The sequence below is a fragment of the Capra hircus genome, chromosome 2, assembly GCF_001704415.2.
Source record: "Capra hircus breed San Clemente chromosome 2, ASM170441v1, whole genome shotgun sequence".
NCBI classification, from domain to species: Eukaryota; Metazoa; Chordata; class Mammalia; order Artiodactyla; family Bovidae; genus Capra; species Capra hircus.
This window is the reverse complement of record NC_030809.1, coordinates 16,780,869-16,925,047: the sequence shown is the minus strand read 5'-3', so window position 1 is coordinate 16,925,047 and position 144,179 is coordinate 16,780,869. Positions and strand designations below refer to the sequence as shown.

The window sequence follows — 144,179 nt, the reverse complement described above, 5'->3', positions numbered from 1 at the left end:
TTTTTCCAAACAGCTGCTATGTTTTTGTGGAAATTCTTTTCCCCATTGCAATGTTTCTTATCAAAGTTGGGGAACCCCCCCCCAAGTCCTTTCCCACAGTGAGGAGAGCCGACTTTGGGAGAAGGGGGAAGGCACTCCAAACAGGATAATCTAGTGTGGGGAGGCAGACAGCGAGACAGTAAAAAGCTGTAGATCTTCCATGGACCCTCACATCTTTAGTTACGAAAAATTCACAAAATGCATGGTGAAGTGGTTTGTTTGTCTGGAGTGGGTAGGGGTTTCATGAAAACCAGTGATAGAGCAAGCGTCTCAGCCAGGGTGTCTTGGAGGGGAATAGTGCACAGAGACACAGGGACACACCAGCAGGCAGGTGCCCAAAGGAGGGTTTCAGTTTGCAGAATCGCAGGGTCCAAGTTGCCACAGGCTCAGAGGCCAGGCTTAACCAGGTGCCCAGGTGTGTGGGCACCTCCAGGAGCCAAGGAGGACGGAGGGCAGCAGGCAGGTGTCAACAGAAAAGACTGTCCCCAGAGCCCCTGCTGTGGGGGCCACCCTGGCTTTTGTGACCTCACAGGAGGCGGGTGGGTGACTCTGCTTCAGGGCCTCAGCCCAGACGGACGCCAGAGCCTTCCCCCAGGGCAGGGGCACACGGCCCCTCGGCGAGGGAGCCGGGACATTAGGCAGCTCCATGTAGGTGCACGCTTAGGTCAGGAGGGTCCACCATGAAGAAGGGCAAGAGGAAGAAGTCAGAAACGAGGCGCCGGGGCTCCGCCTCCCAGCATGCCAGCTCCGAATCCACCCCGCAGCAGCAGAGCTCAGAGTCCAGTTCCCAGCAGCCTGTCTCCGGATCCAGCCTGCGACCACCCAGCCCCAAGCCCACCTCGCAGCTGCCCAGCTCGGGGTCGGCCCCCCTGATGCCCAACCCAGCGCCCGCCCCGCCGCCCCCCAGCCCAGGGCCCACCACGCAGCAGCCCAGCTCGGGGTGCACCTCACAGCCCAGCAGCAACTCTACCCCCCCGCAGCCTGCACCCCGAGCCCTCCCAGCTCCAGAAGTCAGCCGCAGCCACTCAGCTCGGGACGTCGTGTCTCCAGACCCCAAATCCAAAGCATCCTCTCAGTCCAGGAAAGCAGGTGGGCAGCCTTCTTGCTCAAGTGGTTCTAGGCTTTCTGCTGATGGATCCCAGGGCTGCCCCAGAGGCTGATAACTCTTCTGATTGGGTCGTGATGTACTGATAATGTGAATTCTGGACCTGTGCAGTGGGGAGTTGTGTGGGTGAGGATGAGGGTGAAGGGTTTGGGGTTCATTTTTTTACCCAAGAGACCAGGATTCCTGGGTTTTGTCATTCCTTACCATGTTGAGCCTCTCTAAAGACAGCCACAGGGTATTCAGACAGATTAACATTCACCATGGCTCGGTGGGTAGTACTAGCTCCTTGGGAGCCATACATACCCAAATAAACACCAAGGCTGCATTAATAGAAGAATCCAGTGAAGGACAAGGAAGGCGGTCATGCTGCTTTACTCTGTCCTCATCAGGCTGTTTGTGTGCTTAAAAGATGCCTAACAATCTAGTCCAAGAAAGATAGTCCAGGTTGGGGAGCTGAGAGGAATCAGGGGAGGCAAGAGCCTTCTGGTGCAGGAGACTTGGTTGAGGGAATTGAAGGTTATCTGTCTGTCACCTGGAAGATATGAGTAGATTTGTCCTACGTTGTTCTCAGATGTCCAACTAAGGGCCCATGGATAGGGTTGCCGGATAAAATACAGGCCACCCTGTCAAATTTCAGATAAATAATAAGTGTGTCCTGAATATTGCATGGGCGTCCTATATTTTTGCTTGCTAAATCTGGCAACTCATCCATGGAAGGCACTGTAGAAGGTAGATTTCTGCTCAACTTTAAAAAGTATCCAACGATTAGCTCTGTCTGAAAATAGAATGGCAGTCCGGGGGAAAGTGGTCCCCCATCTTCTTGGGTAGCCAGAGTCTGAATGAGCATGGGATTGTGTCGAGAGAACTCGAACAGAGTTCAGGAAGCGGTCTGGTTAATACCATGCTACTACTAATGGTAATAGCTAACATTTATCACTGACATTTGACTCAGCCAAGTGATCTTATTTCACAGTCTTATAAAGGAGATACTAGTATCATCTCCATTTTATGGATGGGAAAACTGAGGCTCAAGCAAGTGTAACAGCTGCCTCTCATGCAGCTGCTGGTAGCACTAGGAGGGGAACTTCGGTCTATTCTGACTTTAGAATCCTCCCTCAGCTACAGCAATGATCCTCCAATCCTGAAAGGTTTGGTGTCCTGCCCAGGAGGAAGAACATCCTTTCTGAGCTTCTGAATCCACCTTGAGCCAGTGCCTGTGACTCTGTGGTCCTGAGCCCACCACACTCCCAGGGCCACAGCTTTCCCGCTCAGATTGTGTGGACATAAAATAAATGAGAGGAGTAAGGGTGAGTCCTAAGTCTAAGTATGGCTGTGACAACAATATATCTGTGGCTAGGAATCAATCCATGAACATATGGAAATGTTTTGAGTATGATACTAAATTTTGTATATGCTATGATCAGAAACATTACTTTGCCAACAAAGGTCCATCTAGTCAAAGCTGTGGTTTTTCCAGTAGTCATATATGGATATGAGAGTTGGACTACAAAGAAAGCTGAGTGCCGAAGAATTGATGCTTTTGAACTGTGGTATTGGAGAAGACTCTTGAGAGTCCCTTGGACTGCAAGGAGATCCAACCAGTCCATCCTAAAGGAGATCAGTCCTCAGTGTTCATTGGAAGGACTGATGTTGAAGCTGAAACTCCAGTACTTGGCCACCTGATGTTCTGACTCATTGGAAAAGATCCTGATGCTGGGAAAGATTGAAGGCGGGAGAAGGGGACAACAGAGGATGAGATGGTTGGATGGCATCATCAATTCTATGGACATGAGTTTGAGTAAACTCCGGGAGATGGTAATGGACAGGGAAGCCGGGAGTGCTGCAGTCCAAGGGGTCACAAAGAGTTGGACACGACTGAGTGACTGAACTGATGATCATCAACCACTGAGATAAACCTTTCTGGATTATGGCCTCGAGAACTGATCTGTAGAACACAAGACTTGCTGTTTGCACATCTTTTCATGAATGTGTGTGGCTCACCCCCAGGTTGGTGTTCTGTTTGTGGCGGAGGCAAAGCGGGAACTGGTGAGGCTCATCCGTGGTTACAGTGGACACCCACTCTTCTTCTGCCAAAGGAATTGTCTCCCTTGGAGCCAGAGTGGGAAGGAATGTTGGTGATAAGGGATGAGGACCTTTAAATAAAGGATGCCATATTCTAAAATACAAATCTTTTCATATACAGAGAATACTGTAGCTCAAGAAAATACAAGTCTTCCACAAGAATGTCTGTAATCAAGAAGATGGACAATTTCAAGCCTCAGTGAGGCTGTGGGGAAGTCAAAACCTTCTCACACTGATCGTGGGAATGTAAAATGGTTAAACTGCCATGGAAAACTGTCCAGGAGTTCCTCAAAGGGTTAAACATGAAGTCACCGTCTGATCCAGCAATTCCTGATCTGAGTATATACCTAAGAGAATTAAAGACATACATCCACACCAGAACTAAAACAGCAGCATTATTCATCATAGCCGAAAAGTGGAAACAGTTCAATGACCATCAAATGATGAATGGGTAACAACACATGGTACATTCGTGCAATGAAATACTAGTTGGCAATAAGAAGGGATGATGGGGACTTCCCTGGTGGTCCAGCTATTAAGAATCAAAATTCCAGTGCAGAGGACACAGGTTCCATCCCTGGTCAGGGAAACTAAGATCCCACATGTCTTGGGGCAACTAAGCCCAGATGCCACAACTATTGAACCTGCATGCTCTGGAGCCCTCACACAACTACAGAAGCCCTCCCATCACAACCAAGACCCAGTGCAGCCAAAATCAAAGACATGAGCGATGCTGATACGTGCTGCAACACAGATGAACCCCAGACACATTAGACTAAGTGAGAGAAGGCAGTCTCGAAAAAGCCCACCTATTGTAGGATTCCGTTTATGAAATGTCCACAGTAGACAAATCTATTGCCCAGAACTGCAGGGAGTGGAGAATAGGCAGGGCTGCTAATGGGCTTGGGGGAAGATGGAAAAGTTTGGAATTAGTGATGATGGTTGCATACATTCATGAATGTATTGAAAGCCACTGAACACTTCAAAGGGGTAAACTTTGTGGAATGGAAATTGTGTGTCTGGTTTGTTTGGTTTTTTCCCCCAGTTTTTTAAAAGGAAAAAAGAAAAATCTTATCTTTAGAATCCCATCCCTCCCCTTTCCAGGAAAAGTTTCTGTCGTGGGCAAGTCTAAGCAGAATGGGTGTAGATCACTGGCTTCTTGGGCTTTAGGGTTGGCAGCTCAGTCCAGAAGCCAAGACAGGGAATTCCCCGGTGATCCGGTGGCTAAGATTCTGAGCTCCCAAAAAGGGGTGCCTGGGTTCGATCCTTGACCAGGGAACTAGATTCCACATGCCTCAACTAAGAGTTCACATGCCGCAGCTAAAGATCTCACATGCCACAACAGTGATCAAAGATCCTGCAAGCTGCAACTAAGACCCAGTACAGCCAAATATTATTTTAAAAAATTTAAAAAAAAATAAAGGGAGAGGGAGCCAAGAGGGAAGTAGTTACAGGAGGGAATGATCCATCCGAGAGTCCTCTTGTGAAACAGCAGAGGGCGCTGTCTCCAAGTTCCTCTGGGACCCGCCGCTCAGGACAGCAATGGGAGATGAGCTTGGGAAAGGATCTCAAAGACGGTCCACTGGAGTGGTTGTCTTCTGGATGAATCTGTGAGCTCCAGAAAAACAGAACGTAGCTGCTCCAGTGCAGGAATGTCAATGCCACCTCTCCTAGGACGGGCAGTCCTCTGCTGCCATCCCTTCCCTCGAATTCCGTGGAAAGAGCCCCAAATTGCGAGTTAGTAATCCTGAGCTGAAGCCAGATTCTTCCATCTCCTTACTATCAGGGCACATCTTTGATATTTGTTAAGCCTCGGTTTCCTTATTTGTAACCTGAGGAAAACAATATTCCCCATCGGGGAGTGCTGACAATGAGATGCGATGGCTAATGCCATACAGAGCACTGTCCAGATGTGAGCTATTACATGGGTGTTCTCTGTGTTATTCCCAGGTAGCATGCATTATTTCCCCAAGTAGTCATTCCTGTCTCCTCTACACAGGCCACTGCTCCTCGCGTGGACACCTCCTGCAGCAGCAGGCCCCTCACCTCTCTCCTTCTCTGTCCAGCAGGGCCTCTGATTCGAGTGGGCCCGCGTGCATTCTGTTCCTGTTCCCTTTGTCCCGGCAGCTCTGCTTGCTGGCGTCGTCTGGGCCTCTGCCACAGCCGCATCTTCGATGTCCTTCTGCCTCGGGCCTGGCCAACCATGTCAGGGAGAGGATTCCCAAACCTCCTCACCTTTTACAGGTTCTGCAGCCCCTGGGGGGTGCTGGATCTTGGGCCCACTTCGTATTTGCAGTCCTATGGACAGAGGAGCCTGGCAGGCTGTGGTCCCCAGGGTCGCGAAGAGTCAGACACGACTGAAGCACCTGAGCACGCACACGCGTGCACTCAGGCTCCACTGGGGACTCCAGGGCCCAGAGGAAAGCTGCTTCCTCGGGTGGGGCTTCTGGCCTTTTCTGCCTGGACCCACTTGCACAGAGGGGTGCCAGTTTTCTCCTCTGGGGTTCATTCTTCTTTGCTTCAGAACACACTCTCCCATAGCCCCGCGTCACAAGCTCCCTGTCACTCAGAAGCTCGGTGATTAAACACTCTGCCAGGCCACCGCCTCCTTCCGTGGTCTGTGCCATGGGCAAAAGCTTCCCGTTCTTGACCCGCATGTGAACTTCCCCCAGAATTTAGAGATACCTGTGAATGTAAGTCACGTACCCCTTCTGAGAGGAAGTCCTCCCCCTCCTTCAACAGGTCTCAGGCTATTCCTGGCAGCCCCACAGGGGTCTGTCCCTGACCCAGTGGCCCCCACCACCTCACCCTTCTCTTCCTCTCCCACGAAGCCCCCAGGTGGCTGCCACTTCCCCTGGTGGGAAGACACCTGTCCAGGGAACTCCTCCAGTGGCTTTTTCAGTGGCGCAGGGCTACATACGGAGAAGGCAATGGCACCCCACTCCAGTACTCTTGCCTGGAAAATCCCATGGGCGGAGGAGCCTGGTGGACTGCAGTCCATGGGGTCGCGAAGAGTCGGACATGACTGAGCGACTTCACTTTCACTTTTCACTTTCATGCATTGAAGAAGGAAATGGCAACCCACTCCAGTGTTCTTGCCTGGAGAATCCCAGGGACAGGGGAGCCTGGTGGGCTGCCATCTATGGGATCGCACAGAGTCGGACACGACTGAAGCAACTTAGCGGCAGCAGCAGCAGGGCTACGTACAAGGGCTGGAGCGGGACCTCTACCTCCCCCCAGCTCTGGAAGCCAGGGTAGCCCCACTTGTACTCAGATCTCACACACGTCCAACAGGAGACATCTTCCAGCTGGGCATCACCCACCCTAAAGCAGAGCCCATCCACCCCCATCTCCATTCTATCCTCTTCCCAGCCCCTCCCCCACCAACTCCCCTCTCTTGTACATTCTTGAAAATCAGCATCTCTCAGCCTTGTGAAGTGAGGCAAACAGATACCCAGGTGTGTTGGGAGAACATGCCAGAGCTAAAATGCTCTGCTACCTGGTAAGTCCTGGCTAGGAAGGGTCTCCCCACCCCACCCCACCCCCCATTGCCATGATCAGCTGTCTTTCCACTCAGTACATTCATCCATCTGGTGCCAAGGAGCACCATGGATTCACAAACCACCAAGTAGGAAAACCTCCTCTGCATAGGATGCTAGGCATGGTGAGGGAAACCAGAACAGGGAACTGTACCCTTAAAAATTGTGCCATCCACATGGTATCTGATTCGTGCTCCTTCCGTGGCCACCAGACCAAGGGGGAAGGCCTGCCTTTCCTCCCCTCAAGGTCAGGGCCCTAGCTGCCTGCTTCCTTTGCCCCAGGGACCGGTTCTTCACTCATCTTTCTGTTTATGAAATTGCCCTGCTCAGCAGGTCATGGGCTTCTCTGGTGGCTAAGCTGGTAAAGCATTCGCCTGCAATGCGGGAGACCTGGGTTTAATCCCTGGGTTGGGAAGATCCCCTAGAGAAGGAAATGGCAGCCCACTCCAGTACTCTTGACTGGAAAATCCCATGCGTGGAGGAACCTGGTAGGCTAAAGTCCATGGGGTCGCAAAGAGTCAGACGCAACTGAGGGACTTCATTTTCACTTTACTCATACTTACTAGCAGCATCGTACACTGTCCTTTCCCACCCGCTTTGTGGGGGTGTAATATGGCTTCCTCAGTTGCCTAATCTCCAGAACAGAGCTACGCAGTAGGACTCCTCCACAGAGGGGGTTGTGAGGCTTGAAGAGGACACTGGGTGGGAGGGAGGTGTTTAGCACAGGGCCTGGCACATGGCGGCCTTAAACACCTTGTCATCTTCTCTCTGAGTGTCCAGGGGAGCTGGCATCCCAGGCCAGCCCATCCCTGGATCCTGGAGGGAGTCTTGTGGTAGAGCGTTACGGAAAGAGGTGAAAGGAGCTGTGTTCCCTTGAGAGGAGGACCTTTAGCGGGGTGATGGGTGTTCCTGTGATCCTCATGTTTTCCACTTTCCCCTGCCTAGGGATGAGCACTAAAGCCCAGCTGCCCCCAACCCATGGGTTCTCTGCTTTACTCTGCAGAAGACCTCCAAGAAAACATTCCACTCATCGTAATTCGCGTGCTCCGAGCCCTCGGAACTGTTGCTGTGGCTCTGGGAGCACTAGGAGCTGCCTACTACATCCTTGAATCTTTGTGAGCAAGTCCCCAGGCCCGCAGTCCGGCAGGTACGTGGACCCCTTTCATGCCTGTGGCCCTTTGCAGAATGATCCTCAAGCCCATCGACTCACCAACCCTGTAGCACGGGGAGCATCTGTCCCTTCTCTGAAAGGAGGAGGTCTTTATGGGGGCACCAAGACCCCCAGCCTTTCAGGGGAAACTTGAGAGTGAGAGACTCATTTCTGGCCTCAGGGCCTATTGGCATGGCTCTCTCGAGCAGCCCTGGACACCCATGAACAATGCTAGACCCGTTGTTGGGATCGTCAAAACAGAGATTTCCCTGTTCCCTGCTGACCTGGGGTGGTTCCTCTCCTCACAGACACCAGCTAGGAGGAGACAGGAGAGGTGAGCCAGGGGGTCCTACACCTCTTGGAGCTTTTCCTCTGAACTTTCTCCCTGCGGTTCCCACTGTTTCCAGCCCTTCTTGTCCTCTGTGAACATCGTGTTCCACAGAAACCTTCTCCTGTCTTTTAAACCACTGTTCTCTCCAGCCTATTCCATCCTGTACTGCAGATGATTTTTACGTACATAGGTGGCCTGTCTCCATGTTCTAGTACAAGATCCCTGAGGGCAGGGAGCCTGCCTTATGCAACATCTTGGATCCTCCCCTGTCTCAGGCTGGGCTCCCTAGTAGCAGAGCCTGAGACAAGGATTTGGGTGCACGGGATTTAGTGAGGGGAAAAGAGTGAGGGAGGCCAGAGAGGGAGGGGACGGAGCAAAGCAAGGATGAGGTCTCAGCTGAGGTCCACTTAGCCTGGTCCAGCCAGGTCTGGAGGTTGAATGACACCCAGAGGGGGTCTAGCTTTGAGGCAAGAGGGTTTGCCTTTCTTGTTCTTCTGTGAGTCAGTCGTTAGCTACTGGGAGAGGTTGGGAGTGCGTGTCTTTGTGAAAACGTGGCTCGCGTTTGGGTGAGGACAAGTTCCTGGGGAAGGAGGCAGCTCTGGGCCGTCAGCAGACAGCGTTCATGATTCACAGGACTGGGCAGTGGATGTGCAAGCCCACAAAGAGGATCTGAGCAGGCACTGAGAGCACCTTTAATTATCAGTTCAGTCGCTCAGTCGTGTCTGACTCTGCGACCCCATGGACTGCAGCACGCCAGGCCTCCCTGTCCATCACCAGCTCTCTGAGCTTGTTCAAACCCATGTCCATTGAGTCGGTGATGCCATCCAACCATCTCATCCTCTGTCATCCCCTTCTCTTCCTGCCTATAATTATCCCCATTGTCAAATCCATGTGCCATGAAAGCTTAATAAGTGATGAAGGGGAGGAGGAGGGGAGGTGGTAATGGGAGCTTTTTTTTTTTTCTTTTTTTAAACAACTTTTTATTTTATATTGGAGTATAGTCGATTAACAATAGTTACTTTCAGGTGGTTAGTTTCAGGTGAACAGCAAAGGGACTCAGCCATACATATACATGTATCCATTCCCCCCTAGACTCCGCTCCCACCAGGCTGCCGCATAACACTGAGCAGGGTTCTCTGTGCTGTGCAGTAGGTCCTCATTGGTTATCCATTTTAAATGTAGCAATGTGTACATGTCCATCCCAAACTCCCTAACTGTCCCTTCCCACATACTTCCTCACTGGCAACCAGTTCCAGACCTCTAGCAGCCACAGCCGGGCGTGTGGTAGGAATAGATGCTCAAAAGCCCAACCCAGAAAATAAGCTCCAGGGAGAGCTCACCATCTCCTCAAAGGCTCTGCTGCCTGATCATGGGACCATTCATAAAAGAGCAGAGAAGTACCTTAAGCTTTGCAAAATTCCACAGCAGCTGAGATCCCCGGTTTCCTCATCTATAAACAGGAAACATCACAAAACCTTCCTCTTGAGATGGTTGAGAGCATGAGATGGGGTGCTTAGAGGGCAGAGAGCTGGCCAGGAGTCTTGTTACTGTTATCATCTTGGAGATCGTTGGGAAGGTGCTGGCTTTGGAGTTAGAGCCGACAGTTCTAGTCTGGCCTCCACTCCCAAGTCGCTGGGTGTTCGGGCCCATATTACTTAACTTCTGTGAGAGTCGGTATCATCTCTAAAGTGGGGAGAATAACAGCACGTTCAAGGGCAGTGGTTGTGAGGATCAACTAAGGGATGTACAGCCCTCAGGGGCTGCTCACGGGCGGGGTAGATGGTATGCTGTGCTGAGTCATTTCAGTCATGTCTGACTCTTTGCGACCCTATGGACCATAGCCCGCCAGACTCCTCTGCCCATGGGATTCTCCAGGCAAGAATACTGGAGTGGGCTGCCATGCCCTCCTCCAGGGGATCTTCCCAACCCAAGAACTGAGCCAGCGTCTCTTATATCTCCTGCACTGGCAGGCTGGTTCTTTATCACTAACGCCACCTGGGAGGCCCTGGGTAAGATGGTAGTGACGGGCGTTTGAAGATGGTGCCTGAGCTAAAATGTTTCATCTTAGAATCTCCTTCTGGCAGCACCCATGGGTGTGAGCTTGGGCAGGAAACCTTGGGATCAGATCCCCATTCTACCCCCAGTATTTCTGGGGCCTGGACAAGTTTTTTAACTCCTGATGCTTCATTTTCTTGCTCAGTGCAGATAATCATAGTACAGCCCACATTAAGTGGGCGACGAGGTGAAAAATGAGTGTGAAACACAGTGCAGCATCTGGCTCAAAAAAGACCTCAACGCAGCAGCTACATCATCACCATCATTTTTAACTCAGTAGCCCCCAAATTTTATTGACCTTTGAAAGCTGTAATATAATTTATTTTTAAAATATTTGTAGAGTAGTATTACAGAGAAGGCAATGGCACCCCACTCCAGTACTCTTGCCTGGAAAATCCCATGGGCGGAGGAGCCTGGTGGGCTGCAGTCCATGGGGTCACGAAGAGTCAGACACGACTGAGCAGTTTCCCTTTCACTTTTCACTTTCATGCATTGGAGAAGGAAATGGCAACCCACTCCAGTGTTCTTGCCTGGAAAATCCCAGGGATGGCAGAGCCTGGTGGGCTGCCGTCTATGGGGTCGCACAGAGTCGGACACGACTGAAACTACTTAGCAGCAGCAGCAGCAGCAGCAGCGTACTATTAACCTATAATGCTCCATTAGTTACAGTGCACAACATAGTGATTCTATGCATTACAAAATGATTGCCACAGACACTATAGTTTTATTAAAACCTAAAATTGTTAACATTAGTAGATGAGAAATTTGTAAACTAGAAGTCAGAATATAGTCAAGCTATGTTTTACAGCTGATCACTTATTTTCTTTAAATTAGCTTCCTTTTTAGCTTAAATGCAATTATCTTCAGTTCAGTTCAATTCAGTCACTCAGTCATGTCCGACTCTTTGCGACCCAATGGACTGCAGCACACCAGGCTTCCCTATCCATCACCAACTCCCGGAGTTTACTCAAATTCATGTCCACTGAGTCAGTGATGCCATCCAACCATCTCATTCTCTGTCATCCCCCTCTCTTCCTGCCTTCAATCTTTCCCAGCATCAGGGTCTTTTCAGATGAGTCAGTTCTTCATACAGAGAAGGCAATGACAACCCACTCCAGTACTCTTGCCTGGAAAATCCCATGGATGGAGGAGTCTGGTAGGCTGCAGTCCATGGGGTTGCGAAGAGTCAGACACGACTGTGCAACTTCTCTTTCACTTTTCACTTTCATGTGTTGGAGAAGGAGATGGCAACCCATTCCAGTGTTCTTGCCTGGAGAATCCCAGGGATGGTGGAGCCTGGTGGGCTGCCGTCTATGGGGTTGCACAGAGTCAGACACGACTGAAGCTACTTAGCAGCAGCAGCAGCAGTTCTTCGTATCAGGTGGCCATAGTATTGGAGTTTCAGCTTCAGCATCAGTCCTTCCAATAAATACTCAAGACTCATTTCCTTTAGGATGGACTGGTTGGATCTCCTTGCAGTCCAAGGGACTCTCAAGACTCTTCTGCAACACCACAGTTCAAAAGCATCAATTCTTCGCCACTCAGCTTTCTTTACAATCCAACTCACATCCATACATGACTACTGGAAAAACCAGAGCTTTGACTAGACAGACCTTTGTTGGCAAATTAATGTCTCTGCTTTTTAATATGCTATCTAGGTGGTCATAACTTTCCTTTCAAGGAGCAAGCATCTTTTAATTTCATGGCTGCAGTCACCATCTGCAGTGATTTTGGAGCCAAAAAAAAAAAAAATAAAGTCTGACACTGTTTCCACTATTTTCCCATCTATTTGCTATGAATTGATGGGATCAGATGCTATGATCTTAGTTTCCTGAATGTTGAATTTTAAGCCAGCTTTTTCATTCTCCTCTTTCACTTTCATTAAGAGACTCTTTAGTTTTTCTTCGCTTTCTGCCATAAGGATGGTGTCATCTGCATATCTGAGCTTATTGATCTTTCTCCTGACAATCTTGATTCCAGTTTGTGCTTCATCCAGTCCAGCATTTCCCATGATGTACTCTGCATAGAAGTTAAATAAGCAAGGTGACAATATACAGCCTTGATGTACTCCTTTTCCTATTTGGAACCAGTCTGTTGTTCCATGTCCAGTTCTAACTGTTGCTTCCTGATCTGCATACAGATTTCTCAGGAGGTAGGTCAGGTGGTCTGGTATTCTCATCTCTTTCAGAATTTTCCACAGTTGATTGTGATCCACACAGTCAAAGGCTTTGGCATAGTCAATAAAGCAGAAATAGATGTTTTTCTGGAACTCCTTGCTTTTTTGATGATCCAGTGGATGTTGGCGATTTGATTTCTGGTTCCTCTGCTTTTTCTAAAACCAGCTTGAACATCTGGAAGTTCACGGTTCACGTATTGCTGAAGCCTGGCTTGGAGAATTTTGAGCATTACTTCACTAATGTGTGAGATGAGTGCAATTGTGCGGTAGTTTGAGCATTCTTTGGCATTTCCTTTCTTTGGGATTGGAACAAAAACTGACCATTTCCAGTCCTGTAGCCACAGCTGAGTTTTCCAAATTATCTTCAAATGGGCCATAAATGCAAAATCCTATGCTTTGTCATTAAAAGATTCACAGGAAATATAAACACTGTAAAAATGAAATGTCCTGGAATTCTGGCTGACGGGATGCCTGAAAAAAATCTCAACTTTGATGTCAGTGTCCTGTGTGTTCAAAGATACTTGACAAGTGCTGGATGTTGAGACTAGCCAGCTCCACACCGAGACCCTCTTTAACCAGAGGGTTGAAAGACCACAGGAATAGGTAGTGATTCCACATTATTGACTGCGGTGTCCAGTGCTACTCACTGTGTCTGTGGTCCACGAGGGGTGTGTGTCCAGCCCTGAGCCCTGGGGGATGGGGAGATGATGGGAGGAGAGACAGGAAGAGGGGAAGTGAAGGGGGGCGCAGATTGTGGGTTGAATGGAGAGGAGGAGAAGGGAGGAAGGAGTGGATTGGAAACCTGCCCTGCCGGGACTAGGTCACCTCCCTGGGACTAACTGAGAGTTTGCATTGGTGGCAAAGTTAACAAGCCTCCCCAGAGACTGAATCCAGGCTCCACTCCAGCCCTAAAGCTGTGTGTATGTTGCCGGCGGGGATCCAGTTGGCAGGTGGGGTTTGTTTTGGGACCCCAGCATCACTGCCATCACTTTCAAACCACGCAGTGTGCCAACATCACACAGTTCTGCCTCTTTCTTCTGCTCTGAGTGGTGACTCCCGTCTCCCTAGGGCAGGCCCATTTCCCAACACAGAGTTAGGACAGGTGGGTCCTCCCAGGGACAGACAGACCCTCTGTCCTCGGTCCCATGGTTTCCCTGGAGAAGAGGGAGACTGTGCCAGTGCCCCTGCCCATGTAGTGGCCTGAGACAGAGCCCTTCCCCAGCCCCAGAGCCCATGCCTGGTGATCGTGAGGAGAGGGCGCTGCCTCTCCAGACCCTCTGCTTCTGTCAAGTTGCTCTTCTGGTGACTGTTTGGGAACCAGTGTTGAGATCCACACTCACTGGCATCCGGTTGCTTGATATGTGTTTTAAATGACCTCACTTCCAGTCTTGCTTCTGTCAGGGCCAGGCTGTGATGTAAACTCCCCCGTCATTCAGCGGAGGCTGAGGGTTCGGACGGTTGGATGCAGGCACCACCAGTAGGGGGCAGGGAAGCATTTTCTGGAAGCCCAGAACTAATAGCCACTGGTGGCCATGGTATCCTGGCTCCCCAGTGTCCCCCCCCCACGCCCCTCCCCATGTAGCTATGCAAGTGGGTCAGCTGGGCTGTCACACGTTAGTACTGACCATGTGCCCAGCACCACACCAGGTGCTGTGAGACGTGACGATGCAGTAGGGCGTGGACAGCCAAGTCCACCAACAGGCCGAGGCTAGACTCAGGACTCTGAGGTCTGGTAAAGTCTGTGGATCTAGGCCAGCCAAGGTCCCCAGGCGAAGAGATCAGAGGCGACAATTCAGATGGAGGCCCATACACTTACCTGCCGTCCAAGCTCGAAGGCGGCAGAGTCCACATGGTGGGGAGTGTTTGTTAATTAAATAATGCATTCATTCATTTGATATTTCCTGGGCACCTACCTTGTGCTATAGGAGTAAACCAGGCCAGACAAGAGCTCTCCTCGGGGAGCCTACATTCTAGTGGATGCAGGCAGACTGTGGACAAGTCAGTGAATAAACAGGATCACTTGATTTGGTGGTAAATGTTGTCAAGGAAATAAGGTGGATCTGACAAAGAGCAGAGAGAGGTAGGGTGAGCAGGAGGGGCTGCTGCCAGAGCCTGGCTGTTGTGTGAAGACCTCTCTGAACTGAGGTGCATTTGGCAGAAGGAGCCAGACCATGCGGATCTGAGGGAAGAGCATTCTGTGCAGAAGGAACAGCAAGCCCTACAGCCCTGAAGCAGGAAAGACTCTTAATGTTAAGTTTTAGGGCCAGAGAAGAAGCCAGTATGGCTAAGAGCTAGGGGTCAGGATGCCACCTTAGGGGAGACCAAGGTCAGGCAAGGTCTTGGAGTTTCCATTGTGTTCTAGATGTGGTAGACAGCCTCTGCTTACAGAGCAACAGCAAATCCTTACATAAGCACACTCTGGGCACTTTACATTTATTGCGTGCATGCTGAGTTGCTTCAGTCATGTCCAACTCTGTGCAACCCCGTGGACTGCAGCCTGCCAGACTCCTCTGTGCATGGGATTCTCCAGGCAAGAATACTGAAGTGGGTTGCCATTTCCTCCTCCAGGGGGGTCTTCCCAACCCAGGAATTGAACCCAAGTCTCTATGTCTCCTGCATTGGCAGGCGGGGACTTTACCACTAGCACCACCTGGGTTGACTAAAAGGATCATTCGAGATTTTCCGTAACAGTACGAAACACCTCAAACGTTTTGGCCAACCCAATATTAACTCATGCATCTTCCTCTCAAACGGGAATATCTCAAGCTCCTGGTTCTGATTTCAAAACAATCACAGTATCTATTGGGTAAAGAATGGGAATGGAGGAGGAAGACCAGGTAAGACTCACTTGCACTGGTCTAGATAGGCAAAGACGGTGCTTGGACCAGTGTTATGGCTGTGGAGGGATAAGTGAACAGGTACAGTGTGGGCTTCCCTGGTGGCTCAGACGGTAAAGCATCTGCCTGCAATGCAGGAGACCTGGGTTCGATCCCTGGGTCAGGAAGATCCTGTGGAGAAAGAAATGGCAACCCACTCCAGTCCTCTTGCCTGGAAAATCCCATGGATGGAGGAGCCTGTAGGTTACAGTCCATGGGGTAGAAAAGAGTCAGACACAACTGAGCGATTTCACTTGGCTTCACTTGACAGTGTGGGGATTGAACCAGCAAGTCTGGCTGGTAGACTGGATGAAACAATGAGGAAAAGGGAAGCCTCAAAGTTGACTCTAAGAGGATGAAGGCACAAGGGATAGAAATCAAGAGTTCTGTTTTACTGTTATTTTTGCTGGACAGCCAAGTGGAGATGTCGAGTAGGTAAAAGGATGGAGGGAGCTCGCAGGAAAGGACAGGTCTTAGCTGTGAACATAAGGGTCATTAGCAATAGCTGACGTAGGAAAGATGGATAGAGCAGAGGGCCAACGTGGAGAAGTCTGATAGTGAAGGGAGGCCCTGCGGAGTAGACACCTGCTCCTGGTCTTCTCTGGGTCTAGGCGGGCACCTGGGATCTCAGGAGCTTTCCAGAGGTAAGGAAAGCAGGCAGGGTCAGGTCAACAAGTGTCCACACTTGGAAAGGTCACAGAGATGTATCTCAGTGGGAGGAGCTGGTGAGCTGTGACCTCTGGTGGTAAGGCTCCAGCTGCTTCTCTCTGCTTGTTCTCCTGTTCCCTGATAAACGTGGACAGACAGACGTGCGCTTCCCCAACCTGGTGCCAGGACCCATCCCCATTCATGTAGTGAACAGTGGGAGGACCCTGAACCAGCACTGGGGTTCGAGTCTGATTGCCTCTAGATTGGATGGGCTGACTCTGGTGCTCATGGAGCCCCCCACCTGCCAGGCATCTTGTTGCTCAGCAGCTGCGCTCCAGGCAGACCCTTTCAAGTGCAAAGAGTTTTCACTGCTTCGAGATAAAATTTCTTAGCTTGACAGCTGAACGAAGGTTACCTACCTCTCTCATGTGGTTAAATCCTGGGAAGTGTTCTACCAATGGCATCACTCTGACGCCTCTCTTTTTAACTCAGCTGTAAAATCAAAGTGGGATCTGATAGGTTTCCAAATGCCCACAAGGCCTTTTACGACTTGATTTACAAGTGGATTATGAGTTAGGTTACTTGGTGCCGCCAATTTCAGAGAATCCCGTTCAAAATGATACTAAGGAGATTATCTCACATAACAACAGGACAGCGGCAAGTGTCTGAGCTGGTGAACTCAACGGTGTCATCAGACACCTGGGGACTTTTCCAGCTTCCGGCTCTGACACCCTTAGCACTGGGCTGGCTAGTTCCCCTCCTGGGCAGACGGCTGGAGGAGCTCTCAGAATTGTATCCTCATACCTTAAAAAGCTAGGTGGCGCTGGTAGTAAAGAAGCCGACGGCGAAGGCAGGAGACCTAAGAGATGCAGGTTCCGTCCCTGGCTGGGGAAGAGCCCGTGGAGAAGGGCATGGCAACCCACTCCTGTATTCTTGCCTGAAGAATCCCGTGGACAGAGGAGCCTGGTGGGCTACAGTCCATAGGGTCCCAAAGAGTCGGACACAACCGAAGCGACAGCGCGCATGCACACCCTGACAGCCAGAAGCAAGGGAAAAGGCCACCTCCCCTTGGGTCTCTTCTTGAGTTAAGAATCTGTCCCCAGGAATACTCCTGGAATACTTGCTCCCTCATTGGGGGTGACAAGCCCCTGCACTGGGTCTCCTGCTCCTTCTTAAGCAAATTAATAGCATAGCGGGGTGAATTTTCGTGACTGGATTAGACCGGTCTAGATGTCCCCCACACCCTGCCCCTACGGACAAGGGGGGACAAGGAGGGACAAGGAGGGGCGTAGCCAGCCAAAGGAGGCCCCGGCCAGGAAAGAAGACGGGACAGTGGATATGGGAGAAGCAGGCAGCAGCACCGACTATGGCGGGCAAGAGCGTTTTAAGAAGATGATATGTTAGGCAGTGCAGGATGAACGGCCAAGTGCACACCTGCTGGCCTGGAGACCTCTCTGACTTCAGTATTTCAGCCACTCAAAGCCGCCCTGAGGACGCGTGAATCAGTGCGCATGCGCCTGTTGGTGGTTGGAGGAGGGATGAATTACGGGGTTTTGCCGAGTCATCCTGCGCTTCAGAGACTCAGCTCTTAGACCTTCTAAGAGGGAGATGGGCAGTTGGGTGTCCTCACCCTAGAGAGTGAGGAACCATATGATGACAGTGGCAAAGCCTCCTCTCAAGGGAAAGAAGTTTCCAGAACTTTCTTTCCAAAAGCTTGGTGAGCCGCTCTTCCTGCATCCCACCAGTGAATGACGCAGCACTAAAATCAATCGGCTGCTTTCCGCTCTCCTTTTGGGCACTGGGTATAGTAAAACCACCACAGCCTTCCATCTGGGGGGAGAGAGGCCTCATCTTAGCTGCTGGGGGCCCAGGGGACAGGGGGAGGAAACAGAAGGTGCCAACATGGCCCAAGCCCAGTTCCTGCCAGGCATTTTGCATAAGCTCGTTACAGCCTGAAGGGAAAAAAGCAAAGTCTCTGTGAGTTTGGACAAAAGGAAGAGGGAAGGTGATGAGTGGAAGAAATTTTAATCCTAAATTGTTTATTTTCCCACAGGAGGATCTTAGCTGCTAAACCTTCAGCCTGAGGCCATAAAACTGGAAAGCCACCAGAACTCTGGGGTCACAGAGTGTTGTCTAAGCTAATGACTCTGTCCTTATTTTTCTTACAGATCCAGTTTTCCATCAAGGATCTCTCTTGTCACCAAAATAGAACAAAACCAAAAAAAATTTTAAAATTTAAAAAAGAGTCTGTTTCTTTAGGGTATTTTACCTAGAGACACAAAAGTTGGTCTTAGCAAATGGGTAGGGAAATGTGAGGGTCTTGGTGACTTTGTGAGCGCCCCCAGGTAAACCAAGGTGGAGTCCTGCCCTTCCTGTTGAGGGCCACAGACCCAAGGGAGGCAACTGTCTCTGCACACACTCTCAGAAGAAACGATTTCAGATTTTCCTATTCTAAATGCAGGAATTAGGCAACTTAATTCAGTACCTAAGGTAACTAGTCAATGGGCACTAGTATCCACCACCAGAAAACTCTGTCCCTGGGAAGTGGCTTCATTCAGCTTCGCCTGGGATGGAGGAAGTTCAGAGCCTGTCAAGACGCGGCTCTCAGCCTTGTGGTTTGTCCGGTGACGTAGCTGCCCCCAGCCAGTGCCTGGTGGGTCTGGACATCTAGTTCCTGGACCAGCCGAGGCAGAAGTCTTAGTTCAAGGTGATCCCAGGAAACACCAATAGGGGAGACAGGTGTGAAACAGGTGTAGTGGCCACTGGGGGCAGATGACGCTGTATCCTTCTAACACGGTGCTAGGAAACAGAACACATACCTCAGAGTCACCCCGCCCTGGAGGGGAAGTTGGGTATTATTTATACACTCATCGATTAAGGGCTCCTGGGAGAGAGGTGGTTAATTTTGTGCCCTGCCCCCTCAGGGGGGAGGGGGCCTAGGGGGATGTAGATGGTGGAAGTTGGGAGGTGAGAATGCACTGAAGCCCTTTACCCAGGAGGATAGGAAGGGATGGGTAGCAGAGGGGATGAGGACAACCCCTAACTCAAGTGAGCGAGTGCACAGAGCACCCGGGTGACCCGCTCGCCTGTAAGAAGGGGCCAGGCTTGAACCAGCAGGACAGCCCTGGGGGAGGCAGGTCTGCCTGCAACAGCACAAGTGGGATTGTGCAAGAAGGTGGGGGGGGGTGGGAGGAGGGGGAAAGCAGGTTGCCAGGAATCCCGGAGCCCACCCACCACCTCCCAATCCCAGGATTTCCCTTCCTGAGCAGACACTGGGAGACTTGGAGAGGGTACCCTGGGTTGCCAGGATCCTTCTCTGGGCAGTCAGCTTTTGGGAAGAAGAATGCTGGTTTCTGCTGGGGTTGGGTGGGGTCCTACTGCTGTCTGGCCTGCAGATCAGGATAAAAGGGACCCACAGACACGGTGGGGGGACAAGGGACCCCGAGGCTGCTGCGTCCGGTCAGCCCAGTTCTCTGACTGAAGACATTTAGCTCCTTTTTTCTGGCGTATTAATCAGGCCTCCTTTGGTTGTAAATGTCAGACAACCTAATCCCAAGCGGCCTGAGCAAAAGGAGTGGGTAAGGACTCCAGTAGAAGTCAAAAGAGAGTTCAGTCCAGATGTGGTTTCTTCCCAGGGCGCAGGCCGTGCCCCCAGAGACCATTTCTCTCCGTCTGCATTGCTCTGTCAGTTCTGTGTTCAGGCAAGTTCACCCTTCAAGGTGCGCCAGCCATAGCCACCCCCCACCCCACCTCTGAAGTCAAGTCTGGCTGGGAAAGGCAGCCTGTCCCCGAAGCAGAAGGCCCCTGATCGGGCTCTGGTTAGGTCTGGGTCCCTCCTGGAACTGCACTCTAGCTAGGGCAATGTGGTGCTCTGATAGGCCAGGCTAGCCCTACACAACCACCTTTGGAACTGAGGTTCAGCTCCACAGAAACTATGAGGGCTGAGAGCAGGGAAGAGACCAAATGGTGTTTTGGTAATCTTTAACCAAAGGAAATGGAAGTGCATGCTAGGCAGCTACAAACAGCAGGTACTGATTCCAGTTACGTTTGGACCTGCGACCAGGGCCTTGGTGCTGGCCTCCCACTCCTGCCTCTTTCACTTCCACCCCCACCGCTTCACCAGCATGGAAGTAGTGGGGAGCTGAGGATTTCTAGCTGCTTTGGGCCCCAGACCCCTGGTGGTCAGATTCCCCCCAGCAGTGGTGACCTCGCATTACTCCCCTTGCACCCAGGGAAATGTAGAGTCAGTGCTGACTGTCACAGTAATTAGGGGATATTATGGGCCACTAGTGGTGAAGGCCAAGAACACAAGTGCACAGGACAGTCCCACACAATAAATAAATATCCCACCCCAAAATACCAACAGCATCCTCCTTGGCAATCAGCGACATTGGGTTCACCCAGATACTCTGCTGTGCTGGTCTTGTCTTGGGTCTCACAGTACTTATCATGGACCGTAGGCATCACTCTTAAAGAATGGGAAACCCTCCCCCATGAGAACAGCCACGTTCCAAGAGTCCCCCATCATCCTGCTGTGTGGCGTTGTTGTCTGTCTCCCCCACCCTACTCTCCCCTCCCCCCGTTAGGTCCTGGAGGCAGAGACCAGATGTTTTCCTCTCTCGCATTCCTCCCAGAACATAAAAGAATCTCGTGAGTGAATAGGCCTGCTACCATTAGGACCATTTTTGAACAAACAGATTTAGCTTGGGTTATTGTATTCAGAGTGGTTTATAAATGTAATCATGGGATTGAACTAGAGTTGACCCTTAAACAATTCAGGTTTGAACTACACAACTCCACTTGTACACAGATATTTTTCAACAGTAAATGCTGCAGTACTACATGGCTCATGGCTGATTGAATGTGAGGATTCAGAGGAAGCGCAGATATAGCAGCCAACTATAAATTAACTCAGGTCAACCCCTTTTGCTGTTCCAGGGTCAAATGTATTTTAATTGCTGCCAATTTCAAGCGATCACTCTGTGAGTGCCAAGTCGTTTCAGTCGTGTCCGACTCTTTGCAACCCTACAGACTGTAGCCCACCAGCCTCCTCTGTCCATGGGATTCTCCAGACAAGAATACTGGATTGGGTTGCCATGCCCTCCTCCAGGGGATCTTCCTGACCCAGGGATTGAACCTGCGTCTCCTCGGCCCCTGCACTGCAGGCAGATTCTTTACCACTGAGCCACCGGGGCAGCCGAGATAGCTCCAAGAGGTGCTTTTGAAGTTTAGAACTAGAGAGAAGTAGAAGCAAATATATTTGTGAACATAGTGCAATAACTAAGGTTGTCATGGCTGTGAGCTTGGAAACAGCCTGGTTGAGGCTAGGCTTGAGGATTTAGCATCTTCACCAGGCTGGACTCAGACCTCAACTCTGAATATGGTCTCCAGACCACAGGTTGGTTCTTCTTGGGAAAGTCAGGTCTGTCCCACTGGAGCAATCCATCCAAGGGTGGGAAATGAGGGTAGAAGAAGGAAAAGGTGGAACTAAGTCCAGAAAGCCTCATCCTCCAGCACTTACCTGTTTGGTCCGCCTAGCTCATTGGTGCCAGGAGCCTAGGACCAAGTGAGAGGTGCTGAGCTTTCAGATACTACTGTGGCCTTTATCCATCCCATTCCCACCTCCAGAGGACAACACTGTCCCACTGGTCATGAGGCATGGTGGGTTATAGGTAGAGTTAGTAACTACGATGCAGAAAACTGAACTGACAAATCCATCCATAAAATTCATGAGGAACACCTAAGTACAGCCTCTTCCGACTGCTGCCTAGGGCCTCGGGCTCACTGTCGTGTCAGGCAAGTCCCAACCCAGTGGAGCAAGGACAGCTTTTCACGCTGCCATTGCAAGTTGCAGCTTTACCAGGAAATTCAGGCAAATCCTGTGTCCCCGGGCAACTCCTCTTCCGTATATGTAGAAACGTATATACGTAAATAATATGCAGATTATATACGTGATCACACCTCGCACAGCCATAGAGACTCGAAGCAGGGATTTGAATCGGCAAAGTGCCCTTGTCAGCATCCCAAGATGCATTCCTGGCCAAAGCCGGGAGGAACTGAGCCATGAACTGACTGAAGGACTGGGACCAAGAGCCTTGAGGCACCTCCTCGCCAGATGTGTAGCGTTGCTGGCTGACAAGGAGGAAGCTCTCCAAGCAAGAGGACCACTTGGTCCCAGCTGCAGGGTTGAAGCAAGGAAGCCAAGCTCAGACGCCTCCAGGAGAGAGAGCTAAAAGAGTTCTACGCAGGTCTGGGGTGATTGACCCCAGTTGAGTACATAAAACAGACACATGGGAAGGCCCACCTGTCTTCCGCTGGACTCAGGCTGAGGAGTCTGGGATGGCTGATTCCATGAAAACGCTGAACCCCCTCACTGGATTCTCCTATATGCCTCTCTCCTTCACCTACTCCATTTTTCTGCCCTTCTCTTGCCTGCCCACCTCCAGTGCGCTAGTGAACTGTTCTGGGGAATCTGATTATACCCCCAAAATGGTGTTTGGACTGCAGTCTGCTGGAGAATGGCACTGGCGTGTGGTTTTATCTGCAGGTGTGGTTAGAGGTGATTTTAATGTGCTGATGAGCCATCTTCAAAGACGTAGTGTGTATGGAAGGTTCCAGAGACTACAGTTGCTCAAAGAGCCCGGGGCTCCCAGCAGGCCCTTGGCTGAGCCCTAGGAGCTGGATAACTCTGACTGTCTCATCCTCCAGGGATGAAGGATCATTTAGGGTATATTTTGGACCTCTGGGAATGGCATCCCATCATATCAGTGTCTTCTAGGAGTATCTGAGGTTACACATGTAGTTTTGTTGTTATTCAATCACTATGTCCAACTCTTTGTGACTCCATGGACTGCAGCACACCAGGCTTCCCAGTCCTTCACTACTTCCCTGAATTTGCTCAAGTGTTTGTCTGATGAGTCAGTGATGCCATCCAACCATCTTATCCTCTCTCACCCCTTCTCTTCCTGCCTTCAATCTTTCCCAGCATCAGGGTCTTTTCAAATGGGTCAGTTCTTCGCATCAGGTGACCAAAGTATTGGAGTTTCAGCTTCAGCATCAGTCCTTCCAATGAATATTCAGGACTGATTTCCTTTAGGATGGACTGGTTGGATCTCCTTGCAGTCCAAGGGACTCTCAAGAGTCTTCTGCAACACCACAGTTGAAAAGCATCAATTCTTCGCCGCTCAGCTTTCTTTATAGTCCAACTCTCACATCCATATGTGACTACTGGAAAAACCATAGCTTTGACTACACAGACCTTTGTTGGCAAATTAATGTCTCTGCTTTTCAATATGCTGTCTAGGTTGGTCATAACTTTCCTTTCAAGGAGCAAGTGTCTTTTAATTTCATGGCTGCAATCACCATCTGCAGTGATTTTGGAGCCCAAGAAAATAAAGTCTGTCACTGTTTCCATTGTTTCCCCATGTATTTGCCATAAAGTGATGGGACCAGATGCCATGATCTTGGTTTTTTTGAATGTTTAGTTGAAGAGATGGGAATACCAGACCACCTAACCTGCCTCTTGAGAAATCTGTATGCAGGTCAGGAAGCAACAGTTAGAACTGGACATGGAACAACAGACTGGTTCCAAATAGGGAAAGGTGTACGTCAAGGCTGTATATTGTCACCCTGCTTATTTAACTTATATGAAGAGTACATCATGAGAAACGCTGGACTGGAAGAAACACAAGCTGGAATCAAGATTGCCAGCAGAAATATCAATAACCTCAGATATGCAGATGACACCACCCTTATGGCAGAAAGTGAAGAGGAGCTAAAAAGCCTCTTGATGAAAGTGAAAGAGGAGAGTGAAAAAGTTGGCTTAAAGCTCAACATTCAGAAAACGAAGATCATGGCATCTGGTCCCATCACTTCATGGGAAATAGACGGGGAAACAGTGGAAACAGTATAAAAGACTTTATTTTGGGGGGCTCCAAAATCACTGCAGATGGTGACAGCAGCCATGAAATTAAAAGACACTTACTCCTTGGAAGAAAAGTTATGACCAACCTAGATAGTATATTCAAAAGCAGAGACATTACTTTGCCAACTAAGGTCCGTCTAGTCAAGGCTATGGTTTTTCCAGTGGTCATGTATGGATGTGAGAGTTGGACTGTGAAGAAGGCTGAGCGCCGAAGAATTGATGCTTTTGAACTGTGGTGTTGGAGAAGACTCTTGAGAGTCTCTTGGACTGCAAAGAGATCCAACCAGTCCATTCTGAAGGAGATCAGTCCTGGGATTTCTTTGGAAGGACTGATGTTGAAGCTGAAACTCCAGTACTTTGGCCACCTCATGAGAAGAGTTGACTCATTGGAAAAGACTCTGATGCTGGGAGGGATTGGGGGCAGTAGGAGAAAGGGACGACCGAGGATGAGATGGCTGGATGACATCACGGACTCGATGGACATGAGTCTGAGTGAACTCCGGGATATGGTGATGAACAGGGAGGCCTGGCGTGCTGCGATTCATGGGGTCGCAAAGAGTCAGACACGACTGAGCGACTGAACTGAACTGAAGTTTAAAACTAAAGCCAGCTTTTTCATTCTCCTAGATTTCACTTTTATCAAGAGGCTCTTTAATTCCTATTCTGTAAGGCTGGTGTCATCTGCATATCTGAGGTTATTGATATTTCTCCCAGCAATCTTGATTGCAGCTTGTGCTTCATCCAGCCTGGCATTTTGCTTGATATACTCTGCACAGAAGTTAAATAAGCAGGGTGACAATATACAGCCTTGACCTACTCCTTTCCCAGTTTGGAACCAGTCCATTGTTCCATGTCCAGTTCTGACTGTTGCTTTTACACATGTAGACCCCTCAGAAACTTAACCCCAAGTGCAGACTCAGGAGTTAAAACAAGAATTGGGACAGCAACCTCAGAGGAGGTTGCTTTCCAAGAGGAGGAATCCTTTCCAAGAGGATTCACCCAACAGGCACCAGGGTGGGGTGGAGGAGCGGGGTGGAAGTGGAGGAGGGGTGTTGCTAAAACACCCACATCTTTCTCACTGTGACCTCTAGGGGGAGTCTCCTGCTTCCTCGAGCCAAGAACCCACAATGAGGACCCTTACTGGGACCGAAATTTCAGGCTAATTCGTGGCCATGAGTTTGAGCAAGCTCCGGGAGTTGGTGATGGACAGGGAAGCCGGCTGGCTACAGTCCATGGGGTCTCAAAGAGTCGGACACGACTGAGCAAAATGAACTGAACTGAGGCTTTAAAGCCTCCTTCCTCCTCAAGGCTTTCTCACTCAGCCTCTCCAGACCGGGAAGAAGACGAGCACGGGGTGAGGCCAAAGGGAGTAAATGACATGGGTCAGGTCTCCTGACTGCCCCTTGGTTCCCACAGAACCCCAGAGTGTGGGGCTGAATCTCTTAGAAACACCAAATGGCTAGAATCCACCCCTCCCCAGCGTTGCCCACTGGGCTGCCCTGCCCCTCCCCACCAGGCCTGGTCCTCCAGGGAAGAAGAGGCTGCAGAGCACCGAACAGTGGCGGCCCTTGGCATTGAGAACAAGGTTGCGTGTTTATCTCATGCAAAGCAGCTCCCTGGAAACCTGCAGGGGGAGGTGACTCCACAAATATCCCAGAGTCCTCCGCGCTCTTGGCACACGCGCCTCCCCCACCGGCTCAGCCTCCTGATGCCCTGCACCCCTTTCTCTCCTCCGTTCTGTACCCTTCACATGGCACAACAAACATAGAAAGACTTCATTCACGGACTCCAAGCCTCGGCCTTCTGTGGAAAGCTTCCTTAAAATGCAAATTCCTCAGTATTGGATTTCTCTTTTCAAGTGTATTCTCACTGAGAGCCCTTAAGCAGATCAACACTTTCCCAGGCAAAAGGCTCCCTAAAAATGATATCTGCATGTAAAGGAGAAGCTTCTGAAACTGCCAGGAAGCAGAACTTCCAGCTATCAAGTCAGGCCTGACCACGAAGGGAGGGAGCCCAGTTTCTCAGAGCTTTGCAGGTGTGAAACCCTCACTTTGGATCTTTGTGCCCCACCGTCACCTAGGCCTGGGCCCCTCTGTTCAGAGTTGCCCTGCACTAGTGCACACGTCATCCTGGGTAACTGGGAACTCAAAACGAGACAGCTGTCACCCACCAGAAGCTCAGATCCAGGGAGGACAAGCCTTGAAATGAGCCAGCTATCCGCTTTCCAGAAGCCCAGCTCCCTTTACCCCCACAACCAAGAGGTTCGGGCCTCAGTGCCTCCTGGACAGAGCAGATCCGCCCTGGGGCGACTGTTGGGTCAGTAAGCATTGGGTGTTTTAAGGCTTGATGTCCCATCTGGGCTGCCCCCACGTTGGCATTTCCAAGACTAGGTCTCTTCCCCTGAGCTTCTCCTCGACCCTCTGACCTTCACCCTCTTACCCTCTGACCAGGTTGACCCCCTCCAGGAGGGGATGCCCTGTCCTCCCTCTAGCCTCAGATGGGGTTTAAGCTGAAATAACTGAGGCAAACAAGATTCCTCTCTCCTGTTACGCCCTTTCCGAATGCCGCCAAGAGATCACTTGGTTAAAATGGACGTTTTTTCTCCTGATTATGTAAGATTTCATGCCTATATTTGCTACCCGCTCTTATCACTTCTCTTGGAAATTGTTCCATGCAATATATCATTTTTAACAGCTACATGAGGTGCTGTCATCTGACTATCCTTAATTGATCAAATGAGCCTCTGCAGTTTCTGCATATTGCTGGCTCCCAGTGCTGATCAGCAAATACTGGCTATGATGCCTGCTGGAGTCACAGATGGGGAAGGGGGACCTAGCTGCATCTGGCTAAGCCAATAAGGGAAACAGTGGCTCATGATCTGTAGAGTCTACAGATCAAGCAGGCTCTGGGGCGGGCTTAATCCAAAGATCCCATTTCTTTCTTTTTTTCCACTCTGCCTTCCAACAAGTTAGCTTCGTACTAAGACTCCTTGTGGTTGTAAGATGGCTGCCAACAGCACCTGTTACCAAACTGAGCTTGAGTCTGCTTGCCTGCGCACAGTAAAGCCAATCTACCCCGACTAGGTTGTGGTGAAGGAAAGTGCAGTGTTTATTGTGAGGTACCAGACAAGGAGTCTGGGGCAGCTAATGCTCAGTGAACCTATGCGGACATAGGGCACCACATTCTCGGAGTGGAAACTGTCAACACAGTCTATAATATCTCCTTGCTAACAATTTTAGTTGCCCACTTACATGTATACTCTTATTATCCTAATCATTAACTGCTCAGTTTTGTACTTGGGAGGAGCCCTGCTGTGTTCTGCTCAGTTTGAATATGGCTGATTCTCTGTTTAAATTCTTACCAGCTCTCTTGGCTCAACTGATTATTTTTGTCACTACATGTTTGCATTCTTTGAATCATCAATTCTTGAGCCAGGCTTTTGTGACTCAGGGGAGGCCTAGGTGACTACAGCTTTTCTACAAACAAGAGGCAGGCAGAGAATATGGGGAAGGAGTCTGTCCCAGGAAGGTCCCATGGCCTGACACACCCAAGACCATGAAGGGTGACAGCGTATTTTACCCATAAATGTGCCATATTTGTTTTGAGCTAAAAACACTTAAAGCACAGATGATGATGCAAGAATGGCATCCTAATCTCCCCTTTCCTTCCTGAAAATAGGAAATTAAAAACTCCCACATGAAAGAAGCCTTCCATGTACTAGAAAGAAAGTAATATTCTTATCAAGGACAAAACTGACAGTTGAGACTGAGAGAATTCTATACAAACAGGCTTTGTTAAAATAATTCTTATCTTCCTTTAGCCTCCCCACACAGTTTAGTAACTTTTCCACAATTGCCTGTCTTTTTCCAACTAATATAAAAGCATATATGTTTTGCTTTTTGGGAGGGTGTTCATTTCCTTTTGAGGGCTCCAATGTCATATAACATTCTTAGAATTTGTATGTTTTCCTCTTGTTAATATGTCTCATGTCAGTTTATATCTCAAGCCCAGTCGAAAAACCCTAAGAGGGTGCAGGGAAAAGGTTGCCTCCCTGACAGCTGCAATATGTCTTTGTCAACATCCAGAGAAAGGGCCCACAAGCCTGTGCCTTTCCCAGCATTCTAAGCAGCAGTCCTATAACTTGCTCTAATTGGACCCTTTTAAGTCACAAACCACCAGTGATGGAGACCAAGGGAGTGGAATGTGCTCGTTGGCTTAGACCTCCCAGGGCCCACCTACAGATTCGAGTTGAATTAACTTCCCCTGAAGTGAGTAGATTGCATGAGGGGAGGCATATAATCTGAGTGAAAATTAGGTTGTTTTAGTAAGGAAGCTTATTTAGTAAGCACTTCCCTGATAGCCCAGGTGGTAAAGAATCCTCCTGCTTTGCAGGAGACCCTGGTTCAATTCCTGGTTCAGGAAGATCCACTAGAGAAGGGATAGGCTACCCACTCGAGTGTTCTTGGGCTTCCCTTGTGGCTAAGCTGGTAAAGAATCCACTTGCAATGCGGGAGACCTGGGTTGGGAAGATCCCCTGGAGAAGGGAAAGTTACCCACTCCATTATTCTGGCCTGGAGAATTCCAGGTTGTGAAGAGTCTAACATGACCGAGTGACTTTCACTTTCAGTAAGGAAGCATGGAATGCTGAGGAGATGATCAACATGTACATTCTCAGTATTGGTTTTTTCCTTTTTTAACACGTCACCTGCTGATGAATATAATAATGTGCATGTTAGCTCAGATGGCAGAGAATCTGCCTAACAATGCAGGAGACCTGGGCTCGATCCATGGATGGGAAAGATCCCTTGGAGAAGGGAATAGCAATCCACTCCAGTATTCTTGCCTGGAGAATTCCATGGCCAGAGGAGCCTGGTGGGTTACAGTCCATGGGGTCGCAAAGAGTTGGACATGACTGAGCAACAGACACTTTCACTTTCACTGATGAAGATACACATTTTCCCAATCGTTCACTCTTAAAAACAGTACTACCATGAACATCCTTAAACATGCACACCCTTTTGCACGGGATCCCCAATACCATCTTCAAACTTGCAGTATACTGCTCTCTCCATGTTTGAGGCCCCAAGAACAAGCTGCCTGACACCTTCACTGTCATCACCTCCATGACCTGAGTAACGAAGACAGAAATGAGTCAGGGTGGCTGTCTAGGGTTGGAAAAAGTGAGGCGGGATTCTCACTGCACAGAAGCCAATTATGGCCAGGGAGTACTCCCCAAGGGCCAGAAATCCTGGTCAGATACCTCCGTTGGTGCAACTGCCATGTGTCTTTAGACTAATTCTGTGAAGTACAAAGACTGATTAGCTCTCTGATACACACCTGACAAATAAGAGCGAGACAGAGACAGAAAACAGCAATGCTCTCTCATTCAAAAAGTTGAGGGGAGGGCTTCCCAGGTGGTCCAGTGGCTGAGACTCTGCACTTCCTATGCCAGGGGCCCCCAGGTTTGATCCCTGGTCAAGGAACTAGATCCCATATGCTGCAACTGAGAGTTTGAATTTGGAAAAAAAAAAAAAATGATGCTTCAGTTAAAAGATCTTGCATACTGTAACTGGTAACAACTAAACAAATATTTAAAACCAAAAAACAGGGACTTCCCTGGTGGCATAGTGGAAAAGAATCTGCCTGCCAATGCAGGAAACACAGGTTCAATTCCTGGTCCAGGAGAATCCTGCATAACGCAGAGCAACGTAGTCTGTGTGCTGCAACTACTGATGCTACACTCTAGAGCCCACGAGCCACAAGTACACAGCCTGCAAGCTGCACTGATCGAAGCCTGTGTGCCTAGACCCTGTGCTCTGCAACAAGAGAAGCCACTGCAATGAGAAGCTTGTGCTCCGCAACGAATAGCCCCTGCTTGCCATAACTAGAGAAAGCCCACCAAAGCAATGAAGACCCAGCACAACCATAAATAAACAAATAAAATTGTTTTTTTTAATAGAACTTTGAAAGAAAACAAAAAACAGAACAACAGCCAAAAAAAAGAAGAAGAAAAATTGAGGGGAAAGAGGGACATACAGTCCATAGCTATAACAAAAATCTTTCTACATACTGATTTAGTCATACCTCGCACATTCTGGTGTTTTATTTTTACTTTTACTCAATTAAAAATATTTCCTAACTTCACTTGTTTTCATTTGCCCCATGGGTTACTTGGAAAGTGTCCCATATATTTGAAGAATTCCTAGATATCTCATTGATGACTAATTAAATACCTCAGATAATGTACCCTGTGTGTTTTCAATCCTTTGAAATTGATTGAAGCTAGGGGATGAGTCTATCATAGTGAATGTGCTATATGTTTTTTTTAATACAATCTGACAATCTCTATTTTTCACATAAAAGTATTTGGTTCATTGATGTAAATAATTATTAATATGGTTAGATTTCAGTTTACCATATTGGTTTAGTTTTCTGTTTATCCCATCTGTTCTTTTTTTCTATTCATCTCTTCCTTGAGTATATTTAGTCGCCATTTATTTCATCTATTTTTTTAGCCAAACTTCTTGGTGTTGTTTCTAGTGGGGTTTTTTTTTTTTTCTAGAAACCGGAACATTCGTCTTTAACTTACCCACGTTATTGATCTCAAGCCTGCCTACCACCACCTGCACGCTACCTCTTACTTGTGAACTGTCTGTCCCTCAGCCACAGCATTTTTCCAGTCACAGAAGCTATTCATTCATGCATTAATCTATCAGGTACACTTAATGAGCACCAGGATATTGGAGGAAGGAGGTGCTAGTTCTCAAATGAAGTATAAATGGAAAAGGATATGTTTCCTTCTGGGCTTCCCCAGTGGCACAACTGTAAAGAATCCACCTGTAATTACAAGAAAGAGGAGATGCGGGTTCAGTCCCTGGGTCAGGAAGATCCCCTGGAGGAGGGCGTGGCAACCCACTCTAGTGTTCGTGCCTGGAGAATCCCATCAACAGAGGAGACAGGCAGGCTACGGTGTGCAAAATCGCAAAATCGCAGAGCTGGACACGACTGAAGCAACTAAGCACACATGGTTCCTTCCACCATCAGAAGTGATAAGGCAGTGCAATCATTATCTCTAAGACCAATGTGAAGTGATGCTGTCACTGTAGAAAGTAAGGCCATTACAAGGATGAAGGTAGACTCTTCAATCATGTCCCAAGCAGTTCCAGTCAGCTCGACTTGAATGCAAACAAGTCAAGCTTCCTATACAAAATGATTACCTGGGAACAGGCAGAAGTCATTGAACTAGGAAAGCCAGAACAATTATGGGTGACTTGGAGCCAATTTTCCACACTGGTGCATCTGAGGACAGTTTAAGAGCATCTTTAAAATGATGATTAAGAGCATTTTCAAATCATAAGACCAGTGCACAAGATCTGTATGTGTCAGGCTGTGCACAGAGGTGCTTTTTATAATGGCATAAAAGTCCCCAATTCTTTGGCAATGCCAAAGAATGCTCAAATTACTGCACAATTGCACTCATCTCACACACTAGTAAAGTAATGCTCAAAATTCTCAAGCAGACTTCAGCAATATGTGAATCGTGAACTTCCAGATGTTCAAGCTGGTTTTAGATAAGGCAGAGGAACCAGAGATCAAATTGCCAAGATCCACTGGGTCATCAAAAAAGCAAGAGAGTTCCAGAAAAACATCTATTTCTGCTTTATTGACTATGCCAAAGCCTTTGACTTTGTGGATCACAATAAGCTGTGGAAAATTCTGAAAGAGATGGGAATACCAGACCACCTGACCTGCCTCTTGAGAAACCTGTATGCAGTTCAGGAAGCAACAGTTGGAGCTGGACATGGAACAACAGACTGGTTCCAAATAGGAAAAGGAGTACATCAAGCCTGTATATTGTCACCCTGCTTATTTAACTTCTATGCAGAGTACATCATGAGAAACACTGGACTAGAAGAAGCACAAGTTGGAATCAAGATTGCCGGGAGAAATATCAATAACCTCAGATATGCAAATGAAACCACCCTTATGGCAGAAAGTGAAAAACTAAAGAGCCTTTTGATGAAAGTGAAAGAAAAAAAGTTGGCTTAAAGCTCAACATTCAGAAAACTAAGATCATGGCATCCAGTCCCATCACTTCATGGCAAATAGATGGGGAAACAGTGGAAACAGTGGTTGACTTTTTTTTTGGCTCAAAAATCACTGCAGATGGTGATCGCAGCCATGAAATTAAAAGACGCTTACTCCTTGGAAGGAAAGGTATGACCAACATAGACAGCTTATTAAAAAGCAGAGACATTACTTTGTCAGCAAAGGTCTGTCTGGTCAAGACTATGGTTTTTCCAGCAGTCATGTATGCATGTGAGAGTTGAATTATAAAGAAAGCTGAGCAGCAAAGAATTGATGCTTTTGAACTGTGGTGTTGGAGAAGACTCTTGAGAGTCCCTTGGATAGCAAGGAGATCCAACCAGTCCATCCTAAAGGAGATCAGTCCTGGGTGTTCATTGGAAGGACTGATGCTGAAGCTGAAACTCCAATACTTTGGCCACCTGATGCAAAGAGCTGCCTCATTGGAAAAGACCCTGATGCTGGGAAAGACTGAAGGCAGGAGGAGAAGAGGGTGACAGAGGATGAGAGGGCTGGATGGCATCACTGACTCAATGTATAAGCGTTTGAGTAAACTCCAGGAGTTGGTGATGGACAGGGAGGCCTGGCGTGCTGTGGTTCATGAGGTTGCAAAGAGTCGGACATGACTGAGCAACTAAACTGAAAAATCCCCAACATTAGGGCACTGATTGAAATAAAGTATGGTTAATCATGGTTTTTCCCGGTGGCTCAGATGGTAAAGAACCGGCCTGTAATGCAGGAGACACCAGTTGGATCCTGGGTCAAGAAGATCCCCTGGAGGAGGGTATGGCAACCCACTCCAGTGTTCTTTCCTGGAGAATCCCATGGACTGAGGGGCCTGGAGGGCTACAGTCCATGAGGCTGCAAGAAGAGCTGAACACAACTGAAGCAACTGAGCATGCACATACGCATGGTTAATCATATGTATGGGGCTTCCGAGGTAGCTCAGTGGTAAAGAATCCACCTGCCAATGCAGGAGACGTGAGTTCAGTCCCCAGGTCAGGAATATCCCCTGGAGAAGGAAATGACAACCCACTCCAGTATTCTTGCCTGGGAATTCTCATGGATAGAAGAGCTTGGCAGACTACAGTGCATGGGGTCACAAAAGAATCAGACATGATTTAGCGACTAAACGACAACAAACTACATATATGTGACACTATTTAGCCTTTTGAAATGACAGTGTCAGTCTGTAGATGTTGACATGGAAAGATATCCACAATATATGGTCCAGGGAGAAAAGCAGGCACTCGAACACTGAGTGGTGCCGTCTGCCTGAATGGTTAATGGCAGAGCAGACCTATGGTAGGGGTCATGGAGTAGGGATTGTGGCTGGGTTTGAATACTGTCATATTCCAGGACATGACACAGGGATTCACATATTCTAGGCCCTCAATAAGTATGTGTCAAATGTAATCAAGACTTTGTTAAAAACCTTGAAGGTTAACCCCCTACCTGTTAATAATAGAACAGTGGGTGATTTTTTTTCTTTTTTATTGTCTTTATTGTCTGTTCTTTTTTTGCAAGAAATATGCTGAGAGGAGGATTGACCGCTGCCTTCAGATTTACACTGTAATGAATACAGACATTCCTCTGTAAGCACACACTGGGTTTTCTGGTCCATGTTGTCTGTGTTGCTGCCTGAGAGAGCTGGAGGCCAGAGGAGGCTGTAATGAAGCTTTACTGACTGCACTTTGTTCTTCTGAAGTTTGCCTCGCAGACAAGCTAGTGACTTTCTGATGTTAATCTACCAGATCCACGACCAGAGCGGGGGAAAAATGCTTAAAAACTCAAAATTCTTAGAATTCTTCCTGAGGATTATAAAGCTGCATGAGGACTTGAGTTTCTGAATCCCATTCCACTATCCAGGCAATAAAGATAAGTTCATAACTGTTATGTCAAGTGTCAAGTAAACATCAGATGAAAGAAGAGGAGTTCTGAAAGACTGCAAGTGGGTAAAAATTCTTTCTACTGCAGGAATCACAGAAATGGTAACACAATGTTTATTCTCAAAGGCTGAAATAGAAACTTTCATCTCGATAAAACCCCTGAGCTTCCCAGATCAGAGAATGGCACAGAGTTCAGTATAAGCCCAAGCGAAAACATTTGCGATATTTTATGTGTATCTTTATTTTTATCCTGCTCTGACTAAAAAATAGAGGAAAACACATTTAAGCTTGCTTGCTTGCAAGATACATTAATAAAATATTTTTTAAGACATCACAGATGCTATTAGGAAGAAGAGAGAATTAACTTAGGAGAAATAATGTGAAGCTAGAGATAAGGTTGATACGCAAAATGCTTGCAATGAAAGTTCTAGTTGCTAGTTCCGAGCCACAGTTTGAGCTTCCTAGCAGCCCATACAAAGAAAGAAACAAGACCAGCTGTTTTACTCAGTATGTCTGTGAGTTTAAAAACAATCACATGCTTAATTCCAAGACCAGAAAGGCTTTTCTTCCATGTGTTTTCATAGGGAACAAGGGGTCCCATCGAACACACAGATCTGTCAGTGGAACACATATTTCCATGCACTCACTGAGCCCATCTTTTCGAATCCTTGATCCATCCCTCTGGGCAAGAGAAGTGCCAGCCAGGATCTGGTCTGAGCAAGAAATGTAACGATAAGATTCATATTCAGCGGTCAGCTCATCTTACACCAGACCCCCTGTGAACAGTGATCATGAAGTCACTGATGTCCATATGCCCAGACACATACGTCCTAGATCTCATCAACTAGGGGATTAAGGGGCTGCTGAAAATGCACAGAATGAGATGTATAGGTACAGGAGCAGGGAGTCCACGGTGAGTGCTGGCCCTCAGGTCCTCCCCACGGACACAGCTGACCTTCTCTTTGATATTCTGTAAAGTGGAGCTTGCTCTGAGTCTTGACTGAGGACTGGAGATGACGCCTGTGAATACTGTCCTTTCATCCCCTCTGATCTCGAGGTGCCTGGCAGGGAAAGTGTGCCTGGTTGGTGAGATCTGTACATTCATGATGTCCTGGGGAGGTATGGTCTCATTCTACTCTTAGAGCTCCCATTAGAGCTACTGTTAGAGCTTCTGGACCACTCGTGACCAGCATCACCCTACCATAAAGCTGGATCTGGAGAGACTCAGGCTCAAGCTTCAAGTTGATACAACCAGGTGGACTTTTTTCTCAGTCTTTTATTTTTTCAATAGGGTAATACATGTAAATGAGACTTGGAAAATATAAAACAAAGTTACATACAGTTCCACTATATATTACAATTATTTTTGAGTAGATAAATTTTAAGATTTTTTAATTGAAATTTCAATATCAAACTCTCAAAAATTAATAGAATGAATATACAGAGAAGTAGAAGGATATAGTAGACCTAAAAAGCATCATGAACCAATTCAACGTGATTAAGATTTCTACAATTTTCACACAACAGTAGGATACAAACGCTATTCAAGTTCCCATAGACTATAAACTAGCAAACACTGGAACATATCCAGGGTGCAAGAATTTCATGGTCTAAAGGTATCGAAATCCTACAGAGTCTGACTAGGTTGATTTTTAAAGGAAGACCAAGTTGAGTGGCTTTGAAGTCCTTACGGCACAGTTCAGCTGTTGTTCACTCCCTGCCCCACCGAGCCTCGGATGCGGACAGAGCCTCCTGGAGCCACCTGGAAGCCGTGGCCCCAGCGGCGGGTGCAGATGCCCTCTTTGAGGGTGCAGATCAAGGCTGCTTTTTTGCCAGCGCTGTGCTGAAGATGCAGACGTGCAAGCGCTGCTCAGGGAGCTTGTCGGCTGCTCTTGGATGCTAACTAGGCAGGGTGGGCTGGTGTGCACCCTTCACCCAGATGTCCTTTCAGGTGTTGCTCGCGGGCCTTCTACCATGAGCCCCTCAGTGGATGTGTGGAGGTGGGATGGGGTAGAATGGCTGAAATGTGGCTTGAGTGCAGGTTTCTGCTGATGGAGGGGGTGCCCCTGTGCCCCTCCCCCATCCACCCAGGCAGTGCAGGTGTGCCCTGGGTGCCTGCCCACCACTCCCCTTGACACTGCTGTACCATCGTGGGCCCCTCGGGGGCACTACAGGGGCTTAAGTCAGGGTTTCTGGTTCAGCGTCCTCTCCCAGGCTTCTTAACGAACCTTCATTAGACCCTAGAGTTCAGGTAAGGCTCAGATACTTAACCCCCAGAAGAACACCAGCTGTCCCAGAGATCTGCACTCCCAGGGCCCTGATGGGAACCAGTGCTGGCCAGGAAGACCACACAGGGGAGCCGAACATGCCACCCGAAAGTGTGCCATTTTGGTGTGTGGATTATTTTGAACTGAAGGCGATTAAGACCCTGAAAACTTAGGAAAACTTTTTACCTCTTTCTTAACTGCCTGAAAAGTGAACGTGTTAGTCACTCAGCTGTGTCTAACTTTTTGTGATCCCATGGACTGTAGCCCACCAGGCTCCTCTGTCCAGGTGATTCTCCAGGCAAGAATACTGGAGTGGGTTGCCATTGTCCTTCTGACCCAGGATCTTCCTGACCCAGGGATCAAATCTGCTTGGCAGGCAGATTCTTTACTGTCTGAGCCATCAGGGAAGCCTTAGAGATTTTTAAAAGGAAGCCTGTACCAAAAAGACAGCTCTTACCAGAGATAACTTTTTTCTAATCTGAGAGACTTACCTGCCTGGGTAATATCTGATGCCAACCATCCACTCTTCCCATCTTCCTGTGAATGGCCCTCGTCCCCCAATGGCACCCCAGACCCCTAACCCTTTCCTCAGCTCAGGATGGCAGCAAAGCCTCAATTGGCCAACTTCCTTTGCATCTTCTGTCTTTGTGGGGCTCCAGTATGCACATAACTTGTTTTTCTCCTATTAATTTGTCATCTGTCCACTTAATTATTATACCAGCTAAAGAATCTAGAATGGAGGAAAAGAATCCTTTTCTTCGCCAACAATCAGGAGATGAACTTCTAGCACAAGCGAGGGAGGGGAAGGAGGAAGAAAGAAAAGACTGGGATGAAAAAGAGGGCGAAGAGAGGAGAAAGAGGTGCCACCAACTCAATCAATATTACTCCTTGATTTCTAGATCAGCACTTTTCTATCACTCCTCCTCCCAAGCTCCACTTGAGCAAATATGTGTGCTAAGTCACTTCAGTCGTGTCTGACTCTTTGTGACCCAATGGACTTAGCCCACCAGGTTCCTCTGTCCATGGGATTCTCCAGGCAAGAATACTGGAATGGGTTGTCATGCCCTCCTCCAAGGGATCTTCCCGACCCAGGGATCGAACCCGGGTCTCCTGCATCTCCTACATTGCAAGTGAATTCATTACCACTGAGCCACTGGGAAGCTGAGCAAATATAAAGAAGCAAATTGTTTCCGAAATCCCAGTTTCACTTTACGTCTCCATTGCTAAACCAGAGACATAAGAACAAGCCTGTTTGTTTCATGATTTTTAGGGCATGAACAAAGGGAAGGAAGAAATATTCTTGGCAGCCTACCTCTTTTTCTAAGGTCTTCATAATTTCCTGTTAATTTAAGACCTGAACCTTTGCCAGGTAAATAACACAGGTAAAGATAAACTTCACTGGCCCTGGACTCTGACCTTTGTTGAACGCCCCACCCCTTCTCCAATCTAGCCTCCATCTCACCGCTGGAAAGTTTGGAATTGTTACCTGGAAATTTTGAGCAGAGAGTAAATAGCTGAAGAGGCAGAGCATATTGATTTTAGACCAGTGAAAGTATAAAAACACCAGCACATCTGAGAGTTCCTCTCCAGTCAGCTGATAAGTTTTCCTCTCTTTCTCAAAAAGGTAACCAAATAGATTCAATTGCCTTTCCATGTTCCTGGTAGGGCTCCCACCCACTCTGCCATCTCCCAGCTAATACCCACCCAAGCTGTGCTTTGCCAGCATTGCACAGAACAATTTGCTTAGACAAGAGTAATTTAAATAAGTATTTAATCCCCTTTTTTCCCTATTGTTGAGCACACCTATATTTCTCTTCTTGTTGGAAGGCTTCCTCTAACAGTGATTTCAAAGAGGGGCTGTATATGATAAAGGGGTTATATTCTTTACATAGCTGATAATCTAGCTAGAGATCAAAATCTAGGTTCCAAGTTCTTTCTCTTTGATACTTTAAAAATATTATTCAACTATTTTCTTAAATCCAGTGTTACTGTTTAGAAATCTGAAGTCAATTGATTTTTGTTCCTTCCTCACCCCTCTGCTACCCTGTTGCCTGAAGCATAGAGGTAATGGCTGGAGCTTTTGCTGCCAGTTTGAATCATGAGGACAAGATGGAGGAATAGTGATCCAGAATGAAACCTGTGTCTTCGAAGACCCAGTAAAACAGAGCTACAACATCAGCCATGAACTATCCATCTTTAAACTTCTACAACAGAGAAAAATAAATGTTCATTGTGTTTATGCCACTGTTATGTGTAGTCTGTGTCATTAGCAGCTAAAATGACTCTGATTTCATGTATTGATTAAATCTACATTAGCTTATACTTTCCAGAAATCTGATTAATTTTTTCAGTGAGTTCCTGTTCACCAGATATCAGCTATCTTGGCTGGCATGAAAAGGACTGAAATTTAGGTTTTACCTTGAGCTCCCTCCTAGTGAGCTCAAGGAATATGAGTGGGCATAGGAATGGCCTCTGGCATGACAGTGTGAATTTGGCAGCTCCCCGTGTGCCATCACCGCCCACCCCCATCAGGGGTTGTGGGCACACTCTCCCGGCATGACTCTTTCCATGAGCCAGGCCTTGTGGTTGGAATGCCCTGTTCCCGCCAGGGGAAAGAAGGGGCTGCTAGGCTGCAGGTCCGCTTATCTGTACTTCTGCCCTCAGCCTGATGTTACCATCTGGGGCTGTTTTCAGTGCCATGGGAGGCGGGCTGGGGAGAGGCTGGAGTTGGGCAATGATCTGTGGCGGCCTCTGTGGGGAGAAAAGAACACACCACAGGGTGATCAGGGCAATCGATCCCTCAGCCTATCCCTTTCCAGGGCACCCAGCTCTCATCTGGAAAGGGTTTCCATGTCTCTCCTACACATGTGGCCTCCCCGCTGCAGCCTCCAGGAAGGTAGGGTGGGGGAGAGCACATCTCACGGTTTTTAGGTTTGTCTCTTGGTCTTCTTCAACCTCCCTCTTGCTTCCATAGCATCTTCAGGTTGGTATTCATGGGAGTGTGCCAGCATCTCAGGCACATTACCATCTTGTCAGCCCTGCATTTTTTCATTGTACCCATCACCATCTGAAGCTGATATTTATACATGTACTTGTTTATGGTCTTTCTCTTGAAAACTCCATTAGATCTGCAGCTCCACAAAGGTAGTAATTTCACCTGTTCATAGCTGTCTTCCCAGCAAGGGGCACAGTGCATGGTAGAGATGCTTGATAAATCCAAACTGTTGACTGAATCACTGAGCTGGTGCTGGAGCACAACCTGATTCCAGCGCAGGGATTCCCGCTCCATATCTTGTGCTTTTCCCACCTAAGTCCCTGGATCTCCTGGGCAAAAATGGTGTAGAGAGGCAAGAGGTCATATTAACTAAGACCCCAACAATGATATTGGGTCCTTCCGGAAACACTGGCTGAAATCACTGCTGGATGATCAGGCTTAGGGTAGGGCTCCTCTGTCTATGGAATCCCCACTGCTTGAGCTCAGGAAAGCTTTTTTTTAATTGAATAGACACACAAACTCCAGGAAGAGGTGTTTCAACACAACTACAGGGGGCAGAAAACAGGGTAACTACAAGAGCAGTTTGGGGATTATATGGTCGGGGAGAGAATGGAGTACTAACGTGTTCTTGACCCAGAAGGGCCTTTGGTCTATACCGTGTCATAGAGAGCAGGTAAAGAGCCTTGACCAGCGCTGCCCAATCCCCTAGCCACTCATTTCATGTGGCTATTTACACTTAGTTAAAATGAAACAGAATAGAAAATTCAGTTTCTCAATAGCACTAGCCAGTGCTACTGATTTCAAGTGCTCCATAATAGCCACATATGGCTAGTGGCTATTGCATCGGACAGTTGTTGTTTAGTTGCTTAGCACTGTCCGACACTTCTGCGACCCCATGGGCTGGAGCCCACCAGGCTCCTCTCTCCACCAGATTTACCAGGCAAGAATACTGGAGTGGGTTGCCATTTCCTCCTCCAGGGGATCTTCCCAACCCAGGGATCGAACCTGCATCTCCGGCATTGCGGGCAGATTCTTTACCGCTGAACCACTTGGGAAGCCAGCACTAGACAGTACAGATAATATATAAAACACTTTCATCATCACAGAATGTTCTATTGGACAAAGCTGACTTAGACCCTTAGAATGAAAGGAAATGCATTCCTACTGCTGACCTGGCCTGCTGACATTCTCTTGTCTTCCAGCCCATCCCCACGTCCTCAACACACACATAGATCAAAACAGCATCCCATCCCCATAGACTTCTGTTCCACAGGGAGCAACACTATCTGCCTTTACTTCCAGGGCCCTGCAGGTCATGGGATTTATTGAAACGATGAGTCCTCGATAAGTTTTTGTTCAAGGCTGAAGGCCTCCAAAGTGAGTCAAGGACCGAAGTAACGGAAGAGACTCCTGCTTCCCTTGTTTTCTCACCTCTAGTGCCCCACACACACATACCCTCCCCAAATTCCAAAGGGGCAGTCAGGGACAGTCCCAGCTCCAAAACTTCCTGTCCCCACACCACGAGAACTCCTCAGAAATATCTGCTCCAGGTCTCAGACCAGTCTTGCTTGTGAAGATACATTTGTTCACATGATAATTTTCTGTCTTACTCCACCTTCGACTCCTGTGCACTTAGCAGAAGTGGGAGCTGCTCAGTCGTGTCAGACTCTTTGTGACCCCATGGACTGTAGACCACCGGGCTCCTCTGTCCGTGGAATTCTCCAGGCAAGAATCCTGCAGAGGGTGGCCGTTCCCTTCTCCAGGGCACCTAGTAGGTGTTCAGTAAATGTTGGATGAACCGCTGTTTCCCCTTGTCTGCCGCCCGGGGGACCTAGGGAGGCGCCACCCTTGGAGCGCTGTAGGGGAGAAAGCCCCCGCCCAGTTCCCGGCTGAAGCGGGGCGATCCGGCCCTCGGGCCGGGGGTCGGGCGAGGCGCAGCCCTGGAGGCGTGTCCTCCCGGCCTGGGCGCTGCCGCCCCGAGAGGCGGGCAGCTGGCCCGGCAGGGCCGCAGCGGCCGCAGAGGTCGGGCGGCCGCGAGCATGGAGCGTGAGCTGGAGGCGCTGGCCGCCCGGCCCGAGAGCCCGGGCGAGCCGCCCTTCCAGGCGCTGGTGGAGGCGGCGGGCGGCCGCGGGCAGGTGCTGCTGGTGGGCGAGCTGTGGGAGCGCGAGCAGAGCCGCGCGCTGCTGTGGGACTTCGCCCAAGCGGTGTTTCCGCCCCAGCAAGCCGCGGGCAAGCCGGGCGGCGGGGCCGCCGAGGGCGCGGGGCCCGGGGCGCCGAGGGCACCGAAAAGGCACGCGACCGGGGCGCGCGCCATCCGCTCGCCGCTCGTCTTCGTGCTGTGCCGCGCGTCGTCGCTGGCCGCCCGGGGCCCGCGGCGCCACCTGCGGGAGATGCTGCGGGATGTGCGAGGCCGGCGGCGGGCCGGCGCGGCGCTGGTCGGGGTGCTGGTGGCCGAGGCGGAGCCGGAGGACGCGGCGGCCCCGGAGCTGCGGCTGCTGGAGGCGCTGCTGCGCAGGGTGTTCGGCCGCCAGGCGGGAGGCCCAGTGCAGGCGGCCGCCTACCGCCCTGGCCACCCGGCTTCCAGCCTGGCGGTTCAGGCGGCCGCCTGCAGGGCCCTGCAAGCCGCCGGGCCCTTGCAACCAGGTGAGGGGGCGCGAGGCCCGCGCGGCGTGGGCGGGCGGCGGCTGGACACAGCATTGGGAGCTCTTTAGGCCAACGCCTCCCTCGCCCCCGCCTCGTGGTACCCCTAAGGTAAACTGAGGCCGGCAGCGAGGCGGTGCCTAGCCCTAGACCTCCCAACTAGGGCGGAGCGGGCCCTGGGCAAGGGGCCGAGTCTGTCCCGGGAGGACCCTGAGTGCATGCGAATACAGGGGCTTAGGAAAGCCCAAGGGACAAGCAGAAGGCAGGGGAGGTTGGTAGAGAGAGGGCTGGACGGCGCTGGGCAAAGATCTGGAAGTTTCCCGGAGGAGAAGGAGGGCGAGGAGATGGGAAAGCCTTGAGAAGCGCCAGTTTAAAGGTGGGAGGACCACAGGACTGGGACCCGGAGGTTTCTGGTGCTGGGAGCGCGCTGCCAGAGATGCGGAATGCACTACAGATGCGATGGTGAAGCGCCGTGGGGTCAAAGGAACAAGGCAAGGAATAAATGCGGGGCACTTGGAAGATGGGGGGAAAGGATGTGAGGGACTGAGGCACAGGCTTTCCCAGTCCTTCTTGACTGTTCACCGCAGTCTCTGCGTCTCTCCCCTCCACACTCCTAAGGAGAGGGGAGGGGAGTGAGAGTCTTTTCCCAGCCCCGGTGACTGCTGCCATCAGCAAAAGGGTGAGAATCTTCTCCATCCTGGTACATGAGGTCTTACAGAAGGTTTCCAGGGCCCCGAGATTAAAATACGGACGCTAAGTACAGCTGGACCTGGCAAAGCTAGGAAATGCCAGAGCGATCTTTGCACTTCTAGCATCCTCCTCCTACTCCTCTCTCCAGCATCTGCCGCCCCCTCAAGCCCTCCAGCCTCTGCCAACCCTTCTTGCTTCAGAGTTTCTTAAGGTAGAGGCTGTATTCTGCCTCCCCGGGCATTCGTGTGTTAACCCAGCAACTGGGTGATGCCAGACTTAACAGGGGTGGGGATGGGTCTCCTTTTCCAGCAAGGAGACCTGGCACCCCTGATGTCACAGGCTTCCCTGCCAACTTGGCCTACCTAGGTGAAGACCATGTCTTTCAGCTGTAGATCCTGTCCTAACCTCCCCCACCCCTTCCCACATCTATCCTGTTGAGTCTGTGAGAAAGCCAGCTAAATTTGAAACTCAGTGTCTAGCATCATGAAAGACATGAAGAATGTCCTGAGGTCTATTGTCATTCAGATTGTTGCTGCCAGCACCTTTGCTGAACTGGCCCCATAGGGAAATTTTTCTGTTCCTTACTTAGTGAGTTTGTGCCTAGAAAATTATCTGAGCCCTTAGTTTCTTAGCTATCTACTATTCCCAAGGAACAACTTTTTAATTCCCCAGAGCCAAGCTTGCTCTGGCCTCTACTTTTTTTTTTTTTTTTAATGTTGCAGTTGCATGAAAAGCCTTTTCTTCCATCCTCCTTTTCCTCTCACCATTCAGAAGTGGACTTCCTCCTCCAGAAAGCCTTCCCTGACCCACTCCCCTTTGCAAGTTCACAAATCAAACCCCAGGACCCGCTTCTGCTCTCCAAGCTCTTACCATGGTGGTTTTGTCACTTTCCCATGTAAGTTTCATCACCACTGTATTCCCATTTCCTGACACCCTGCTCAGCACACAGAATCCTTGCCTCCTTTTAAACAGGAACACTTAAAATCTTTTAACAGTTTGCGAGGGAATCATTATTGCATTAAAGTCAATTATACGTTTATCAAAACGTATTGAACATGAAACCTTTCATTAATGACTGAAGGTCATGGGTGTAATTACAACTCATTGTCCAGAAATACCTTTCAGGCTTTTGCGGTAGGCTATGCCATGGGTTCATGCCGCTAAGGTTTTGCTGGTGATAGCAAAGTTTTCCAGTCTCTTCCCTCACTGTCTGGCGGCTATTCTTAGACTTTTAGGCTACCTGCCTCTTGGTAGTGGTTCTTTACTCGGTGTATACTTAATACAGCTGTCTTTTGGTTGCAAAACCAAGGACCCAATCTTATTAAATTGGGTACAAATTAAGAGTAAATGGGCCCCACATAAAGAATTATAAATAAAGATTTTCTGTGTTTTGGCTCTCTGGAGTCCTTTTTTAAAACTTTGTTCCAGTTGACCTGATTCCAGATGGTTAGGGATCCCCAGATAACTGAGGTGATACTATAATAAGGAAACTCAAATCAACATGTAATTATTTTGTGTGTGATTATCAAAAAAGATTAATTCTGTTCCTATTAAGAAATAGTTTGATGGCTTTTTCAAGAATAGTTGAATGGCCATCATTAAAAAATACAAATAATAAATGTTGAAGAGGGTTTGAAGAAATGGGAACCGCTCGCTACATGGTTGGTAGGAATGTAAAGTGGAGCAGCCATGATGGAAAACAGCATGGAGGTTCCTAAAAAAACTAAAAATAAAGTTGCCATGTGATCCGGCAGTCCCACTCCTGGTCATATATCCAAAGAAAGCCATAATTCAAAACGGTACACGCACCCATACGTTCACAGCAGCACCATTCACAATAGCCAGACATGGGAACAACCTGAGTGTCCATTGACAGATGGAGGGACAAAGAAAATGAGATATATATACATCCAGGCAAGAGTACTGGAGTGGGTTGCCATTGCCTTCTCCGCATACAATGCAATGTTACTCAGCATAACAAAGACTGAAATAATGTCATTTTATATATATATATACAATGAAATATTACTCAGCCATAACAAAGAATGAAATACTGTCATATATATAATGAAATATTACTCAGCCATAACAAAGAACGAAATAATGACATTATATATATATAATGAAATGTTACTCAGCCATAACAAAGAATGAAATAATGTCATTTGCAGCAACTTAGAGATTATCTTACTGAGCGAATGAAGTAAGTCAGAAATATCGTATGACATCACTTATATGTGGAATTTTAAATATGACACAAAAGAGCATATATATGAAACAGACTCACAGACATATAGAACAGACTTGTGTTTGCCGAGGAGGAGGGGTCATGGGGAAGGGAAGGATTGGGAGTTTGGGATTAGTAGATGCAAAGTGGTATGTATAGGAGGGACAAACAGCCAAGTCCTCCTGTATAGCACTGGGAGCTATATTCAATATCCTTTCATAAACAGAAATGGAAAAGAATATATTTTAAATGTTTGTATGTGTATAAGTGAGTCACTTTGTGGCACAGCAGAAATTAGCACAACATTGTAAATCAACTATACTTCAATACAATTTTACAAACTTGTTTGAACTAAAAAATCAAGGGAGGAGGTTTATGGCTCCTTGAATTTTTTCTTTGGTGCTATATAATTGTAATTAACTTCACATCATTTTTGTTACTGTAGTTTCTCCAATATGGTACCTACATAGGGTTTCTGTGAAAATGAAATGAAGTAATATCAATATATATTAAAACAACTGGGTTTTTTAAATTAAGTTCGAAAACCCTACCCCCTTTTGCAAATTAGATTTTTTTTTTTTAAGTTAGTTGAAACTAGGGCAGTTGACAGCTGAAACTTTGGTTGCTGAACTGAAAATTCTCTCAGTTGCATCAAGAATCATCTAACCCACGCCCTCTGGGACTTTGTGTTCTTTCTAGCAGAAGGAGCCTGGGACAGACCAGGCCTTCCAGCACTGCTGGCGTGCTTTTCCTGGGGTCCCTGGAGCCGGGGGAAGGACCCAGACACCAGCTCCCGCAGTGGTCCAGCTCAGGGTGAGTGTGTCGCCTCCTTGGCCTCCTGGACCCTGGGGGTGGGGGGTGGGGGGTGGGGGGTGGGGTTACAGTCAGGTGCACACTAGAACCGGAGGGATGGAGTGGACCAACATCCAGGAAGGCGGGGAGTAGCGGGGTGGGGGGGGTGGGGCCTCTAGCCCCGGGAGTCTCGCCTAAGGAAGGCCGTGTGGGCGGGGCCGGAAGGCAGCAGTCAGACTTGCCTGATGGGGCACCTGGAGCCAAAAGCATTGTTCGCTGCCCTGCCCCACCCCTGCACCCCTGCCCGCCCCCCTCAAGGATCCTGGGAGGTTCCCCAGAGCAGGTGACTTTTGAGCTAAGGGTTGGGGGATTTTCTTAGGCGGAAATGGGAAAGCTTTGGAGAGGGAACATGAACCAAGACTTGACAGAATGATGTCAAGCTCAGAAAAGGGACCCCTGCCCAGAGGGTCCGGCGGGTGGGAGTGGTGGTGAGATAGATGCGTAAGAGGATTGGTGAGGGCTGAGAACCAAATCAGGGCCCTGGGCCCAGGTCTCTCAGGAATAGGGAGCCACTGGTGACTTCTGAGCAAAGGCGTGCAGATTAGGATGTTAAAGAGGTGGCTGGACTGCAGGAGCAGGGAGAGACCAGAGGCAGAGCACAGCTAAGAGGGAACTGCACCCTGCTGGGGCGCTGGGATCCTTGCCTCGCAGGCTGTCACCTCCGAGAGGCCCTGAAATTGCCTCCTCTCCCAGGCTCTCTCGCTCATGGTGGCTGCTCCTTCCATCAGCAAGAGAATCTCCAGCCTCCTGTAACATAATCACAGGAGAGACAACCCATCACCTTTGGCACAAACTGAAATCAATGGCCTGACTATCTCATCATATTCACAGATCCCACCCGCACGCAAAGGAGGGGATTATGCAGGATAAATGCCCCAAGGAGTGGGAAACTTGCTGTCTTAGAATTCTGCCCACACTATCAACAGCTTAAAAAATATGACTGGAGAAACACAAATATTAAAAATCATTTGTTTAATTCCCTCACTCAAAGGTAACTATAATTTGGATAGACTACTCTCTCTCCCTAGCTGCCTATTTATAGCACCATGTACTATTTACATTGTAATAAATTCACTTCTATATAATAGATAAATCATCTGCAAAATGCATCACATATTTGAAATATTTAATTACAAAAATGTTGACTTCAGTCTCTGCATCATCATTTTGTGTGCATCTGGAAACTAAAGGGAAAAAAGTGAAGAAATCATAAACAACTTTATATAAATCTTTGATCACTTCCCTTTGTAGCATAGAACAGACTGTTTAGTCTCATGTAGAAGTGAGTACATTAAGATGCAAATTGCATGTACAGACCATATGTATACATTTATAATATAGATCATAAATAGTAGATTATACATGCATACATATACTGTTTTAGAGTCTGCTTTCTTCATCAATTACATAGTGTGACTATGCAGTATTCCACAGCAACAATTACATGTCAGCATCTTTCATCTTCTTTTTTCTTTGAGATAATCGTAGATTCACACACAGTTGGAAGAGACCATGTAAAGAGTTTCTATGTACATCTCGCCCAGTTTCCCCCCATGGTAACTTCTTGCAAAACTATAGGATAATATCAACAACCTGGATATGGACACTGAAGAAATCCACAGGCCTTATTCAGATTTCCCTAATTCTACTTGCGTTTGTGCGTGTGTTTAGTCTTAGGGAATTTTATACATCATTTTTAATGCCTGAATCCCATCATATGACTGACTAAGCGATAGTTTACTCAGCCAATTCCTTTGTCAGACCTCATATCAATTAAGGTGCTGTCAGCTCCGGGTGAAGAAACCGTGATGCAAACTAGTATCAATAGCCAAGGAGTTCATTATCTCACCTAGAAGACAGTCTAGAGATGGAATCAGTTTCAGGGCTCATTGACTCAGGGGCCCAGCTACCCCGCTAAGGACCCAGGCTCTTTCCTTCTCTCTGCCGGGCTGTCCGCTCTGTTTCATCTGTAGGCTGGTAGCAAGATGGCTGGAGCTTCCGCTGCTGCTGGCGCTATGCTGCTGCTAAGTCGCTTTAGTCATGTTCGACTCTTTGCAATCCCAGGGACTGTAACCTGCCAGGCTCCTCTCTCTGTGGGATTCTGCAGGCTAGAATACTGGAATGGGTTGCCATGCCCTCCTCCAGGGGATCTTCCTGACCCAGGGATTGAGCTCAGTCTGCTGTCTCCTGCCCTGCAGGGAGATTCTTGACCGCTGAGCCACCACCACTGGGAATTCTAATTATTCCTAATTATTTCTTTAGGATAAAATCCTAGAAGTGGAATTGCTGGGTCAAAGGGTATGTACCTTTTTAAGGTTTTTGCTACGCATTTTGTTGGGTTTTTAAAATAGTTACTGGGGCCAACTTCTTCGCTTTCATTCCCAGCGTACCCATTCAGAAACTTTGTCCTCTCACTGGGTGATTCCTTCTCTTGTGTTCCAGGTGACCTCCAGGACTCTGAGGAGGAGCTGGTACTGACGGCCGTATATCCCAACGGAGATTGCGAGGATCCTGGAAAGGGGTCAAAACCCTGTGACAGAATTGCCTCTGCTCCCACTGAGCCCGCCAGAGACTTGAGATGAAGGCTGGACCCCTGGCTGCCCCAGCTCTAACCTGCAGTCTTGGAGCTGGCTCTTCTCATTGAGTCCCCCTGCCTCCATGTGGACCTTGGGATGCTGGTAACTACAAGGCCCCACCTGCCGGGGGCTGTTGCATTGACATGTTACCAGCCAGGCAGTGAGACTTATGAAGCTAAGTAGGACCTAGGAAAATTTATTCTCTGGGAACCTGCCCCCCACCTTGCATTTGCTCATTCTCTGGTCACAGTGGGGTTATTATTTCTCTCTGTGCCTCAGTTTCTCTTTGCCATTGAAACAGACAGCTCTGGGCTTTGAGGTCCTGTGGTGCTGTGGCATCCTGTCGTTGTTTGCATGAGCATCCTTCATTTTGAGAGCAGCTGGACCAGAATTCATCAGATCTGAGAGAGGAGACCTGGACCTGTCACTCAACCTTTGGGGCTTCTAGTTCTGAAACACGTAGGAGCGCTACCAGCCCAGTGGCTCTCAACCAGGGGCCAGGCTACTCCTCCAGGCAGCATTGGAAATTGTGTTGTGTGTGTGTGTGTGTGTGTGTGTGTGTGTGTGTGCGTGCGTATTAGGAGAGTCACTGCGACTATAGGGCACCCCTGGAATTTAGTGGGCACCTCATAATGTACGGGACAATCTCCAGTGGTGCAAAATTGTTCCATTAAAAAATGCCAGTTGTGGCAACTTTGAGAAACATTGAGTGAGACTGTCTCCTCCCAGTAATTCTAGGAAGAGTCCCCAGAGCAGAGAGAATTGGGTTTCCTGGGGCTTTGGCTCCCAGAGCAAGCCAGAATAAAGATGCACTGCCATCCTGGGGGCCTCTGGGGCCAGAGTGAAGATGGTCCATGGGCTGCAGGCCCAGAGTAAAAGTAGTTTTGCGCATCTTTCTTCTCCACATTCACACTGACTTTCTGTGCCAAGTTCTTTGAGAATAAAGATGCTGGGAACTGACCATGTCACCAACGGAAGGAAAGTTAGGGGTAGGAATTACAAGAGCATAGGATTTGTTTTGGATCTCAGGTCCGGTCCTAACACAAGATCAAAGCTGATGAAGCCGACATGCCAAGTTCCAGAATCCTTTTTCCTTTGCTTATGAGTTCATCAGAGTCAATGATGTTCCCTTAAAAGCCAGGAAAACCACCTGTGTTTACTCAGAGAGGGAACTCTGTATTACCTCCCTTGTCCTTCTCACCTGCCCCTGGAGAAATCCAGTCTTTAGAATGGCAGGGAGAGCTCTGATTTTCCCAAGTAGAAAGCGCTATCTGTGGGAAGCAGCTAAATGCATTCATTCACGCATGATTCACTCAGCAGACATGCAGTTGTGACTGCTATTTGCCCAGCACTCTACAAGATGCTACATAACTTGTGTTAGCTATTTCAGCTCTTGCTATGATGGCAACCAAACATGGAATGGGAGACCTGCTGCTGCCCAGGAGCTCTTTGATAGTAAGGAGGAGGCCTTTCTGCTCCAGGCCTCCTGTTTATTCTGTCTAACAGGGAGCCTAATCCATGTCGGACTTCCCAGGTGACACTATCGGTAAAGATTCTGCCTCCCAATGCAGAAGAGGCAGGTTCGATCCCTGGGTCAGGAAGATCCCCTGGAGGAGGGCACGGCAACCCACTCCAGTATTCTTGCCTGGAAAAAGTCCACGAACAGAGGAGGCTGGCAGAGTACAGTCCAGAGGGTCCAAAAGAGTTGGACATGACTGAGTGAGCGTACACACACAATCCATATCAATGTGAGGGCAGGTAGGATGACAGGAAGGACCCAGCTGACTTCCCCCTACACAAGAATCGATCAATGAACTGCTGCTGGTTGTGTTTTAAAACAAGGGGCCCCATTCCTTCAACCGTGGCCACCTCCTGGGTAGAGAGGAAGTGGGAGAGCAGCCCCTGTCCCCGTCACCCAAGTCTTCCAGCCAGGCAAGCTGTTTGCCTGCACCCCCACTGCAAGCTGGATCCAGGCAGACCAATTTCTGCATCAGTATTATCTCAACTGGAAGCTAGGACTGCAGAGGGCTCTACGGTATTTAGTGGGGCCCAGAATGGTGTGTCTCAGTTAATCCAGAGGGAGTTCAGACCGGTGCAGTCAGCAGAGATGCTGAGACCGCGGCTGCATTTATTGCTGCGCTTGTGCACCAACAGGAGTGGCTGGTTCCAGTGCTGGTGTTGGAACAGTCTTCGGCAGCCTCATCATTGATTATGCCAGAAACCCTTTTCTGAAGCAGCAACTGTTCTCATATGCTATCCTGGAATTTTTTTTTTTTTGGCCAAACCATATGGCATGTGGGATCTTAGTTTCCAGACCAGGGATTGAACCCACACCCCCTGCACTGCAAGACAGAGACTTTACCACTGGACTGCCAGGGAAGTCCCTGATGATGGCTTTCTTGAATTTTGTTTGCAATGTAACAGAAATTACTGCCTGAAATGTTGGCATTCATATTAATTATGGATGTAATTCTGTGTATCTTACTGTGACTCTGAAAACTGTAGTACTGGTGTCAGGGAAATGTACATTATTTCCAAAGTCATTTCGTTAATGATGAAAACTTTAAAAAATAAAAAAGGAATTAAATAAAATGGGAAGGCTGGTAATTTTGAAGCTGCTATATATTTCTATTTCTCTGTTAACCTCTTTGTAATAATTTGATTGAAGTTTTTTTTATCTGGTGGGGGGGGCGGGAGCTTTTTTGAAGTTAGGAAATTGTCTAAGGCAGAAGTCACAAGACAGCAGCCTCTGCTGTGTTTAAAAATTTTTGTAGGGATTTCCCTGGCAGTCTAGCGGTTAAGAATCCACCTTCTAACGTAGGGGATGTGGGTTTGATCCAAAGTAAGACGGCAACTGAGCCCATGCACTGCAAAAAAGAGTCTGCCACTACTGAGACCCGCAGGTACGTTTGCAAGCCTCTGGTGTGAAGGGTGGTTTGGTGACGTTCAGTCACTTCAGTCATGTCCGACCCTCTGCAACCCCATGGACCGTAGCCCACCAGGCTCCTCTGTCCATGGGATTTCCCAGGCAAGAATACTGGAGTAGATACCATTTCCTTCTCCAGGAGATCTTCCAGACCCAGGGATCGAACCCAGGTCTCCTCCATCTCCTGCATTGTAGGTGGATTCTTTACTGCCGAGCCACTGGGAAAGCCCAAAGGGTGGTTTACACGTGATTTTTTCATCACCTTCAGTATTTGCTGGGAATAGTTGAAGAGAGAAGGTCTTTCTTTACTGAGATTTGGGTTCTGCCTCCCAAATGTTAAATGGGACTGAGACCCACCTTTGCTTCCTTTAGGCAGGGTCTCCTCCCCTCCCCACCCCACAGTTCCTGCTGGGAAACCCTGGCCCACCTTCTCTGCCATCTTGAGAAATTGCTAAGACAAGCCCCATCCTTTCAGGAAGTATGGTTGCTGTCTTCTAGCAGACAGTAGAGTTGGGTACCAGAGGGATGCCCTTGATGGTGAGTCTCTTCACAAGGAGCAAAGGTTGGGGCAGGCCTGTCTGAGGGGCCGATTAGAACAACGGTCCCAGGAGCCATTGGCAAGGGGCCTGTGGTCAGGTCCCAGTGTGGACTCTTAGGGGCTAATCTTTCTAATATGGCAGTGGTTGTGCTACTTCTGACTTGAATCAAGAATTCCTAATAGCTAATAAAATCAGACCTCGTTGCTGTCTAATCAAAAACAAAATGCATCTTCCCCTTTATTCTCATAAAATGTTTCTTGAAGGGACCTTTGGGAGCAGGTCATCTGAGCGAATAGCAGGACCTCTGGGATCGTCTGGTCTGAAAATCCCCTAGTCCTGGCCAGTGACGTGTCCGCAACCACATTTGTTGTGATTGGAAAACCGGCAGCTGGAAAGTATAAGTAAACATTTAAAAAGAGACTGCCTTTTTTTTTTAAAGATAGCATTTAACTTGGTGTTTATTAGGGTGTGTGTCTGCACACGCAAATGTTTAACAAGCCGAGACAGCCTAATGGAGTCTCAGAGAACCCTTTGTACTAGTCACAGTTTCCTCCCAAAGCCTTTGTCGACAAGAGCACTCTGCACAGGGGTCTCTTGGTGATCAAACCACAAGCTTAAGGCAAAGTTGCAAAGAGGCCAGGGGCTGAGGCCCCCAAACCTATGGCCTAAACAAGCCCCTCTCACCCGGGATAGACCACCTAGGACCCCACGTGCCCGGAGAAGGTTGACGGTGGCCACGTTAACCTGAAAGCCATCCATGCTGTAGCAGATCCCCGCTGAAGGGCTGTTCCTGTGGTCAGGAGGCTGCACTTTGTCCTATTTGGGAGGCAAACAGCCCGCACAGTGGAGGAAGCCGCTTATTTCGTACTCGAGGCCTGTATAACCCCCTTGTGACCTGGTTTTGTGTGTAAGTGGCTCAAGGATTGGGGCAGAAGTGGAAGCTGCCCTGGGCAGCCTGCCACATGATTACAGGTGGAAAGTTCAGGGGTAAAGAGGGTACAAGGCAGGAGTGACGCCCAGAATCCCACATGTATCCCTGAAGCCTTTGGTCCCTGGGCCAGAACCCTCCGGTTGCCTTCTACCTGGGGCTGCCTAATTGGAGCAGAGGCTTCCCTAGTGGCTCCGTGGTAAAGAATCCGCCTGCATTCCAGGAGACATGGGTTTGATCGCTGGGTTGGGAGGAGCCCCTGGAGAAGGGCGTAGCTACCCACTCCAGTATTCTTGCCTGGAGATTTCCATGGACAGAGGAGCTGGTGGGCTACAGTCCATGGGTTCGCAAAGAGTCAGACACGACTGACCGACTAACACACACACAATACGGAGCAGAGGCAGAGACCAAGCCGTGCTGTGGTTCACAGAGACCTCGGAATTCGACTCCGAGGGACCGTGGGATGTGACTGGCTGGGCACTGAGGCCGCCGTGGGACCAGGGCTTTGACAAGAGTGTGAATCTTGTCTGGCTTCCTCCCTGAGCTGCCCAGTCCCAGCCAGGCCTCCTGCTGCAAGTGCAGACCAGTGCATTTCCGAGACAAATTCAGATTTTAAGTCCTAAGTCATGCTTGTGACTGTCCTGCTCTGCATTTATTTGGAGTAATTAGGTGCTATGCTTAGTCCTTGTGACCAAGCCTTCATAAAGAGTCCTGGTGGCAGAAACCGGGCCTTTGTCTTATCACAGGAGTTCTTTCTCTTCCTCACTGGTTGACAAGGTCTTCTCAGAGCAGGGTGTGGCCTCAGATCGCTACCCCAACCCCAGGAGGCCTCCAGCCTGACCACCCTGACCCTCCCGCGTCCCACGGGCAGTGCGCTCTCCAGAACTCTTAGCTGCCACGGCGTCACTCCCAGCCCCTTAACCCCAGAGCGAGGCGGGTCTCCTGTTAAGCTTCTGCCCCTGGTCTGGTCTGGCCCTGCCTGTGCCACCACCAAGGAGCAGCCATGACTATGAAGTAAGGCAAGGGGCCTGGCCCGAATCCAGGGGCAGAGGGACTGCGGCCTTTGGGTGAGTCTAGACCAGCTCTTCTCAGAAGAACCTACAGGCACACCTGTCACATTAGCTTTTCTAGTAGCCATATTGTAAAAAAGATCAAAAGAAACAGGGGAAATCATTTTAATAACATTTTATTTAGCTCAGTATGTCCAAAATAGTATCATTCCAACCGCAAACATTTTTAATACACTTTAATGAGACATTTTGCGTCTTTGAAATCCCAGTGAGAATTTTACACTTCAGATAAGTTTTTATTCAAAATACTTACTCTATATTTAGATGTTATTAAATTTACAGTTGCAAAAAGAGATTTACATCTTCAGATTGTTCCACATACACTTACAAATTGTCCAGTGCCTGAACTGGGTGTCTGTTTTTAAATTTCAATGGAAAAAAATTGTAATTTAATTTAAAATCAGTTCCTGGGTTGCACTAGCCACATTTCAAGCGGCCACCTGGGGTTAGTAGCCGTCGGATAGAACAGCCAGAGTGCAGGAGACCTCTCCTGAGGGTTCGCTGTGACTCCTCCCACCCCTGGCCACTAGCCCAGAGCTGGCTCATCATCTCAGACCTTTCACTCTCTCAGCCACCCTAAGCCCCATTCCGGACCCTATACCCCCCACGCCCTCTCCCCACACCCTGCCCCCACCCCACGAGGGGACAGTGGCTTCCAGCATTAGCTCGTCCATGGCAGACTTCCAGTTTCCCAAGATAGGCGTTGCCTTCCTGGACACTGTCCTTCAAGGAAAGAGACCCTAACGTCCTCGATGGCTTTAGCCCATCCAGGCCAATTCCAGTCCCAGCCAGGCATTTCCCTCCAACAGAGCACCTACCCCCTGGTGGCCCAAGTCCCCATCTGCATTTCCCGTTTCTGCTCCAGGAATAAGTGCTTTCAGTCAAAAAGCATGTGGCCTGCGGTCTGTACGTGAAGCAACCAGTGGCCATGTGACCAGTTTTACTGCCCGCTGTTCTCTGCCAAGCCCTTGATGAGAGCACCTCCCAGCACTAGCCCGGCTGCCACGTAGGTGGACCCACCCCCTATGTTGCAGAACTACTGTGCAACAGGGATCTGATCCCTGGTGTCCTGGAGCCCACAGCGGCCCTTTGCACCTTATCACTCGGCAGCTTAGAAAGCAATCCCTGGCAGTCCAGTGACTAAAGACACATGGCTGGAAAAGAGGGAGAAAGGAGAAAGGCAGAAAGAGAGAGGAAGGGAAGGAGAGAGGGAGAGACACAGAGAAAGAAGGTAGGAGGGAGGGAGAAAGCATGAAGAAGGGAAGGAAAAAGACAGAGACAGGCACGCAGAAAGAGAGGCAGAGCCAGGGAAAGGGCACGCACATAGGTAGTCTTCTGAGTATTTGCCTGTGTTTTCTGAGCTCATCACCTCTGTGGAGATCAAGATCACTCCCATGAAAAGTGGGTCTGACATGTACCCCAGTGTTCATTGTGGCACCGTTTACAATAGCCAGGACATGGAAGCAACCTAGATGTCCACTGGCAGACGAATGGATAAGAAAGCTGTGGTACATATACACAATAGAATATTACTCAGCCATTAAAAATAATGCATTTGAATCAGTTCTAATGAGGTGGATGACACTGGAGCCTATTATGCAGAGTGAAGTCAGAAAGAAAAACACCAATACAGTATATTAACGACATATATGGAATTTAGAAAGATGGTAACAATGACCCTCTATGCGAGATAGCAGAAGAGACACAGATGTAAAGAACAGACTTTTGGACTCTGTGGGAGAAGGCGAGGGTGGGATGATTTGAAAGAATAGCACTGAAACATGTATATTACCATATGTGAAACAGATCGTCAGTCCAGGTTCGATGCATGAGACAGGGTGCTCAGGGCTGGTGCACTGGGAAGACCCTGAGAGATGGGATGGGAGGGAGGTGGGACCGGGGTTCAGGATGGGGAACACATGTACACCCATGGCTGATTCATGTCAATGCATGGCAGAAACCACCACAATATTGTAAAGTAATCAGCCTCCAATTAAATAAATTTTTAAAAAAGAAAAGTGGATCTTCCACCCTCACCTCAGACACCAGCACTTGTCTTTGGCAGCCCCAGGGGGGGTCACTTGAAATGTGGCTAGTGCAACCCAGGAACTGATTTTAAATTAAAATAAAATTTTATTTCATTGAAATTTAAAAACCGACACCCAATTCAGTCATGGGACAACGTTTAAGTATATGTGTCTTAATACCTCTAAGAAGAGGAGCTATCCCTCGAGTTCTGCCCCTGCCCTTGATTGGAGTGGGTGGTGTCATTTGGTGCTGTTTGTTTTAAATCCCCGGCGGGAGAACTAAGACCCCGCATGCCAGGTGACAAGGCCAAAAATAAATAAGTAGATTCAATTCGCTTAAAATATCTGTTGTAAAAATCAATCAATTAATCAACGATTTTTTTAAAAAAAGAAAAAGGGCCAGGGCTTCCACTAGCGGGGGCAGGGCTTCCGTCCCTGGTTGGGGAACTAGAATCCCGCACGCCAAATGGAGGCCAGAAAAAAAAATTTTTTTTTCGAAAAACCCCAAATTTTTAAAAAAGTAGCGGGGGGATGGGGTGGAAAGCAATCAAATCCAGTTCTTCACGGGAGGACCGAGCCCTCCGAAGACCCAGGATTTAAAGGCCAGAAGGCTTACGGACTGGGCGGGGGCGGAGGGGAGGGTGGGGCAGCGGATAGAAGATGCTGCTCTGGAGAGCTCGCCCCTTCCCACTTTCTCCGCCTTCTGGGAGGCGCTGCAACCACTAGAGGGCGCTGCGCGGGCCACGGAGATGGTCCGGCTACGCTTGGGACTGAATCCTGCTCAAGATGGCTATGAAAGTGAAAGTGAAAGTCGCTCGGTCGTGTCGGACTCTGCGACCCTATGGACTATACAGTTCATGGAGTTCTCCAGGCCAGAATACTGGAATGTGGGTAGCCTTTCCTTTCTCTAGGGCATCTTCCCAAACCAGGGATGGAACCGGCATCTCCTGCATTGCAGGTGGATTCTTTACCCACTGAGCTTCAAGGAAGCCCCAAGGTGGGTATATCTGCAAATAAAAATCAGAATCATGCTTTCCTCCCTTCACTCTGACAGAGACCCCGGCCCAGCCCATACGTGTGTGAGACCACAACTGACCTCGTTGGGGCTTTGAGATCTTTTGTGTTACCCCTAAATCTGGAGGCAGATTGTTGTTTTATGAGCACTGGGTAAGAATCCTTTCTGTGGTCTTGCTGTGTCCTTTGAAAAGAAATCACTTTAGAATCTTGGAGAGGCAGAGGTTTCTAAGACATAGGTCTGAGTTCTAGCCTTGTGTCATTGGTCTAATAAACATTTATTGATCATCTGTTACGTGTGTGACCCTGTGCTAGTTACCATAGGGGACACTGAGATGAATAAGATGTGGCTGTGCCCTTGAGTAGTTCCTTGTCTACTTGGAACGTAGGCAAGGAGATATGATTATAGCTGTGTGGGGTAAAGGCTATAAGGGGACACATCGTAGGGTGGTCAAGGAAGGCTTCCTGGAGGAGGTGTGGCTTGACTGGAACTCAGGACAAGTCTGGTTAGCTGGGTATGAGTCGGAGAAGGCCTTGAAGGTAGAAGGGCGGTCAGAGACAAGGTACACGGCTGCACAGCTGCTCAGGATGGCAGGAGTGTGGCCCACAGGGCAGAGGAGTGGGGCATGCAGGTGGGGGGTAAGCATGGTTGGGTGAAAGTCCTGGAAGAGCGCCGAGGAGAGAGTCCCTGTCTTCCTTGTTTTGAGTAGTGCTCCAGGCTAGCTGTGAAGAATGGCCCGCAGAATTGTGAGATGGTGAGCAGGAAGTCAAGGCTGTTGGGAGCTGCTGCAGCCAAGAAAGAAGAGGGGAAATTTATTTTTCTTACAAATAGAAGTTTATACCTTTCCACCCTCTTCACTCATTTCACCCAAGTTACCAACTTTAAAAATTCCAAGGATTTCACAAAAAATTCTGGTTTCCGGCTTTTCTTGGAAAAAAATCATAAGTCCTCATGACAGTAGCCTGCATCTTGGCAGACCACCACAGTAGGAGCAAGCAGCCACTGCTCTCTTTAAATGGGGTGGGCATGCATTCACAATCGCTCAGTCCAACTCTTTGCGACCCTTTGGACTGTAGCTTGCCAGGCTCCTCTGTCCATGGGAGTTTTGAGGCAAGAATAGTGGAGTGGGTTGCCATTTTCCTCCTCCAGGGGATCCTCTTGACCTGTGTTGGATTCTTTACCCACTGAGCCATCAGGAAAGCCTGAAACGGGGCATCATTCTTCATTTTGTCTCACTCACCACTACCCCCTACTGCCCCTCACATCCGAGTATCAGTCTCCATGCACTATCCTGCTGAGCCGGGGTTTTCTTACACTAGACATGCTTGACTCATTTCCACTACCTGTTAGTGTTTATATCTGATTCTTTTAGGACTTTGGGGGCACACAAGGGTCTTTATGTGAGTGATCAGTCAGAGCACCTCCATAAAACAATACTCCCAAACACTCAGCCTGTTTGTTTTTCGTGCACACTTCTGAGGGCAGTGCCTTTTAATCTGAGCTAGATTCTTCAAAAGTGTTTAATAATCACATTTAATATATTTTAACATATAGCTTTAAGAATACTATTTTTTTTTTAGTTGATGACACTCAAGTGTGTCATCAATCAAATTTTATTTCCAGTGAGAAACATTGGTTTGTGTAACTAGGTTAAATTGTTTTGAAAAGTCCTCAGAAATAAGCTTTAGTAATCACTAGCCAGTTGAAGAGTAGCTTGATAGTGCGAGGCTAGAAGCTTTAAAATGCCACCATTTGTCACTCATGTTTGTCAAGACTTTCTTAGTACTGACTACTGAAGTAAATTGTCTACTAAAGCTGGAATAAAACCGCGGATGTCGATCACAACTGGCATTTCAAATCAGACATACTAAAAAACAGGAACCCGCTGCTATGGAGGGTGAGAGGAACTGGGCAGATGGAAGGCAACAACGACATTTTTTTTTTCTCCTTTGGAACACTTTTCACTGTATATCTTTGTATACTTCTGATTTTTAAACCATTTACAACACTCACTGTTCCAAATGTAAATTAGAACTTCCCTCGTTCAACTTTATGATAAACCAATGATTACTTAGGGATTCACTGTGATACGATAATAGAGCACTGATGTGAGGATTTCTTTTAAAGCTGGGCTCCACTTTTTAAAAAAATTTGAAAATCACTTTTCTTAGAAAACTCTATTTGCGCTACTCAGACCCTCAAAGGCTTGGCTGGGGGGCGCTGCAAGGAGACCGCCCAAGCAGCAGGTGGCGCTGCGAACACCGCGAGCAACCTCCCCTCAACCTCCCTTTTTCAGCAATGGCGGGTGACGGTGGGGGGGCGGGGTCCTTTTTCTAGGGGTGGCTATTCTGAAGCCTGACTCTAGGTGCGGACGCGGGTTCCTGTCCCCGCGGGAGCTGTGGCCTCGAGGAGGGTTAGAGAAGAGCATGGAGCTCTCCGTGCACCCCCATCCCGCGCGAGGCGGGGCGGCAGCGGCGGCCCGGGGAGACACAGGCACAGGGGGCAGAATTCGCGCCGGGCGGCAGGCGGCGTCGCGGGCAGCTCCGGGGCGGGCAGGGTCCTGGGTGAGAAGCGAGCCGGCGGCCTGAGGAGGCGACTGACTTGAGCAGGGCACCGGGGGGAGCCAGGAGGCTCGGCGAAGCGAGCGGGCCCTGAGCTGACAGATACACGGCGCGGCCGGGGCGGCGAGCGAGCGGGCGGGCGAGTGCGGGGCGCAGCCATGATCACTTCGGCCGGTGAGTGAGGCCGCCGCCGGCGCCGCCAGGGAGGAGCCGCCACGCCGGCTTTTAGCTGAGTCAGGGCCGGTGACTGGGCACCTCTCGGCGGAGGCGCCGCGCGCCTCGCTGTTCGAAGCCCACCTCCGGGCGGGAGCTGGCCGTGCAGCCCGGCCTCTCCGGGGGGCACCCCGCGACCACCTCCGGCTCGGGGAGGGGAAATCGCGCTGGGTGGACCGGCTCGTCGTCCCTCCCCAGCCACTCCCCCCGACCTGTGCCCGGACCCGAGGGGCTTCCCGGGCCGGTCTCCGACCCCGACGGCTTTTCCTTAATTCCCTCCCTCCCGAGGTTGAGCGTGTGGGCCCGTCCGATCCCAGCCCTTTCTCGCGGGTGGTTAGGGTGGGATGGTCCCCTCTGTGCAGCCGGACGGTAAGGCAGCCGATGCTACACGGTACTTCCCGACCTGACCCAGCTCTTGTCTTCTTTGGAGTGAAATCTAAATTAAACGAGGGCTGGGGCAGGTCGTTTCTGAGTTTATTCCAAGGATATTTTAAGTAAGGCACCCCGAGAACTTTTCCTGTGTACTGAGAATCAGCCTATGGTTTTGAGGCTGGATGCACGGTCACTCTGCTACCTAGAAGAAGGAACTCCTGGGCGTGCGGGCAGGTTTCCTCCACTTAACCTTGCGCGCGAGGATTCGTGGAATGACGTTTGCAGTGGTATCAGCTCCGAAGTCACTTTGCAAGTGGAGTTTTTAAAGCCCCTCATTACAGATCGATCTGCACAAAGTTGTCCACAGTCTTGGTGCCTTTTTTTTTTTTTTTTTTTTTGCCGGCTCACAGACCTTTTTCTCGTCTTGATTTACTCTACACTTGTCTCTGAAGTGTTTTGTTTTAAACAAACTGATGATCAGAAGACAGTGACTTGTACTTTTAAGGAACTTATGTTTCTAAGGATTGCTTAAATTGGCGGAGACCCTGGAAGGCATAATTTTACACTTGAAGAAATGCCACCGGCACATAGAATTAGACTTTTGTTTTAGTTCAGTATAAATAAAAGCTTTTCCAGTCAGAATTCTGTAAAGATAAAATTAGCATTCAATTTCTTACCACTTCTAAATGTAGGACTCATTGTTTTTCAGATTCATCTTCTTAGCCCAAAGTACCTTCATCCCTTGCCTGGGTTGCTTTGAGAGCCCTAAGATTCTGTTTGTCCAACATTACCTCCATATAGTTTATTCTTCTTGTTGTAGTCAGAGTATTCTTTCTTAAACTTTAATCACATAATATTCCTTCTGCTTAAAATCCTTCAGTGCTCTCTGTTGTGTTTATAATAAAATACAAGTTTAAAGACCTACATGATTTGATTCCTGCTTTGTCTTGTACTACTCTTTTCTTCGGTTTTACATAATCATACTGGCCTTTCTGTTCCTTGAATATGTTAGTTTCTTTCCTACCGGCCCTGTCACATTCTCTTCCCCCTTTCTAAACTCTTCTTCCTCAAGTTTTCCCTTAGCTTCGCAGTCTTTAGTTTCTGATCAAATTTTAGTCTTTCCTGATCATCCTATTTAAACATGCTGGGTCTCTCCCCCTCATCCATCCCCTTCCTTCATTACAGTCCTGTAATTACTTTGTTTGCTTACCTGACTACTGTCTTTCTGTCTGTGGTAGAATTTTGGGCGGGAAACCTTTCATAATTCTTAGAACAACTGCCAAGCAGATGGCAGAACTTCAAAAGTGTATCTTGAATGAAGAAATCAGTTAACTAATCAAATCAATTAATCAGTCACTAGAGTATTTGAAGTAGAGGCTAAAAAGAAAACACTTGTAGGAAACTTAATAGAATTTAAACCTGATGATTTTTTGAAGTCCTGCTCTGAGACTCAGTGATGGTAGAATAGTACGTATTTGTTACTCTCCTTGGTTACATTTACAGGATTACTTAATCAGCTTTTGCTCCAAACCTTTTGTCACCTGATTTCCTGTTCTTTGGCTGGCTGTGGTTTAGGATCTGTCCCTGGTGCTAAAGAGAAGCTAACAGGTTCCAGTTTGGGTTTGTCAGTTTGTTTGTTCATTTATGGTCTAGGCACTTTCAGGACACTACAGACACAGTGGTGAATAAAAGGTCAGCATGTGCTGTTAAGTTTTTCAAGAGTTCTGGCTGTGAAAGGGAGTGGAGAGATAGAGATAGGGGGTTATTAAGAGGGAGATGTGAGAATGAAATTCTTTGAGGCAACTGTTTCAACTTTCAAGCTGTGTCTTCTGGAGCATAGCTTCATGTTTATGAATAATATGCTATTTTAAATAATGCTGTAAGTTGATATAGCATCTTAGTACTTGCTGACTTTATATTATGGCACAGGAGATTTTTTAGCATCCTGAAACCTTTCCCATTCCCCAGGTGCACCCATCCCCCATCTAAAGGTGAGTTCTCCTGTTTTTAAGATGGGAAATATTTGTGTATGAAGTGTAGGTATTTGATTTCATTGTGTTCCATGGACAGTGGCAGCATTTCTAAGCCAGGACAACCATGTAACACGTTAGTCATGAGTGAAACCAAACAGGAGAGTGTACAAAGATCCATCACGTCTTTTGGTAAAAGCAGTTCAGGCATACCGTTGACTGTTGATAAGGGAATGGGTAGCATTTTTAGTATTTTGATAAAGCATTCTGCTGTTTACCATCTGTTCCAGATTTAAGGCACTCTTCTCTATCAGCTCTTCATTGATACTAGTTCCAAATCTCCCCCTACCCCCCACATTGCATTCTTTAATCTGTTTTCTCTTCATGGTTTCAATTCAACCTCTCTGCTCTGGATTTGTTATACCAACCTACAGCACCAAGAGGTTCCTTTTATCTGCATTTAAAGTTTTAGAATAGTAATATGCCCTAGCTAGAACCATGGCATAGTCTCCTTTGCCGAATTTTGTGTCTTTTCCCATATGACTCTTTAAAGACTGCTGAAGCTGTTTGGCAAACCTACACTTACCACTTAGAAATGGCTACTTCTGCTAAGGAAAGTTGCCTTGACACTTTTTGTATCAGCTTATAGGTTCAATTCACTGTTGCAGAATGATTTTAAAGACCTGCATGGAAAACATATCTGAGAAACAGTTTAGTTTCCTTTAGGTTCAAGGACAGTAATTTCCCACTTTTTTCTTTTTCCCCCTTAATAATCCCTTTGATATGTGACTGTATTTCAGGATGTATTTTTGGGAGACAACAGTTATTTCCTCTACTCTCCACTGTTGGTGCCAACACCTCAGGCTCACATGAGGATTGCTTTGCTTCAGTAACTCATGTCAGAACAAGTGAGATTACACATCATTTAGCAAAACCTTCTAGGTTACTTGTGATACAACAGAGGTGCCTTAATATAAGCATCTTGAAATAGTCATTATTTTACTCCATTGAGTTGACAACTAAATATTCCGGCTTCTGTAAATAATTTTATGACTTGGTTTATTTTGTGTGAATAATTTTATTCTAAGATTGTGTAGGGAAGTTTCTCATTTTGGTCAGTCAATTAGGCCAGTGATTCTCAAACTATAATGAATATCAGTATTGCAGGGAAGGCTTGTGGCCCCATTACTGGACCCCATCCCCACAATTTTTGATGCACTAGATCTGTAATGGGGCCAAGAATTTTTTATTTTTAACAAGTTCCCAGGTAATGCTTGTACCAATTGATCCAGGAGCCATACTTTGAAAACTGTTGAATTAGGCACATAATGTGGTATATGTGGTATCGTGAGAGTTTGATAACATAGTTAAGTCTTAAACTTTGAAATAGAAACTTTTTGGTTTTAAAGAAAAATAATCATTCCTATAATGAAGTCACCGCTCAAAAAATACTTATTTTCCAACTGTGATATATTTTTCATTAAGCATTAGTTTATCTCAGCATATATAGTCCATAATCACAATAGATAGTCTCCCTGGTGGCTTAGTTGGTAGAGAATCTGCCTGCAATGCAGGAGACCCCAGTTCGATCCTTGGGTTTGGAAGATCCCCTGGAGAAGGAAATGGCAACCCACTTCAGTATTTTTCCTTGGGAAATCCCACGGATAGAGGAGCCTGGCGGGCTACAGTCTATCAGGTCACAAGAGTCGGACACAACTGAGCAACTAAATTAATCACAGTCTACCTTTTGTCTTATAGCTGGAATTATTTCTCTTCTGGATGAAGAAGAACCGCAGCTTAAGGTATGAGTTGAAGAAAATTAACTGGGCTTAATATTTGTGCTTTGGAACTGTTTGACGATATTGATATTTGTGTATATTCCATCATTTAAAATAGCCATCGTACCCAGTCTATAAGCAGTCATTGAAATCTAGACCCAGAGACAGTGCTTTGGCAACAGCAGTTGGTTTTCCCTAGAGTTTAGCAAAGCTGAGGCAAATAAATCTCAGTATGGTACCTGGAAACCACCACCCCTCCAGTTTTCTGTAGCAACAGAAATCACATATTTTACAACTTTTTTCATATGACAGAAATTTAAAGTATACTTTAGTTGGCTCTAGGCACCTGAATTCATTTATATCCAAACCAGCAACCTAGAGTCAATCTTACCTACTGTCAAAGAAGAAAAATGTTCAGTATGATAAAGAATGACATTATATGGCTAGTCTCATGTTCTATGATTGAAAACAGAAAGGAAGTATGTAAGCCCAAGAGAAAATGTAAGTTAGTTGGTGAACTTTTATATTTGTCATAGATTAAAACTTTTAGTAAATATGACTTAGAATTTGGCCATTGATTTGTTTGCTTTTTTTTAAGGAAATATATTGATAAGCCTGTCTCAAAATCGAATTTTGGTTTTATCTTCTACAGGAATTTGCACTACACAAATTGAATGCAGTTGTCAATGACTTCTGGGCAGAAATTTCTGAGTCTGTAGACAAAATGTAAGAATTTGTTTCTATTAATTGGAATAAAGTAGATCAACCTTAATTATCCATGGATGTGGGTCTTGTGATTTATTAATTCATTTAGAAATTTGCTGCCACTAAATTGTGACTTGAGTATATAGATTTGGAATTTTTAAAGAGAACCACAGTTTGAACTAGGCCTATACTTCCTAATTTCTTTCAGAGAAGTTTTGTATGAAGATGAAGGTTTCCGGAGTCGGCAGTTTGCGGCCTTAGTGGCATCTAAAGTATTTTATCACCTGGGGGCTTTTGAGGAGTCTCTGAATTATGCACTTGGAGCAGGTGACCTCTTCAATGTCAATGATAACTCTGAATATGTGGAAACTATTATAGGTAATTATCTTCCATCTAGTAAGGCTTTATCTTGTTGGCCTCTTTCTTGCTCTCCTACATATAGCATTTCCCCCCCCGAATTACTCTTTGATGTTCGCACATTTCATTTTAATGAAAGTTCATAATCTTTCTGCAATAATCTTATGCATACTGAGTTTTTAGATTTGCCTTAGAATTCTATGCCATTATTTTTTATCGTAATAAACAGTAACATCAATAACAGAAATTATTAATGAAAGTGCTCACCTCACAAAATATTTTAAGAGTGAATCTAAGAAATTTTTCAGAAACAGCTGACTTAAGGCAAAGTTAGTTATCTCAGTGGTTATGGTCATCTCTTTTCCAGTGAGCATATGCTTATATAAAAATACTAAATCAGGTTATTGTGAATAACAGAAATTAAATGATAGCAATTTATAGAACTGTTTCTAGCACAGGAAAACATTATTCAGTATTTCCATTGTGCTAGGCACTGTCCTGATCATTCTTCATTTCATGGTTTATTCCACAGCTTCCCTGTGAAGGGGGAGCTCACCCTGTTGTATAGATAAGAAAACTTGGGTTTCAAGATGATAAAGACACATGGTTATTAAATAGGAGGGTCAGAGTTTAAAACCTAGGCTTAATCACTACAGAATCCATATTGTTTCTGCTAGTAACCGCTGTCTTACTTGTTTCTGTGTTTCTGAAGTGAGAGGTAGCACACAGGCGAGCCTCTGGGCTCTCCATTTTGCGAGTTGAATCAGCTCTGTAAGATTTTGTTCAGAGCTTTTGTAGCTTTAAAAATGTTAGAAAACACTTGCTCTAATAGATGAAAGAAGAGATTGTGTACCCTTCAGACATGTCTATGAATATCAAGCTTTAGGTCATAATTACAGATAGACCAAGAGTGTTTTCTGGAAATGTATATAGTATAGATAGTTTTTTGAATTCCTGATTGAGAGGAGATCTGCATTATTCCCCTGAACTCTTAAAGGGAGAAATTTGGTATTCTCTTTCAGAAATTGGGAAATGCTGCACTAGGGAGTCCAAATGGGTACTTTCCAAATGTCCCTGAAGTTTGTAGTAAGATTTTGTGTTCACATTTAAAAATTTTTTGCCATGATGGTGAGAGGATGTTTCAAGCTTTATTGTTGTTGGGGATTTATTAAATTGGAGTTTTCATCTGTGAATCCTGTGGGAAGAACAGATTATTTTAAAGAATAGACCATATCATTTGAAACCAGAGCACTTCCCCTGCATTGTTAGGAATGGGGAGTTAAATACTTTTATCTCTTTTCTTTTATTTGAAGGATTTATTTTGATGAGTGTTGATAATTTTATCCATCAGTGATCTGCAGGTGCTTGCAATGTTCCCATTTTACAAATGATGATTTTAATCAGGACAGTTGATCCATGAGGTGGCAGATTCCTTCCTGTATATCATCTCAATCTTTAGCTTGTAAGAGGTGATTGTTGACTGGTAGACCAGTTCTCTTTGCTTTTCTTTAATTAGAAATGGGGTTCACCTTTCTAGTTTTCTTGGGACTATTAGAATGAAATTTTTTTTTTTTTGCATAATGTCAGTGAGATCTGTGAAAAGATACATAAAATAGAATTTAGGAACACCTTCCTAGGACCTTAAATGAATGTCACAAGCAGTACACTCAGAAAACTCAAGGCTAAAAATTTTCTCCCAATTGTAATAAGATTTTAGCTAGAAATGAGGCTACAGTTAGTATATCCCTGGTAAGTGAGAGCACGAGTCTCATTTGAAACTTAGAAGGTAACACTTTCCTTTCTCCATTATTAAATCTGAGATTCCTCTCTGATGAGACAGGGGTAATGTTTCCTCGCAACTACATTTGGTTCAAAAAGCTCCTGTTGGGGCTTGGTGAAGATTTCTGCAATGAAAATTGAGTAAGGTCTGTGTTGTGACTGCCACTTTGTTCTTACTAACTGTACCTGAACCTGTCTAATTCTTCCTGGATGGATCCTGAACCTGGTATATTCCAGTTTAGAAAAGTGTTCTGCTTCCCCTGAATATAGCCCCATTGACATGGGCCAGTTCTTCATGCTAGTTCGTTCAATCATTTCTGTTTTCTAAGGCTGTAGATTGCAACTCATTAATCTTTTCCATGTACCTTTCTCTTTGAAAAGGAGAGTGACAAGCCAGTGAGTTATGGAGAGGACAGCTCTTATATATCTCATTTAGCTTGAGTGGCTATCTTCCTTATGAAGGTGAAAGAAGTCTTAGGGTAATTTCCCTTTTTGGTTGCTCTTAACAAGTTGATGGTATGATGGTAAAGTAGTGTAAGTTGTAAACATGATACTTCCTCCCCTTTCATCCAAATCACTGTAAAATGTGAAAGCCGAATTGTGCATGTACACCTCTGCATGAACTTTCATACTCTCCAGGGGAGAGGGGAAATGTGTGTGAAAGGGTTACCCTACCTCACATTGAGACAGTGAGTATCTTAGCTGATTGCTGGAAAGGGTTTTGGAAATCTTTGGGATTGCCTTTGGGACCAGTGGCCCATTTCAGGACATTTCACCATTATTCTACAAAGATGATTAAGGCAGGCTCTACTGTCAAGGGGCTAATAGTTTCATTAATGTGAAGACTGATAATTTATTGCCACGTGATAATTGCTACAATAGGTTTTTGTTAATATTCTCAATGGCAAGTGTTTGTTTTTTGAAAAGTGAAACAGTCAGCTATTTGTAGCCAACTCTGTAAAATAAGCAGCTTGGCCAAGTTGAATAATGTAATTTTGGTCAAAGTACAGTAACAAGATAGTAATGTTTTAAATAATGTCAACATATGGAATAAGTATAACTGTTATGAAGGGAACTATTGTTTGAAGATATAACTTCTAGCATTTAAACAATCTGAAATTTACTTATTACTCCACAGTCATCCGATAAGTTTTCATGGTAATAAATGTAGGTATTGTCCTTTCTAGTAGTATCAGCCCAATTTACAAAGTAATCAGTTATTTTATTTTCCCTATAGCAAAGTGCATTGATCACTACACCAAACAATGTGTGGAAAATGCAGATTTGCCCGAAGGAGAAAAAAAACCAATTGACCAGAGATTGGAAGGCATTGTGAATAAAATGTTTCAAAGATGTCTAGATGATCACAAGTATAAGCAAGCTATCGGCATTGCTCTGGAGACACGAAGACTGGACGTCTTTGAGAAGACTATACTTGAGTCGGTAGGTAGAGGGTGCAACTTTAGAGATTGTTATTGATGAAGAATCAGCAGAGCAAATTATTAAAACTGAAAATTATAGTGAAAAGAAACTCTAGCTTAGGTAGAATAAGATGCGATGCTCTTTTGAAAAAAGTTTATGTTTTTAAAATATGTCTTTTTATATTTTTTATGTTTTTAATGTATTTATAAAGGAACTTTGGCTGTGCTTGTTGAATAGCCTCTTTTGTCTTACCACTTTTATTCCTTTGAGGTCTTGCATGGGGAAGTTGTCTTAATTAGGCTTTCTCTAGTTGCTGTGCTTGGGCTTCTCTTACAGCGCCTGGGCTCTAGGGTGCAGGCTTCAGTGGTAAGGCACATGGCTGTGGCTCTCCTAAGGCTCGGGGAATCTTCCCAGGCCAGGGGTTGAACCTGTGACCCTTGCATTAGCAGGCAGATCCTTAACCACTGGACCGTCAGAGAAGTCCTCTGCCCTTTTAAAGAAGGCTATAATGATAACTGTGATTGTAGTGCCTTTATTATGGCTAAAAATATACTTTCTTAGCTTGGGGGTGTTTTGCAATAATTATGACAATTGTAAGTCACCAGCCAAAGTGGTCAGAGAGGTGCAAGCCTGAGTTAAATGAACATGATCTGTTAAGTGCCCACTTAGCCTGCCTCACCCTCTATCCTTCTCCACGAGCTAGCTCTTTGTACTCCAGCCATCTTGACTTTGTCTCTTCTAGATGGACCGTGCCTCATTCCACTTACCAAAAATATTGCCCCTCCGGAAAACATCCTTTGCTTTTCCTTACCTGCTTTATTCCTGTTCAAGATTCATAGTTCAGTTCACCTGGTGTTTGTTTACAGATCCTTCTGTCACTCCCTGCCAGCCATATCCTCCTCAACCCCTAGATCCAACTAGGTCCACCAGATCAGAACCTACTTGAGGACAGGTGCTTTTACGACTGGGTCCCCAAAGCTTAAGGCAGCATTTAGCAGCAGTGGTAAGATTTGTTTAAATGAGTGTAAATATATGAATGGCCCAGTGTCATAGAATGGCCCTTATTTTGCTGTTTGATTTTTGTGCAGTTGTAGTTACTCCTTGTCTTCAGGGGACTAGAACTAAAATACTTGTTTTTATTCATTCAACACTGTTCTCGGCATTGGAGATAACAGTGGGAAGCAAGGAACAAAGTTCCTGCTCAAATGGAATAATCCACTAGGGGAACCAGCAGTGACACCTATTCCCTGCAAGGTAAAGGGGTGATAAATGTTTAAAACAAGAGTAGAGCAGAGTAGGAAGTACATCTTACTTTGTCTCCCAGTGCACATATACGTATATTAATAGATGTCACTTAAGATGAAATGTGCGGTGCTTAGTCACTCAGTCGTGTCCAACTCTTTGCGACCCCGTGGACTGTATCCCGCCAGGCTCCTCTGTCCATGGGGATTCTCCAGACAAGAGTACTGGAGTGGGTTGCCATGCCCTCCTCTAGGGGATCGTCCCAACCCAGGGACAGAACCCAGGTCTCCCTCATTGCAGGCAGATTCTTTTTGTCTGAGCCACCAGGGAAGCCCATAAGATGAAATAATACCTACTTTTTCTGCTTGTGGTATAATCATGGTATTTTTAAATTGTACTTCATTTTTTTGGAAAGATGTTAGCCCTATTAAGTTGATTTCATTATGTGTGCACTGATTTGTCACAACTTGCTTACAAAATAATTTTATTTTATCATTGAATGTTAACTTTGTTTAAATTCTATAGCAATTTACAGTTTTTCAAAAGTTTTGCATACTTTTTATATAATCCTGTATTAACCCTTTTTAATCCCCTGCTCTCCTATCACCCCTCCCCCTTCCCTGTCCCCTCTGATAACTACAAGTTTGTTCCTTATATCTGTGAGTCTGCTTTTGTTTTTTATTTTATTCACTTGTTTGTTGTGTTTTTTAGATTCCACGTATAAGTGATACCATATGGTATTTGTCTTTCTCTATCTGACTTTATTTTGCTTGGCATAGTGTCCTCCAAATCCGTTCATGTTGCTGCAGATGGCAAAATTTCGCATTCCATTGTATATATACATATGTGTGTGTGTGCATATATGTATACACACACATCTTTATTCATTCATCTGTTGATGGATACTTAAGTTGCTTCCATATCTTGGCTATTATTAACACTGCTATGAATATTGGGATGCACAATAGAAGTCTTTCTGAATTAGTGAATTTTTTGAATTTTGCATTTCTCAACTCCATTTTTGAGAAGTACTCCTGTAGCTCTTCAGCATGCTTGTTTATGCTGAAGAACTTTTATAGGTTGGTATCTCAAAATTCGGGCATGCTTTGAAGAACCACAAGGTAAACATAAATAATCAGGAGTGAAAACTTCCCCAGGAGAGTGCCAGTTAGATATGACAGCACTCAAAGCTTGAGTCACTCAGAGCTAGAGAACAGTTATATCATCTTGTGTTCCTGGCCATTGAGTATAGGCGATAATCCTGAGGATTAGCTAGGTTGTCCGCTTGGTTTTTATAATACTTAACAGCACTACTCTCTTATAGTATACTGTGTTCATATAGTGAGGATCCTGGATGGACACTAAATATTTGTTTTCAACCCATTTTTTTCATGAAGACAGGGAAATAGGTAATTTTCTTTTAAGATTTTCATCTAAAATAGTTAAAAATTTTTTATTTTATTTAAGTAGCAAATAAAGCTTTAGCTGCCTAGAATGACTAAAGAATATTGTTTAAAATGATTTGATTTCTAAATAAACATGCTTCAGTAACTAGATAATGATGTCTCTTCAAATTATTTCTTTCAGAATGATGTCCCAGGAATGCTGGCATATAGCTTGAAGCTCTGCATGTCTTTAATGCAGAATAAACAGTTTCGGAATAAAGTACTGAGAGTCCTAGTTAAAATCTACATGAATTTAGAGAAACCTGATTTCATCAATGTTTGTCAGGTAATAACATTATATTATTTTACACTGTGTTGTTGGGTAATGCCTCACTACCTCATGTGTGTACCTCATTACATCACTATTATTTCATACATATATCTCTCAGTTGATCTTTACAACAGCCCTGTGAAGATAAGGCGTGTATTTATGTTCTGTTTTACTGATTAAAATAACTGAAGTTCTCAAAACTAAAAAGCTATTTTGTTATAATGTATTCCTTGTGTTCTTTTTTTCATTTTGAAAATAATCCAGGCATTTAAGGAAATTTTTAGAAATGAGGTTAAAAAAAAATAAGTAGAAGAAAAGATAAAGATAAAAACAGTACCTATGTTATATCATTCCAAAAGAATTTCAGGTATAAAAATTATCTTTGGTTTCATTTCCCAAACACAACCGGGACCTTTGGGTATTTTCTTTATCTCTTTTCATGTATGGATTTCCTTGCATACTTAAAACAAAATTAAGACAGTACAGAAAATATATAAAATGAAACTGTATCTATCCCTTTCCCTGGGCATTTTCCCAGTTAAAAGATTCATAGATGTTTTCCTCCAAAAAACATGTGGAGCTATGTCATTTATCTCAATGACTGGATTGTGTTTTTATTGGCTGGAAATGCTCAGTTTGCTTTTTAACAGTTACGACACTGTGAATTTCTGTATTCTGCTTAGAGCATAGCATTTTATCACACATTTTATTTGTTCACTATAATATATTCTCAATATATGTTTCTATCCTCTATACATATTTAAAATTCAGATTAATGCATCCTTTTTTGAATGCTTTAAAAAAAATCATTATAGGCTATTACAAGATAGTGAATATAATTCTCTGAACTCTGTTGCGTATCTGTTTTATGTATAGTTTTTGATGCTTTTTAAAGCAAGTGTTAAACAAAGAAAAAGTTGGAAGAAAAATATCCACTTTTATCTCACTTGAAGTCTACCAACATTTTAGTATAGTTCCTTCCATTTTTCTCTATATAGTTTTTTTTTTTTGAGTTTTGTTTGCTTCTAAATAGTTTTTAATAGTTTCTTAAATGGTTTTTTAAAAGTTACGTGAAAAACAATAGTTCTTTGCCTTCTTTTCTCAGTGTATTTCAGTTTTTTTCCCAGAAGTAATTTTATTTATTTTAGCTATTTTATTCCTTGTCCCTATAAAAAATTGTTTTGAATTTTACATTTTTAAAAATTATTTTTGAACAAAATGATATTACATTCACATGATTCAAAATTCATGAAGGACCAAGGGATATAGTTAAGTCTTCCTGCCACTTGTCCCTTTGGCTCCCAAGTTCCCTTACCTGGAAGCAAACTATCAATTATATATATCCTTCAGTTTAATGTTTTTTCCATGTTTTAACTGTTCACAAACTCTTGTACAAACTCTTTCTTGATTATGCAGTAGTCATTCAGTGGGTGTTCTTTGCCTGTTTTATCCAGGCTCCTGTTATTGATCATTTATTTTGTTTCCATAATTTCCTATTCTTAGTCTATAATAATTTTTATTAATGTGTTCATTTTGAAATTGAGTTATTTGCTATTTGAAACAAATTTTAAATTGAACTCTTAAATATCCTAAATTTATTGGATGGCTTTTGTTAAAACATGTGGCAGATCATAGTAGTAAGAGAAATGCTTCAGAATGTTCATTTTAGTGCCTCTTGTCCTGGCCCAGCACAATTCAGTGCATTAGGAGTGAATAAATGAATGGCTCCTACAATTTATGGTAAAGCAGAAATTAGAAGTGAAAGAGCACTTGATAATGATTTGTGAGGAAGTTTTAAAGAAGTCAGGATTCATTCACCAACCAGTTATTTATTAAGTATTGCTAATTGTCAGGCACGGTATTAGGAGCCGTGGGCATAACTTGTATGAACTTTCTTATAGAAGGCAGATTCTACTTTCAGGAAAATTTTGGTGCCAGGATGAGAAATGGAATGCTATCATTAGACTAGATAGTTTGCTGCAGTTTGCCTTTATTTTTATTTATGGTTTCCAGTGTTGTTGACTGTAACTCTTTAAGTATCTTACAAACCAAGTTTTTGATTATTATGTAATTGTTCTCTATCTGCATTTCAGTGCCTAATTTTCTTAGATGATCCTCAGGCCGTGAGTGATATCTTAGAAAAACTGGTAAAGGAAGACAACCTCCTGATGGCCTATCAGATTTGTTTTGATTTGTATGAAAGTGCTAGCCAGCAGTTTTTGTCGTCTGTAATCCAGAATCTTCGAACTGTTGGCACCCCTCTTGCTTCTGTGCCTGGGTCCACCAACACGGGCACTGTTCCAGGATCAGAGAGAGAAAGGTACGCCTATCTGTTTCTGCATAGAACTAATCCAGCTATCTTTATCTTATTTGGGGAGTAGATAGAGTATTTCTAGACAACATAGTCTAAGAATAAATGCCATTAGGTTTCATAGATTGTAAACTCTTAAGAAGACTATTGCTCTGTTTTGCACTCTGCTGGGCACATTAAGGAAAATGAAAAAAAATGGACCCTCAATGAAAGTAGTTGTCTGATGGGGCAGGTGTGGGTCCTGCATGCTTTCTTATCAAGTAAATTAAAAAATCTCAGGTTGGGTAGGTTGGGCTAGATTTTAGATGTTTGGGTTAGATATTTTACAGGTAGAAACATTCTTAGCTTTTAAAAAAGCTTTTAAATATGCTTTTATTAGAACTGATAAAAATTACTATAATCCAGTAATCTTCATTTATCTAGGTTTTTAAAATTTTTTTCTCTACATTTTTTTGTAGATTTTAGTATAGGGCTTTTGTACATTTTCCCCTAAATTTATTCCTAAGTATATTATGTCTTTTGATACTATTGTAAGTGGTATATTTAAAGTTTCAGTTCAATTGAAATTGCTTATTGCTAATATGTAGAATTATACTTGATCGTTGTATATTAAAATTGAATCCCACAATCTTGCTTAAGTTATTTAGTGGGTCAAGTAAATTTTTTTTATAATAATATTCTTTTATATCCTGTAGTTTATCTTTACTGAAATTAGTTTTCCTAAGTATTTACAAAGTAGGCTTGTTTAGGATAGTTTTTCTAATTTCACTGTTCTCTAGAACTTCCTGTTCTGCTACGTTTGTGGAGTTTTAAACAGAATGGTGTCTTATGTTGTGAGATCTCCTGGCTGTGTTTCCTTTCTCACTTTCATTTTGGCCTTCTTTTTCCCTAGTTTCTGCTTTCTTAATTTGAATTCTATACCCAGCATTTTCTCCTTTGTGTTTTGCTTTGACCTAGAAGAGAGTGTTGACCAGTTGGTTTTAAGAGTTGTTGGGGCTCTGACTGCTTTACTTCAGACTGGTTTTGTGGCTGGTGGTGGCAGTTCTGTTTTGGGAATCTGGGAGATACTTTGTCCCCTGGTTTTGTTCTATTTTATTGTCCTTTTTTTTTTGCTAACCAGTTGCTTTGCGTGTTTTATGAAATTATTTGGCAGAAATTTGGTAACTGAGATGCCTCCATCTTATTTTACAGTCTTTTCTGTTTCTTAACAGCAGTACTTTAAAAGTTATTTAGTGTTTTTTTCCTTGCAAAATACTTATTATGGACATGGTTCAAATCTTCCATTTGATTAAAAGGGAAGAGAAAAAGTCACCCACACATACCATTCAGAAAAGTTTACCACACTGGTAACTGCTGGTTCTCTTCGTTTTAGTGACTCGATGGAAACGGAAGAAAAGACAGGTAGTGTACTTGTAGGAAAGACGCCAGAAGTGGTAAGTGTGCTTTTTGAAGTTGAGGTTTCCATTTAAACATAGAGTTCCACATTATATTGTAAATTACTTAAAAGTGTTACATACCTGCTTTTATGGAGGTTTATTATTAAGTTTGATATCAAAGTTATCTTATAAAAATAGATTTTCTATAAAAAGTAAAATTAAAAAATTAATTTCAGGAAATTCCTTGGTGGTCCAGGGTTAGGCCTTGACGCTTTCACTGCTGAGGGTCTGAGTTCACTCCCCAGTTGAGTGGGGAACCAAAATCCCACAAGCTGCACAGCACAGGCAAAAAGCAGAAGACTGATCCCAGAAAACACTTGACTTAGAAGAAATCAAGTCCTCAGATCCTTACCAAAGAATGAACTCTGTTCAGAATAACTCTGAATTACATCATAGGGTGAGAAAAAACTCTGACCTCTAACAAATAAATGGCAACTTGTAGAGACAGAGGACAGTTTAGTTGTCTTTATTTTTAGTATTCTTAGTGTACTTACGAGTGAGGCAAGGATTAGAGCAGTAGTCTGTTGGATGTAATGTTTCTTATATCAGAATGTTTGGTTACTGGTTATCAGGTATATAAATTTCAACTCTTCTTGTGGTTGGAACGAGTTGTGTTGGTGGCTTGGTATAATTCGTGAGATCATATTTATGTGTTGATTAAAGGTGCTTTTTCTCAATTTTGAAGAGAGAGTTTCTCACCTAAACTATGAGTTGACTAAGTATAAAATAGTTCTTCCTGCATTTCATCATTACTTTTACAGATTTTTAAAAAAATTTTTGTATTGGAAGCATGCTTAAGTTTTTTTTATGTGTATGACTGAATTTCACTGGTTTAAGGCTATTAAAATTAGCTTACTGGATTTCAGTAATATAATCTTCATTTTTGTTTGTTTTGGCAGAGTCCAGAGCCTAAGGACCAGACTTTGAAAATGATTAAAATTCTAAGTGGTGAAATGGCTATTGAGTTACATCTACAGTTTTTAATACGAAACAATAATACAGATCTCATGATTCTAAAAAACACAAAGGTAGAAAATTCATCTGTAATGGAGGCTTTTTTCTTATATTTATTTCTTTGTTGACTATAAGTACTTAATACTTATTTCTTATTGAGTAATTTATTGCATTCTGTCAAGGAAATACATTTTTGAAAAAATAACAGTGGGAGAGACACTTGCTCTTACTGATTGAACTCCTGTTTTTTGTGTCACCGAGAAGTTTAGTGGGTTTTTTTTTTTAACCCCACTTTTTTAGCTAACTTTTTTTTTAAATTTGTTTATTTTTCAATTGAAGGATAATTGCTCTACAGAATTTTGTTGTTTTCTGTCAAACCTCAATATGAATCAGCCATAGGTATATATATGGTTTGGTTTTAGTTGCTAAGTTGTGTCTGACTCTTGCGACCCCATAGACTGCCTGCCAGGCTCCTCTGTCCATGGGATTCTCCAGGCAAGAATACTGGAGTGGGTTGCCATTTCCTTCTTCAAGGCATACATATATCCCCTCTCTTTTGAACCTCCGTCCCCATCCCACTCCTGTAGGTTGATATAGAGCCCCCGTTTGAGTTTCCTGAGACATACAGCGAATTCCTATTGGCTATCTACTTTACATATGGTAATAGCTAACTTTTATTTGAATATGTACATGTGGCATTTGGACAGATACCACAATCAAAGCATTAATACAGGTTGTGTGTTTGTTTTTCCCAGTGAACTGCAGACTCCTTGAGAACAGGGGTTCTTAACCTTGATATTGTAACCTTTGCTGAGATATTCATCCTGACAGTTGTTCATTTTAATTTTTGAACAGATGATGGTTCCAAAAAAATTTTAGTATGAAAAGATACATATTATGAAAAATCTTCCTGTCTTGCCTGTGTTATTTACCCAAATCCTTTCCCAAAGTCATTTTATATAATCATATATTATTTCTTTAATATGAAGTTCTTTGATTGAGGTATATGTAATCATGCTTACCTGGATTTTTAAAATAATTCTTACAAGTGTGCAAGAGAAAAATTTGCATCTATGACAGTTTTCTGATGCTTATCTTTATAGTGCAGTCCAATTAAACAAAATTGCTTTGGTGACCGACAGAGGTACAGTGCCAGAAGAGCTACACCATTGCTCCTCAGGTTACATCCATTCTTGGAGACCTTGAGCAGGATGTCAAAGAGAAATGGCAAACTATTTAGAAACTAACAATTAGAATATCTACTATTAAATTCTTTCCTGAAATCTGTTGACCTCGAGTTAAGACCACAAGTAAAACTTTTGACTTGCTGTTTTTTAATAAGCTAGCTATTTAATCTTTATAAAGAAATTTCCAAGATTCATATTTTAAATGCTAATTCAGTTTATTCATGTTTTCACCACAAAATAGTGCTTCTTATTGCGTATTTACATGCAAGCTTGCATTTGTATGAATACAAATGATAAATATCTGTGTTTATTTTTTAGGATGCAGTAAGGAATTCTGTCTGTCATACGGCAACTGTCATAGCAAACTCTTTTATGCACTGCGGCACTACCAGTGACCAGTTTCTTAGGTAAATGTACTCATAGGCTCCCACTTCAGTTTAAAAGTGTCTCTGACAGACACTCTGTTGGCAGTATTACATGGATGTGGGCAACTTTACCTGCTTGCCAGTCCTGAATTTTAAATTCTACTTTTGCTATTTTATAAATTTTTTTCATTGCATTTAACTACCTGTTTTGAGGTAAAATTAATTTTCTTCATTAGTTGCCTTGAATACAGATCTTTTAATGTAATATTTAACCTCTGAAGTTTGATACAGTTTTGCTTTTGTTCATAATATAATTACATATGTGTTTTTAGAGAGTCCTCAGAATATTAAGAGGCCTTAAGAGGTAAAACAGAATCATCAGTAACTTGAAATCCATAAAGTAAAATGATTTTTAACAGTTCAAGGTAAAAATGTTAGAGCTTTGACTTTAGTGTTATAAAAAGCTTTATGAAATTCATTTCAGTAATAGTGCTAAATTTTGTTTTCTTACAGAGATAACTTGGAATGGTTAGCCAGAGCCACTAATTGGGCAAAATTTACAGCTACAGCCAGTTTGGGTGTGATTCATAAGGTAATACATACTGATCTCTGTGAGCAGGCATCAGAACAGAAGCAATTTTTCTTGAGTTAAGGAACAAAAAAATAGGGACTTCCCTGGCAGTCCAGTGCTTGAGACTCGGAGCATCCAATTCAGTGGACAGACCAGGGAATTAAGATCCCACATGCTATGTAGTGCAGCAAAAAAAAAAAGAAAATAGAGAAACATGTTTACTATAATGCATTGACAAGTACATTTTGTTAAATTAGGTCAGTCCTTATACAGGAAAGGATAAAGTAAATAAGAAATGTGTGGTTTTTTATTTTTAATAAGAAGTAAACATCTTTTTTATGTGAAGACTAAGCCATTTCTTAAAAGATGAATTGAAATAATTATTTGCAGAGTCTAAGATAAATTTGGGGAAATATTATAAAACAAAGAGGAGGCGAATGGAAGCATTTGTTTCTAACTAGGATGTGATTTAGGATCACTTAAAAGCTGTCTTCTCCTGTGAGTGATAAAGTTGCTTAGGAGAGAACTCCACTTCCTCCTTCACTTTGGAGAAAAAGCAGTAGTCATAGAAAATATTTCTCTCACTTTTACTGACACCTCTGTGGTGGCTCACATTTACAGGGTCATGAGAAAGAAGCATTACAGTTAATGGCAACATACCTGCCCAAGGACACCTCTCCAGGGTCAGCCTATCAGGAAGGTGGAGGTCTCTATGCACTAGGTCTCATCCATGCGAATCATGGTGGTGATATAATTGACTATCTGCTTAACCAGCTTAAGAATGCCAGCAATGATGTAAGTATTATAATGCACAACTAAATTCCCATTACTTAAGAATGAGGGAAACATTATATTTGCCAAATTATTTCAGTGAATAGAAGAAATCTTGTAGGATTTCCAGATCTACATTCCCAGATCTAAAGTACTGTTTTCATAGAATCTTACCTTTAAAGGTAATTTCTTCTCCTCCTCTATAAGCTGAAATTGTGTTTCCAGTCCCTTAAACGTTATGTATGAAAAGTGAAATAAAGTATCAGATATTTATAAAATGTTCACTGTATGCATTGTAAGACACTTTAGAGTCTTGTTATGTTACATAAGTGATTTTCTGTTATTTTATAGGAAACTAAAGCCCCTCCAAAATTGCCTGTACTCTTTTGGGAGTCAGAATTCTTGCTTGTGTAAGCTTTTTGGTGATTTTTAAATGTAACTCTTTGGGAAAAACTTATTAAGCATCCCTGTTTTTATTTTAAGGAGCCATGACATAGGATTTTAGACTTTTTAAACCTTTATGTTAGGGTAGTCTCTATTAAAAAGCTATTGGGAGAGTAGCTCAGTGAGCCAGAAAACTTTTCCTACTTCAGTGAAAAGACTGAGATCAGTAGGATGGTCTGTCTCAGCTAATATGCCCCTAACCACAAATCTTATATAATTTATAGATATCTCTGCCTTAAATTTCTGGTGATCTCAGGTAAAAATTTTCTTATCAGATAAAGCTTTTTGATTACCAGCAACAAAAACCTCTGCTGACCAACTTAAGGAGTTTATTGGAACTAGCTTATATAATTAAAGGAAAGCTGGTGAACTAGTTCTCACAAAGGTTAAAGCAGGGTGATTCTGGGAATCTTGGTAATAGGAACTAATGGAATGATCTCTTCGGGGCTCTGCTGTCAGGATAAATGAACTTGAAATGTTTTTGGTCCTTGGGTCATTCCACTTAAGAAAGATTAAAATTCCAGAGGAGCATCTGATTGGCCTCTCTAGAGTCACAGGCCCACACTTTCCCCAGGGGAGTATGAGAATTTATTTTCAATGACAGTCTCACCAAGATTTGAACCAGTAGGGAGGAATATTCCCCAAGCAGGACTGGGGTACTGTCACTAATAAAAGGATACTGCACATTCAAAAGTAATGGATCATCACACAAATATTCTCCAAATAAAGACTAACTTTTGCTTTTGACACCATTTTCTCCCACTTTTTCATAATCATGTTCCATTAGGGTCCTTTCTCTGCTCTGTGCTTCCTCCCTCTGTTCATAAGCATATTCACCTATCCTAAAAAGACTCTTCTTGGCAGTTGCTTCTCTCTCTTAGTTGTTGTCATCTGTCTCCTCCCCTTCTCGTGTAAACTTATTAAAAGAGAGCTGTACTGTCTCCACTTTGTCTTCATTTCCTTCAGTTCAGTTCAGTCACTCAGTCGTTTATAACTCCCCATTATTTTATATCAGCAGGCAGCATTCTTTTGAAACTGAAATTGTGAGGTTACCACTGACCCTCTATCCTTTGATAATATTCACTAGGCCAAATGCTCTCCATGCCAACAGCACAATATATTTTGAAAGTACAATGAAAGGTTGGATTTTAAGTACCGTGTACCAGATAAATGGAGCCCGTGCTTTTTCTCTAGATCGTTCGGCATGGTGGCAGTCTAGGCCTTGGTTTGGCTGCCATGGGGACCGCACGCCAGGATGTGTATGATTTGCTAAAAACAAACCTCTATCAGGATGATGCTGTGACAGGTAAGTGATTCTTTCCAAAGATGACGTACTGTAGGATTAAGTAACGTAACTGTAACATTTGTTTTCTGCCTATATTTTGTGGTCTCTTAAAAATCTAATAGATTTCTCTACTTGTAGAGGGAGTTAATTTTGCCACATTTATCAAATTCATCATATAAAAATATATTTTGTGATATATAGGCTTCTAAAAATAGTATATCTTGTGTGTATGTCTGTATTACTGACTTTTGCAAATAGAAATTTATTAGAGCGATCTCCTTGTATCCTGGGACTATCTATACTGCTTGGTGATAATGTAGAAAAAATATTGCCATAATATTTCATTTGAAATCACTGCAGGATTTCATGGTGTATCCTATCACAATTTAAAAGGAAAATAGGTATAAATATATGGATGGACTTCCATATAAACTATCCTTCTTTATATCTGATGATTTGAAAAAAGTGCTACAGAAGCTGATGGTTATTTTGATAGCTATTAATAGTTCAGTTCAGTTCAGTTCAGTCGCTCAGTCATGTCCGACTCTTTGCGACCTCATGAATTGCAGCACGCCAGGCCTCCCTGTCCATCACCAAATCCCAGAGTTCACTCAGACTCATGTCCATCGAGTCAGTGATGCCATCCAGCCATCTCATCCTCTGTCGTCCCCTTCTCCTCCTGCCCCCAATCCCTCCCAGCATCAGAGTCTTTTCCAATGAGTCAACTCTTCACATGAGGTGGCCAGAGTACTGGAGTTGCAGCTTTAGCATCATTCCTTCCAAAGAAATCCCAGGGCTGATCTTCAGAATGGACTGGTTGGATGTCCTTGCAGTCCAAGGGACTCTCAAGAGTCTTCTCCAACACCACAGTTCAAAAGCATCAATTCTTCGGTGCTCAGCCTTCTTCACAGTCCAACTCTCACATCCATACATGACCACATTAATAGTTAGCACTTCCAATAGAATATGTTTTATTTATATACTTAACTCATTATTTAATGTTTTGCTTTCTACTCACTAGGGGAAGCAGCTGGCCTGGCCCTAGGTTTGGTTATGTTGGGCTCTAAAAATGCCCAGGCTATTGAGGACATGGTCGGCTACGCACAGGAAACTCAACATGAGAAGATTCTCCGTGGTCTTGCAGTTGGCATTGCGTTAGTGATGTACGGGAGGATGGAAGAGGCTGATGCTCTCATTGAATCTCTCTGCCGTGATAAAGTGAGATCACATATTATTCATCCTTTCCTCCCTGCTTTTCCTCACCCTTCAGTTATTATATCCAACATTTATAGAAACACTTAACCTTGATTAGAAATTATCTCTGTTCCCATCATAACTCCTAGGTACATTTATCGATGAAACTTCTCGAAAGATATATAAAGCCTAATAAAATTTAGGCAAGAAAAACACTGATTAGAAGAGGTGAGCAGGACTAATTTGAGATTAAGACTTCAGTGGTTTTCAAATAAGCAGATTTAGAAAAGTTCTTTAGAAATTGTAAGTTGATTTATTTTAGAAATGTTTTGGGGATGATTTCATAAACATTTGATGGGATACAAAGTTTGCTTCATTGTTTTTTCATCACAAAACAGTGCCCATCTCTGTACTTATTTATTTGGATGTGTTTTTTTTTCTTTGCCTTTTGTCTTGTTTTTGGAAAACTGAAAAGTGAAAGTTAGTCACACAGTCGTGTCCGACTCTTTGCAATCCCATGGACTGTAGCCTGCCCAGCTCCTCTATCCATGGAATTCTCCTGGCAAGAGTACTAGAGTTGGTTGCCATTTCCTTCTCCAGGGGATCTTCCTGACCTGGGATTGAACCCGGGTCTCCTGCATTGCAAGCAGATTCTTTACCAACTGAGTCACGAGGGAAGCCCCTGTCTTGTCTACCTACCATATACAATATAGTAAAAATTGTTTTACTGTTGTAAAAACAAAAAACAAGATGTGTGTGTGTCTTGTTTTTACAACAATGAAACGATTTTTACTATATTGCATATAGTAGGTGAAAGTGAAGTCGCTCAGTTGTGTCCTGCTCTTTGCGACCCTGTGGACTGTAGTCCACCAGGCTCCTCTGTCCATGGGATTCTCTAGGCAAGAATACTGTAGTGGGTTACCATTTCCTTCTCCAGAGGATCTTCCAGTACTGTCCTCTGTAATCTGACTTTAAAAAATCCACTGCTATAGTTTATTGATAAAACTACTAATTATTTTGCTCAGCCATCAAACTCCATATCTCTTCCACTCGTTGCTCAGTGCCCAAGAATTAAGTGATAAGGTAAAAAGCAAATTAGAATGTAGAATTAGAAGCAGGCTTCTTTGTTGTTTGACAAATGAAAGAATCATAGGGCAGTTGATATTGGGCTTGAGTTTATACGTCCTAAAAAGTGTGAGGCAGCATAGGTATGTTGCACAGAATACTGGGAATTAAAAGTAGTTAATTATTCCCATGTTAGAGCCTTTAGTTTCTCCATTCGTTTGGAAAACTACCAACCACAAAACGGTTCTCTTTTAGTTCATTTTCTGCCTAAAATCAGCTCCCCTTATGGATGCAACTAAGCCTGTAAGAAGTTACTATTTGAAATAAGTTGATGATGTTGAATTATTTCTTAGGATCCAATTCTTCGACGATCTGGAATGTATACTGTAGCCATGGCTTATTGTGGCTCAGGTAACAACAAAGCTATTCGACGCCTGCTACATGTTGCTGTAAGTATTCTAACCCTTTCTTGTATAGAGATGAAAGGGAAAGTTAGCAGATGGACCCTCGATGTGTTGATGACTATAACACCCACACCACATAGTCACCACCAGTGGTCTCAGATTCATATTCTCTTCCACTGAATACAGTCAGCCATAACTGAGCACCAGGTTCACTTAGCTTTTCCAGGTAATGGTGTGTCTTATTTGAGTAGAAATCCTTAAAGTCATTCAGGGCAACTTCTGGAACTTTGTCCCAAGGAAAACCCTCGTTAGTAAGAGACAAGACCATGTGAATGTGTGCAGCTACCCCAGGGTAGGAAAATCTGATGAACAATAGAAACAACTTCTTTTTACAGCCTGTGAAGTTAGCTTCCAGGTAACCCTGAGGGACATGCTCTGTGACAGGAGACACACTGCACAGGAGAGCCAGTGCCCATGTTTTCCAGTAGGCTTTTTCCACTCATAGTCACCCAGTTCAGGTGTAGTTTCTCAATAATGTTGTCTGATGACACAGTGGACATTCCCTGTGTCTCCACCCAGGATGTTTCTACCATCTTGGTGCTGGGAAAAGGTAGACCCAAGATCATCTTCCTATGCAAGGAAGAGTTTAGTACTGTTAATATTGTTTTCTTCCTAGAGATGTTCACATCACATAGTATTTATTATTTATCAGTGCAGCATGTGGTATGTTCTAGATGTTTGTATTTTGCTTAAGTTTAGGGCATATATTTTTTTAAAACAACATTGACGGAACGATTAGATTTTTGGTGTGGGCCACAAATGCTGTGGGTACAGCTGAAATAATCTTTAAAACTATCCCTGAATCTTAAACTTCACCAAGCTGTAAAGGCTTTTAAGTCTTGAAATGAAGAAATTCTCAGTTGAATCTTTTTAAATTTGGGTGATACATTCTAATAGAGGAATACAGTAGTCCCCCCGCCTTATACATGGATATATGTTCTTAAACAACCAATGGATGGCTGAAACCATGGATAGTACTGAAACATACTATGTTTTTTCATATGCATATATACATCCATACTTGTTATAAAGTTTAATTTATAAATTCGGCATAGTAAGAGAATACTTGAATTGCCAGTAGCACTACTTCTGTGCTTTGGGGCCAGTATCAAGTAAACTAATATAACCTTTATTAAGTAAACCATTATTAAGTAAATTAAATAATGTAAGTTTACTAAGTAAACTTAACCATTATTAAGTAAACAATAATAAACTTTAAGTAACCATTATTAAGTAAACTAGAGGTTATTTGTGACCCTATGAACTGCAGCCAACTAGGCCCCTCTGTCCCTAGGAATTCTCCAGGCAAGAATACTGGAGTGGATGCCCTCCTCCAGGGGATCTTCCCAACCCAGGGATCGAACCCAGGTGGATTCTTTACCAGCTGAGCCACCAGGGAAGCCCAAGAATACTAGAATACTGGAGTGGGTAGCCTATCCTTTCTCCAGGGGATCTTCCCAACCCAGGAATCGAACCAGGGTCTCCTGCATTGCAGGCAGATTCTTTACCAGCTGAGCTACCGGGGAACGCTATTTGAATATAAGCACTGTAAAACCCCGTGGATCTGATAAATGAATGGATTAACTAAGTGATTGGTGGGTGGATAACAAATACAGCTTGGATACACTGACCAAAGGGTTATATCCCAGGTGGGACAGAGTGGGACAGCATGAAATTTCATCTTGATACTTAGAATGCATGCAGTTTAAAACTTGTGAGTTATTTCTGGAAATTTCCATTCAGTAAATAAATTCAGACCACAGTTGATTGTGGATAACTGAAACTGCTGAAAGTGAAACTGTGAATAGGAAGATAGCTACGGTATAATATACAAATAAGATCTAATTTACATTTAAATGATGTGGGCCACTCATATCAGTTTATTCTAGCAATAGAATGCATATAATATAATGATTGTAGCAATAGAATGCATGTAGTATATAATGTAATCGTCCTTTGAAATTTTTCCTAGGTAAGCGATGTTAATGATGACGTCAGGAGGGCAGCAGTAGAATCACTTGGGTTCATTCTCTTCAGGTAATAATTTCTAATTTCTGATTCTGTTTATATTCCATTTCTATGTGTAATTAGTAGTTACACAGCAACTAACTCTGAGAAATCTATCTAGGTTCAGAATGTGGACCTTTTAATAATAAAGTTAGTGTTGTTCCTCTGAAAAAGAAGCCAGTATGTTTCGAGAGATTGGGATGCTATTTGAGAAGTAGTAGTCCACTTCTCATGTATTGATATATTGGTAATTCAAATGGGATGCTATCTTTCATACCATGTAGAGTTCTTGAAGCTCTTTAATGAGAGTGAAAAGTAATAGGCTTTGTTAAAATGCAGAAGAGTGAAAATTTTGCAGATATCGAGATGCCTGTGGCATTATAGTATGGTTGTGATCCAGGGGACACACTCTGAAACCAACCTGCCAGAATTGAATCTTGGCTCTGCCACTTACTGAGTCACTCAAACTCTGAGTGACTTAGAGCTTGTTACTTAGCCTCTTTGAATTTCAGATTCCTCATTTGTAAAATTCAGTAAAAAAGGTAGAGTAATAGTATCTAAGATTTTTTTGACAATTAAGTGAGTTAATATATCTAAAGCCCTTAGAATGGTATCTGGCACTAGTAAGTGCTAGTCAAGTGGGTGTGAGTAGTGGCAATTGTAATAGTGGCGGTAGGTACAATAACACCTCTTAAAATAGTTCTGCTCTCTCATCTCGCATAGTTTCTTTTCCCTAAGGTACTTTAAAGTGCAACACAGGAAAATTAAAAGTACTTCTTTCAGCTCTTTTTTTGGATACTGCTGGATATTGGATACCCTTTTTTTGGATATTGTGATGAAATTGCACTGTAATGTAGGGATGGGAATCTGAAGGAACAAGTAAGATGAGTTTCATGTTCTTTAAATCTCTGGTACAGATTTTCTACCCCAAGTTCCTGGAATGAACCTTTGTTGTAAAGATTGTAATGTAATTCAACAAATACATATACATATATAGTTTTTCCAACAAATATTCATTCAACATCCACTGAACTGGTTAGAGAACCGTCTCTAAGATGCAAAGTTAGCCATTTACTGCAGACACTAAATACTTTTTTCCTATTCTGGATAAAAATGTTGGCTAAAACAGCAAAGCACAGATCCATATAGCATGCTAATAGGTTTCTTCTTTCACCAGTCAGTTTTGTTGAAGGAGGTTGTTTAACAAAATACTAATCTCCTTCAGTGTATTATCCTCTAACCCTCATTTGTCCAGTTTGTTCACAAAGACACTGGAGAGCTTTCACTAAATCCTGAAGATGTGGTATTTATACAGATCTGGTTTTCTTGCCTGGGAAATTCCATGAACAGAGGAGCCTGGAGGGCTACGGTACATGGGGTCGCAAAAGAGTTGGATATAACTTGGTGACTAAACAACTAGTCTGGTACCTCTAAAACAGAGTATGTGGTTAATTGGTTATTACTGATTTTAGTAAATCCATAGAAGTATCAGGTGTTCATTGATTTCTTTTCTAAGATCTGATAAAACCTATTTGTATTAAGCTATTCCATGTTTTTTCAGAAGATCTACAACAGACTCCACAGTGTAAATTTCTTGATTCCCATCCCTTTTTTCTCTTTTTGAACGTTAGGATATTTGCCACTTAGGTCCTTTTGTACCTTTGCCATTTTCTGTTTTTCCTCAGATTTGTCAGGGATGGTTCTGTAATTATATTCATAGGTTCTATTTCAGAGATGTGATTCATTTAGCTTAGAGACTTGAACCCATTTAAGGTAGCCAGTCTCTTCACCTATTTTACATTTTGATCAGTTTTAACAACATTACTTTTTCTGGTCTAAAAATCATTCTCTTGAGACAAAAGATGGAAGCAGATTAGAAGCTGAGTAGTTCTGTTTCCATCCTGTTGTCTTTGGCATATCATTCTAGCCAACCTGTGATGCTAACCTTTCCTTAGTTTTGCTCTGTTTAGACACAATATAAAAACAAAAATAACTCAGTCACCTCGTGTGTATATTCTGCCACACAAGAAATTGAGTAACTGGTTGTTTTTTTTTCCCTTTTTAACCTGACCATGCTTTGATCTCTAATTAACAAAATTCATTTCTGCTCTTGTATTTACTGTAGCTCACACATGTGGTCAATTCCCAGTTTCAGCAGCAGATGTCTTCCCTGAGCTGCTTTTAGGCTTTGCTAAGGTCTCTACCACCAAGGCTACTACCAAGGATACTCAGATCCAGCTAATGAATTATGTGCTTTTTATTTCTAAAAGGCCGTTCAGGGTTTTGGTGTGTGTGTGTTTCCTTCATAATATGACTCTTATAAGAAGTAGAAACTAGAAAAGATGTTAGGAATGCTTTTGTCTAAAACTTCATGGATGAAGAAAATTAAATGTAATCAACTTGTCTAAGGTGCTGCAAGTTCTCAAATTATTAATAACTAGTAAATGACACAGATTGGATTTAGTCCACATCTAGCAGTGCAAAGTAAAATGACAAACAGATGAATAAAAAATTATGTGCCAGAAGTTCAGCCAACTCTTTGAGCAAGCTTGGGCAGCCATGGTCTTATTTACAAATTCATTAAAGTTTAGGTTCCTGGATTAAAGTCCCATGCCTCCAGTTTACACATGCTCTTTGAGAAACATAAGGTTCATGTACCCAAGACTGTTTTCATTTGCTTTTTCTTCCTCTAGTAAACCTGCCTGTGTTCAGTAAATGCCTGGTATGAGCCATTTAACAAACAGCTGTAATTCCAAGATCCAGTTCTTTGGTGTGATATCCAGATACTCTCCTCCCTACCCCCTTTCATCAAGACAGTTTCCTGATCAGTGCAAAATTGTGGCTACATTTAACTAAAGTGAAAGTGAAAGTGTTACTCAGTCATGTCCGACTCTTTGTGGCCCCGTGGTCATAGCCCACCAGGCTCCTCTGTCCATGGAATTCTCCAGGCAAGAATACTAGAGTGGGTAGCCATTCCTTTCTCCAGGAGATCCTCCCGACCCAGGGATCGAACCTGGGTCTCCTGCATTGCAGGCAGATTGTTTACCATGGGAAGCACCAGGGAAGCCCACATTTAACTAAGCCAAACTGTAAATGGCAATCTTAGCTTATCTTCAGATGTGATCATTATTTTATACTCTTTTTTTTTAGACCTCTTATCATTGTTGTTCTGTGTTATGCCTTATGCTTTTAAGGCCTTGAAGACAAGGTTAATGCTCGTTTGTTTTGTTTATTTCATTCTTGGCATAGCTTTGTATGCAGTTAGGAACTAAATAAATTTTTATGGTAGCATTATTTTTTTGTATGGTGACATTGTTTTTTTCTAAACCACAAGTTTATTGATTTAATAATTTTATTTCATTTGATTATCTTAACATTTAACCAGTGTGCTGGACTGTTTTAATTTTCAGCTATACAAAAATGATTTTTTATTAATAGTAGAATAATTTTGCCCAAATAAAGAAAATTGGATAATCTTAATACAGAATTCTTAAAGAGATGATTTTTGATACATGATACAACGTTCTTTATATAATTCTTGGTATATTTATATTTTCTTCATCATCTTACTCATCATTATATTAAAATTGTGCCATTACTGCTATACATAACTGATTTGCTCTTCAGTTTTGTCACCTTCATTTTCGGTGAGGAGAAGTGTATCTAGTAAAATGATGGATGAAGACTGAATGGTTGAGCCTCGGAGCCTCATTGGGCTCTGGTACATGGCAGGATTAATGCCATTTCGCATTCCATGTTTCATAAAAAATATAGAATTCTCTGCCATTGGATTCCGAAAGTAGATATTACTGGAGCATTTTCCAAGGGTTTTTACTGATGTGGGGGCTCGGTAATTGCAGGTGAGGTACCGGCCAAATGCATCCCGAAATGTCTTGTTGAAGAGAGTGTAGACCAGAGGATTCACCCCTGAGGAAACATAGCCTATCCACACAAATATCTCCAGGAGCATGTTGAGAGTCATCTGGTTGCACGAGTCACATAAAACTAAAGTTACATTTGTAATAAAAAAGGGGCACCACATAAGTAAAAAGAGGAAAAATACAATCCCGAGAACCTTTGAGGCTCTCTGTTCATTGGAAATGGTCTGCACTGACTTCTTTCCTACTGTGGACATTCTTCGCATAAGTATGTCAGATCTTGCATTGGGCAGAGTTTTGTCCTTGTGAAAGCCATCCAGCATTGCTACTTTTTCTGGTGATGAGCAAGGTGTTTCATCCCTTTGGAAAACTGTGGACACGGTCAACCATGTTAGGCGTTGAGGTGGCTTGTTTTTGACCAAGTAAGCTTTCTTCTGTAAAGCATGGATAGTGAGAAAGTAGGTGACAATCATGATGGCCAGGGGTGTGAAGAAGGAAGCCAATGAGCCAAAGAGCATGAAACTGCCAAAACGATCCTTTGTCAGCACACAGGTGATGTTGTTTGGGTTAGCCACATCAGTTTCTATCCCTTTAATAGGAACTGGAAGGGCAATGCCTAAGGAAAACAAGATAAACTGAGTTATGACCTATGATTAGATCCTTTTAAAGTTTGTCCTCCTGACATTTCACGATTAGTATATGTTAATTCCTGGTACCCGCAAGGCAGAATCAAAGCACTTAATCAATGGAAGATTTGACAAACAGAATCTAAGTAGGCAAACCTGCTGTTTTTAAAGAGACTCGTTAGTGGTTTCAGTTGTATAACTAAAGCGTCCCTAAAACTATATTGTACCCATGATATAGAGAGTGTCTTCATTTATTCTCCACTTCACAGTATCTATTTTTGTTTCTTGAGCTATCTCAGGTTAAGGAAAGGAATATGGGAGAGAAGTTGCTTTTATCTTAATATCCAATGTGATTGAGCTCAAAAGACTTAAGAATACATTCATGCAGTATCTTTGTTCTGAGTTGATACCTATTTAATCTCTGAAGTTACACAGTTTCATTTAACAGACAGTTTATCTTTTGATCTTTGTGAATGTCTTTTAACTTTTTCTTTCTGACTTCTTAGGGAAAACTAAGGGTTCATTGTTTTTTATTAAATGCTACTTAAGAGTTTGTGGATCATGAAATTTATTTTCAAGATTGCATTTTCCTCCATTAGAAATGAAGGAAATATATTTCATGCTAATTTTCTTACACTTTAAATATTATGAAGTAGGTATTTAAATATGATCTTGCTTATTAGTGAAATAGCTTTTTATAGAAGAGAACACAAGTGTTGGCCCTAATCCTTTCCCTTTGAAACAGCAGATATTTTAAAGTAAGTCTGAGTTAATTGATCTTTAGACCCATCTAGGATTCTTGAGGTATCATAGGATTCACTTCTCTGAATCTGAACATATTCCTGTCATCTACATCGCCTTTTTATTGTAGCGTAGAGACCGTGACAAGAATGTATTCCTCAATCCCTTTCTAATGAAGGCCGCGGCTTTGTCTGCTTTTTCTCAGGTACACCACCAGAAAGATGATCTGTATACTTTCTGTTCTACACTAGGGGTCAACAAACTGTGGCTCAACGGCCAAATCTGGCCTGCCTTCCATTTTTGTAAATAAAATTGTGTTGGAACACAGCCATACCTGTTGTTAATATATGGTCTGTGGCTGCTTTTGTTCTACTGCCACTGAGCTGAGTAGTTTTGACAGAAATCATACAGAATCTGTAAGACCAAAACATTTACTCTCTTGCCCTTTGCAGAAAACTTTAGCTGGTCCTTCTGTCCTATTACTTCCAGTAACCATTACACTGTTCTCCTCCTCGCCCCACCCCCACCCCCCCAAAAGCACATCTCTTTCAAAGCCTATGTAAGCTATTTATACTGTTCTCCATCTGGATCCTCTGTCAACCTCCAGGACATATTGTCTGTCTTCCTTAATGGTTTTAGCCCTTTGCTATAGTTTTCTGTCCCCTGTTCCCTTCTATCATCGTCCATAATTTCATCCCATTGATGACTCTTCTAACACCCAAGTTTATATTTCTTGAACTCTTCACCTCCAGTTATTTGTTTGCATTCCTGAAGCCATCCATAAGTCCACTTAAAATTATCCCATATCTAAAATCGTGAACGGTTATTTCCCTTTCTTGTCCTGCTGCTCTTCATTGCTGTAGAACTTCTTTACACAGTTATCTTGAGCTCTATCCAGTTCATCCTTCTCTTTTTCCCACATTCCATTAACTCCCATGAAGGCTCATGTTACCTTCTCAACCAACTTGTTGGTCAGTAACCTTTGTCTTCTCTGGTATTTTTTTACACCTTACCCTGTTACTCTCCTTTCAGCCTTACTGTTGTCAGGTGTTACCTGGGATAACTAAATCCAGAAGAAGAAAGTGAGCTCTTTTCAGCACATTACAGAGTTTAAAAACTGAACTAACACCGTTATCTACCTTTTCTTTTACAAAGTTGTTAAATTGTCATTGGTTCTACAGCACAGAGTGTGATGAACTGAAAATGGCATTGATCTTGACCTTTGTGCTTAAATAAGTCTTTAAGCCAACCATTTAAAACCTCTAGGTTTCTTTTCTCATCTATAGAAGGAAAAAATAGGTTTGTAAGATCCCTTGTAAGCTGTAAACCTGAGGTCATCGTTTTATTCTTTTCTTCCTGTGTACTTAGTACTTACTATTAGACCATCTTCCTGAGTGAAAAGATTCTTTTTCCTATTTTTATAGTCTTAGTGTCTAACATATAAGCACTCTATAATATAATTTGATCAGTTTTGTCAATATAAATTCATGTCATCCAGGCTTAATCAAGGTACAGCTTCTACCAACAGGCTCTATATTAGCTTGAATATATATTTCAGTTTCAAATGTTTTAATTCTTAAGGAACCATTTCTCCTATTTTCCCTCCACCTTTGCCCTGTCCCCCATTCCACCCCTTGCTTCCACCCTACTGCAACACACACAGTTTCCCTTTCCTTTTCTCTCATTGCCCTGAGCTTACCAAAAAGATAGGGGGGTTTTGACATAACTTCAGTTTTCCTTCTCTCCACTTTAAATTTTGGCAGTTGTCACTCATTATCTCTGATGCCCTTTCTGTAGCTTCTTTTTTAGGGCCCTCTTTTGTTCTATCAATCAGCCTCTTTCCCCAAAGTTAGCTTTTCCTCACTGCTTGCAGATAAATAGACTTCTCCTTGACTCTTAATTTCTTCCCAAGCCAGAGTAGTAACACTCCGTACTTTAAACTCCAAACTTTTCAAAAGAGAGTTGGTCTTGGTATCTTTATTCCAAGAATATGTAGGTCATTTTCAATATTTTGCTTTCTTGTTTGTTTTTCCCTAACCCCCAGTGTCTTTTTTTTTTCTCAATAGAGAAGTCACATCTTTACTTGATTTCTTTCTAGTGTTTCAAGTTTCTCGATTATTTCAAGTCTCTCTTGATTTTTTCCTCTTTGAATTTTCCTTACTAGGAGGAAGTGAACATACTGGACATACTGTTAATGATCATAGTAACTGTTGTGAATCTGTTTGTTTTTGTGGTACTAACTTATAAAAGATTTGAGTTACCATTTATGCTTTATATCATGCTCAGATACTCTAATATAGCAGCTATCTTTGAGTATTAAAGATGGGCACAGGGGCATAAAACAGTTAAGAAATATAATTTCTTCCAAAAATTATTTCTGAACATCATTTGTATCTCTTAACATTTCTAATTAAACACTTTCAAGGACTTCCTTGGAGGTCCAGTGGTTAAGACTCCACACTTCCACTGCAAGGGGTACAGGTTCAGTCCCTGTGGTTGGAGTTCTAAGATCTCACATGCCATGCAGTATAGCCAAAAAAAATTTATAAACGTGTTCAAAACACTTAAACAGACACTGATGTGTCTAGTCTGTATACATATTAATTTCCAAGGTGACTATATGAACTTTGATAGCGACATAAAATGTTTTCATTCTTTTTTCTCATTTCCTATTTATTTTCTTAGGTGTGATTTAAGATGCATGTCATTTTTTGGTGTTACTTGAATAAAATTTCAGGATTCTGTATGCTACCTAGGCCTTAATGATTGGTTGACAAATATGAAAACGTTTTCAGATTTAGTCTTCCTGCATGTCAGCAAGCCATGAACTTTTCTGCTTTTTCACCCTTTTTCTGATACGATGGTTTAGAAGCTATATGATGAATGTAATGTTATGAGGAGTTTGTATTGCTGTATCACTGTCTACCAGGTCTGATAATCTCCTAGCCAAAAGGAACCAAAGGCCTGTATACCCCACCCCACACCCTGGCATTCCCCACATACCTATTGAAATCAACCACACCACGATAATCTTGATTAATGCTGTAGCTCGTGAGTTATATTGATTGGCCTGGATTGGCTTTTTGATGGCTATGTAACGATCCACTGAAATGGCGCAGAGATGCAGGATGGATGCAGTAGAAAAAAGAACATCAAGAAATAACCAGGCAGGGCATAGAACAAGTGGCAGGGGCCACGTAGCCTCTGAAAGAAAGAAAAAACAAAACAAAACCATATTCTCCTGCAGTTTCTTTTTTAACTGATACATATTTTTTAACCTTTTTCAATATTCATCTGAAATTTTATGACTTAATTTCCAAGAAGACTTCAGATAATAAAGTTGATGATTACATTTCTGTAGATGGTACCTTTTAAATAGATTTTGTTTTGTATGGTAATTACAACTCTTTCTAAATCAGTTTAGCATTTTTATCATTATTTTGACCTTTGCTCTTTTGTCTGTTTCTTTTGTAATATTTAAAAAATGTATATAGTGTTACAGCTTAATTTTGCTATTCTGATAAAATTTATTTTTAATCTGCTATTTGAAAAGAACAAACACGCACCTTTTGCCAGATAGAGGAAGCAGTGTAATGTGGCATAAAGAATATTAGCATGGCAGTTCAGGCCTGGGATTTGGGCTCATTTCTGGCATTAACTAGCAGCAGCAGTATGAGCCTTGCTTATAGCAAACTCTAATTTGGTGAAATAACTAAGTGGAATGACTTGAGTTTTCCTTTTGACAGAAATAGTTCTGAAATAAAGTTTGCGAAAGGAATGGCTATAGGTTATTCCAGAGAAAAGTGGATTGTTACCCTTCCAAAAGTCCATCCTTCACTCTAAGCACTTGAGATATAATACAGATTTTTGGTTTAAAAAGAACATCTCATTATTAGGCATGGTAATTATTTATTTAACAAACTCTTATTTAAAAAGCATTTATTCTATATCTCATACCTATACAGTCTTAAACACTTTAGAATATTAAATTTTTAAAAAAATTTCAGGTTTAGGGTATGTTATTGAATATTCTACATAGTTTTCCAATAAACTTACTTAGAAGAGTATCCATACATATATGAATTTGATAGACTGTACATTGTACATATATACTCACTACAATATTTTTTTGCAGTTTTAAAACAACTAAAAAATAAAATAAAACAACTAAAATTTATTATAGCATTTGCCCTAGAGTATTTCAGTTAGAATCCATTTTATAAACACACAAATTTTAGAACTTCCTATAAAAGCACATTGCTTCTGTGTAGAACAAATGCCATACATATGAGATTATCTAAACCCTTTTTATGGTTTGATTGTATGTCCACTGACGAAATGTAAACTACTTTTCCTGGTTTTTGCAAGTGTATCTGACTTTGACAGGTGTAAAATAATTGAGGTAATTGGAGGGGGAATGAAGATTATCTCAGGATTTCAGAGCACCAAGAGACCTTTTAGTTGTAAACTGTTTAAATTCAGGAAGCCTGAGGGGTGGAGAGAGGTTAGTATTCCAGACCTCCACCCACCCCCACCCTGCCAAAAAAAAAAGGCTATAATTTAGGGAAAGATGTTTTAGATAGACTTGAATATTTTTTTTTTTTTAAAGAATCAAATAGGATCTCAGTGAAAAAATACTTGGATATTTTGAGGGGTGGAGAGAGGTTAGTATTCCAGACCCCCACCCACCCCCACCCCGCCAAAGAAAAAGACTATAATTTAGGGAAAGATGTTTTAGATAGACTTGAATTTTTTTTTTTTTTTTTTTTTAAGAATCAAATAGGATCTCAGTGAAAAATACTTGGATATTTCACCAAAAAAGCTAGCAGACCGGACAAATACTCCCATTGGTACCTTCTGCTTCCGCAGTTGGTATGTAGCATTTCTAACAGGACTATTAAAATATTTTTTAAATCAGTATGAGTTTTTTTTTTTTTTTTGAAAAAGAATAAATGATTCCTTTGTACTTGGTTCCATCTTCAGCAGATTCTTTAAAAAGGCTTTAAAGCATCAGATGGAGGGAGTAATTCATACTTTTAAGTAAATTACTTTAATCAGGCTTTTCCTACTTCATTGAATTGGGGTGGGGATAAGGGATGGAGATGATAAAATTTAGTCACTGAGCTGGAAGGGACACTGATTTTGCAGATGGGTAAAATCAGGTACAGTGAAGTCTTTAAATGTGAGAGGGAGCATTTATTTATCAAAATTTTGCTAAAATGTAAAATGTTAATTGGAAGTGTTCTTTAGGACCTTGCTACTCAAGATATGCTCTTCAGATCTGCAAGGATCAGCATCACCTGGGAACTTTTTAGAACTGCAGGCTCTTGGGCCTCATCCCTACCTGCTGCATCAGACTGCAGGTGAAGGAAATACCTTAGGTGATTTGTATGCAGATTAGTGTTTGAGAAGCACTGCTTTCTTGAAAAGGTTTTTTATTGAGTTTGCTGACAAAGGATAGGCACTCAGAATTCCTCATAAAAAAACTTAATGGGAGACTGCTCAAAATAAACAAAAGAAATAAAATATGGCAGAGATACTTGTGTTTAGGAAGAATCTAATCAGTTAGATTTTCTCCCTCTTAGCCGTGGTGTTCAGTTTTCTTTTTAACTAGCAGGAAAGGACCTTGAACAGTCAAAGGCAGCAGTGTATTCTTTGACCTGAGCTTAAGGAAATTAATGGCCTAAATAGAGCGAAACGAATCATGTATGTCTGAGATAGTTTTGCAGTGGAAACTACTTAAAGTGAGGCTGCATTTTAAACTGTCCTGAAGTTCAGGTTTAGAACTGAGCAGCAAACAGAAAAATACTCAAATCTAGAGCTACAGCCAGAGATTCTGATCATAGTTAAAGATTCTAAAAGGCAGAAAATTAAGGTCTTATGTCTTAGGCTTTCTCTTGTAAAATGCCTGCTCTCTATCATCTTTTAAATGGGTTACTAATAATTTACACTCGCCTATTTAGCTATTCTAATTTTGGATTGTGTTCTTTTCAGTTAACGTCTGGAAAATTCTGGTCAGAAATCTAGTAGCCGTGAGCAGCAGGCCACAACAGAACTCTCATATTAAAAGTATATATCTCTGGAATTAAACTGTTTGACCTACATACTTCTAATTGTGAACTAAGAGGGAGAGCTCTTTAGTGTTGATTTTAGCTAAGCCTATGAAGCCTTGTTAGCTTTGTTTTCCAGCAAAATGAATTTATAAACTCTACATTTTGGAGCAGAAAGGGGTTCCTAAAATTAATGCAGATCATTAGAATGTTATTGCTTTAGTCAGTGCAATTCTTAATCAATTACAGTAGAAATGTTGAAGCATGATAGAGAATTTTCTTTAAGAAAGAAAGAGACTGAGATTTAGGATTAAGAGTGATAGATCTTTTTGTTTAACCTTTATGATTCCAGGTTTCATGAGATACTGGTGAGTAGGCTGTTTTTATGAAACTAACAAATGTAATAGATGATTGGATTAAATTAAAGAAATCTTTTATACAAAGCCAAAATAATTGCCTAAGTAGAATTCATGTAACATAATAATTTATGCAAGTTAAAAACAGCTCTAGATGTTCTCAGTTTATAAAAGGACTTTTCCTAGTACAGATATTTTCATTCTAAAATTGTCTTCTTAGTTAGTATTAATTTGACAGGCTCGAGGTCAGGAAAGTTTGTTACTACTCAGAGTAACTGGAAAAGGTTTTAAAGATTTATAATTTTATTTATTTGTTATATTATGTCTAACTTATTTCCATAAGAATATAATGTATTATTTAAAATGGAAGTTAAGATTTACATAAACAGAAAAGTGTATCTAAGAATCTAAGGGAAATAAGTTATCAGATACTTAAACTAAATTAATTCCTGAGGCTTTATTTTTTTAATAAAAACTATTACAGAAGAAAGAAAACACTTAAATTGTATAATATGTATCATTTAATATGAAATATAACTTTTAAACAATATTGGGTTCTGCCTTGTCCCTAGATAAAATTCTATGGCCCTCCTGTTAGATCAAGTTATTTAAGATAAAAATGTTGCCTGCTTGCCAAATAAAACAGTTTTGGTTGATACAGTTTCTCATTTCATTTGAGAAAGCAGAGTAAAAGAGGTTAAGAGTGTGAATTCTAGAATTAGTTCTCCTAGGTTCAGATCATATCATTTATTTATTCCTGTGTCCTCTCTTGTAAAATGAGGATGATAATAATACCATTTTATAGAGCTGCTTTGAGGATTAAATACAGTGATACATGTAAAGTGTTTAGAACAACATCTGGCATGCAGAAAGCACCCAATAAATGTTAGTTCTTATTGTTTGGCAGAAACTAGCCAACTAATCCAGCCATTAAAACCCTCCCACTTATAAACAATGAGCCGTATCATCAGTATAAAATCAGTGTTTGTTCAGTGTTTGTTTTCCTGCCTGTGGTAGCAAAACACATCCGATTAAAATGAAAACTCTACTTTGTAAAAAGGGCATGAGAACATGTTTAACTGTTCAACTTTTAACTAAATTTGTCATGAAAGTATGCCTTTTACTAAAGTTGAATTTTAACTATTTATATCGAATATGGCTAAGAAGCATAAATAACCTATGTGCATTGCCATGCCTTTTTTGTTTTGTTTTCTTTTGGGTGAGTTGTCTGTTTGTTTGGCTTTCTTTTAAACTGGTACAGAAACCTGAATTTTTAAACCGCAAACTTGGCTTCTTGATGACGTAGACTAATTTTCATCTGAAACCTGCTTATCCTTGGGGCAAGTTTTTAGTCTGAAAAGCTGAGTTATGCCGTTAGTTTGGAAAGTAATTGACATTAATCTCTGAATGACATAAAAGATTTCCCTCTTGAGGATTTAAAGACTATTTTTAAAGCCATTCCAAGGGGACTCTGTTCATTGATGTACATAGTTCTTGATACTGGAGCAGGACAAGTCCTAAATTGCCCTAACGTCCAAAAAGGACATAGTTTTCAAGTATGTTTTTTTCTTTAATCTCAGAAATTCTTATGTTTCTATATTTATCTTCTGGAAAAGACAGCTAGAGCAGTGCTTAAATTTTTATTACAAAGCTTCTTTGTTTTTGTTATTGTTTTTTCACTGCATTTGAGCATATGAAGGATCATGGGGTTAAATGTATAATATAGTGTTATTAATATTTCGAGTGATTTAAAACTTGTGAAAATTTTACGTTTTTTTTTTAATTTCCATTTTTCAGAAAGAAGTGCCTTTAATTGCTTTGCTCCCTTGTTTTTTCACTGTATAAATGAATAACTGATTTTTTTCTCTTTTACTGCTATATGTTTATTTCATCTCTGGTCAAACATCTAAACTAAATATTGTATTTAAGTATATAAACCCTTTGCATGTTGTACAAATACTTGCCAATTATTAGTATATAATACATGCTGGGACCTACTTGAAAATTTCACAAGATAGTGGCAGTGGAAGATTTAGCATAGCCATTTTACACATAGGGTGCTTGAGTTCTGATATGTTGTTAATGACTTGCCTAAGCGAATACAAGAGAACCAGGATTCAAAGCATATGGTATCTTGCTTCAAATGAACCCCCATATTTCAGCCATTTTATATGCCCACTTTCAGCATACCGCAGATACTGTTTCAACTTACAGATTATGAAACATTGTTTTAAATTTGTTATAAAGAAGCCAGTAATGACCAGTGGATGACCAAATGTCTCCCTTTGTTTAATGGGAGAAGAAAAAGTTCAGAGACATTCTTAAACTGTGAATAACCTGTCGTTTTTATACTGGCATATGATACTCTTTTTTTCCTTTGAGTTCTACTCAAATATGTCTAACCTCAGCATCTTCAAGCCTTATATTATAAGCCACTAATTTGTGATCATGGTTTTTAAGAATTATAGACAAGACAGTGAAAAATCTAGAAAGTAAAGGTTAAGTCCAATGCTCCCCAGGAGGAAGAAGTGACAGAAAAGTTAATGTAGCACAATTTATTTGAAAAACTGTGTTATATCAGTCATTATAATCTTGGTAAAATAGAAATTCAAATATATAATCAAATATACAAACTATTGGTTAGATAAAATGTTACTCAGTGTAAAAGCCACTTTAAAATTGTCAGTGCTGTCCTTTTTTTTAATTTAATTTTGTTAGAATATAAAGTTTCAGTGTTACTTTCTTTAAATTTTCCTAAGATAACTGAAATAACTCCTATCACTAATAGTGGTAGTTAATTTTTTTTAATTTCCATAACCAGGGATACTTTTGTTTGTACAGACTTCAGAAATTCTGAAGATTTTTCCTGTAATGAAAGAAAACTACACAAAATCTACCCCTGCATTTTAAAGTTACAGAAATTCTTATAAATGCATTGATTTAGTTAACACATGAAAGGCTATTTAAAAACTCAGTATTTGAACTCAGGTCCCCATTTATAATATATGAAGTTCCAAGTTTATGAATGTATGCTTTTGAAAGCTTTTAAGAGGGCAACATGCACTTTCTCATAGAAGTAGAATGTTTTCAATAATGAATTAATGCAGTAATATTTTAAATAGTGGTTCCCAGTTTAGCTTATTTTTAAAAATCTACTAACCTTTCTATGCAGCTTAATTACTGATAGCAGAAATGTTTGGGACTATGAAAGTTTATTTTGTAATTAAAAATTTACATTTGAAAGAACAAAATGAAGTTAAAAGTGTGTACATATAATAATTTTTTAAACATAGATAGGAAAATGTTCTACATATTGTATGTTTAAATATGTTGGATTTTCTGTTGTTATAGCTAAGAATACCTTGGGCCCCAAATATTTAAATATAAACTTAGTTTTCAGCTGCTGTATGCCTGCTGTTTTCCTGTGAAATACATGGGATTATCACTGTTACCTGCTTTTGTATTTTGTTTATCAGCTTTCTTTAATGTCATGAAACTTTGCCTTTTAAGATTCCTTAACTGTCTAACTGTTGGTTAAGTATCTACAACAGTATTTTGCAAATACTAATAGATGATTGATATTTATGAACTCATGGATTTTAAAGTTAAAATACATTTCAATCTCATTTATTCAACATAACATGTCAATTACATTTTGTTGTAGTTGGGATGAGCATTTTAACATTTTCTGTATGCCTAACAAAGCACAATTTAAAGAGTAACTTCACGCATTAAACTGTTGTGCACATGGAGATAAGAATTTGAATTGGTGCCTGTACAATCTTTATAAAATATGCATAAATGTTCCTACATAATCCTCATTTACTTCTTTTAAACTTTATTCAGAATTAAGATTGTTTAGGCTCTCCTGTAGAGTAGATTTCTCAGTAATTTTCCATGATTGTGTGTTGCACTAGATTTTTACAAACTTACAAGAGAGGGGATAGATAGCGAATACTAATGACGAGAGAGTCTTTTAAAGCAGAAAAGACATTACTATTTGTCTCGCCAAAGAATGTAACACCTAGCTAAGAATGGGAAGTTTTAGCTTGTCACCATCTGATTGTATTTGAGGGATCAAGTATTAATATTAGATACCTTTCTATAATTATAAACATGTAACATTTAACCTGAATACAATCAAATATGCAATCTAATTCTAGTTAACAAATTTTACTTCTATAACCTGAAATATTTTTATCTTCACCATATAAGCAATTCTAAAAAGCTCTGTTTGCTATAAATAATCATCTTCTTCAGCAATTAATGAATGGACTATCAATTTATGTCAAGCATTAAATAAGTTATATACCCTCTTAATGCTGATTCTTGAGAGCCTTCATAATCCATCATCAGAATTGTATTTACCCAAATTATATAACTAGAGATGTTATGCATGAATCATAAACTACTTGCATCATTTTAATATCATTTTCTTTTTTATTATGACAAACTAAAATTTTAGTTCTAATTATGTTTTAAATTATTGTAATAACTCAGAGTTGGTCATTTATTTTAATAACTTAGAGGTCTTATTCTTCTAACATACATCAAGGACATGAATGGTCAGAAATCATAAAAATAAAACAGATGGATAATCTCTTGGGATTTTCTGAGCCAGACCATTCCTTCAGCAACTAAACATAATTTTTTGTTAACACAACACATGTGTAACACTTTAGTTTAAGTACACAAACTATAAAGAGCTATAGCAAGACTTTTCAGAATAATTCCAATTGAAATTTAAGTTTAGAGATTTATATTGGCATTTACTGATTCAGAGATTTTATTATTAATAATAATAATTAATAATTAATATCCCAGCACATTAACTGTCACAATAGTGTTCTAGCTGTTGCTTTATCAAGAAAAAAAAGTGCTAGTAATGGGATAAAGTATAGAGTCATCTGTTCTTCACAATAAGTTTTAGGTAATACATTCAGAATATATGAATATTGCTAACTTGGATGACTTCTTAATGATTGTTTTAGGTGACTGAGAGGGAATAGAATTGTTTAAGAAATTATTTTTTGCTCTTTAAAACTGATTATCAACCGTAGAAAATGATGAAAAATGAGGGACTGCTTACTCCCTGTATCTTTAAATAGTCCAAATTCATATGTAAACCCTGAATGAGTATCCATTTCTCTAATAGTATATCATAGTTCTGTGGTTCGATGGCAGGAACAAAGTGAAATACTTACCAAACATTATTGTTAAGAGGGCAATCGGCATCACAAACAATCCAACCAGCAAGTCGGCCACTGCCAGGGACATTAGGAAATAATTGGTAGCATACTGCAACTTTTTCTCCAGTGAAACAGCCAGAATAACAAGGATGTTGCCACCAATTGTGGGTATTATCACCGTGAGTATCAGAAGAGCTGCCCAGCGCGGCTTATTTCCCTGTTCCTCACCAGTCTGTTTCATTTTCTCTGGTATCGATTCTGTCTGTAATCCAGACCAGTTAGAAGAGATTAAGTGGTCAAATGAGCTCTGCAAAACATGCCCAGGACTTGTGTGTTGCTCGAATATTCTAAAAGAGAAAGCCATTCGATGTTTTTCTTTGATTTGATCTGATTCCGGACACTGATCAGCATGGTCAGTAGCTAAGCTGGTCATCTGCTTTTTTAAGGCTTTGTACCCATGCCAAACACTCAAGGCCAAAGTTGACTCCTTCCTTAAAAAGAGAATTTCAAATTCTATAAAATGAAAGTGTACGTACATCTGTCCATGTCTGTAGGTGAGGCCCGAGTGGTTAGTATTCTGCAGAGGCTCAGGTTTCGGAAGGCTTAGTGAAAGAAACTGATAGCTGTAGGGAAAAAAAAGACTATTTTTTGGTTTCTCTCTCTCCCCCCCTTTTTTTTTTCTTGTTGTGGCAGAGTCGAGTTTGAATTTGAATGCCAGAGAGTTTGCCCTAGATATAAAATATATCAATTGCATTATTTTCTTTATTTCTTAATAAAACCCAGTTTTAAAAAGCAGTTGAATTTATTAGCAGCCTCTCCCTTCTCCATAGGTCTCTTGTGCATTTGTGACAATACAGCCAGTTCTTATAATCATATATATGCCTGGTATGTTCCAATTAATGAAGTGGGAGATACATTAATTTTTTCAGTGGTATAATGAAAACCTAGGGTGTTTCCTGACCCTTGATTGTTATTTTACCTTTACTTTATAATATGTACAGAAGATTAGAAACATCCAAACAACAAACAGAACTTTTCATACACACTGGCCTTCTACCTAGAAACACTCCAAGCCCCCCACCCCCCACTGCCCCACCATGATTTACCAGCATAGGAATCCTTATTTGTAATTAGATTTGGTCTGATCAAGTTTATTTTAATACTCATATAAATGCCATTTTTATAAAACATTTTTATAACTCATTCTAAAAAACTGGGGTTTCTAGAACTCCTTTATAGTTTGAAAGAAGAGGATAAAGTATTCCTAGGATCCAAAAAATTGTTTTTACTTGTTTCATCTTTCAAAGAAAATATCTGTTGCTGCACAGATATTTTCCGAATTTATCACTTTATGCCGTTTGAACCAGTAATTTTTTTAAAGTAGTAATTTCTTTTCTCTTAGCCTTCCCAGTTTCTGAGGCAAGGAGGGAAGGCTAGGAGGAAGATTAAATCATTTTTTCATAAAGCCTTACAAATCCCACATTAAAATCTTCCTTTTAACATTTGTAAATTTTTCATTTTGGTTTTTAAAGCACTGAATAGAAATAAAAAATTATGGTAGCAGTTTTTGAAGAAAGAAAAGGAAAAGCCTTTAGATTAACGCTATGTTTATCTATTGGGTACTTACCTCTTATTTGCGGGTTACTCTGCTAAGCATGTCATTTGATCTACTCAGGAGACCTGCTTGCTGCTGTGGTGGGAGTCCTCCTCCCGTTGACTTATTCTGAGCCTCCAGCACTGGTGCTTGAAATCATACAAATGTGTTGTGTAGCTGTAAGCGTGCCAAGGAGGTTGTTTCATTTTTAGAGAGTAGCAGCATTCATTATAATTCATAAAATCACCAGTTAAATATGTTGAACCAATTCATGATCCTTATTCAAGTTATATTCTTAAGAGCTGTCTTTAATTTGGGGGACTGTGATAAACTCTGTCATTATAGCTTAAGATAATTTTGTTTACAGTTAACCCTAGGCTGTTTTTCCTAATTGAGAAAAAATAAGATACAGCCTAGAGATACTGGAGCTTTAATTCTGTGGAGATTCTGCCCAGTGAGCCTTAAAGTGATTTCCAGAGTTTTAATTTCTACCAGTGAAACATGTTTCTTATGCAGTTTTCATGCCTTTGTTGCCGAACATAATTAATTTGCTCTGATTACAACCTTATATAGAAGAACACAGGAAGGTTTGAATTCTACATGCATATATAAGTTTTAGAAGAGACGTTTTCATTGCTTATTTTTAAAAAGATGACCTCTGGATTTGACAGTTGACTCTTGGCAGGTTTTTTGTTGTTGTTGTTTTTTCTTACCCCCTATGGATATATTGGGAAAAGTATATGATAGGTAATGAAAATATATTTCTGCCTTATTTTAGAAAATTAGCGTAGAAGTCTTAACAGCTATGCTATCTAAGCATCCTTAAACTAAAAGACTAGCTTCGTACTAGAACTTCGGCATTTTCAAAGCTTCCCTTTAAAAGATTATGTAATAGGGGACTTGCCTGTTGGTCCAGTGGTTAAGAGTCCATGGTTTCAATGCAGGGAGTGCAGGTTCGATCCCTGGTTGGGGAACTAAAGATCCCACATGCTACACAGAAAAAAATAAAAGATCATCATAGATCACTCATATTTTTAAGTTATTTAATTACTTCTCTGTTGGCAGTAGCATTTATGCTGTTTCAAATTTATGTTCCTAGGACAGGACTGGGCGACTTCACTTTCACTTTTCACTTTCATGCATTGGAGAAGGAAATGGCAACCCACTCCAGTGTTCTTGCGTGGAGAATCCCAGGGACGGGGGAGCCTGGTGGGCTGCTGTCTCTGGGGTCACACAGAGTCGGACACGACTGAAGCGACTTGGCAGCAGCAGCAGCAGCAGCAGCTTGTGTGAAAGTTACCAGAAAATATTTTGTTCAGTTCTACTGAGCACTTCAGATTTTATTCAATATTTGCTGCTTTATTTTAACTCAAACTTATTTTAGAAAAAAAATATTTACTAATAATTTTGGGTGAAGACAAAATAATCCTCAAGAACAATCAGATAAATTTTAATGTGCCAGAATTTCTCTTCAGGAATATGGAAATACCTTAAAATAGTGCTTTATTCTGAACCACAGTTTGGCTTCTATGCTCATGCAGGCAGGTAGGTAGCTGCAAAATGAGTAATGTCAGATTGGAAATAGCATTATTATATTTAATGAAAAGACGTGTATGAAGTAAACCTTCATCAATTTGTGTTTACAGATAAGTGTTTTAAAATATTCATTGAGTATATTATAAAAATACCAACCATTATTATTATATAATTCTGTGTCAATACTAACCCTTCTACCCACATTCACTCACTTCTTTTTTTAAACCTTAACTAAAAGTAGTTAAAATTGGTTCCTAGAATGTTTTTATTTTATATTTGTATTTTTAATTAGCTTAATGGCTAGGGACCATAAGTAGTTAGAACAACTACTTACTGTTGTAGTTAACAACAACTTTGAGTTATTAGAAGCATAACTGACAATCAAGAGAGAAAGCAAAATAATAATACTAAATGAAAGAGTAGATGAGTCTAACTGACAAATAACTAAATCTGTGCTCTTAAACCTCATGCACATTAGGTAGAAGACTGTCTGTAAGTCACCACTTCAAATCTTTTTTATACTAAACACACACAAAAACTTGTCTTTCCCCTGTCTTTAATGAAAAAAACCATTTGCCCATGGTAGTAAATCTAAGCAGTACAAAAGAATATTCAGTGATAAATTCACTCTTGAGACAGTTTTAACAAACACATTTCCCTCTCTTCTCCAAAACAGAGTAACAGATTAAAAGATGGACGGCTCTTTGGTAATAGTGAATAGGGCCAACTGAAAAAACAGGAATTAAAAAGAACAGGCATGTCGTTCTATTCAGAATAGAGACTTGTAGCTCTCATAACTCAGCCCTCCACAACTCTTGTGTGGTATGGTAATCGATATAGTGATGACTATAACATATTTAATAAAGCTTCAAATGAAAGTGAAAGTTGCTCAGTTGTGTCCAACTATTTGCAACCACATGGACTGTAGCCTGCCAGGCTACTCTGTCCATGGAATTCTCCAGGCCAGAATATTGGAGTGGGTAGCCTTTCCCTTCTCTAGGGAATCTTCCCAACCCGGGGATTGAACCCAGGTCTTCCTCATTGCAGGCAGATTCTTTACCATCTGAGCCACCAGAGAAGCCCAGGAATACTAGAGTGGGTAGCCTATCCCTTTTCCAGTGGATCTTCTCAATCCAGGAATTGAACCAGAGTCTCCTGCATTGCAGGCAGGCTTTACTAGCTGAGAGCTTAATCTTTTTTTCAGCTCTTTTCTGGATGATTGGAATAAGTGAAATGCATTTTTTTTGAGATTTCAAATATCTGGAAACTTTGTGTAGAATATGTTATTTATAGAACTAGATGAGTTTATTTAATTAATTAATTTATCAAGAACTCCAGATAAATTAATTCTTACATAAGTAGCTTAAAGGTCAGTTTCAAACTCTAATCTGACTATAACCAAAACACCTAATAGGTGCCTTTTTTCCTAAAATACTGAATTTTATCCCTGAGGCCTTTTGTTTTGTTGAATAGAATCTGTCTTCTACTTAAAGGGGCAGTGTACTATCTTTTATAGGTCTAGGAAGGCAATTTAAATATCAGCCAAGGATAGTTGGCTAGTTGGATAGTTTTTACCTCTCAGTCATGATACCTTTCAAACACTTAACACATTAATGAATCTTTGACAATATGTGGATTGTGTTCATTGCATATTCATTCATGTGTAAAGCAGTTGTTGAGTTCCATTTGTTTCTGGAGATACAGTGAATGAACAGAATAAGCATGTTTTGCCTTTATATATAATTTATAATCTATGGGGGATGCAAACAGTGTGAGTGAGTGAGTGATAGTCGCTCAGTCGTGTCCAACTCTTGGCGACCCTGTGGACTGTATAGCCCGCCAAGCTCCTTTGTCCGTGGAATTTTCCAGGCAAAAATACTGGAATGGGTTGCCATTTCCTTCTCTAATCAGACACTCCAACCTGATTCTCCTAATCAGACACTCCCTTAAATATAAGATTACAGTCTCTCAGAAAACCTCCTATAGAGACACAGAACTTCAGATCCAAGTACTAACAGAGTAAATGAAAATCTCTCAGGTCTTCAAAGATTTCAAAGGGAGGAAAGGAAGCCAGGTTGAAAGAAGAGGGGGGAGGTGGGGGTCAAAAGGGTGGAAACAGTATCCTGATAGAGAAGGCGATGGCAGCCCACTCCAGTGCTCTTGCCTGGAGAATCCCTGGATGGAGGAGTGCGGTGGGTTGCAGTCCATGGGGTCGCCAAGAGTCGGACGCGACGGAGAGACTCACTCACTCATTCACAGTATAGGTATGGTAGAGGTAAGACTAGCTCCTTCAACAGGGCCTGCACTGCAGCTCAAATACATCTTGACATTTTTTTTTAATTTCTTTCTTATTCATTATTTTTTGATGAGATCAGTGAAATAACTGAACTTTAGTAAGAGTAGCTGTTTTAGACTTAGTCTGTTCTGCTTAGACTCTTTGTGCTCATACTCCCCTGATGATTGAATTTACCGCTTATTTTCATGAAAGGCTTAAGCCAATCTGAAAGCTCAGTCAGCTTTCAACTTCTTCTTAAAATGTCTTTTCATCCATCCTATTCTTTGAGATCATGTTGTCATCCCTCTTTTCCATAACTAACTTCTACCTAAATTCTTAATCCCAACTCTTTATGATACTATTTGCAATCTTGCTAAATAAAGTATCTTTTTCACACATAGAATCCATGCCTTAAATACTCGTTTTCTCAGCTTTAACGTCTTTCTTGCAGATGTGCTCAGGTTTACCACTTAATGAAAAATAAAACCTTTCTTTATCCCTTCAGTCTCTTTCCTTCATCATTTGACTTCTTTAGAAAATTGCCTATCCTTTTTCCTTCTTACTGGGCTTCCCTGATAGCTCAGTTGGTAAAGAATCTGCCTGCAATGCAGGAGAACCTGGTTTGATTCCTGGATCGGGAAGATACCCTGGAGAAGGGAAACCCTGGAGAAGGGAAAGGCTCCTCACTCCAGTATTCTGGCCTGGAGAATTCCATGAACTGTATAGTCCATGGGGTCACAAAGAGTCAGACACAACTGAGCAACTTTTACTCCACTTTACTTCTTACTCCCTACCCAGTCTGTAACCCTTGTAATCAGATTTTTATCCCCAACACTCTACTAAAATAACTCTGTTGTTCAGTTGCTTAGTTGTGTCCAACTCTTTGCGACCCCGTGGACTGCAGCATGCCAGGCTTCCCTGTCCTTCACCATCTCCCTGAGCTTGCTCAAACTCATGTCCATTGAGTCACTGATGCCATCCAACCATCTCGTCCTCTGTTGTCTCCTCCTAATGCCCTCAATCTTTCCCAGCATCAGAGTCTTTTCTAATGAGTTGGCTCTTCACATCAGGTGACAAATTTCAAACTTTTCCCCTCTATGTTCATGACTACAACCTTTTCCAAGTCACTGTTATATCTTAACCAGATTTCTGAGGTAGCCTCTTAATTGGCCTTTTTTCTACCTTTACCTCTGGCCTCAGTAGAGCAGCCAAAGTGACTGTTTTTAAACACGTCAGATCATATCATTCCTTTGCTTAGAATCCTGATAGCCCTTCATTTCACTCATAGTAAAAGCCAGTTTCCTATAACCTGCCCTGTTTTCATCTGCTCTTCCCTCTTCACTACCGTCAAACTGTTGGCGTCTTTGCCCCTCCTCAAACATGCTGGATGTCATTCTGCCACAGGGCACTTGCATGAGCTGTTTCCACTGCCTGTATTCTTCCTCAGGATAGCCACTTGGCTCACTTCTTCACTGACTTAGCTTAAATGTCACGTCATCACTGAAGGTGCCCTGACTGCACCAGTGAATGCTGCAGAATGCCCCGTTCTCTTGGGTCTTCCAAGGCCATTTACCATGATTTACTCTTTTTGTTCCCATGGAGCTTCAGCTTTTTACTTACTCTATCACTTATTATTGTCCGTCTCCTACTAGAATGTAGTCTTTGTCTTTTTTGTTTACCGTTCTCTTTGAGTTTATCCTGCTTGGAGTTTGTTAAGTTTCTAGTCTTTCATCAAAATTTGGGATGTTTTTGGCCATTGTTTGAGTATTCTTTCAGCCTTCTCTTTTTCTTCTCCCATTGGGACTCCTATTATGCATATGTTGGTGTGTTTTGTGATGCCCACAGGTCTCTTAGACTCTGTTCATATTTCTTCATTCTTTTCTTTTTCTACTCCTCAGATTGGATTGTCTCAGCCAACCTAACTTCAATTCTCAGTTAACCTAAGAAAGATGGTATTATCTCTGCCTGTTCTGCTGTTGAGCCCCCTCTAGTGAATTTTTCATTTCTTAGTTTGCTCATTTAAAGGGCAGGGCTCGGAGATATGCTGATAATGCTATAACTTTTTAAATGTTACACTAGGTTCAGAAATGCACTCTGAAATTTTTTAAGAGCTTTGTTGCTTATTACGGGCTTCCCTGATAGCTCAGTTGGTAAAGAATCTGCCTGCAGTGCAGGAGACCCTGGTTCAATTCCTGGGTTGGGAAGATCCCATGGAGAAGGGATAGGCTACCCACTCCAGTATTGTTGGGCTTCCCTTGTGGCTCAGCTGATAAAGAATCTGCCTCCAGTGTGAGAGACCTGGGTTTGATTCCTGGGTTGGGAAGATCCCCTGGAGAATGGAAAGGCTACCCACTCCAGTATTCTGGCCTCAAGAATTCCGAGTCCATGGGGTCACAAAGAGTCAGATACAACTGAGTGACTTTCACTTTCACTTCTTATAGTGAAGTAACAATTTCTTTATATAAATCTTATGAATCTACTTTCTTCTCACCTCTTTGAGAAGATTTCATTCCATTTTGGCATCACCTGAAAGCAATGAATCTGTTTGGAAACATACCACAAGCTTATCTAAAACTATAATAATTTTTAGTTTTTCAAAGTAGATGATAAAAAAGAAATATTAAAAATAGGACTAAAATCATAAGGTTTGAGGCAGGGTCTGTGTGGTTTTGTTTTCCTTATGGTACTTTACATGTTGTAGAAGGATAATTCTTTAAATACTAAATTGATGGTAAAAAACTACAGTAAAAACTAATTTTAAAACTGCAAATAGCAGTAGCTTAGGATACAGAATCTCCAGGGACACTGTCTTGTGGAGATGAAACTTTTCTTTTTCAGTTATTTTTCTGATAATATTTTATATATTTTTTATATTGAGATGAAAACAAAATTCAAGGTATACACTATCACCCCTCTTTTAATCTCTAAATCTCTTATTCACTTTATAAACTTTTATAAACTAGCCAAAAACAGAGCAGGAAATGTTCATGGAGACAGATGAACTTTTATTGCTGATCAGGAATTAGTCATTTAAATACTTAATTACACTGATCCAAAGGCATTAAAACAAGATACAGAAATTATTTTATGATGTTATCTTAAGAGATAAATGTTTACATAGAAAAACTAACAACATTCAAGGAATGTCAGAATTATCTAAAACAACTGAATGAAAGTCTTATGAACTTATACACTTATTAAAGAGTTAGTGTGTTTTCTACTAATTTGCAGGTTCTTCCTCCATATCTTACCTAGCCCTCCCTACCCCCATTGCATCTCTGTGTAATATAATGTGTTTTTTGGTCTTCTGTATTTCCTATAAATTGATACGTATAAAGACTTGGTCCAATTCAGAGTCAGTTTTTCACTCATTTCTTCTTTTCTCTCTCTCTTTTTTTTTAATTTAAAGAGAGGCTGGCAGTGTGCATAAGGTATAAGGTCTAGTTGTTTTTCTTTTCATGATGTTGGCAGTCTGATAATGATGCTGATATCCATTAATTTCATTACATGTTGCAAAATATTGACAATATTGATATGATTTTGTCATTTATTCATTTATTAGCTTAGTTTTAAAAAGTGTATATTTACCAGCATGTATGTGTGGGCTTCCCTGATGGCTGTTTGGTAAAGAATCCTCCTGCCAATGCAGGAGACACAGGTTCGATCCCTGGGTCTAGAAGATCCCCTGGAGAAGGAAATGGCAACCCCCTCTAATGTTCTTGCCTGGGAAATCCCATGAACAGAGGAGCCTGGCTGGCTACAGTCAACGGGGTCACAAGAGTTGGACATGACTTAGCAACTAAACAATAACAATAGCATGTATGTATGTGTTTGGATAAAGATTAACATAAGGAAGTTTTGCTTTCAATCAATGTTTGCATTGCGATCATTGCTTGGAAAAATTCATTTGTCCTTTGAGAGCTGCTTGTTGAAAAATTTAAGTAAACCTAGAACATTATCGGAGAAGGCAATGGCAACCCACTCTAGTACTCTTGCCTGGAAAATCCCATGGACGGAGGGGCCTGCTGGGCTGCAGTCAATGGGGTTGCTAGGAGTTGGACACGACTGAGCGACTTCACTTTCACTTTTCACTTTCATGCGTCGGAGAAGGAAATGGCAACCCACTCCAGTGTTCTTGCCTGGAGAATCCCAGGGACAGGGGAGCCTGGTGGGCTGCTGTCTATGGGGTTACACAGAGCTGGACATGACTGAAGCAACTTAGTAGCAGCAGCAGCAGTAGAACGTTATGATTTGGGGACTTCCCAGGTGGCGCTAGTGGTAAAGAATTGGTCTGCTGATGCAGGAGGCATAAGAGGCACAGGTTCAATCTCTGGGTCAGGAAGATCCCCTGGAGAAGAAAATAGCAACCCACTCCAATATGCTTGCCTGGAGAATCCCATGGACAGAGGAGCTTGGCAGGCTACAGTCCATAGGGTTACATAGAGTCAGACATGATTGAAGCGACTTAGCAGTCATGCATTATTTTATTTTGCTCTTGAAGAAGTTGAATGTCTCAGCTAATTTATGAATGAGTTTGTCATTCCTTGTCTTCACAGATTTTCTGAAGAATGTGTCAGAGTTGGAATAATTATTATTAGACTGAGAAACATATAAGAATTTTTTTATGTGCTTTTGAGTTTATAGCCCTTACAGCCTGTCTCAGTCATTATGGTAATAAACTAAGTAAAGCTTTCCAATTAGGCTCCCAAATAAAGCTCTGTATTTGTGTTCACAGGCAAATTTTTTTCTAAACCTCATAATAGTTTATATTAATAGTTAATACCGTGCTCGCTTCGGCAGCACATATACTAAAATTGGAATGATGCAGAGAAGATTAGCATGGCCCGTGCGCAAGGATGACACGCAAATTCATGAAGCGTTCCATATTTTTGTTCATGTTTGGGCACGCATGTAAGAATTAAAGATTTTTTTTAAAAATTAAAAAAAAATAGTTAATGCCTTTTTTTAAGCATAATACTTTTAACAAGGGGAGAGTCATAAAATAAGATTTTAGATACATTTCAGATAAACTCTTTGTGAGTCACTTTTCCCTGGACTATCCTGTCCTTGCAGCTAAGGGGCAAAGTGGGTGGAGTGTTCTCTGTACCACCAGCTCCCTGAAAAGTCAGGGAAGAAATCTGGATGTCAGAACCCTAGGTATAATCAGTTTCCTGGGTTTAATAGCCAACTGGTTTTTACATTGTTTTGAGTGAACTTTTGGGTATGAGTTACACTTTTTTAAAATAATAAAGTTAGGAAATAATCCAACCTTCCCTTACAGCAAAGTTCTTCCCCCCACCTCACCTTTTTGAGGTATGGTTGATGTATAATATTATATAAGTCTTAGATGTACAACGTAGTGATTCACAATTTTAAAAGACTGTGTTCCATATATAGTTACCATAAAATATTGGCTATATCCCCTGTGTTGTAGAATGTATCTTCATGGCTTATTTACTTTATACATAGTAGTTTGTACTCTTAATCCTCTACCCCTGTCTTGCCTCTCCCCCCAAATTCACCCTTATAGACAGTTTTCATAAGTTTGACTCTACTTCATTGGAAATTTGAATTTACCATTCTTTGGGGTTTGAGACTAGAGGACAGTTTCAGCATAGAATTATAGGTTTGAATTGGTCTGTATGTAATAACTGCTTTCATTCACAACAAGATACTTTTTTTAACTTTCTATTGAAATGTAATATATGAATAGTCTTTAAAATTTTTGTTGAAGTATAATGTACATCTAAAAACATGCACTTAATTAGCCTAAGCTTGGTGAATTTTCACGACTGAATAGCCTGTGTGACCAGACCTAGTTCAACATCAGCAGCAGCCTTTCAGAACCCCCCTTACACTCTCTTCCAGTTATTATACCCATCAGGCTGCCCCTCACAAGTAACCACCCTAACAGGATAGTCTTTCAGAGAGGAGATGAGATACTTCATTTGTCAGGGTTGTCCTCTTTTCTCTATTTGCTGCAACTATGAAGAGGATAAGAAAAGAACAACTTCTCTTTTCTTATCAACACAAAAATAATTGCTGAAGACAGAAAACAAAAATCAGAATTCTTTTCATACCGACTCCTATTTACCAGTGTAATATTCCATCAGAGTAATAACTGGAAGATTTAAATCATTTGGAATCATGTTGGAGTCTCTGTAGGTGACATGTGTCTTCTGAAACAAGACCCAGAGTAAGCAGCAGTTATGAGAGGATGCAGAGCAGAGTTTGCCCCCACCCCCTTCCCCCGTGGCTGTTTCCCACCCGGGAGGAGACACAAGGAATGACAGATGCTGGGATGCAAGGCTGTGGTTGAGGGATCACCTGACACTTTCCTTTCTTTGCTTACAGTCTCTGAACATTGACGATAGATTTCTAATAACAGTGTTAGAATTCTGTTGGAGATTTTTAATCCGGCAACTTCTGTGTTGAATATAACTCTGTTGTTTGCCATAACTTTCACACAATTGATTAAAGTTGTTCCATCTTGATTTAAAATGTCTCTGTCTCTCATCAGGACCCCTGAACAGTGCCCTAGCGTTGTTTCCTTGTTGTCAGAGAGTTACAATCCACATGTGCGTTATGGAGCTGCCATGGCCCTGGGCATCTGCTGTGCTGGTACAGGAAACAAGGTAAAGCCCAAAGCCGGGCCGGCAGCTCTTCCTGGCGCCAGACTGTTTCCCTAGCAGAAGAGTTTATGGAACAGCTGTGAAGATACAAGCGTGCTGTAAGCTGCACTTGCCTCGCAAGCTAAGCTTTCCCGAACTTCCCCACTTTACTGTGCCGGATTGCTGGAAGTGGTTTAAGAACAAACCACATTACATGGGTGGCTCTAGTAGAAAGAATGCTGTTGAATTTTTTAAAAAGCATTGATTTCTTTAAAAAGAAGAGGAAATATTTTTCTCTTTGAAGAACTACTCTGGCCATTTTACATTGTTATTTCACATATTTAATTTGCATAATTAGTATTGTGGAAATCAAAGTTCTTCTTGAGACCACCATGGTCAGTTCAGTTTTATTTTTTGTGTGTGTGTTTTAACCTTATACCTAACTGCTATTTGTCTGTTTTTTCCTCAAGAACGTAATAGGTAACCTGGTATTTGTTAAGCCCTCAAAAGTGACAGAAAGAGTTGGGCTAGGCACATTGATGATTCAAAAACAGTTTTTCGTGAGATTCATAAAGAAATGCACCAGTGTTTTTAATAACAGGTATTCTTGATCAACAGCGATGACATAATCACCACATTTTGCCTTTCATAGCACACGTGAACACATCTTGGCTAGTTCCTCAAAAGTTATACTTTTTCTTTTAACAGCGCACAAGTGTGTGTCTGTGTGTGAAAGAGAGAAAGAACAGGAAGATGGTTATATCCCCAGAGTCTTTACATCAGAATGGAGCCATGTTTTAGAAATCATTTCTTATCCAAACTAAAGTAAAGCATAATTTTTAGTTTATTAATTGATTCTAGGAATTAGATTTTAACTTGCTTGACTTTTCTCTAATAAAGAGGGTTAGTATTGGATACAAATAATTTTTCCTAGTCACATAAAACATTATTGAAGCTAGAAATTAAACTAGGCATTTTCACTGTGTGGCAAGAATTGTATAAAAATTTATGAAAGAGACATGCCCTTCCAGTATTCCCTTTCTGTCTCCTTACCCTGCTTTATTTGTCTTCAGAGCACTTAGTACCACCTGACATACTTTTATGACTTAATCGAGCAAAAGCGTTCTTGGTCAAATACAATGAACAAATGCTGGGATGTACAAAGCTCTAGTGGTTTCTTTCTCTCTTTTTTTTTTTTTTTTTTGACTTTTTATTTTATTTTGACCTATTTATTTATTGTCTGTCTCCTCTCCACTGAAATGTAGGGTCCCTGAGAACCAAATATTCACTGCTAAAACCTAAAGTCAGACCTGACACATAGTAGAGTTTCAGTAAACATTTGTCAGTTGAATGATAGAGGGAAGATCATTTTAAGGATATGATGAGGAGTAAGTTGGACATGGTTTCTACCCTCACAGTTTTGTTTTTAAATGTTTTCATTTTTTTGGAGGAGAATTTCTTACATGAGAATGTATCTTCAATTTTATTAGAGAAGTCATTCTGTGTATAAAATACAGTTTATAGAAATTGGCCTTTATTTTTTTCCAGACACATCTGTTCTATAAATAAAGGAAAAATATAGTTGAATGTTATGCAAAGTATTTTCTCCCTCGGGTCTTTAGTAGACATTTATGTCAGACCTCATAAGTTAAATGTAAATTAGATTTTTTTTCTTTCCAGATTATTCTGAACTTAATATGGTATCTAGGAGCAAATGTTCTTTGGGACACAGCATCTGACAAGTTAATTCAATGAACATTTTTCATTACTCTTACTAAACAAGTCTGCTTTATTTCTAGATAGTTTATATGATCTACTTATGAATATCTGTCTGAAGTTTGGCACTTTAATTTTCCTTCTGGAAAACCTGAAACACCCTGTTTATCCTAAAATATGTTTTTGAGCTTATATCACATACTTTAAAGGGCAAGGTAGTGTCTTCTAACTTATAAGTTGGAAATTTTGTTAGATTTTTATCATGACTACGTCATAAAAAATATATAAATAATATTTGAAAAACTTATTCTTCTAAACAACAGCACTACATTTTACAGGGAAGTGAGAAAGAACACACTTATGTGATGTTTGTTTTATCTGTGAATCACTCTTGATTTTTTTTTTTTAATAAATAAATTGACATGTAAGGAAATCATTACTCCCCACCCCCGAAAAAGGATTCAATTCATTTACCCGGCTTTGAAACAAAGGACATTTGAGAAATTACATACTGTATTGAAATAAGTTTGATAATCATATAAACTCATTCTTCTGTTCTTCCAGATTTATACTTACCTAAGGACCTTGTAAAAGGTGCTAAACAAAGCTCCTGCAGAGTGTTTAACAGAGCAAAAGAGTTCTTGGTCAAATATACAAAGCTCTAGTGGTTTCTTTCTCTCTCTCTCTCTCTTTTTTTTTTTTTTTGACTTTTTATTTTACACTGGAGTACAGCCAGTTAAGAATGTTGTGATAGTTTCAGGTGGACAGAAAAGGGACTCAGCAATACATATACATGTATCCATTCTCCCCCAAACTCCCCTCCCATCCAGGCAGCCACATAACAGTGAGCAGAGTTCCCTGTGCTAAGGAGTAGGACCTTGTTGGTTATTCATTTTAAATATGCAGCGTGTGCATGTCGATTTCAAACTCCCTACCTATCCCTTCCCCCACCCTTCTCCCCTGGCAACCATAAGTTCGTTCTCTAAATCTGTGAGTCTGTTTACTGGTGGTTCCTTTAATTAGGTTTCTTCAATAACTTGAGATATGCAGATGATACCACCCTTATGGCAGAAAGTGAAGAGGAACTAAAAAGCCTCTTGATGAAAGTGAAAGAGGAGAGTGAAAAAGTTGGCTTAAAGCTCAACATTCAGAAAACGAAGATCATGGCAGCCGGTCCCATCACTCCATGGGAAATAGTTGGAGAAACAGTGGAAACAGTGTCAGATTTTATTTTTTTGGGGCTCCAAAATCACCGCAGATGGTGATTGCAGCCATGAAATTAAAAGACGCTTACTCCTTGGAAGAAAAGTTATGCCCAACCTAGATAGCATATTCAAAAGCAGAGACATTACTTTGCCGACTAAGGTCCGTCTAGTCAAGACTATGGTTTTTCCAGTGGTCATGTATGGATGTGAGAGTTGGACTGTGAAGAAGGCTGAGCGCTGAAGAATTGATGCTTTTGAACTGTGGTGTTGGAGAAGACTCTTGAGAGTCCCTTGGACTGCAAAGAGATCCAACCAGTCCATTGTGAAGGAGATCAGCCCTGGGATTTCTTTGGAAGTAATGATGCTAAAGCTGAAAACTCCAGTACTTTGGCCACCTCATGTGAAGAGTTGACTCATTGGAAAAGACTCTGATGCTGAGAGGGATTGGGGGCAGGAGAAGAAGGGGACGACAGAGGATGAGATGGCTGGATGGCATCACGGACTCGATGGACGTGAGTCTGAGTGAACTCCTGGAGTTGGTGATGGACAGGGAGACCTGGCATGCTGCGATTCATGGGGTCGCAAAGAGTTGGACACGTCTGAGTGACTGAACTGATACATTCCTGGAGCCCTTGATGTACTAGATACATTTTTGAATCTGCAAGAGGGGTTAATATATAGTATGCCGGAGTTCCCAAACTTATTTAATCAAGGAATCCTGTTTTCATGGAACTGATATTCTGAAGAATTTAATATTGGGAAAATCCTGGTAAACATTTTGGAAAATTCTACCATATAGAGTCTTTCAAAGTGTTACCGTGGAATTAGTTCTAATCCTGTTTAATTTGTGTTGCCATTCTACTAGCAAGTAAAATCTTGTTTTCAGAGTTCTGTTTGTTTTTTGTTAGTTTTGATTTAGATTTGATTTATTTAATTTTTTAAATTAGGTTTTGTAAACTCATCTTAAGATATTATCTTACTCTAGTATTTGAAAAAAGTTGGATACAGAGTCAGACTGGCCTGAGTTTGCTACACTTAGGTGATTTTTGGCAATTTACCTTTCTAACTGTCTCTTTGTTTATAAAGATTGTTTTCTATTGCTCTTGTTGTTTTAGGGGAAGGTATTTTATATATTTAGGTTGAATATACCCTCTTCATCCTGAATATGTAATAAATATACAAAATATCTCCCACTGTACCTGGAAAATAATATTGATTATCAAACATTAATCTCATTTTTTCTTACTTTCTTCTTGACCTCTTTTACCCGAAGACAGGGGCACTCCTGTCTCTAAGCTTTCTTTTCACTTACCATCAGATATATTGAAACTTAAAGCATGCTCAGTTCTGACCGCTACATCCAAGTAGTCTTAAATTAACTTGTGAATACAGTGTTAGATGGAAATATTGTGTTAGAAAGACAGTAACTAATTTGAAATTTTAGCTACATGAACTTTATTAAAAGGTTTTTTTTATGCTTTCAGGAAGCAATTAATTTGCTCGAACCAATGACAAATGACCCTGTGAACTATGTGAGGCAAGGAGCTCTCATAGCTTCGGCTCTCATCATGATCCAGCAGACTGAAATCACCTGTCCAAAGGTGAGTGGACAAAAATATTCTCTAGGAGAGAACTGGTTCAGACTCTTCTTTAGTAGCTTATCTTCTCTTGAGTACATTTTTACCTCAGATATTGTGAACACATTGCATAGGAAGTAAAGAAGTAGGAGAATGGGAAAGCTTTAAGTATATAATATTCTTTGAATGCATTTTTTATAAATTTATGGTCACTTTGTTAATTCAGCTACATAGCCATACTTGAAAAATTAGAACTCATGGGTTGGCAAAATCATAAAAATCAACTTTAATTTCTGCCTTCTGTTGTCCTTTTAAAATTTGTTCAGCGGAATGACCTGTTCCTCTAATACAAGATACAAACTCAGTGGTCCATGACTTTTTTGGTCCGTCCTCTGAGGCAATAAAAAGTTCTTCAGTCACTTTATATAGTGTATACAGTCTCAGTTAAGAAAGGAGCTCATCCAGATTCTCTGTAGGAATGTCGTTGCCTTCATTGGAGAGCCCTTGGGCAGGGTTTCAAGTGGCTCCAGGAAGACTTTCTTTCTTTATCCACAACTCTTGCATATTTTTCCCTTCCTGCAGGTCGGATTGTAATGTTTCATTGCAGCTTTGCTTGCCTCTTCCTCTCTCTCCCTCCTTCCTTTTCTTCTCCCTCCCTCTTGCATTGCTTGTGCCTCAGTCAGTAGCAAATGCCTCTCACTTCATGTGTCAGATGTCAGTGCACAGTGACCACTGATCATATTAAGCCCACCTCGTAGTCTCCCTGAAGCCCATTTCTAGGCTTGGAGTTGGGAGGAGGAAAGACTTAAAGCCCAGCTTTCCCCTTTCAAGCCCTTTTCACATATCCTTCTATCATCTTCCTCACACAGACCATATGGGTGACTCTATAACAGATTTCAAGGCCTCTATTTTAAAATCTCATGGGGTCTCCTCTCAGACCTTATTTGAGACTTGTATCTAATGTATCTTGTCAGCTCAGCCAGAACTTCTCATTTTGTTGAGAAACAGATAATGTATAGATCTTATTTACATATACTAAAATTACCATGTTTGACATAATGTAATAGATGTATATAGTTTATGCAGTAATTTCAGATCTTTTAATTGTTAATTTAAACTTAGGGCATTTAACAAGCTTGTATTATTTCTGCTTCTGTATGAGAAGCAGTGAAAGAGAGTAACAACAGAAAATGCCATTGGTATACTGTGTTTTTGCTCATCAGGTAGATTTATTTTCAGCAAAGTAGATAGACTGGGAAGGGGGAAAGGGAGGGTGAAGGAGAAAAGTAATTTTAGAATTCATTGATTATTCTGTGAAACTTTGTTCAATAAATTTCAGTTTCTGAGCAGTTGCTATCATTTTTGTCGCTGTTTTTTTTTTTTTTTTAAATCCAGTTCTGCTCTTTCAAAATCATTTCTAAGACTTCTAAAAACTGGATTATTGCAGAAATAGAATCAAACTTCGCATCCTGTTTTAATAATATATTACTTCTAGAACATCTTTTCAAACAGACCACATTTCTTTTTGGGTTTTGTTTTTAACAGCAGTTATAATATGAGTAGCTTTTGCATCTTGTATGTCTGCTTTTGATCATCTGTTGATCTTTGTTATCCAACTGAGTAATGTCATTAAAGAAGGAAGTTTGGTCATGGAATGCATCTCCCCTAACAGTAATATACAGATATTTATTCACTTTTATTCTGTTACTTTCATGTTTATGTATTATGAACATGACAAATGTTTTACCATCTTCCCATCCTCTGCTGTAGGATTTCACTGATTTGATTTTATAACCATAAACTGTGTACCAACAATGGCCAAGTACTAATAAGTAAAACTTTTTCATATTTAGAAAAAGTTAAAAAGAATGCAGCAATTAGAATAATTATTCTTTTGTAATCATTCATAAACATGTGTTGAACCAAGTCTTAGCTGATGTGAATATGTGGAACACATTTCCATCTTCACATTGTATCAGAATCTTTGGTATTTATTCAGAATGTTGAAATGTAGTTATACCTGGTAGCCAATGCCATTAATATAAATTCTTTGGGGGAAGGTTAAGTGTGTACCCCAATGACAAAAAAGCAAAACTTCATACAACAGATGTTCTTTCTGGAAACACTATCCCTTAGAGTGAAATTGTTATTCAGTTCATAAATCCTTAAAGTTTAAGTTCTGTTTCGTTGTTTTCTGCTCTGAAGCATATGATCAAGAGCTTTGTAGACTATAGTTTATATCATCTCTCTTTTATCTGATAATTGCCAAGAAGATAGCATTGATATTCTGGGAATTCCCTGGTGAGCCAGTGGTTAGGACTCCATACTTCCACTGCAGAGAAACTGGTCAGGGAACTAAGATCCCGCAAGCCTCACAGCGAGGCAAAGAAAAAAAGATATTCTCTCAGGGTGGTATGTGTTATTGCTGAAAAGAAACAACTGTTAACAAGCTTGAAGAGAAGTAAGTTCTCAAGGCTACAGGTTCCTAGTCACAAGGTTACAACCAGTCCATGAAATAAAGTGAAAATGCCTTGAAATCAAAAGTCACGTGTTAATTTAATCAAACTATAACCCTTTTCTCAAAGGAAGCCAGAAGAGATATTTCTGAGACATTTTGTGAGATTCTCAATGGAAATTTCCAAAGGAAATGTTTTTTATGTAATCATGATCTATATCACATCCTTTTATAGAATGCCATCTTTACACTAAGCTCTACACACTGTGGTCTTACTTGAACTAACTCCAGTACATCTTTGCTTTTCTTCTGCCAGTTTCTTACTCTCACAGACATAGGCCTAAGAACCTGCACACCCTTTTGTGTGATTACAGACCCAATTTAAAAAGCTGTTATACCAGAGGATCAGAACCATTTAACTAGAATAATGTTCTTTTATAGATCTTTGGAGTTATTTTGTCTCCAAAACCAACCTCTTTATGAAGAATCTGTCTTCTGTTTTTCTTACTAAATGAACTCCACTGTTAGCAGTTACTTGAACATGTATATAGCAAGTAACATACATAGAATCAGATAAAAATGTTGAAGTGTAAGAATAGGATCTAGTGCTCATCCTTGTCCAGTATCATCAAGCCTAAGACCTGCTACAAGGAAGCTTCTCCCACCACTGACATGTACCTCTTCTGTAAGTAGGATCATATTTGGCCACGTTTGATAAGCTTTTACAGTTCTACAATAAATCAGCATCAACTTTTATAAGGTTTATTTTGCAGCATAACACATTTGTAAATAGAAATCTATATTACATACTGTTGCCTTAAGTAAGAGGGGATTTAGACACTACAAGTGTTGGTGGTAATATAAAGATAAGGCATAGGCAACTAACATGAACAAAATAATGCTAATAAAATTGAGGAGGAAGCTAGAAACATGATTTGGTATATTGATAGGAGGAAATTATAATAGCACTTCCAGGAATATCTTGAAAAAGGAGAAAGATAATTTTCACTTTAGTCACATAAAGTTTGAGATTATAGCAAGTCATTTGGAGATAAGATGAGAACATAGGAAAATAATCAGAACTAAAGAAAAAAATAGGAGCCAGTCCAGATAAATTATGTAAGTCCAGAGCCCTTTATCTGCAATTCCAAATTCCAGAAAACTCTAAAAACTAAGAATTTTCTTTGTTTTTAAACTCATTTGGCTGTAAAATCTAACCTCGTATGAACATGTTTATAGCCTTTATCCCATTTGGTAAATAGTCATTTTGCTGCTTCAGAAATATTAATTTGGTTAATTATGGGATACTACCCCCATACTCCACTGAGGTTATTGCATAGTTAATGGTGTATGCACCATGTTAACTGTGAATTCTGAATTCCAAAATTCATTTAGTCTCAAGGATTTTGTGGAAGGAATTAAGAGACCTAGTTGAAGTCATAAGAGCTAATGTATTATTGTAGAAAGATAAAAGGGGACAAGAAAAACCCTCTGAAACTGATCCCTGATGTAAAGCTTCATTTCTATATCCTGGAAAACTGAAGGAAAAAAAAAGAGAGAGGAAGAGGCATACCTAGGTGATAAGTAACAACAGAAAAGACTCAGTGTAATTTTATTCTCTTCTCCCCTCTACCTTTATTTTTCTCTCTGGCATACAAGCATGGGTTACTTTTTTTTCCCCAACAGTATAAGGTATGTAGAATTAAAAACATGATGAATGTTTAAAATGTAGGAATTTGGAGAAGATAGACTTTAATCAAGCACAGCAGAAAGCATGGATCACATCATTGTCTGAAATTTAATTATTTTTTCTTTGAGATTATCATGATATAAAATGGGAAGTCAATATGACTTTATTCTACAAATTCTAATTTGTTTTCTGTAGGGGCCATATTATTCATACTGATAAAGTTGAGTCAGAAAATCATGATCCTTAGCCATGAAATTTTTTTTTTTTTTTTCACTTTAAGCAAAGTCTTTATTTTCAAGAAAAAAGTGCATTCTCATTTCCTGTTCTTGGCATAAGTTTTAATTACTTCCAGTGGAACCAAAGCCTCCGGAACCCCTTTCAGTGTCATCTAAAATTTGAACTTCCTCTGTTTCTGGGTAAAATATCCGTTCACAAATGAGCTGTGCAATTTGATCACCCTTTTTGACTTCAAACTTCTCTTTGCCAAAATTAAACAAGACAACACCAACATTTCCTCTATAATCTTCATCTATGACACCAGCTCCTACATCTATGAAGTGTTTTGCTGCCAAGCCAGAACGAGGAGCCACTCTTCCATAGCACCCAGAAGGAAGGGCTATCTGAATGTCAGTTTTCACAAGCACTTTCTCCATCGGTGGTACTGTGTAATCATAGGCACTGTACAGGTCATAGCCCACGGCGCGCGCGGACCCCTTGGTGGGGGCTGTGGCGTGCTCCGAGAGCCGGGCAAAGCGGAGATGCATATCTCCCGCCTCCGTGGCCCAGGCCCACTTGCTGGGGGAGACGACTTGTGCCTCTTGTGAGCAGGGCATGGCAGCGTAGAACGTGGGCACAAGAGGGAGCAGGGGGAACAAGAGCTGAAATTCTTTATGAAGAATCATAATAATGAAAATGAAGTCACTGCTGCATAAATAATAAAATGTGAGGAAAATTTTTAAGTGATAAACAAAAACTGGCTTTTTAAGTACTAGTCTACTTAATGTTAATTGGATAAACCCATTATGTATTTGTATTGATTTTTTTTTTTTAATTCCATCTTTCAGATGTTGTCTTCTTGTTTTGGGTGTGATTTTATATTTAAATTTTTCCTTATAATGTACATACAGTGCTTTGTCCAGTGTTTCTTTTTATAAGTTCATGAACCATTTCATAAACTGTTAGCACATAAAATTTCCATCCTATATAAGGTAATGTAAGTGTTCGTCTAAAATAAGTTCAGAATCAAAGGAATTTGACCTGTTGAACCAGAGTAAAGGCATCAAACCTTAGGATTTTTAAAGCTGGAAGGGAATTTGGTGATGATCTCATCATGCAGGGTTTTATAGTTAGAGAAAGTAAGATGTAGAGAAGTGGCCTGTTAATGGTCATAAGCTGGGCAGTGGCACAGTTAGCTCATTGTTTTCCCCATCACATTCTGTTGCTGCCTATGAATGAAAGTAAGCACCATTTTAAGAAGTATTGTTTTGTTAGAGGTAATAGTCATGGAGGACTGGTGGGATTCTTCTCTGGTATGGTAAGACAGCTTGCTTATTGAACTATACAGTGCCTTTTACGCATTACTTTACGTATATATTACCTCATATGATCCTTACAACAGCCGTGTAGGTGTTACAATCCCTGTAGAGATGAAGAAACTGAGACTCAGAAAAGGTCAGTATCGAGAACTTACCCAAACAGCTTATTAGAGCAGAGGTATTTATAGGCCAGTGTTGTCTGATCCTGTATTATAGTGCAGTGTGGCCTCCCAGACCAAGATAACTGAAAAGGTGAAGAGATTCTGAAAGAATATGTAGTGTAGATAAAATCATTATGTTAGGGAACTCAAATTCGGTATTTTCCGCTTTTGGCAGATTTGGGGAACTCCATAATCATTCCTTCTTGAACAAGCAGGCTTCTTTCTGAGTACCTACCATTTGAAAAGTGCTTGGTGGGAAAAGAGAAGTGTAAGACATGGAAGAAACTTAAAATATTTCCTTTATTGTCACCCAAAAACCATAGGCACTTTAACAAGAACATATATTTTATAAATCCTGTTTTCTAATTATAAAAGTTAATATATGCTAATTTTAGAAAATACAGAAAATAATAAAGAAGCAAATAGAAATTACCCATAATCTCTCCCGAAATGTATCACCATGTGTGTTTCATTTTAGTGTGTTCTTTTGGTAAGAGTAATTATTACTCCTCAAAAAGTTAATGTGTGTGCATAATGAAAATCTGTATTGTATGTGTGAATATAAATCCAAAACATACTCATGCAGCTGCAGTGAAGAGTAGGTTGTTTTAAGGTAGAATGGAAGGACTGTGCCCCATAGGAGCCCTGTAGGTGGATGGTGAGCAGCATAGCCCTAATTCACAGTGCAGTGAAAGCCTGTGTTCACTCACACAGTTTCAGCCTGCTGACTAACAGTGGTGCAGTACAAAATAGCATTCAGCATTCCCCCGAGTCTGAATCATCCACTGTGGAATGAGGACTGAAAACAGAACTGGTGCTCTGATACCAGAAAAGTCGTGACATCTGTGCTTCAACCATGGGACAGATCTGCCGTCAAATCTGGTCCAGATCCCCCTCTCTTTGCATGTTGTGAATCAGAATTTAGGTTTCGTTACCACTTGAGCAATCTGTTTCCTGCTCTAAAATCACACAGCAAGGGAACAGAATTAGGCTGTAATTATTTTTCTTGTTCCTTCAGGTGAATCAGTTCAGACAACTGTATTCCAAAGTCATCAATGATAAACATGATGATGTTATGGCCAAGTTTGGCGCTATTCTGGCCCAGGGCATACTGGACGCAGGTAAATGTTTTTAAATCTTCTAGATTTATTTATCTCTTTAAACTAAATCTAATGAAATATCTGTTCTGACTATATGATGAAGTAGAAATTGAGTCTGAGACAAATTATTTCTAGAAAAAATTTGGAAATAGTTTAGTACAGTTAAGGCTACAAACTGTCAAGAGTTTGAATTCCAGTCCCTTTACAGTCCTAGCTATATTTCCCCTCTTTATGTCTGTTTTCTTGTCTTGTAGAGTCTACCTCATAGTGTTGGGAGGATTAAAAATACATGTAAAGCAATTAAAACCATCCCAGTACCTTAGTAAAGTGTTTGATGAGTGTTGGCTGATTCTTTTAATTTTCTTAGTATGTATCAGTTTTAAACAAGTTGACATTGGAAATTTTTTGAGGAAATTAAGTTTTAGATAAATTCTAGCAGCCATATCATCCTAAAGTAAGGTATGTGCAATATCTGCCTAGTATGCATAGCCCATTGTACTGGCTCCTGAATTCACATTTGTCATTACTATGCTGTGGTTTGTTTCAGAAGAAATAGACTGATAGAATGGTGTGTTTTAGGGCCTTGGACTTTGGGTTTATTTAGCAGCATACTCTTTAACTGTTTGTTATTATTGGTGATATTTCACTCAGTAGAGTAGAAGGGAGTGAGCATAACTATTTAATTATTAAAGTATGAGATTCTGTCTCTAACTGTACCCTAGTCATGTATATAATATATGAATTATACATAAAAGAATAAAAAATTATATAATCTTTTTTATTAATCTTTGCTGATTTGGAAGGTAAAAAATAGTATCTCAAGGTTTTCATAGTAATTCTATTATTAGGTGAGCTCTCAAACTTATTAGTTATCTTAATTTCTTCTAATAACTGTTAACCATATTTACTACCACTGTTTTATTGGTCAACTAGAAATGTGTTTATATTTCTAGTGAATGAGATCAGGAAAAGAAGCTGAATGTTTTGATAGCTTAGGTTTTTTTGGTTAACCTCTTCATATTTTCCACTTGGAGTATTTTTTAGTCATAGCAAGATTTTCAGTGTTATTATTTTATGATTTTAAGCAATCTCCCTTGTAGATAAGGGTTTTTAAAAAATCTGTCTCCTTTCTAATTTGATTGTTTTACCTTTTTCTTGATTAAATTTATTAGATTTCTCTTCATATTTGTTTATATGCTACTGTTAGTCTTTCTGCCCCCTAGATTATTTTGCCTTGACTCTTATTTGCTTTATTTTATCTCTCTCTTTTTTTTTTTATAATGTTAGTGCAGTTTTCTAAGTTTCTAAGGCAAATACTCTTCTTTTTTAATCCATTTATCTAATGGCATTTGTTTTGTTTTAATTTTCCAAGAAGTTGAGAGTTTTCTGCTTAAATTTTTAGTGTTTAAGATACGGTTTATATTTTTCTCTTTTCAATTTAAAAATAGGTTATTGCAGCTGTATATAAATAAGGAAAATATTCTATGGATACTTCAGATGAAGTAAACCATTTCAGTTCTTGACAGTATTGATTCTCTTTTTCCTGTGGTTATAAACATTACAGACATTGACATGCCATAGTTTCTTCCTTCTCATTCTTTGCCACCTTTCAAGGTTTTTATGTTATACTTACATTGTTGTTGTTCAGTCACTAAGTCATGTCCAACTCTTTACAACCCCATGAACTGCAGCACGATAGGCTTCCTTGTCCTTCACTGTCTCCCAGAGTTTGCTCAAACTCATGTCCATTGAGTCAATAATGCCATCCAACCATCCATCCTCTGTCATCCCCTTCTCTTGCCCTCAGTCTTTCCCAACATCAGGGTGTTTTCCAGCGAGTCAGCTCTTTGCATCAGGTGGCCAAAGTACTGGGGTTTCAACTTCAGCATCAGTCCTTACAGCGAATATCCAAGGTTGACTTCCTTTAGGATTGGCTGTCTAAGGGACTCTCAAGAGTTTTCTCCAGCACCACAATTCAGAAGCATCAGTTCATCAGCATCCAGCCTTCTTTGGGCTTCCCTGGGAGCTCGGCTGTTAAAGAATCCACCTACAGTGCAGGAGACCCTGGCGTTGGGAAGATCCCCTGGAGAAGGGATAGGCTACCCATTCCAGTATTCTTGGGCTTCCCTGGTTGCTCAGACGGTAAAGAATCTGCGTGCAATGCGGAAGATCTGGGTTCAGTCCTTGGATTGGGAAGATCCCCTGGAGAAGGGAATGCCTACCCACTCCAGTATTCTTGCCTAGAGGATTCCATGGACAGAGAAGCCTGGCAGACTACAGTCCATTTGGTTGCAAAGAATTGGAAACAACTGAGTGACTTTCTCTTCACAGCCTTCTTTATGGTCCAACTCTCACATCCATACATGACTGCTGAAAAAACCATTGCTTTGACTATATGGACTTTTGATAACCAAGTGCTGTCTCTGCTTTTTAATACACTAAGTTTGTCATAGCTATTCTTCCAAGGAGCAAGCTTCTCTTAATTTTGTGGTTGCAGTCACCATCTGCATTGATTTTGGAACCCAAGAAAATGAAATCTGACACTCTTTTGACATTTTCCACATCTATTTGCCATGAAGTGATAGGATCTGATGCCATGATCTTAGTTTTTTTGAATATTGAGTTTTAAGCCGGCTTTTTCCTTCATCAAAAGGCTCTTTAGTTCTTCTTCACTTTCTGCCTTTTAAGTGGCATCATCTGCATATCTGAAGCTGTTGACATTTCTCCCAGCAGTCTTGATAGCAGCTTGTGATTTGTTGTCATGGCTCATAACAAATACATTTTCTTGTGAAATTATAGTTCTCAGTTTAGTCTTAGATTCATATTTAAATGAATTCTTGCTTACCACCATTTCTTTTATGCTGCTGCTTTTTCCAGGGTATCTGTACTAAGACTTGACACTTGACTGACTGGATTTTGTCAGTCTCTAGTATTCAGGTTCACCCTGTGGGTTTTGATAGATGCATGATGACATGTGTCCACCTTTACAGTATGATACGGAATAGTTGTACTGCCTTAAAAATCCTCTCTGCTCTACCCTTTCATCCCTCCCTCCCTCCTGTCTCCAGTCCCCTAGCAGCCACTAATCTTTTTGCCATCTCTTAGCTTTAGTGTTTCCTTTTCCAGAATGTTATACAGTTGGAGTCATACAGTGTGTAGCCTTTTCAGATTGACTATTTTTGGTAATTGGTTTTTAAATAGGATTTAGAAGTAACATTTTACCACTCCATAATCTTTTATTTTTTCTTATAGCTGCTTCGTTTTGAATTTTATGATTTTACACTTCAACCCTTTACTCATTCATTCATTCATTGGTTTTTACTAAATCAGAGTCATTTGTTAAGGAATTGGGGAGAGAACAGTTCTTCATTTTAGCTTTATTCTGCCATCTCTGCTAGAAGTCCTCTCTGTGTTTTCCCCTCCTTCCTCTTTGAACCCCTCTCCCCATCTGCCGCTTTTTGGTGTCTATTTGATCTGTGATGAGCTAATTAAATTTTGGTGCTTCTTTCCATTTCTTTCTAGTGTTATTAAAAGTTCTGTAGTGCCATGTTCACTACTAGGAGCATAAAATTATTTCCTTTCCCTTTTTCACTTTGCTTAAGAAAAAACAGTACTATGATTTGTCTCAGAAGTTAATGGTAATAGAGAAAATCCGGAGAGGGAAACTTCAAAGAAATGAGTGAAGTTGAAGTTTATGAGAACTCACTCAATGATTTAGTCTCTTCATGGAGAAAAGCTGGAGATTAAGAAAGTTTATAGTTGAAGTTTATAAAACTGTGCAAATACTATCAGTAAAATAAACTTGCCCTTGTTTTATATTAATCTCACACTGTTAGAACCAAAGGCAGGTTTAGTTTCTAGTCTGAAGAAGATAGATTTCATTGAAATAAAAGGAAATTCAGCTTCAAAACTTAGGTCAAATATCACATTTTCTAGGAAGCCTTTCCTTCCCTTCTACCCTCTTCAGCCTCTGCCATGGGTTAGGTGAGCCTAGCTTTATACTAGTCATAATACTTTAATGCCTTATTTTAATTATCAAATTATCCATCTTCACTAGATTGAAGCTGCTTGGAATCTTTTTCAGCATTTTGTTCCAAATTCTCAATCTGTAGTAAGCATTCTGTGAATGTGAGGTCAGAATAGGGAGGAATATAAGTCAACAGTAAAAGAACTCATTCCTATTGGAAAAATACATTTAAAGTATACCTGATTTTTTTCTAGGTAAAATCGTAAATGAAATATCTATAAAGGAGTACTGAAAAAATCTAGGTTATTTGGTTGAACAGTAGAACCCTGATTCTTACAAGAAATTAAAATGCTTTTTGGTTTAGTAAAGTTTGTACTCATTTCCTGATTCCAAGCAAAATGTGAAGGTATGTGTGAGATACTGAGATGAAATGGAATCAAGCAATGGAGATCCACAATTGGAATTCAGATTAGGATGTTGACTAGGCACAAACAAGCCCCGTTTTCATAGGCTATATTATATGAAGTACAAAGTTCGCATCCCAGAGTTCTGGGGTCCAACACTAACACTGTTACTATAGACCAGAGGCAGCAACACAGTAGCCCATGGGCCGTATCTGCCTTAAACATATGTTTTTGCCTGCCTAGCAAAATGTGCAAATGTTTGTCAGAAATCCAGATTCAAGTGTACTTTTAAAAACAAAATTACGTGATGACCATGGACCTACACCCCGAGTAACATGTCCTCTCTAAACGTGATATGAACTTCTCAGTTTGCTTCAATCGTATTGCTTTCTCATTTGTTTCATGTTTGCAACCTCCAGAGCATCCTAGAATCTCAGCCTTATGAGGGCCTGTAAAGATGTAGCTAACTGACACTTGGCCTTTAGTTCCTTTTTACTAGCTCTCAAACTGTACTTCTCTGTACTCCCTCAGGGAATAGTCTAGGAGACATGGCAACTGGTAGATTAATAGGTCAGGTTCAAGCCCAAAATCTCTTCTGATTTAATAGAATTAGCTCTGATTTGTTTTATATATTATGCTTCCTCCAAAAATGTTTTCAATCAAATCAAAGATTGGATATTATAATTTTTCTTTTGTTCATGGTAGTGCTCTAGTGCAGATGGTCAAATTCAAACTCTCATTTTGCCAGTGGGGCAAAAAAAACCTTTTAGAGGTAAAATGATTTGTATAAGATCACAAGCCTAGTTAATCTTGGTGCTACCTGCATTCAGACAATACTAAAGCAGAAAGACAAAAATAAGCAAGCAGTACCTACCTCTTGTCTTATGCTGTTGTTTGCAAATATGATATGTATTAAAATTTTGCTTTTCGTTTGTACATTAAAAGCCAGTGTACAATATAGATTAATATTTAATTTAGCATATAAGTTCTGATGTCCTTCAGGCTTAGTTTTTTTAAAAATGCCGTTGTGTGTGTGTGTGTGTAGTCTCTGTGTGTGTGTCTGTGTGTGTGTGTAACTGTAAAGAAGTTTTCGATTACCCTGAGTCCAGCATTTCCTTTTGGAGACCCTTCATAGATCATTGGCTAATTCCAGTGACTTCATATTAGATTTTATGAACTATACGCTCAAACTAATCACCAAATTCTTTTCTACTGCAGTACTTAGAAATTTTAGTTTGCTCTGCTAAATTTATGTTCGTGATTTCTCTCCTTTTCTGCAGGTGGACATAATGTCACGATCTCCTTGCAGTCCAGAACTGGACACACCCATATGCCTTCTGTGGTTGGCGTCCTTGTCTTTACCCAGTTCTGGTTCTGGTTTCCTCTTTCACACTTCCTGTCATTGGCTTATACCCCTACCTGTGTCATTGGCCTGAACAAAGACTTAAAGGTATGTTTGCAAGAGCTCAGTTTTATAGTATGTCTTTACTATATCCTGTTCGCCACCCACTCATGAAAATTTTAAAGATTAGTTGGCATCTTATTAATAAAATATTTTCCCCTCAGACTGAATCACCTTACTGAAAGGAGTGTGTTGGTGGAAGTTTTGAAAATTAAGTCTCTTTACTAACAGTGTAACCTTGGGTAAATCAGTTAAGAAATGGTGAGAGAGGGCAAAGGCTTTATAATCATTGATGAATTTTATTTAATATTGAAGGTCTGTGAGAGCCGTTGTAGGATTTCATGCAGTAAATGACATGGTGAGATTTGCAGTTTAGAAACATCATTCTGGTATCAGTGGAAATTTGTTACAATGCTGTTTGTAACAGTCTGGGCAAGGGAGACCTAAACTAAATCTTACTAAGAAAGGAAGGTTAGAGACAGGGATATGCTCCACTGTTATGTGATGCTAGAGTGTTTGCTGGAGGAAAGGATTGTTACTAAAGGGAAAACAAGATAGGTGGATGTCCCTTTGGTGGTGACAGAACAGGACCAGGGAGGTGAGGAGCCAGGGGCAGTCATAGAATGAAACTAGTCACATAAGGCAAAGACCTAAGGTGATGCATTCCCTGTCATCACGCTATTTTGAGGGGGGAATGGGGGTGGGGGTCGTGGTTTCACTTGTGTCTTTCTCAGTCCTTTGGCCCAGTGATTCACTTTCTTGGTCTTCCATCCTCTCAGAGGCTTTCTGACCTTTAGATAACTCTTAACATTTGGTTATCACTGTTGTTAAAACATTCTTTAAGTTTTCAGGGTGGAAAAATTTTAGGTAGAAAAAATGATGGGTAAAGATTGAGTGTTTCACTGGATTGATTTTTTTTCTTCTTCTTCAGTATAGCTGTATAGCCAATTAATTGTCTTGTAAGTGTTTCAGTATTAACTACTCGTGTATATATATATTGAGCAGTTTGCTCTCTTAGAGCAAGAATCTTTTGGTTTCCCAATCTCTAACATTGTGGTTAAACATACAGTGTAATCTTAGGGACTTCTTCCTTTGGCACACAGTTTTGTGATCTCTGTCCATTCCTTACAATGAAAGTGGGATGGAAAAGGCAACGTTGCTTGTCCTAGTAAATGGGGTGCTTATTACCATTCCCTATCAATGCAAATTGGATAAATAGAGAAAGATTCAGACTAGAGAACTTTAAATCTGGTCACCAAGTAATACAAAGCCAACTTTTCCATTAGGCTCATGCTAGACTCTGTAGTGTAAGGAAGGGACATGGAAGTTAGGTGTGCAGATTAGATAATCAGATGACACTACAAGAAAGGTAACAGTTGATATGATGCTCACACCATGACTGGGACTTAACCCTCTGAAGCAGGGTGCATGGTAAAATGAAAAATGGGCACAGAGCTTCAAGAAAGTATAGGGAACCACAGTAGTTCTGTAAAGCCCCTCACAACTAACTCAGTGAAAGAAGACAGATGCCTTTAAGGGAAGTGTGGTAACATAATTGAACAGCTGTGTGATTTAATGTGAATTGAAACTTCTGGCATCCCTTTGCATCTGTGTGCTTATTTTGGGTATAGAAACCTTAAACCTTGATTTTGATTATTTTAATAAAGGGGAGGAATTCTCTTATTTCTTCAGATGCCAAAAGTTCAATATAAATCAAACTGTAAACCATCAACATTTGCGTATCCTGCCCCTCTGGAAGTACCAAAAGAAAAAGAAAAGGAAAAGGTAGGTCTTTTGTTACTTTGAGCACCATTTATACCTATATAAGAGCCGCTTAGTGTTTTACTTGGGTTTGTTTTAAATACTGTTATGTTTTAAAGTAGGTATTTTTAAAGTAATACTTCTTATGGTCAAATCCAGCATTACATAAGAGTATGGAGTGAAAGCCCTTTTCTCTCCTGGTCATCCAGGTCCCATGTTTCAGGGGTCATAATTTGTGAATCCTCCAAATGTTTTTTCTGCACATGTCAATACTTTTTATACCGCAAATCATGTTTTCTACATACTGTTCTGCATCTTACTGTTTTCATTTTAGCGGTTCTTTTAATGTGTATTGATCTTGTTTTTTCCAAAGCTGCAGAGCAATCCCTTTGTGTGTATATTGTTTACCAGTTCCTTGTGTGATAGACATTTAAGGTTATTTCTGATTTGTCACTGTTACAGAAGAGACTGGGATAGAGTTTTTATACATGTGTATTTGTGCACTTGTACAAGTATATCCGTAAGTTAGGATCTTATATGTAGAATTGCTTAATCAAAAGTAATGCCAATTGTTAATTTTTATAAGTATTAACTGAATTTCCTTTCAAAATGGATATAACCAATTTATAGTCCTCCCAATGAGTATAAAGATATTCAGTTAAACTATGGTAAAATTGAGAGCTGTGCTTGTCCCTGTAGTTTTCTCAGTAAAATTATCCTTTATGACACTTCAGGTTTAGGAAAATGACTTTTTCTCTTAAGAGAATATTCCATATTAGCCAGTTGATTGTTTGCTGTAAATGTTATGGTTAAGTAGGGATAATTATGTAATTGATGAAATTTCCAGGTGATAAGTGATAGTGTCTTTGATAATAGCATCTTGTTCATCAGATGTGTATCTAATTCATCAGCTGTGTGTCAGGGTGCCCCCCAACACCTTTGAGTCTAAAACAAGGGCAGCTTTACACAATTACTGCCTAGCCTTTCAAGGTCCCTGTTTCACCTCTGGTTTCAGTGAGACCCATCAAGGATGATAATTCCAGGTTAACCACTTAGCCACTGTGGGTTACCATTGTAGGGCATCTAGTCCAGTGAGAGAGCTTTACAACCAAGTTTGGAGAAAATTTTTGTTTTCCAGTGCTTTCCCTATAAAGTAAAAAAGGATGCAGTACCCAAATCTCTGTCTCAGAAACTTATCATAGCAAATTAATATCTAAGGTATACTACAGATTAAAAAAAAAAATTTAGAGCTATATTGGACACAAGCCTCTAGCAACTAAAGATTTACCTGATGACTGTAACAGTGAGTTATCCTTATATTCCCAGATTATTTTGTTCTTTTTGATTCTTTACTACCAGGAAACAATAGCATTGTAGAACAGAATTCTTACTGGGCTTGTGCATTTGTGTGTAAGTGAAAGTGTTAGTTGCTCAATTGTTGTGACCTTGTGGACTGTAGCCTGCCAGGCTTTTCTATCCATGGCATTCTCCAGGCAAGAATACTGGAGTGGGTTGTCAGTCTCTTCTCCAGAGGATCTTCCTGACCCAGGGATTGAACCTGGGTCTCCTGCATTGCAGGCAGATTCTTGACCCTCTGAAGTACCAGAGAAGCCCGTGTAACTATTACAACAGTTTACTCTGTTCACTCCTCTAGGTTTCTACTGCTGTGTTATCTATAACTGCCAAGGCTAAAAAGAAGGAAAAAGAAAAGGAAAAAAAGGAAGAGGAGAAAATGGAAGTGGTGGGTATAACTTTCTGGTGATATGGGTTGATATAGCTGTCTCTGTTATGGTCCAGATTCTTCCTTAGTTGAACGTTGTTATACCTTGCTCTTGACTTCCTTTAAATAATTATCCTGTTCAAGCATGGAAACCCATAAAATTTTAATTGAAAGAGACTTTAGAAATTAAACTCATTCATGGGAATAATAGTAGGGTGCAAATCAAGAATGAGTTCTTGGAAGGAATGACAACTAAAATGGGTTTTGAAGGGCAGAGTAGGATTTTCATCAGACAGTGCGGTGATGGTAGGAGAAAGAAAAGCCCTTTCAGGCAAAGGCAACATCATTTATTTAAATTTAAATATCTCTGCTAATGGAAAAACCTTCTTACCCTTTTCAATTAAGTTAAATATCACTCTCATCCCCAAGCAGTTACCATCTCTCTCTTCTGAGTCTGGTATCATTTTGGTTCTATTTCCATTATATCTAATCCTAACTACCTTTTGCACCTGATAGTTGCTCAGTAAATTTATTAAACAGTGCTGTAGAACAGAAGTGAACCTTTATGGGACTATATTTTTTTCCTCCCTGTAGGATGAGGCAGAGAAAAAGGAAGAAAAAGAGAAGAAAAAAGAACCTGAGCCAAACTTCCAGTTATTGGATAACCCAGCCCGAGTTATGCCTGCCCAGCTTAAGGTCCTAAGCATGCTGGAGACCTGTAGATACCAGCCTTTCAAACCTGTAAGTTACCAATGGCCCTTAGTTATATGCCAGTAGGATATTAATCTATAAGGCAACGGAATCTTTATAGAGAAGGATAAATTGCCCAAATGTTGGAAACAGCTCTCTAGTACTAATAAATCTCTTAGCAAAAGTGAGCATACCCTTCCATTCATACAGATTTGGATTCTTGACTTTTGTGTAACCATTCACCTACCAAAGGTTTACATCATAGAGTTACTAATACAGCATAGTGATTAGGACCATGGACTCTGGAGCTGGACATCCTGAGTTTAAATCCTGATTCTACCACTTACAGCCTGTGTGAAATCCTCTCTCCATCAGTTTTCACTACTATAAGAATTACCATCCCTAATCACGAGAATGTGATTGAACAACGTAATATACAAGCGTATATAAGCTTGTATATAAGCATATACAGTTAATACACAAGCACAAGAATGTTCTGTTTTACAATTAGATAAGGATCTTCATGCCACTTAATTTATTCTAGGGCAGAAAGTTTCATGTTAGAAACAAATGCTGATCAGAAATTTGAGCATGATAATGTCTTTCTTTTTTGGGTTTTTATATCTTGCAAACTGGAGAACCATTAGTAGACACACTTAGTAAATTCAAATCCCGGACCAATCTGAAATGTCATAGATAAGATTTCTAGATCCTTCTGGAAAAGTAAACCCATTATTATCAGCTTGAAGGTGTTCCCTGCTGGTGGTGACAACTCTTACAATTGTGAGTCAGGGTCTTACCTGACTAGATTGTCAGGAAACAAGGGCAGAGGATAGAAGATAGCTGTATTTAATGGAAGAGCTGGAACTGGGTGGAACTGAGTTTATATTGCAACTCTGCCATGTCTTAGCTGTGTGACTGAGACACCTCATTTAATTGCTTCTTGTTTGTTTCCTCATCTAATAATTGGAATGGTGATACTACCTACCACTCAGGAATATTGTTAAGATTAAATAGGTTGTTATGTGTGAAATACCTAAAACAATATCTATAGGTGGTAAATCCTCAGTAGCTATTACTTGGTTATGGTGACAAGTCATCAGACATCTGTGGGTAGCAGGCAGTAAGGCCAGGAAGGATAGAACAGTTTGAAGGTCTTCTCCCACCTCCTATTAATCTTGCATTCAGTTCAGTTCACTTCAGTTGCTCAGTCGTGTCCGACTCTTTGCGACCCCATGAATCACAGCACGCCAGGCCTCCCTATCTATCACCAACTCCCAGAGTTCACTCAAACTCACGGCCCTTGAGTCGGTGACGCCATCCAGCCATCTCATCCTCTGTCGTCCCCTTCTCCTCCTGCCCCCAATCCCTCCCAGCATCAGAGTCTTTTCCAATGAGTCAACTCTTCACATGAGGTGGCCAAAGTACTGGAGTTTCAGCTTTAGCGTCATTCCTTCCAAAGAACACCCAGGACTGATCTCCTTTAGAATGGACTGGTTGGATCTCCTTGCAGTCCAAGGGACTCTCAAGAGTCTTCTCCCACACCACAGTTCAAAAGCATCAATTCTTCGGCGCTTAGCCGCCTTCACAGTCCAACTCTCACATCCATACATGACCACTGGAAAAACCATAGCCTTGACTAGACGGACCTTTGTTGGCAAAGTAATGTCTCTGCTTTTGAATTTGTTATCTAGGTTGGTCATAAGTTTCCTTCCAAGGAGTAAGCGTCTTTTAATTTCATGGCTGCAATCACCATCTGCAGTGATTTTGGAGCCCAAAAAAATAAAGTCTGACACTGTTTCCCCATCTATTTCCCGTGAAGTGATGGGACCGGATGCCATGATCTTCGTTTTCTGAATGTTGAGCTTTAAGCCAACTTTTTCACTCTCCTCTTTCACTTTCATCAAGAGGCCTTTTAGTTCCTCTTCACTTTCTGCCATAAGGGTGGTGTCATCTGCATATCTGAGGTTATTGATATTTCACCCGGCAATCTTGATTCCAGTTTGTGCTTCCTCCAGCCCAGCGTTTTTCATGATGTACTCTGCATAGAAGTTAAATAAGCAGGGTGACAATATACAGCCTTGGCATACTCCTTTTCCTATTTGGAACCAGTCTGTTGTTCCATGTCCAGTTCTAACTGTTGCTTCCTGATTGGGACCCAATACTACTTGGCCTGTAGTGTTGAATGAATTAATTGGTAGAACCACCAGTGGAGAAGGGAATGGCAACCCACTCCAATATTCTTGCCTAGAGAATCCCATGCACAGAGGAGAGCCTAGTGGGCTACAGTCCGTGGGGTCGCAAAGAGTCGGACACAACTGAGCGACTTTCACTCACTCACCAGTGGACACATTATATTAGTCAGTGTCTAATCTGCAACCCACCTCGCCTAAGTGACATGTTTCTAGAAAATATATTCTAACAGCATACTTTCAAAACTGCTCTTGCCAGAACAGCTGTATTAGTGCACAACCAGTGAGCACTTTAAGCACACACAAGACACCCAGTGATTTTGACAGTTACGAAGAACTAAAGACAGCAAAGTATATGCTCAGTGTCATGACACCATATGAGGAGGCTGGTTTGCCTCAGCTGGAACTTAAATGATTGTTAAAGCTTTGCTCAAATCGGAGGAAGCTGTAACAGTTGTTCACTTATGAGCCAAAATATATTTCCTATGTCTGTGCCTGGCTGGCTATTGAAGGTAGGACCCCAGTCGTACACATAGCCCCTCAGCAAAGACTGGGAGACTTATTCCAAGTATTTAAGGAACTCCCTCACTAGTTATTAGCTGTCCGGTCAGATAACTGAGAGATTTCAGTGGTCACATACCTCAAAAATACTTTCTAAAAAAGTCACAAAACATAACTTTTTTTTTAATGGGCAAAGGATTTGAATAGGCGTTTCTCCAAAGAAGATTTACAAATGGCCAAAAGCACATGAAGACTCTCAACATCATTCATCGTAAGGGAAATGTAAATCAAAACCACAGGGAGATGCTTCATCATACCTACTAGTATACCTATAATCAAAAAGACAGACAGTAAGTTTTACATTACAGTTATTTAGCAAGGATGTAGGAAATTGGAGCCTCAGGCGGCACTGGTGTAGGAGTGCACAGTGTTGGTGCAGCCCCTATGGAAACCGATTTGACAGTTCCTTGAAAAATTAAACACAGGCGCATCATATGACCCAGCAGTTCCACTCCTTGGTATATGCCCAAGAGAATGAAAACCATGTCCACGCAAACACTTGTACACTGATGTTTCTATCAGCTTTACACATAATAGCCAAAAGGTATAAACAACTCAGATGTCCATCAAGTGGTAGGTGAATAAATAAAAATGATATGCACAATGGAATTTTATTCAGCCAAAAGAAATGACATAGTGATATATACTGCACCATGTTTGAACCTAAAAACATTATCCTAAATGAGAAAAGCCAGACACAAAAGACCACATGTTGTATGATTCTGTTTATTTGAGATGTCCAAAACAGACGAATCCATAGAAACAGAAGTTATTTTAATGGTTACAAGGGCTGGAAGTAGGGAAAAATGAAGAATTACTGCTAATAGATGCAGAATTTCTTTTAGATTAAACATTCATCAGAATGTTCTCTTCAATTAGATAGTGGAAGTGGTTGCATGACTTTGTGAATATACTTTTTAAAAAAAAACCACTGAATTGTGTACTTAAAAGCGTTAATTTATATTATGTGAATTATATCTCAATTTTGGAAAAAAGACTGCCTCTGTGTGTTTGTGGTGAAGAAAAGAGTACCCCCTGACTCATCTCCTCTAGTACCATGCTGGCAGGGTCATCAGCTCCTTCCTCAGACTTTGCATTTAATCTTGAAAATGGGTTGTATTCCTCCTATTTCCTGTCCATCTTAAAAGACGCCTTACAGAGAGTGTGGAGCTTTTGGCAGCAGGAAGTATCCCATTGCCTCTGTCTTCAGTTGTCACTAGCCTTCTCAGAAAACGGGCTGTCGTGTATCTTATTTTCTCATTAGAGAATGTGTGAACTCTCTAACATATAAAGCATTAATAAACCTAAACCATGTAGGTATAAAAAGCTCTTCCTATATGTTGGTTATACTGCAGGATTTGGGCTGGAGCATTCCAGTTAAGCACGAAATAGTACTGTTACAACCCTAGAGCCATTATTTCCAAAATACAGGAAGTCATTTGCTGAATCTCCATTGGTCCTTTAGAGGTTCATACATACTTTTAGACCATGGAGTATTAAGACAGTGGCCAAGTAACTCTGTTCTTGGGTGAATATTGGTAGTCAAGTCAGGGACCATTCATAAAATGGCTTTTTTTCAAGAAAACTTTTTAAGGAAAGGGGTTATAGATTAATATGTATGGATATGTGTGTATTGAGACAGGGGAAGCAGTTTAGAAATTCATGCAGGCACACCAGTTTTATAGCATGGCAGAGCAGGGTTCTGATGGGTAAAAAATTAGATTAGGTTGAACTGCAGAGATGCTTATACATATGTGAATCATTTGACTAATGTGCTTGGGCTTCTTTTCCTTCCCAGTAATGTGCTTTGGTAGAAATGTGTTTTTTCCAGATGTGCCCTCCACTGTTGACTGATTTAATTACAGAGAGCAGCTTTCCATTTCCTCTGACACAGGCAAGCAAATAGAATAAGATTGGTACACCAGAGATGGGCGAACAGTTTGGCGCTTGAATTTACGTTTTGCTAATATGTTTGGGAGAGGGCTTAATAGAATTGCTTCTACATTCTACTTCCCTTTTATTTCCCATCTAGTTTTTCACTGTCCTGCATCACAATGATTTGTAAATTAAAATGAAAAACACTCAGATATTTGTGATATTTATATTGTTCTGTCATTCTAAAATTTCTGGAGAAAAATACTCTTTTCATTTATAAATTGTCTTTTGTGTCCAAAATGATGCTTTTCACACAAATGATAAAAGGATCTATTAGATTGTGTGTCTTAAACTTTAGCATGCATAAAAATCACCTGAGGATCTTGTTAAAACACAGATTCAGAATTCTAAAGTAGGGCTAAGTTTTCTGCATTTCTGACAAGCTCTGACATGATAATGATGCTACTGGCCCAGGACCACATGTTGAGTGGCACGGCATTAGACTGCCTTGTTGGATAGTAAACGTTTTCCCTGCAGTCCAGCTGAGGCCAGTACAGTACTAGATAACGCTTCTTAAATCAGGATGCATCGTCCAGACAGAGCAACACCACGTGTTCCACCCTCCAGAGCCACTGGGTTAGATTTGCAGATACTCCTGTAGCCGACAGTTATCTTTATCCTTTGTTATGTACACTGGCAGTGCTGTCCACGGTCAGTCCTCAGACTAACGTGAAGGAATAGATGAGGAAGATATTATTAGCCCCATCTTACAGTTGAACAGTTAAGTTACTGGTGTAGCATCACACAGGGACAAATGCCAAGTTTCCTGACTGTCATCTAGGAGAGTGTAGTTCCAGTTTTCTACTTCCAAATCATTCTCATTCTCTTGGGGTACCATTTAACAAGTAAGCACTCAAGATGGTGGAGCATTCTGGAAATACGAGTGGAGCTTGAGCATCTTCATTCCTTGCTCTGTTTAATAGCTGTCCATTGGAGGCATCATCATTCTGAAGGATACCAGTGAAGACATTGAAGAGCTGGTGGAACCCGTGGCAGCTCATGGCCCAAAAATTGAGGAGGAAGAACAAGAGCCAGAACCCCCAGAACCATTTGAGTATATTGATGACTAAGGACCAGAGGTGCGTGTGGAGCAAAATTGTGTACTGCGAGAAGTCTCTCTGTCGTTCTTCACAAATGATTTTACAAGGATCTGGTCTCACTTTCCCCTTCTGTTCTTAATCCCTATTTATGTAATGACATTAAAACTTCTCTTTAACTTCTTCCTGAATATGTAACCACCAATTCCTTTTTCTTTTTTTCTTGATTCTCTCCCCTAGTCTAATGTTCTGCCAGTTCTATTCAAAGTGGCTGGTCTGCAAACTGTTTTCATAGGTCCCTGAGGAAGGGGCCTGCTCCAGAATGTAACTCAGTTCTTCACTCATCAAAAAACCTTGCTATCCCCTAACCCCCCCAAAAATCAGCTGAACTGACTGGCCGCTCAGTAATGGAGTTGATTTCCATTCTGATGTAAGCTCCTTCTTGTGGATCAGTTATAGTTTGTGGACTGGCACTGTTCTGTGGATCCCACTTTGAGTAGCACAGGTCTGAATTTCTCATGATTCTTCTCTCTTTCCTTTGGTAATACTTCTGGCTCTAAAAGCCTTACTGTTCATTTATTCAGTGAAGTTGCTGAACATCTAATATGTATAAGACAATAGTGCTTATAGGTACTTATGGTCAGTTAGACTGTAAACAAAGCTTTGTCCAGTTGAAAAAGATAATTATTATGCCAGTTTCCTAACCGTGTTGAAGGGGATTTTTAGGTGCAAAAGACTGTAATTTCACAAAATTATCATTCTACTCCTCTATTTCTTTTTCAAGTGGGTGTTACATGTTTGAAGATGCAATTCCCTGGTGGCTCAGATGATAAAAAATCCACGCATAGTGCAGAAAACCTGGGTTCAGTCCCTGGGTTGGGAAGATACCCTGGAGGAGGGCATGGCAACCCACTCCAGTGTTCTTGCCTGGAGAATCCCCATGGGCAGAGGAGCCTGGAGGGCTACAGTTCATGGGGTCACAAAGAGTCTGACACGACTGAGCAGCTAAGCACACACAAACTGTATAATCAAAGTTCTCTAATCCCACCGTAGGACAAATAGGTTGTAAAACAAACATGAATTGTACTCTTCAAAGAAGATTAGAATAGTATCATTATGACAAAGGAAAAATACATTTTAAATGTCATATTGCAGATCTAGCTCCATAAGTAACAATTAATTAAAGCTTTCTCAGATAAATAATTAAGGCAGAAACCCTGCTCTTAGTAGAAACATATAGTCAGACCCCTAAGAGACAATCTGCAGATTTATAACCTCCCTTCCTGCTTTTGAAAATTACCTTTCAGCTCTTAATGGTTTCCTAAGCTTTACCCAACCAGCACACGGCAGTATTAATACCCCGAGCTCTCAGTTTGTGTGCAGAACTGAGCTTACATTAGCCCCTGGCAGCCTTTCACAATCCCCTACTGAAAACCTCCCAGTTAAGTCTTTCTGAGCTGTGAGCTACCAGATGGTGTAGAAGTTTTCAGTTGGAAATTGGATTCTTGTTAGTTTTTAAAAGGGGAAAACATTCAGTATAATAAGAATTTGAAAGCTGTATTGTGTCTTAGCAAACTGGCATATTAGGACTGTATCAGCAGGGTTAGGGGCTCGTTTCCTTTTGTTTTGTTTTGTTATGTCTTGGCTGCACCAGGCCACATGCCGGATCCTAGTTCCCAGACCAGGGATCCCAAATTTGTGCACCCTGTGGTGGAAGTGTGACGTCTTAACCATTGGACTGCCAGGAAAGTCCCTAGGGGCTAGTTTTAAACTTCAACATCTAATGTCTTTGGGGTTTTTTGTTTTTGTTTTTGTTTTTTAATGTTTTTTTAAATTAAGAGTAACCCTAGCTTCTCCCTCTCCCCGCTACCCCAGGATCTTATTGCTCACCTGAAGAAGATTGTCCAGGCTCGTATTGGAAATGCCTGTGAGGAACTTTATGCTGAGACCTGCTATTCACTGCATGTATCATTGCCTCTGTGCTGACCTTGTCTGCAAGTCTTTGGTTGAAGAGATGGTATATGACTAGTGTTCTCTTTCACACAACTTGGTTTTCAAATAAATATATTAAGATCTTCAGATGGACAAGGACTTCTTGTTTGTTTTTCAGCCTGGATTGTAAATAAATGGATCAAATACTATTCTCCCCACCATGAAACCCCTGAACCCAAAGAGCTGAATCTGATTCCTGGGGTGAATAGGCATGACTTTAATATCAGTGAAGGAGTTAAACTATTTTATAAATTATTTGAAAAATAATGGAAAAAAAATAAAAACAACCACCTTTGTTTATTCAGTTCAGTTCATTTCAGTCGCTCAGTCGTGTCCAACTCTTCACGACCCCATGGACCACAGCACACCAGACTTCCCTGTCCATCACCAACTCCTAGAGTTTATTCAAACTCATGTCCATTGACTTGGTGATGCCATCCAACCATCTCATCCTCTGTCGTCCCCTTCTCCTGCCTTCAATCTTTCCCAGCATTAGGGTCTTTTCCAATGAGTCAGCTCTTCGCATGAGGTGGCCAAAGTATTGGAGTTTCAGCTTCAGCATCAGTCCTTCTAGTGAACACCTAGGACTGATCTCCTTTAGGATGGACTGCTTGGATCTCCTTGCAGTCCAAGGGACTCTCAAGAGTCTTCTCCAACACCGCAGTTCAAAAGCATCAATTCTTTGGTGCTCAGCTTTCTTAATAGTTGAACTCTCACATCCATACATGACTACTGGAAAAACCATAGCCTTGGCAAGATGGACCTTTGTTGGCAAAGTAATGTCTCTTTTTAATATGCTGTCTAGGATGGTCATAGCTTTTCTTCCAGAGGTAAGTACCTCCTGGCTGCAGTCATCATCTGCAGTGATTTTGGAGCCCAAGAAAATAAAGTTAGCCACTGTTTCCACTGTTTCCCCATCCATTTGCCATGAAGTGATGGGACCAGATGCCATGATCTTAGTTTTCTGAATGTTGAGCTTTAAGCCAACTTTTTTACTGTCTTTCACTTTCATCAGGAGGCTCTTTAGTTTTTCACTTGCTGCCATAAGGGTGGTGTCGTCTGCATATCTGAGGTTATTGATATTTCTCCCGACAATCTTGATTCCCACTTGGGCTTCATCCAGCCCAGCGTTTCTCATGATGTACTATGCATATAAGTTAAATAAGTGGAGTGACAGTATACAGCCTTGATGTACTCCTTTTCTTATTTGGAACCAGTCTGTTCCAAGTCCAGTTCTAACTGTTGCTTCCTGACCTGCATACAGATTTCTCAAGAGGCAGGTCAGGTGGTCTGGTATTCCCATCTCTCGAAGAATTTTTCACAGTTCACTGTGATCCACACAGTCAAAGGCTTTGGCATAGTCAATAAAGCAGAAATAGATGTTTTTCTGGAACTCTCTTGCT

The 144,179-nt window shown here is 41.8% G+C and overlaps 4 protein-coding genes and 1 pseudogene across 7 annotated transcripts in view; 3 read left to right on the top strand and 2 right to left on the bottom strand.

Moving 5' to 3' along the window:
- Positions 1-18,220, top strand: part of LOC102187635 — a 23,817-nt gene extending 5,597 nt beyond the window's left edge. Inside the window, exons 2-3 of the mRNA XM_018058324.1 lie at positions 7,769-7,912; positions 18,170-18,220. Of these exons, the coding sequence (XP_017913813.1) occupies positions 7,769-7,884 (116 nt within the window). The 3' untranslated portion in view covers positions 7,885-7,912; positions 18,170-18,220. The remainder of the gene's footprint in view (positions 1-7,768; positions 7,913-18,169) is intronic.
- C2H2orf72 (chromosome 2 C2orf72 homolog) lies at positions 40,946-50,757 on the top strand. Of its 3 annotated transcripts, XM_018058347.1 has the most exons (4): positions 40,946-41,804; positions 45,418-45,531; positions 47,833-47,868; positions 48,013-48,105. In XM_018058347.1, the coding sequence occupies exons 1-3, from the start codon at positions 41,201-41,203 to the stop codon at positions 47,835-47,837; spliced, it is 723 nt and encodes a 240-aa protein (XP_017913836.1). In that variant the 5' UTR covers positions 40,946-41,200; the 3' UTR covers positions 47,838-47,868; positions 48,013-48,105. The 3 variants fall into 3 exon arrangements, with proteins under 3 accessions (XP_017913836.1, XP_017913827.1, XP_017913823.1); XM_018058338.1 differs by lacking the exon at positions 47,833-47,868 and having other exon boundaries at positions 40,960-41,804; positions 45,421-45,531; positions 48,013-50,757; XM_018058334.1 differs by lacking the exon at positions 47,833-47,868 and having other exon boundaries at positions 40,963-41,804; positions 48,013-50,757.
- PSMD1 (proteasome 26S subunit, non-ATPase 1) lies at positions 59,205-142,873 on the top strand. The gene is made up of 25 exons (XM_018058233.1): positions 59,205-59,386; positions 63,526-63,569; positions 64,198-64,271; positions 64,459-64,628; positions 67,624-67,829; positions 70,638-70,781; positions 72,860-73,086; positions 74,450-74,510; positions 75,413-75,541; positions 76,973-77,061; positions 77,533-77,611; positions 78,212-78,385; positions 80,000-80,111; positions 81,112-81,308; positions 82,703-82,798; positions 84,786-84,850; positions 113,586-113,700; positions 118,082-118,198; positions 125,034-125,136; positions 130,767-130,936; positions 132,581-132,673; positions 134,304-134,390; positions 134,964-135,110; positions 140,671-140,826; positions 142,660-142,873. The coding sequence occupies exons 1-24, from the start codon at positions 59,371-59,373 to the stop codon at positions 140,815-140,817; spliced, it is 2,862 nt and encodes a 953-aa protein (XP_017913722.1). The 5' UTR covers positions 59,205-59,370; the 3' UTR covers positions 140,818-140,826; positions 142,660-142,873.
- On the bottom strand, positions 88,145-103,930 carry HTR2B (5-hydroxytryptamine receptor 2B). Its single transcript, XM_005676671.3, has 4 exons — positions 103,288-103,930; positions 101,676-102,283; positions 93,069-93,269; positions 88,145-89,314 (listed from the first exon to the last, which is right to left on the bottom strand). The coding sequence occupies exons 2-4, from the start codon at positions 102,196-102,198 to the stop codon at positions 88,422-88,424; spliced, it is 1,617 nt and encodes a 538-aa protein (XP_005676728.1). The 5' UTR covers positions 102,199-102,283; positions 103,288-103,930; the 3' UTR covers positions 88,145-88,421.
- LOC102178404 lies at positions 122,591-123,209 on the bottom strand (annotated as a pseudogene). The gene has a single exon (XR_001297074.2). The product of XR_001297074.2 is annotated as a deoxyuridine 5'-triphosphate nucleotidohydrolase, mitochondrial pseudogene (transcript).

What these genes read in the sequence shown, in the direction of transcription:
- C2H2orf72 (XM_018058334.1), top strand. Translation starts at nt 41,201, where the DNA reads ATGGAGCGTGAGCTGGAGGCGCTGGCCGCCCGGCCCGAGAGCCCGGGC. An exon ending in CGCCGGGCCCTTGCAACCAG is followed by an intron (nt 41,805 to 45,417) that starts GTGAGGGGGCGC and finishes TGTTCTTTCTAG; the next exon opens with CAGAAGGAGCCTGGGACAGA. An exon ending in CCGCAGTGGTCCAGCTCAGG is followed by an intron (nt 45,532 to 48,012) that starts GTGAGTGTGTCG and finishes CTTGTGTTCCAG; the next exon opens with GTGACCTCCAGGACTCTGAG.
- PSMD1 (XM_018058233.1), top strand. An exon ending in GTTTGGGTGTGATTCATAAG is followed by an intron (nt 77,612 to 78,211) that starts GTAATACATACT and finishes TCACATTTACAG; the next exon opens with GGTCATGAGAAAGAAGCATT. An exon ending in GCCTGAACAAAGACTTAAAG is followed by an intron (nt 130,937 to 132,580) that starts GTATGTTTGCAA and finishes TTATTTCTTCAG; the next exon opens with ATGCCAAAAGTTCAATATAA.
- HTR2B (XM_005676671.3), bottom strand. Translation starts at nt 102,198, where the DNA reads ATGTACGTACACTTTCATTTTATAGAATTTGAAATTCTCTTTTTAAGG. An exon ending in CCTCTTAACAATAATGTTTG is followed by an intron (nt 93,270 to 101,675) that starts GTAAGTATTTCA and finishes TCTTTCTTTCAG; the next exon opens with AGGCTACGTGGCCCCTGCCA. An exon ending in GGTGTGGTTGATTTCAATAG is followed by an intron (nt 89,315 to 93,068) that starts GTATGTGGGGAA and finishes TGTTTTCCTTAG; the next exon opens with GCATTGCCCTTCCAGTTCCT.